The sequence below is a fragment of the Thunnus albacares genome, chromosome 6, assembly GCF_914725855.1.
Source record: "Thunnus albacares chromosome 6, fThuAlb1.1, whole genome shotgun sequence".
Classification (NCBI taxonomy): domain Eukaryota; kingdom Metazoa; phylum Chordata; class Actinopteri; order Scombriformes; family Scombridae; genus Thunnus; species Thunnus albacares.
Genome location: NC_058111.1, coordinates 16,169,914 through 16,280,623, shown reverse-complemented (window position 1 = coordinate 16,280,623; position 110,710 = coordinate 16,169,914). Strand labels below are relative to the sequence as shown.

General features: G+C 38.9%; 6 protein-coding genes across 11 annotated transcripts; 2 read left to right on the top strand and 4 right to left on the bottom strand.

The window, feature by feature from the left end:
• Positions 1–15,110: 15,110 nt before the first annotated feature.
• Positions 15,111–22,255, bottom strand: rhoub (ras homolog family member Ub). Its single transcript, XM_044354184.1, has 3 exons — positions 21,826–22,255; positions 19,710–19,768; positions 15,111–17,369 (listed from the first exon to the last, which is right to left on the bottom strand). The coding sequence occupies exons 1-3, from the start codon at positions 22,040–22,042 to the stop codon at positions 16,914–16,916; spliced, it is 732 nt and encodes a 243-aa protein (XP_044210119.1). The 5' UTR covers positions 22,043–22,255; the 3' UTR covers positions 15,111–16,913.
• Positions 22,256–25,011: 2,756 nt separating this feature from the next.
• rtn2a (reticulon 2a) lies at positions 25,012–44,018 on the bottom strand. Of its 5 annotated transcripts, none has more exons than XR_006403766.1 (11): positions 43,930–44,018; positions 38,879–39,195; positions 37,896–37,949; positions 36,773–37,375; positions 35,253–35,465; positions 34,273–34,402; positions 29,614–29,821; positions 28,681–28,819; positions 26,897–26,966; positions 26,756–26,802; positions 26,626–26,659 (listed from the first exon to the last, which is right to left on the bottom strand). XR_006403766.1 is itself a non-coding variant. In XM_044353930.1 (10 exons), the coding sequence occupies exons 1-10, from the start codon at positions 38,907–38,909 to the stop codon at positions 25,724–25,726; spliced, it is 1,500 nt and encodes a 499-aa protein (XP_044209865.1). In that variant the 5' UTR covers positions 38,910–38,942; the 3' UTR covers positions 25,012–25,723. The 5 variants fall into 5 exon arrangements, 3 of the variants coding, with proteins under 3 accessions (XP_044209865.1, XP_044209866.1, XP_044209867.1); XR_006403767.1 differs by having other exon boundaries at positions 34,273–34,399; XM_044353930.1 differs by lacking the exons at positions 34,273–34,402; positions 43,930–44,018 and adding an exon at positions 25,012–25,799 and having other exon boundaries at positions 26,601–26,659; positions 38,879–38,942.
• Positions 44,019–44,062: 44 nt separating this feature from the next.
• ppm1na (protein phosphatase, Mg2+/Mn2+ dependent, 1Na (putative)) lies at positions 44,063–49,611 on the top strand. The gene is made up of 6 exons (XM_044353933.1): positions 44,063–44,468; positions 45,566–46,137; positions 48,425–48,542; positions 48,642–48,756; positions 48,866–48,929; positions 49,393–49,611. The coding sequence occupies exons 1-6, from the start codon at positions 44,063–44,065 to the stop codon at positions 49,423–49,425; spliced, it is 1,308 nt and encodes a 435-aa protein (XP_044209868.1). The 3' UTR covers positions 49,426–49,611.
• Positions 49,612–52,338: 2,727 nt separating this feature from the next.
• On the top strand, positions 52,339–56,995 carry si:dkey-202g17.3 (4F2 cell-surface antigen heavy chain). Of its 2 annotated transcripts, XM_044353927.1 has the most exons (11): positions 52,339–52,458; positions 52,490–52,551; positions 52,671–53,049; positions 54,320–54,484; positions 54,563–54,654; positions 54,738–54,815; positions 54,908–54,966; positions 55,059–55,251; positions 56,044–56,151; positions 56,239–56,304; positions 56,449–56,995. In XM_044353927.1, exons 1-11 carry the CDS (start codon positions 52,407–52,409, stop codon positions 56,836–56,838), a joined length of 1,644 nt encoding a protein of 547 aa, XP_044209862.1. In that variant the 5' UTR covers positions 52,339–52,406; the 3' UTR covers positions 56,839–56,995. The 2 variants fall into 2 exon arrangements, with proteins under 2 accessions (XP_044209862.1, XP_044209863.1); XM_044353928.1 differs by having other exon boundaries at positions 52,339–52,551.
• A 1,469-nt stretch (positions 56,996–58,464) lies between these two features.
• ptgir (prostaglandin I2 receptor) lies at positions 58,465–84,412 on the bottom strand. Its single transcript, XM_044355335.1, has 3 exons — positions 84,199–84,412; positions 82,937–84,008; positions 58,465–61,689 (listed from the first exon to the last, which is right to left on the bottom strand). Exons 2-3 carry the CDS (start codon positions 83,768–83,770, stop codon positions 61,402–61,404), a joined length of 1,122 nt encoding a protein of 373 aa, XP_044211270.1. The 5' UTR covers positions 83,771–84,008; positions 84,199–84,412; the 3' UTR covers positions 58,465–61,401.
• A 14,875-nt stretch (positions 84,413–99,287) lies between these two features.
• Positions 99,288–107,473, bottom strand: calm3a (calmodulin 3a (phosphorylase kinase, delta)). Its single transcript, XM_044353953.1, has 6 exons — positions 107,224–107,473; positions 103,635–103,665; positions 103,185–103,328; positions 102,310–102,416; positions 101,165–101,300; positions 99,288–101,045 (listed from the first exon to the last, which is right to left on the bottom strand). Exons 1-6 carry the CDS (start codon positions 107,224–107,226, stop codon positions 101,017–101,019), a joined length of 450 nt encoding a protein of 149 aa, XP_044209888.1. The 5' UTR covers positions 107,227–107,473; the 3' UTR covers positions 99,288–101,016.
• Between the last annotated feature and the right edge of the window lie 3,237 nt (positions 107,474–110,710).

Genomic DNA, 110,710 nt, shown 5'->3' with positions numbered 1-110,710 from the left:
CTCCTAACCCTCCTACTCTGATGATTCATCATCTACTGTGTTCGGTTGCTCATGTATACCATTATATATATTTTTGGGTTAAGTGGGTTTATAGCAGCAGTCTTTTTGTATAAATAGATCTATTCCTTCTGGTGATATAAGATGTAACCCATAACATTTACTTGCTCCATCACTATATTCAGATGGTCTTTCTGTCAGGGAATTTGATTGTACCCTTGTAGTGGATATGAAGTTGATAGCTTTGAGTTTCAGGTTGTAAATATTGTAAATAGCTTGATATGTGCCCTATATGTCGATGTAATCGATTGACTCAACCTGTGATCCACACCTGGGTCGAATCAGGTGAAGTCTATATATGGACCTCATGGCCACATGCTGAATATTACCTGATGAAGTCCAAACTTTGTAATTGTTCTCAGTAAATTGCCTTTTTGGGAGCCTCTATTTAGCGTGCAAGTGTTCTTTGTTCTTGGTTATATATTGAAAAAGTCAAAAGTGACTTGAAGTATGAGACACCATGTATTCTTCATAATGGTAACATTTAACCAAAACCACTATCTTTCCCTAACCTTAAACAATGTGTTTGTGTTGCTGAAACGTATTCAATCTAGTCAACATCATGCACCTGAAGAAATCGTAGTACTTTCCTTCCCTGGAAAAATGTTGCCACTGAACATAATCCACATCGCAATTATTTTTCTTGTAGATGTACAAAAACTGCAAGAACAGACCATTTCAGTTTCAATACAGTAAAAGACATCACTTCTTCAAATTTACCACAACTATGTCTAAGGTTGAATATAATGGTAGGTTAATAGAGAGCAGCTGAAATGACTGAAATTTAAAGAAAGAGGGAACTAGGGGCAGTGAAAAAGAAAGTGACAGAACATTAAACTAAAGATGGAAAAGATGGATGGATTTTGTGATTTAGAAGAATGGTGTAAGTGATGTACAATTATAGAACAGTTGTTCATACTGGGTTCAAACAGGCTGGGTTGTGTATGAGCCAGGACATCGACTGGCCTCAGGGACTTTTCCCTGCACTCCTTCACTCAAACAAGTGACAAGCATCCACTGTGTGTGACAGCAGAGAAAAACATCGTAAAACTGCCTCAGTGCTCCTGTTTGAGCTGAAAAAGCGAAAAGATAAGGGGGGAGGAATGTGCAGAGAAAAAAAAGGGGAAATTTACAAGTTGCAGGTCTAAGCACAGAGTACGTCAACACTCATCAGCCTCCATCAATCTGGGAAACTCACTGGCTGTCTAATCCAGGGCTCAGACCTCATGTAGTATTCATATCAGCAGCAGACTGGACATGGAAATAGATTCTGTGTCAGTATACCAGATTTGCGTCAGAAGGATCACAAATAACTCCCACATATGCCCTATTCTTTCTTGGGCAAAAGGCAAGAAACACAATAACACCCATAAGCACACACATCATGCTCATTCACATATATCCACACACACACACACACACACACTGGTTGACAGAGAGAGTGGTTGTTCTTCCGAGTCCTCCCTCGGCCAGCAGCTCTGAGACGCCATGGGTCTATATTTCAAAGGCCAAGGTCAGAACGGCCTGCATTCACCAGGAAGTTACACAGTAATGAGACCAATTAGGAGGCTGCCGCAAGGAGGTATTTAATCTCTCTCTGTCTCCATCCCTCTCAAATCCCTTCGAGAATAAAGCCTCACTTTGTCCTTGGAATTGATCCTCATTTTTACAAAAACCTTAAAAACAATAAATACAGCTTCTCCTTGGATTCGGCTGTTGGCTGCAGCTGTCATATGACTCTTTTCCCACAGCCGGGCAACATGGCACCACTTTCGATTCACTCTCTCATTTTCACTCACATCACACTCCCTCACTGTCAACTACGCTCTCTTTCTCCCGCCCTCTGTTTTTCCCAGACTTTTTGTATCTCACTGTCCTTCCCTCACTCCCTCCCTCCCTCCTTTTCTCTCTCTGGTTCACTCCCATCATCCCAGCGTCCCATATGAGAGATCACACACACACACACACACACACACACACACACGCACACACACACACACACACACACACACACACACACAGTTTGATTCCCATAGTGGCCAGCATGTGTCCATTAACATGTGTGCTGTTCAACCTTGGCTGAGACACTGAACATCTGCCTACTCACTTTATCAACCACTGGTAGCAGAAGTACAATATATCTTAGTTAGGTAGTATGTACAAGTTTAAGTCTTCCATTCAAACTTTTACTAAAGTAAAACACACATCACATCCAATCCTTCTTTTTGTCATTGTTTTGGACGTAAAGCTTGAGGGAAACATTTACATGATCAGCTTACCGACATACATCCTTCTCACTCCCAACTGGAAAGAAGAATTCAAATTCATTCAATGTCTGTTACAATAAAAATATCTTTTTTTGTTGTTGTTTTTTTTAAGCCTTTATACCCGCTAAATGTCACATAAAACAAGTCAAGCACTTAAAATGCAGCAGTACTCATTGTCTTGTCTGTAGTTCACTGAGGTGAAACTAATCTTAACTGTTTAATATACTGTTGAGAGGTAATTTACTTTAACGCATAAAACTGCATTGTATTTCGTATTGTGGCGAACATGGGAAGAGAAGTTTTCAACTTGAACAGTTCAGGGAGAACGTCACCAATCTTGCACACATCACTTGGGAACTAATTGTATAAGAGGAGATGACACGTGAAAAAGTACATGAAAACACTGCAGAACACAGCGTAAATTACAATAACACCAGTAAGAATGCAGTACATGTTGGCAGGCTTTCCCACATGCCTATTCCCTGGCATGGTACAATATGGTCATTAAAGGTATCCTGTGGAGGTTTCGACCACTAGTAGTGCTGTGGAGCAATGTTCTTAAGAGTGGATTACCTTTTTGTTACCTTTAGCACATGGTGATGTGATACACAATAATGCTGATGATTTTAAACATTGCACTGATCAACAGTTGGTGGTGGTTTAAAAGGTCAGAAATGTAGCAATGTGCCAACCTAAGCAAGGAGGAAAACAAAAACACAGCATGCAAAAAGGAAAAATGCATTTAACATGCTATTAACAGTGTGTTCACACATATGGATACAAAGTTGTAGGCAGTCTGGTCTCTCATGAATCTGTAATTCTGTGGGTGTGTTGTGTTGAGCACGTTATTTACATGCTCTACTCCGACTGGGCAGTTGTTTTCTGAGGTAGCTGCCATACTAATGAACCAACAATTTTGGCGATTTGTTTCCACACATCGTCATTCTTTTAAGGGTCTTGGCAGCTCGTTAAATACACATTGTAGAAAAACGAGAGACTGTGATGATCAGCTTTTCCTCTGTTTTGTTTAGAGTTATTTCACATAGTGGAGTGGATTAGTTAACGCTGTGCTTCCGTCTCCACATGAATCAAAACGAGTGTGATTGGCTCTTGCTGGTTGTCGCTGGCACCGCGTCAGAAGACATAAAGTTGAGCTTTTCTCAACTTTCCCTTGTAGTGTTGCTGGGTGCTTTCTGCATCTCTCTAGCTCAGTGGGTGTCACTGGACTGTAAAGCCAGGTCTCATTTACAATGAATAGTTTCTGTCCCTGTCCCAGTTTATGAGTCCGTATTTTAGTGAGAAACACTGAATATAAACATAACTTCAGCAGTACCTTTAACTCAACACAGTAACTATAACTGTCAAATTATGTAGAGGCATAAAAAGTACAAAACTTAGCTCTGAAACTTAGCTCTGAAATGTAGTGGATATAAACATATATAAAATGTAAATACTGAAGTCAAGTTAAATTACTGCATAACAGTTCAGTACTTAAGTAGATCTGCTTACTTTTCCATAACTTCCCTTAACTCATCTCAGAGGTTCAGCTGGCTAAAATGTGCATGTACACAAACTAAGCCAGAAAACTACTGAACAGTCCACTTTCAGGACATTTCATAATGAGAATTGCAGGAAAAAACTAAACCACTGAACCGGTAATTTTTCATTTACCAGAACAACAAATCACGTTGTTAAACTGCAGGTACTTAGACTCTGTGAAATCCTCCAGCAGGTCTTTGTTCTCATTCTTCTGGTGAAAGCAGCTTTGCTGCTGACACACACCAGACGTCATGACCCTGTTCCCAACGCGTCCAAACCCTCTCCCTGTTCTTAACAACTCAGCTCTTCCTGATGTTTTGTTGGCTGATGCTCTGCAGACCAACACAGAAAGGAATCAACAGTCGAAACTGAAAAGGAGTCGGACAAAAACACCTCAATCAAAAGCATCAAAGCCATTTTCTGAAATGAATAGGGAAGTTTGGATGGTGGTTTGACTACCTTTCATTGGTGCACTCTGAGAAAAGCCCTTGCTAAACAGAGAGACAAAAGCAAATGGATGATGTGGATTCACTTTGCCCAGTGGCATCACAAAGAGAGTTTGTTCTTATAAACTTTACTGGCAGTGACTGGACACATTCATAATGTCAAGGGGAGGATGGGAGAGTGCACAGAATGGGTAGAAGAGGACACTGAAAAGAATAGAAACAATAACAATTGAAAAAAAGATAAAAGTAAAAAGTGGGACCAGTAAAAAAGTAAGTAACCTGGAAAAAAACTTTGGCTCAAGCACTGTAGGGAATCTGTGCTTGATAAATTGTACTGAATATCCATGATTTGAAATCAAATCAAATAACAAATCAAATAGACTTTTCATTTCTTCGAAGCAGTGGACGTCTGCATGTTTTTTTACTGTATGCAAGGCAGCCATTTGCTTCCATTCTTTTCAGTATGTTATGAAAATCAACTTGCAGACACTTGAAACTTGCTTGAGATCAGTAATCCATCACAGTTAACATCATGTCTGTCTGTTGTCAAAGATACGTTATCATTGCCTTGTGGCCCAGTGCAGCGATTTCACATCTATCACTTTCAACTGCTTAACTACTTAACAATAACATAACTGACCAAAATAGAAGGATTTTATTTTAAAGTAACATAGGGAATCAGATGGCAATCTAAAAAGTCTGGAAGGTAGATAAGTAAATAATCTGGAAAGTGATCAGCAGTTATTTAAAGTGTACATAATTGATAGTAAATAAGCTGCAATATTAAATAAACAGTTTATTTTATTGTTCTTTCAACACTTATCTGAACCTCTTACATCTTGCTGTCAGGTTGCCAGTCTCAGACACTTAGTCTGGACAGTGTCTGGGGTCAAGGCCCTCCTACAGAGCCCTCCTGATAGGTCACATCCTGTCCAAAGGGGGAGAAAGGGGGAGAAGGGGGGGTGCTGCTGTTACCGTGGGAGGTGGTAGGCTGAAGGTCAGAGGTCGGCGCTGCTTTCTCAGGTTTCAAAGCTTGCTGGGGGCTGAGGTCGCGGGGTCACTGTGGGTAGTTCAGCTCTAGTTAGGGCTGCTGTGTCTTTGTGGATGATGGTAATGCTTCCGCAATTAAACACTAAAAATGGAAGCATTTATATCCCCTGGTGAAAGAGGGGGACAGTGATGATCATCAGGACAACCAGTCATGTGATCCGTCTCTTGGGGCTCCTTACCTACTGTTCAGTGCAGCACACGCTTAAACAGAGATTTTGTTTGTTGTTTTGTTACTGCGGGATTACAGAGCAATCAATCATTGAGGGCAGCGCTGCTTTTGACTTGAGTGGACAAACACAGTCTCAGTGTGAGCTCACTGTCAGGAATAAGAGATGACTAGGTCTGGCAGATTCAGGAGTGTGTGTTAGTAGTTTTGATAGTGGTGATGAATGGTGGACTGGTAAAGACAAATGAAGTTTATAGAAGAAACGCCACACAGAGTGACTAGAAAGTACTGGATAAAGAAAATATCCTGAAAGTTGGTGTAACTTGGAGGTGGAGAGTGATCAAAAGATATAAAAGAAAGGGACTTGGGAGAGCAAAGAGAGAAGAAGGTAAAGGTCATTCTGCTGGCCAGGGTCTGAAGAATAAGTCATTGTGTTTTGTATTCGATTGGAGGAGTGAATGCAGATATTCAGAAGTGGGATAAAGGGCAACTCTGGAAAGAGAGTGAAGTGGGGGGTGAAAAGAGGGAGTGAGTGAGTGTGGGTGTGGAAGAAACAAAAGAAGACAAGTGAAGACTGCCAAGAGTGAAGAAGGACAAAGAGGCAGAGAGACAGTTCATAAGAGCACAAATGAAAAGAACCTGTAATAAAACGTTTAGAAGAAAAAGCGGGGAAGAACTAAAACTACGTAAAAGGTACAAGTTGAATCCTGTTTTTCAAATGGGCTGTAAAATTGCTCCACTGCACAGGGACAGGGAAGTAGAGCACTTCTGCAGGTGTTATCTCAGTCACTGATAAAGAGCTTTGCGCACAGCGTGGCGTGAGGCAAGGAGCCGGGGCTGCATAGGGAGAGAGGGACATGCTTACGTAACTGGCCCTGTAACTGCCAACAGCTGGCTTGGTCTGGGCTTGCAGTGCTAAAGCCTCTAAGGGTCCAAATCCAGATTTCATGTGTCTATTAGAGCAGAGAGGAGGACACAGAGTCCCTGGACATGAGTGGTTCTGTTTCCTGTAAAGATACATCTCCTCAGCCCAAGCATATGTGTTGATCCAGTGCCAAAGAACTGAGAAAGACACCACAGTCTCTTTAATTAATGATTCATTTCAAACAGTTTGAAACAAATGATGAGGGAATGTAACATTTCCCAGCTTCAGACACTGACCAGTTATTAAAATGGATCAACATAAGGTAAACTTTATATCTTCATTGCATCACTGCAAGATGAAAAGTTGATGGATGTGAAGGAAATATGATGCTATTAAACCTGCAATATCTAATAAGTGTTTTTCTCTAGATAAACTGTTCCAATCAGAAACATTTCCAACAAATAGTGCAAATTAAACCACAAATTATATCATTTATAGTTGCAATTTCAGACACTCATATAGGTATTTTTTCTGTTCATCACGTCTTCCAAAACCATTACTGTTGCACAAATAAAAGTGTTTTATGATCTGACATGGCTATGGTTGAAGTTAGGTTAGGTTTAGGCACAGAAAACGACTCGGTTACGGTTGGGGAACGTTGTGGTTTAGGTTTAAATGATTACTTTGTTAAGGTTAGGCGACCTTTGTCGTCACTGTTAAAAAAATACTTTGTTTAAGATTAGTGAACAATCATGGTCTTGGATAAAGGAAACTAACCTTTAGTGTCGGAAGGAAACAGGAAGCAAACAGTGGTCTCCCATGTCAAAGTCCGACCCATCCAACCACCCCAACCTTCTCCCTCTGCAGGCTTTGTGGCTCTGTAACAATGTCACACTTATTCCTCTTTTGCATCTGATGGAAAGAAGTTGTCATTTCTAGGGCAGCCAGAGGGCTTTGTCACTTGAACAAAAACAAATGTTTTTGCACACTAGCTGAAACAACTGATGGTTTCATTTTTCCTGGGAGGACAACATTTCTCGTAAGAATTGATAACCACAAGCTCACACAATCTTGCATGTGTGGAAAAAAATTATCAATGTTTACTTTTGCAACAAGGTACACTTTGGCACATTGGTCCTGTTGAGCTGGTCAGTCCACTAATGAGTCACAGGGGTGGGTAAATAATCAGCTTCCACCTCCAACATTATCAGTAACCACAAAAACTGCAGACTGATTCATTGGCGTTTGTTTACTCTGGAAATAAAATTGCACTTTTCTTGATAATGTAATTTTTGCTCTGAGGTTTGGAAACAGTCACAGTGTGCGATCAATATTAAACCCTGTGAGTCACTTGCGTGTTATCTGAGCTGCCTTTGTCCTGTGTAAATCAGTCAAACTGAAGGCTATTGGATTTGCAGTCCAAACAGTGGTGAACGACGGGACAACATCAAGGCTGGGACATAAATGTGTGTATGCATATGGATACAAGAGTACAAACACACACACACCCTCTGTAGCTTTATTTGTCCCATATGAGAGATCAAAGCACTGCGGGCTGTCAGCGATAAAACTGAGAATGAGGGAACGCCAACAAAATAAACTGATAAAGAGAGAACACGTGATAGAGGCAACAGAAAGAAAGGGGAAGCACAGAGTAAAGAGATATAAACAGTAAAGGACAACGAGACAAAGAAGAAAGGAGAGAAAAATATTCACATATGTCCCTGAGTAAATGAGGTCACTACATGAGCCGTTTCTACACAGAGAACAATGTATGTCTCTGGAGGCCAATCAGATAACATCAGCCAAGTGGGCTGCAGCTGTGAGCCAATCACAATCTCAGTTAGTGACATCAGACATACAGTTGGATTCAAACCAGGGAATATCCACTGAGGAAGTACAAAAAACATTAAAAAGGTGGTTTCTCAATCAAAACCTTATTGAATTAGACCCTAAAGTCTTTACTCCTACGCTCCAGTTTCATCAGCAGTATCACTTACTGGAGTCAGGGAAGGACTCATTTTCATTCCCCAGATACAATCTGGCACTAAATGCCGAAACCAAGTACAGTAACAGGCAACTTGAGAAGCTCTGCAAACAGCAGATGCTCTCCTTATCAAGAAGCACAGAGCATCTGGTTAATGACTGAACATCATAGAATATAAATCCAAAGTGTTTACCAACGAAACCTTAAAGACTTTGTGTGAAATTCTGACATAACTCAAGTCAATGATTAAATTAAATCCTCACTGGAGAAGAGTTTCCATTGTGTGGCAGAGCTGGAGATAAGGAACAGATATGGAGCCACTTCTGTCATCACATTGTATCTAAAACAGGTTAATTATCTTTTAAACTGTATGTTCAGCCAACAACAGAATGTAATTATACAACCTCTCTCTGTCTTTACCTCTTCAAAAACCCAATACATTGTAAAAGCCATACGTGATAAGCACACACATGTAGTTGTGTGTGAATGAAGCAATGAACTGCATGAACCACAATGACAACGTTGTTTACAGTACTGCTCTACATCCACAACTGGAGAAATCACAATGGAGATATAGCATTTTTCTTTTCTTTTTTTTTTTTTGTTGCTTTGAGCTAAATACATTAGGTCTAATGTTTACCAGGTCTATCAGGTGCAAATTTAGCATTTTGAGGCTGATGGAAATTTCAGGACTTGGTCATACACCAAAGTACTGGACAGATTAAAATATCAACCTGATGATGGGGCTAATTGAAAAGTCAGAGAATCAACAAAGTTATAATTCATCCTGAGGGGGACATGAATGTTAGTATTGAATTTCATTGCAATCAACCCAATAGCTGTCAAGATATTTGACTCAAAACTAAATGTCTACCTGATTATGGCTCTAGAGGTAACATCAGGGGATCACAAAATTGCAGTCCATCCAAAATATTTTGAGAGATATTACCATCCCTAGAGCCACGCTGCTAGTGTGGATAAACATAATAAGCAATAAAATTTAACATATAAGCATTAGGACAGACCGAACCACAAGCAAATCTACAGGAAACTAAAGGCTCCCTTGCGATTTTGGGCTTTCTGGGATGAAAGTTGACATTTGTGAGAAAAACGTGGTGAAATCTTTGGCTGTCAATCCAAAACCGTGGTCTTTGACTGCACTGTGAGACATGTGCACTGACAGCTGATGTGGAGCTTTGATGACCAAAGACAGCCGCAAAGTTCTGACACAAATTTAAGACCAAATTCTCCCAATATGACTTCTGCTACACCCCATGTCCAAGACCAAACCAATCAGAGTACAACATGAAATGACACAGAACACACTAGCTGGTGGGACATTTTGTAAGTGCGTTTTTAAAAAAAATTAAGTTTACACACTCGTTCTCCATAATGTCCATGGTACATAAAAACCAAAATGATTGAGCTGAAACAAAAAAGTAGTTTGTGTGACTTTGTTTCATTTATAAGCAGCACAGATGGATGACACCTATTGATGTTGTGCCTCTGCTTTCATATACTTTTTTTCTATTTACATCATAGCACTAATCTTCAGTGCACAATCTGACATGCAAAAAATTCACATGATCATTGGTGCTGCACATTATATGGGCGCTTTCAGAGGAATAGAGGAATGGTGTGAGAGCACTCAAACACGGACAAAGAACTATGTCAGGCTGACAAAATGGCAAAATTACTTCAGAAAGAAAATGCTTGAGGTATCACAGTTTGTAGTAACTTTCATAATAAAGATGTGGATGAAAATCAAGGCTACAGCTGAAGCACCTAAACGGTCACATTTGCATGTGCAAGTGCAACGACGTGGACATCCAAACAGTTCGCCTGAAGGAAAGACACATGTTCCACAAACCACAGGACAGATGTTCTTGAGGCAGAGATGGGCCTCTTTATAGCAAAACACTGAGCTGTTCAAAGAGGCCCCGCTGACCCCGGCACAGAGAGACTCAATTAGCTTCCCATAATGAGACCGCACTGTGGGGGGTGTTTATATAAGCTTATTAAAACATAATCCTGCTAGCAACGCCATACTGTAGCATGCCAGACAGGCCACTCCTGCTACCACAGTGTTAGCTAACAGCAGGTTAGTAGCTTTAGTCCTCAGAGGGAAGGAGAGAGCCTTAACTCTGATTAAATATTCTTTCATAAATTCTATTAATAAATGTTTCAGCTCTGTTGGGATAAAACCAACCTAACCCCTGCAAAGTAATCTCTGTTCCCTTCACTTTTTTTCCTAATAGACTCTAGACACTTGATATTAATGACCTTCAATTTACTGTGCCTCATATCTTTCCTGTCTTGGTTCAATAGTATAGAAGCTCTGTATTCCCCACATCTGTTACAGTATAACTATATAATTACATAACATTATATAATTACAGTATAATACAGGTGGTGAGAACTACATTGAAACATACAGTGAGCCATATAATAATACGCTGCTGTCACACAAGACCACCAATGACCCATATTCAGATGTTTGTAAGAGTGAAAACAAAATGTATGCCTTGTATGAGTTAAGAGATTTTGCAGTATAAACCTATTAACTTGTACATGATCAGCGAAGAGAATGGGAACATAGTGCTGCAGACTTCTTGTGTTTATAGGCGTGTGTATAGAGAGAGAGACACCTGCAGTGTATGCAGCCAACCAAATGTCAGAACAAAATTCATTGCTGCACTGAGAACATTATACAGAAGTTCTCCCAAACATACTATATATTTACTCAGTATTCCAGAAGCTGTCAGAAGCTCGTTTTAAAGGTTTGCTTTCTTACAGAAGGAAGATCCATAAATCGGAATAGCAATATGTCTGTCTATCAGGGCACAAATGGTTCCTAGAAATGCTGAAAAAAATCTTTGTGACACTGGCTGACTATAGATTGAAGCAATAGAGGCAATGTGATCTGTCTGAGGCCACAATTTTAAAACTCTTTGCTTCGTTCAACATGGTTTCGTCTTATTTGGTTGTGTTTTGCCTAGAAAACAGACACAAAGGAGCTGAATGACTAATGTACATGCTACATAACTGCAACATCCCTGGTTCGATTCCAGCCAGAGACCTTTGTTGCATGTCATCTCTCTCATATCTCTCTCTCTTGTTTCCTTCTTCTCTGCCCACTGACCGATAATGGCAAAAAAAAAAAATCTTAATAAAAATAAAAAACCAAAGGAGCACAAATTACTATATTATTATAAGAACATGATACATGAACATGTTATCTACGTATGTTTTGCCAGATTTGGCCAATAGAGGAAGAATATACAGTACAGATAGAGGCCCAATAATCAAACCCTTGGGGAATATACTGAAATGTGGTTATAATATCATGGTTGTGGATTTGGGAATACACAGTGGAGTGAGGAACATTGTACCACTGTAGCTGGTCGCTACCTCCCCATCCACCCAACTGGATGGATCTTATTTCCATGCGCACCAAATTCTGCACAGAGGGAAGAAGAGTATCTGAATGAAAATTTTACTTATCTATGTAAACTGGCACCTCACCACCTATGTGGAGTTATTCAGGAGTACTGACTGATGCAAAGCATGGCGGGTGTCAATGTGACTTGTGTCTGCTCACTAAAACATCTTCATCAATACTTTACCTGGATAAGCACCGAGGAAGAGGTACAAGAATATAAGTAAGAAATAAATTCAATTAGACCTACAGAATTGCCCATAGTTTTTTTTTTGTGTGTGAAAATGAACATGTCAAATGGCCTAGTTCATTTCTCACACACAAACCTTAACACCATTCTCACCTCTTAGTAAACCTGATGTGTCATAATCACTAAGCGTGAACATATGAGAACGTGAGAACAAGTCACTGAAGTAAAAAGACTTTGCTCCAGGAAGGTTACGAGAGAGAGTCTGGGGTCTTCAGCATAATTTGAAAGCTGATTTCTGTCAAGAATAATGAACTGTACTCAATTGCTGGTTAACTCTATATGTGGCTGTCTTTTAATCAGGGCCCCAGACATATTGCATCGCATTACAAGAGCTTGGGCAACAGTTAATCCTAAAGACAAAGTACAAAGTGGACCACAGTCTACTGGTTGGATGTCTTCCCACCCCACAAACCTGACCCACGTAGTTAATGTCCTGCATTAATCCCGCCCTGTGGGCTGAGCTCCAGTCATTATGCTGGCAATTATCTGAGGGGTGCCGGAGAAATCCTTCACCAACTTTAAGACATCAAAACTGATTACGGAGCTGCTCTTTCATGTGGAGTCAGAGTTCAGTTGTTACCTAAATGATTCTCAGAAGTTATGTAAGGAAGTGGTTTTACAGGAGGGAGAAGTTCAACAACCATCTGACATTTTACAGTTAAAGCAGGTTACAACCAACTGGGTCACCCATTTAATACCATTATCTCCTCAAACAATACTCATTTAAAAGGGATATCTACAACTATTCAGCACCCAGGGTCATAGTTACCTCTGAGGACGATGAGGTCATGTCAGTGTCTATGGGAACTGGAGGTTTGATGACACGAAGTTTACATTCTTCAATTACACACATACTAGTTTTATTTTAGGCTGATTTTAATATTTTTAGACTAAATATCCTTAAAGAATAGTTCAACATTTTGGAAAATATGCTTTTTGCTTTCTTGCTGAGAAGATTGATCCTATCACTATCACATAGAGAGGAGTATTGACCTTCTCATCTAACGCTTATCTAGCAATAAGAGAATAGGCATATTTCCCAAAATGTCAACATATTCCTTTAAGATTTTTAGGAAAAAACAAAATAAACCAGAATAAAATGGATTTAGTGTTCTCTACCATGCGTACAAATGATAGAGAAGACTGAAAAACAGACCATAATGTATGGAGATAAAATTTACACATGTTAAATAGTGTGAATTTGTGATTCTTTTTAAACAATCTTTTTAAATTTTACAGTTTTCTTGGTGGCAGGGTAATTTAAGTGGGCAGAGTTGTTCTTTAGGAACTGGACTTATGACCTCATAAATAATGACAGAAACTAGAGCTACAGCTTTTCTTAACTGTGTAGCCCTATTGAACTAAATCTGTCAAAGTGGAAGCCATGTTGGTTTCACCCCCATAAACCTGTGACCATGAAATGGCTCCATTGCATACAGTCACATCACCACTGAATGATAATATTTTGTCAGTTCCACAGTCTTTGGGGTTTTTGGTGATGCTGGCTCATTGACATGTTTTATGTTTACATATAGTTGCACAGATACACCCACATACTGTATGTTTGCTTAACACTGAGCACACCTGTTTTCTAAAGTAGTGAATTCCCTTTTGCACCTTAGGGGATAGTTTTGGTATGTGGATTAAGCAGAGCAGTCTAAATTAGTGGAAAGACACTTACACATAGCTACACAGTCAAATCATCTCACTGTGAGATTTAAGAGGTGTTCCAGGCTCATTGATTATGTCTCCTGTCCGTTGGTTTCATGACTGACAGTTGAAGGTTCCTGCCACAGACAATAACCTGTATTTCTAGTAGACAGGTAGGTATTACTGTCAAACACACACAAACCACACAGCTAAATCACACAGAGATACAGCAGGCACAGTATACAGGACATTTCACAAGATGGCTGCTTTGCTAAGACACAACAGTAGGGTTTCTTGCTAAAATATTGGTGGAAAGCGGAGGCAATGTGACTATCATAATTAAGCCACTTGGCACCACTCCTACTGTAGTTTCACCCACTCTGAGGCTGGACAACATAATCATCTGCAGTCTGCCAGACAACACAAAGTCTCTTTTAGCTGCCTACCCTATCATTAGCGCTTCTAAACAAGTACAAGATACCTAGCTAACTGTCATTCTCTGCCCATTGTTGTATACTGTGGTGTAGACATGTAACTATGAATAGGAGGAAAAGCCTATTTTGGGCAATTATAATCATCTGATCCAGCATAGTTACAAGTCTTGGTGCCGACAAAACCTGTGAGGTTAAATCTTTGAAGTCAGATTTAACCCTTTCCCAATTTTAGAAACTGACTGCATCTGAAATTGTTAACGTATTAACAATTCACTATTCACTGCATAGGGAACACTATATAGAGGACTATACAGTGAGTCACATGGCAAAATCAAAAAACTATTTTGGACACTACTCAGGTCATTACTCTCGTCCAGCAGTCATCTACATTTACTTTTTATTTTTGTCCTCACAGTTCATGATGGTAGTTGTAACTCTTGGTTAGTGACTGTTGTTTGTATGCTTCTTTTTACATTGCTCTTTATGGTAATTTGAGTCCTCTATATAGGGTATAATAATTCTCAATAGACATTCAGATAACAGTACAAAATGGCAAACATAAAATGAAATAGCAGTCTATATAGTAGATAGTGATCTCTTTCAGAGATCTCCTTCAGTCTGCTGATAGTGTATCTTTATGAACAAAGTTCGATGTGTTTCTCTGCTTTAAGTATGTTAAAGTTTTGTAAGGCACCAGGTACAGATTTGACAATAAACTATTAACCTACATTTGGTTAGAAATTTCTGTCTTCATGAAGTTCACACAAAGTCACTTGGTTCCTTTTTCTTACATATACAAAGCATATAAGCTCTGTCAATTAACATATTCATAGTCTAATAACCTTTGACCTCAGAAACAAGGCATGTAACAAGCACTTCTCCACTCTTAATCATCTAATCATTTTCTCTTCAGTGTGATGGACAAGATAAGATATCTCCATGGAAGACAATGAAAACCGGTTAAATATTTCACATTTTTATTTTGTTCCTCTCATACAGCTCAGCAAACTGCTCAGACATCAACTGAAACACTCATACCATAAAGTACCATTCAGGCACTGGACATGACTGAGTCAATTATATATGTACACAGATTTATCCTGATGACATTACAAACATCATAAATGAGTACTATGTAACATACATAATGACATACGACATTTCATACATCTGCTCTGTATTGCTGATGATCAGTTATTGGCCCAGAAGGAACAGATAAATAGACAGAGCTGAATGACAGGCTTCTGAAAAATAAGAAGCAAACATAGAATCAGTCTCCTTGGTGGTTTCACCTCATTTACTGTATAATTTCAGAAGAGGAGAGAGCTCCAATATACTGACCGACAAAAATGGATAATTGTTTGTTTAAGGCCCTCACTATAATGACAAAGAAAGACCCTGTGATCATCCAAACCAGTGGTGTAGTGCAAGGCAGCCACTTCTGCTACTGATTAAAGTCCAGCACCGCTAATGCTCTACCTGCTCAGACACCTATTAAAAGGAAAATTCAGGAGGTAAACACTCATCGTGTACCCTACTCTTAAGTTTTCACACCACTGGTCCAAAGGCCATTGCATGGCAGTGATGTGTTTGGACTGTGTGTGATAAGTGCAATGTACAGTGGCACCATGCAACTTATTGCTGCAACCTTGTAACAGTGACAATGTTTTATGAAAAACTCAGTCAAAGTGAACAACTGAAATGTCTCAGTTTGCCAAAACCTACAGCAGATATCTTTTTAGTTTAATATCCTGTGCAGGAATTTTATTCTTTTCATTAACGTTTTATAGTATCAATCCAGTAGGTGTGTATTGGTGAGGAGCTTGCAGACCTCTAACTGTGTGGCTCGACTAACAATGTGACATCTGTATCAACACTTACAAATGTGGCACAGACACAGGCTGGTGTAGAGAAATCCCTACAAGAAGAAGTACAACATGCATTGTTCAAACCAGTCGTACACATCCTCAAGACCTCATAGATTTCATAAAAATTTATACTCATATACATTTGATTGTAATCCAAAAGACAAGTTAAAATAAATCTGGTCAGATGCAGATTTTACTATTTTGTCATTTGAGATTTCTCTGATTTAAGAAAACAGGTTGTGTGACTGGTTTTGATTTTCTACAGTGAAATAATTGCATCTTTGATTTGAGCATTTAAGCTGATCAGTTTATATTAACTTCATGTTTTGAATTCAGTGAAATAAAGATATCTATCAGAGGTGGTGGGGGCTGAATTACAGTGTAGAACACATAAAATCATATACTTTGTTAAAGAATGGTACCAAACCAGACATAAAGGAGGAGTATACTTTTAGTACATAACATCACCGTCTGAACACCTCCCCTCCAAGGCAGCTCACATTTCCTTTGGACAAGTCCAGTATGATATGCAGTTCCATCATGCGCCATAAAATTTTATTAGCTCCATAATTTTTGGTTGAATGCTGGTCAAAGTCATATTAACAGTTCAAACTGGCTCTGAGGAGCAGACAGTGGTTACAGCCTCTCAGTCTTTCAGGCATCAAGAAATCAGGAGAAATCAGGAAGGGATGTTTTCTGCCCAACCTGCAACCACTACAGCCCAGAGGAAATGCTCTGCCTCTGTTGAACTGTTGCTCCATTGATCAAAGTAATTTTTGGACACATCTGGGGTCGTCCAGGTGAGCGTGAAAACAGAAGTCCTTATATCCAACTCAGTCCTCCTGAACAAGTTCCAGTTTTATCATCGGACACAGGAAGATTGTCTTCTCATTCCCTACTGGACGCACACGTACTTTTTCCACCAGGACTTTGAGAGCATCTTCATCTTATCAGCTGTGCTGCGGACCTTCCTCTCCCGCCGGGCTCTCCTGTCAGACTGCCGCAGCCCCACAGCGATAGCTGCATCAAACACCTCCTTCAGATTCTTTTGCGTGAGCGCCGAGCATTCGACGTACGTCACTGCCCCAATTTTGTCTGCCAGCGCTCTGGCGTCTTCCTCTGCCACCGGCCTCTCCCGCCGCCTCGCCAGCTCGATCAGAACCTTGACGTCCTGCCGCAGGTCGCACTGTGTGCCAACGAGGAGGACGGGTGTGAGAGGGCAGCGGCGGCGGATTTCGGGGACCCATTTCTCCCAGACGTTTTGAAAGGAAGCTGGGCTGACCACACTGAAGCAGAGCAGCAGAGCGTCGGTCCGACTGTAGCAGAAGTGGCGGAGTTTGTCAAACTCATCCTGTTGGAGACAGAGACAGATACTGAGCAATGTGGTTTTGTGTTTGCAAAGGAAAATTCTCCTGTATTCCTACTTCACGATTTAATAAAAAACATTAAACAAACATTTTATATTTAGCTCTTTACTTTACTTTACTTCAGCAAGCCCTTCACTGGTCAACACACTCACACTCAGCACCATAGCATCACAAGGAAGGGAATTGTGCCAATAAACTGTTCAATAACAAACTGTCTAAATAGTGTTTATATTGTGCTAATGTATACATGAGCCCTGCCTACTCATTTATATCATCTACAGTAAATCTCTTAAATTAACACTATGGAGCCACACAGCTTTAACTAACAAGGGCCTCCCACATCCTTGAGTACACAGATTAAAGTTGGCAGAAACTCGACATAAACCTCTCCCTCTTTGCCTTAACCCTCTCCTTTCCAGCACACATTTGCTAATCCCTCTATGCCTAAACAATGCTCTGCGCCAGCACCTTTTGATTTTGAAAAGCAGGCCAAATCTGCAGAAACAATCAGTAATTTAAACTGCGAACATGTGGGTTCAAGGCTCAGCGAATGCAGTGGACACTTAATCAACTTGTGAGTTTCCCACACAAGCTTTGGCTTTGCTTTGCTATCTGATGACGTAGGTCCATCTGCAGAATATACAGACATATCAACATCTCTGAGTAAGGAGCAACTTTGTTTATCAGCTTTGGCGGCAGCTGTTATCATTTTTCTCCAGACCATTTCAGTCTTTCTGTTTCGGCTTTCTCTCTCTCACTCTGTCATCTCTTTTTCTTGGCACACCCAACCCATTTCTGGGTTTCCTTCTTATGAAATTGCATCAGTACAGTAAGTGTTTGATGACTTTTATCTGTCCATATTTGCCCAAGCTTGTCTGTATGTGTGTGTGTATATGTGCGTGCAGTTGTAGCACTGTGTGCAGCTTGCAACATGCTGTGAGGTTTTACGTGTATTAGGGGCTTGTTCAAATGCCTCAACCCACTTTATAGCCAAATTGTCTTTGATTCTGCGTAGAACTGGCAGTGCCCTCGGAGGGTTTGTGAATGTCAAATATGCTGCTCCCAGGGCAGGCTTCTGTTGGGCTGGATTATGAAACAACCACCCATGCCCCAGAGAGAAAAACACTTTCACAACCTGTTCCTCCAAAGATGTCCCTACCAACATAATAATGAGTCATGAACTTTGCCTGGGAAGCTTCATGTACCACCATGTCCTTAACAGACACAGGCAGAAAGAAATCATTTTTCACGTTCTTATGCATCATATCACCTCCGGTCTAATCCACTGGCTTCTCCCACTCCTTCAGTACCCTGTTACTACACCACTCTAAGTTAAACCTATTCTATAGAGCAGTGTTATTCCCACTCCAGATGAAGAATGACAGTAGAGACAAGGAATTCTACTATTTCTACACCAGTGAACTACCTGAAATAATAGTGAGAGGCCCATATTAAGCCCTAAGGAAAAAAAGAAAGCAAAGACAACTTGAGTGAACTACAACAACAGTATGTCTGCAGCTAAAAATCTATTTTAATTGATTATTTGTTTAATCTATTAAAGGCACAGTATGTAATTTCTGCCGCTACGGATCTCTCAATCAAAACAATTACAAAAGACTGACTGCTCAAGGCGTGATCCTTAAATTACATGTTCCATCAGATCAACAGCCCAAAATTCGAAGGTGTTCGGTTTACAATTAATTTGAAAAAGGCTTAAACAATTCACAAATGCAATATAACAAGCGGCTCTTTGAGGCTGTATTTAACGCAGTGACGCTTTGATTATAGCGTGCTATCATGGTGATGTTTAGAATGTATAACGTTAAGCATGTTCACCATCTTAGTTGAGCATTTTAACATGCTAAAATTAGCCAATTAGCACTAAACACAAATTACAGCTGAGGCTGAAGGGAATGTCATTAGTTTCGCATGTATTTGGTCATAAACCAAAGTATCATTTTTGACGTGATGATTGTGCAAGATGAAAAATGAAGGGGTTTGTCCTGAGGGGAACATGAATATTTGTACCAGATTTCATGGCAATCCATCCAATAGTTGTCGAGACATGTAACTAAAAATAAAAAAATGTCAACCTCATGGTGGCACTAGATGAAAAGTCAAGGGATCATAAAAGTCAGTAGGATTCATCTTTGGAGGAACATTCATGGCAGTCGATCCAATAGTTGTTGAGATATTTCAGTCACAGGACACTACCACTCATAAAGCCGCTAGCATTGCTAAAATATGACATTTATGTGTAACAACGACATGCAATGTAATCCAGAGGTGATGCGTGTGTCTGTCAGTGTGTGTATAAAACTCACCTGTCCTGCAGTGTCACACAACTGTAGTCTAACTGGGTTTCCATCCACCTGAACCACAGCTGTGGACACAGAAACAGACAGAGAAAATAAGTCACAGCTGTCAACATGACTTAAAAACTTTAAAACTGTATACCAAGCCCCCACCTGACACTTTGGTAGTTAACATACACACACACACACACACACTCGACCCACCAGAATATTCTGTGGAATAAACAAAAGCCTGCCAGTTGAAAACACAAAGACCCCCTGCTCTTTTCTTCCAGCTAGCAGACGGCCTGCTCTGTCTCGCCCACCCACTCTGCCAGTTACTGTTGAGACCATAACACTTTACTGTCGCTCGGACCACTCGGTGAGCTTTGTTCTCTGCTGTGTTTTGACAGAGGCCATTCCAACGTTGTCTAATGGTGGGGGTAAAAACAAAGCTGATTTTGTTTGCTCAGTGACTCTCTTCCAATAGGCCTCATTTCCAGATTGGTGGAAAAGTGGATGAGTCATCTTACAGCGAGTTTCATTACAGGCCATTTATTCTTTTCAGAAGAGTGAGCACAATGCAGAGCAGCAGGCACATGGAAACATTTACAATACGCCTGGAGTGTATGGTCGGTCATACCACCTGATCAAAGAGTTTGCTGGAACTACTCATGTAGTAGGACAGGCATCATAGCACCAAGCTTTGACAAAAGAGAGGAGAAAAGAGAGGGAGGAGGGGAAAAAAAGGAAAATGAGAGCGAGCTGCCATTGTGTAATCATTTCTTAATCCCTGACATACAATACTTCTTTGATTTTCTGCTCTGTCTCATCGTCCCCTCTCTCCAGCCTCCCGCTTCTCTGTGTTTCTGCCACCTGTGCCTTTGCGTAAATGCTCAGAAGTCAGCTTTCAAGGGGACACTCTGATTCTGGGCACCGAGATATGACATCACCAGCAAGGGCCCCAACTGCACAATTACTCTCTGTCAGGCCGAGCGAAAGACAATCTCTGCCTCAGAGCCATTGCAACAGATGTGCCCATTCCAGTATAGATTGAGAGGGCTCAAGGGGTCAAGGCTGACAACAATAGAAAGAGTTGTGCAATCCAAAACCCGTGAACCAGAGACACTCTCTGCTCTGTACAGAAAGGTTGAGCCATGGCTCATCTGAAGGTGGTGTGTGTTCCCAGGGACTGTTTTATGGGATTTATGTTAGCCAAGTTGTTAGTTTTACTACTCATTAGCATAATGTCAGAGAAAAAAACATGTTAATGATAAAAATGCTTAAGTTTACAAGTCATTTTGCAGGTTGCAAAGTCAAGTATTCATCCCTAAATACCAAATAAGAATAAAAAAAGTTGATATATTAATACTCTTGCATTTATAGACAGAACATCTAACAAAGTAAAGTTTTTGAACTTTCAAATAGAAAAGCTACAAAAGGGCTGTCTAGGTGGATTAGGCTGAGGATGTGATCATGAAGCAGTAAAGGTCACAGGTGTTTCTTTTCATGTGAACACTGATCAGTTTAAAGTGCCACCTTTGAAGGATTTTGTTCTCTCTGCTTATTTTTCAGTAAACAAGTCTTGCTGGGACTAGTGAAACAGTTTGGAAAGTGGAACCAGGCCAAATGGAAACCTGGCTACATCAGGGACTATAACTCATGTACATTAACACTGATGGAAGACAGATAATAGGAAACACAAACACATCTATCATAACAGTGGAATAACGGAGGAATTGGCAGAATGGGCGGGTGCTCTGAGAACGTGAAGTTGAAGGAGAGTTCAGGGAAATTAAGTGAGACTGTCAGGCAGGTAGGAACAAAGTGAATTGAATTGGAAACAAAGAGGATTATACGGGCTCATCAGAGCTTTGTTTAATGTCATTAAAGTTTAATTCACCAGAATTCACCCCAATTTAGGCTCCAATCTCAATACACCGATCTACACAGTTATGCAATTCGGTCTTACTATCTAATCCTTCCAAAAACTGACAGGGCTTTGTGGAAAATAAATCTGCTCTAGGAAAACCAGAGATGCTGTTTCTTGTATTAGACAATAACTATACATTATTTTCTTAGATTATTTGTGCATTATGCAAATTGTCTAAAGAGTCTAAAATAGCATTATCTTCACTTTGCTTACCTGAAAAGTCATCAAATGCAGTAGGGACGTATTTGGTTGGGTAGCCATTCGTTGTGTAGCTGACCACCAGACTGGTTTTGCCCACCGCTCCGTCGCCGAGCAGGACGCACTTCAGCAGCCGCTCCTGCGCTTGCCCTGGCAGGGCAGGACTGGGTTTGTGCGGGGGCACCGGAGGGGCCATGGTCCGTCCGTAATCCATGGTGACTGGAGGTGACATTCAATCAGCCAGCACTTCACTTCCAGCGGTGTCCTCGACGGGCAGATGAAGGACCCACCATGAGAACAGGCTTCTCCTCTCTTACACAAGTTTGTCAAATGCTTATGGTCGTGAGTGGGACTCGTGCGTAAAACCCCTCCTCCGGTCCTGCGCGCTGCCAAAGCCACTGTGGCAGATTACTATCACAACCACAGCCTCTCTGCAGTTTACAATGCGAGGGCGGGTCCAAGGCATTATATCGCCAGATTGATTTGACTAATCCCACCCACTTCACCTCCCAACATTGAAGAGCCAAGCAGACACAGGTTGAAGATGTCAAACCAAATGTTTATCCTTTTTGAGACTGTTGCATTTTGAAGATTACTTGTAAGTTACCGGACACTTGTGAAATGATAGGAGACAATGGAAAATAATATTGTAAAATACACCCTTAATCTCTTTTATTAATGTATTATGTATCACATTTATCTCTACTACACAGCAGAACCAACTGTGTCATATAGGGCCAACCTATTGTGAGGTCATTGAGTTTGACCCAGTGTAGGCAAGTCCAGACTTATCCTGTCCTGTAAGAAAAAGACAACCTTGATGTCCATTCTGAACATGAGACATAAAGTGCAGACATTTCAAACCCACTCAGACCCCCTGACCTACTTTAACTGGTAGCAAGCTGAGCCTTGAAGGAACAGCCAGTGGCCAAAAACTGTAGCTACTGGAGAATGTACAAGATGAAAAGATAGTGAAATTTGTGAAAGGAATTTACTAATTTAAAAGTAATTGTTCCTCTGATGGGTAGTTTTTCAAACTGTACAGTGGAAAGTCAGACAAGTTGGACATTTGGAAAGAGGGATGGAAATAATGGAAATAATGTCTTGGCTTTTGTCGCCTCCTTGTGGTTAGAAGCAACAGCAAAACCTGTACCTGTAGGTCAAGTAGTGCATATCATTATCACCATATGGCTCCAAAAGCCACATTTTAACAAGTTTCATTTGTAAAAGCATTTGCAACATCTTAACTTTAAATCAAATGTGTCCATACAGGTCAAATCAAAAGTAAATAAGAAACCCAAGACCGACAAACAGACAAGGTACCAAGTTTCAGAAACATCCAACACAGCCTATAAATTAATGTGTTGACTAATTGGACTATAAAAGTAAGAAAATAGCAAGATATGCCTGTACAGTTTTCTTTTTGACACCTTCAAATTGCTTGTTTTGACTAACCAAAACCTAAAGGTACTCAGATCAACTATAACATGAAAAAGAAAAGCTGCAAATCCTCTCATTTGAGAAGCTAAAAAAAAGGAATGATTTGTATTTTTGCTTGAAAATAGTTGCCACTTAATTTTCTGTCATATGACTAAGTGATTAATTGACTAATTGTTGTTGCTCTAATTAATATGATACCCCTATGACTACTGTAGCTACAGTTTGTGGTCTGACAGTAATTTATCTGAACCCTTGCAGGCTCCATCTCTGGGGGTACAAACGCAAAATCCACAGTAGGGGCCAATGTATAATATAATTTCTCTAAATGTGGACCCCATTTACAGCCTCTACTGAAGTAATAACATTTCAGTCCAGGCTCTTTCACATTACTGTGAATATAAAACACGACTATAATAATGTCATAGGCAAGTATTGGAGATTTGAGCCATATTGCCATATTGTATCTATCACAAAAAGTCACACTTCACTTATTTTTTTTTTAGCTTTTCAGCGTGTTTATTTTTCCAAGATTAAAACTTTAATTATTTTAAGAATACAAAATAATCAGCATAATACTATAATGTATGTAATGACCGATTCTGACTTATTTTAAAGGAACTAAAATTTACTTTCCTGTTTGGAATTAATTTCTTCCTCACTGCAAGTCTTTCATCCACACAGCATGTATAAAAACATAAGTATGTCGTAGGCAAGACCAAGTGAGACTAAATGATGAGTTTGACTGCAGTTTTCTTTAAATATACTTTGACAGGACAGACCTCAGTGAATGAACCTTTTTTATATGCCAAGCTGTGTGGATAGAAGAAGAGAATCACTGACTAGTGCCTCTAATTTCATTGCTATCTCTAACATCTTGTTTGAAAAAATCATTTGTATCAGTATACTACTACAAGAGGCCAGTGTGTACAACTATAGTAGGTCCAATACTGATCAGCAGAGGATGTCTAAGGCTGATGGGCCTGGATCATGTCTGTTATAACAAGGTTTTCAGTGCAGGACACAGATAAATTATGCATTAATAAGGCATAGGAACAGACACATTTTGGTGCAAGCTCAAAAGCAACTGCTTAAGGGAAATATGGACTTGCTGCAGAGTATCCTGAATAACTTTATTATTCCTAAAACTGATCTACTTACAATTCTGTGTAAGATACCATGTCATTGTACACATGTATCTATTTATCACACAAGTATTGTACATGTACAAAACCCCATTCTCAGGAAGGCAATGGTCAGGTAAATATGAGAAGTGGCTTGTTATGGGAGGAGAAGTCGCGGTAAGCTGTTGTCAACAGTAAGTACTGTGAATCAGATCATGCACTATAACCTGCAGTTAGAAAGGCACCTGCTGTATTTTACTCCCACATTCCTTTACAAGTTTCCTCCGAGGCTGAAGATAAACACATTAAGAGCTCAGAGAGGATGTCTATTTGAAATCTTAGCACTTGTTTTTTTTAATCATACATCCCTTACACCTTAAGTACTTCTGATGCTCCGTCAATGAGGAACTTCCTCTACATCTATAATACATCTCAATTATTGAACTTGTTGAAATCCATTTATTTCTCTGAATATTATGTTTCAGCTTTCCATTTATTTCAATATATGTGGTGAAGTGACATGAAAAGACATGGACAAGAATCAAAAACTCAAGTGAATAATTGTGTGAGTGAAAATGAATAAATGTTTGAATGAAAATGAATGCCTGTGCGGATGAAAAGAAACAGAAAGTTTGGAAAATAAAGAAGAAATGTGACTTTAATTGCTTGTAGGTAACAGTTTCATTTCTGCGAAGCTGTGTGTCAGGAATTACACGCACACTCACACACTCGTCTCATACTTGCACGCACACAGATAAAACAGTCATGAGAATGAATATGCATTCAGAAATGTACATGTGCAGTCGCATAGACACATGCATCCAAATTGCCAATTGTATGCTGCCATGAATAATGATGACCCCTGTCTTTTTTTTTGTCCTCGCACATAAATTACCTTAATAACTAAGTTCCCTTTTCTCAGGTGTGTAGCTGTCGGTGTGGTAATATCTGGTCATTAGTACCTCATTTGGACTACAGCTTTCAACTAATACTTCACAAGTCATTTTTAGATATTAAAAACAGTGAACATTTCCAAAGGTGGTCACACATGACAAGATGCATCGTTGAATCTTTCCGTCTCTGACGTGAGCAGCAACAGTCTCATCCTGCATTCATACACCTTGATTTCACCGTTTATTAAGAATTAACCCAACCCTGACCTCTTAACCCCATAACTTAGATACAGTTAGCGTGTTAAGTACCATGCGTAATCCCCATCATTGTCGTCTGTTTATATAACGTCCCATCCCTTCCCCAGTCTCTGGAGCTCTGAGCGCAGACTGCTGGGTAAGACATCTGAGTGACAGCCTGTAACTCTGGTAGCTTCTCTTTCAGTTCTTGTCCATGAGTGTTTACTGGGTTTTGGGTTTGGCGCCACCGGGAGTCGGGTCAGGAGGAGGGCCACCACCCTGGGCGAGTCTTTGCAGACTGTAGGAGAGAAAGAGAGAAGGGGGTTAGTACTTGTGCCGGTCAACAAACTTGCATATCTGACACGGTAAAAATAAATATTAAATGTCATATGATGCTATATATTCTCTCCCTGAAAATATAATCAGATGACACCATTCAAAATATCATGTTATGTGTCTTTCATGTACCTACATGCCTCTAGATCCCTGGTTCCCAACCTGGGGGTCCTGACCCCCACTAGGGATTGCCAAAGCTTGATGGGGGAGTCACAAGGCTTTCTTGATTTTAATAGGTCATATTCACAGAGCCTTTATGCTCTGTTAAATAGCCTAGTCCTGCATTACAGAAGCAGGTGGTTAAAACAACTGAAGAGCTAATGGAAAAACAACCAACTGGTCATTGGTGTACTCTAGGGTAAAATAGGGGTCCCTTAAGGAAAAAAAGGTTGGGAACCACTGCTCTAGTTAACCCAATTTAATTCTTGTAACAATTGCATTACTTGAATGTGTTTTTATATTTCACTGTCATTTGTTTGTAATCATACTTAGCCTACTTGTTTTTTTTATATGAAAATAAAATAAAACCAACAGACATGTATTTGTATTGTATAGGCAACAGGATGGCCTTGTTAACCAGGTGTGTGTCAGTGAGTCCTGAAAAACCACTACATGCTTTCAGTCTTCACTAGCACTTTTGGCAGTTACCAGAAATACTCCAAAATATCACAAGTGTGGGCCAGTTGGTATCAGCTGAGCACTAATTGCCTCAGTGAACCTGTGTTGATGGCACCATTGCGCCAGAAGATGGCGCCATACTCACATGTCCTTGACGTTGTTGATTTTGGCCTGGATTTTTGCAATGAAGCTGTCAACCTGCTCCTGTGACACAATGGAGATGCCCCAAAGACATGTTTTTGAGTATCAAAATGAAAGTGACAGAGTAAAGAATGAACTGAAGCAGTTAAAAGGTATTACCTGACGTTGTCTGTAGAAAAGTGGCAGAGAAAAGACAGCGATCACACCTGGAGAGGGAAAAAGAAGGAAAATTAGAGGAGTTACCATAACAATCATACAGTATGTCAATGGATTCCATATTTTCCAGCTGTAATATCTTACTGATGATGAGCAGAGTAAGGCCATTGCACAGGTCTCCCAGATATGTCACAAGGTACATCAGAACCAGGAACTAAGACCAAGAGAAAAAAAACAGAGGAACAGCTGCAGAGAATTAGTTTAACTTCCCTCAATGATCTGTGCAGATGTCTAGAAACCCCCTAACACTGCTCCATGGAGTTTTAATTATTTCAGAAAGCAGTAAATCATGCTTCACAGTTGCTTAAGTAAAACAGACACATGCACTGTACTATGTTCTGCACTGGGGATAAAGAAAATAAGGTGCTCCAAATACATGAATATGGGTTAGAGTGTTTTCTCTTATATCGCACAGTGTCACAGTCACTATGTAGGGGATTCAGCGTTGCCCTGATATGGGACACCCCTGTCTCAGATGGAAAGAGACTCCGGCTGATCCCGGGGTGTCTCTGCATTCGGCCTCCTGTGTGTCATGTCACATACCGGCCAGGTCAGGGTTGAGACTGGGAGTGACTGGGATTTAGGGGCTCAGTCAGCTCGCACTGACTTACCATTTACTGTAAATGTGTTAAGTCTGTGTCTTCATAAACTGCTGCTGTTAATCACTGAAATGGCATAATTATTTTAGAGGTGTTTGATACTGGAATATTTGCTGATATTCAATTACCAATAATTTGCATTAAATCCTGATTTAAACACTTGTTCGAAGTATCTGCAATCACGTACGGAGATGAGCACAAATTCCTTCAAAATTACGCCTGATATACCAATGAAAGCACATTCAGACAATGAAAAAGCAAAGAAAAGAGTAACAAGAAGAATAAAGATGAGAAAATATAAAGTGCTAAGAGGCAGTTTAAGCAAACATTCTTTGGATGTACAATATTATAACATATGCAATTGACTTTAACACTCCTGGAATGTCTTTTAATTTTATATTACAATTAAAAGCAACAAAAGAAAAAAGTATATATATACACATTAGTTGTAGTACAAATATACATATTATACTGTATTTCATGCTCAGCATTTTTGCAGTGCATTTATTTGGCCGAGGTTTTAGGGTTTGTCTACCTCAAAATGTGGACAAACAACTAATCCTATGATTAATGTCTTATAGTATTTCTCAAGAAATTCACTGTGTATATGCGTCATCATAAGCTGATTAAAAACAACATTAATCCAAAGTCATTTAAGCACTGTGCAGTCAATGCTGTTGATACAAAGAAAAAATGTGAGGAGCATGTAGACTGTGGCAACATACTTCATGGGTGATGACATGCGGTACTAACAGATTTATTTATGCTTGATGAATATTAACATAATGCTTTGGCTTTGCTAGCAAGAGAGGCTTACCCAGAGGCTGGATAAACATACACTGCCTTCTTTTTGTTCTGTTAGAACCAATTAAAACTCATTTGAAAGTTTTTTTCTCCAAAAGGACTGCTTTTGACATAATTACTAAAGATATGTCATTGGGGCTGACAGTTGCCATCAATGATGTTGCCCTTATTGAGGAGCTGAGTATTCAGCTCTGAGCAAGCATAATGAGAGAGACGGTTGGCATGGCAATGCTGTCATTTCCAGTGATGGAGGGAAATGGGATGATGGAGGGAGGACGATGTTCAAGCAAAATGAAAGAATGCGGAGATGGGTTGATGCCGGGGTTAATGAGGGGAAGGTTCTGGACAGGCTGAAGCAAATCCTTGAGGACAGGTCATTAAGAGACGAGACTGAATTGCACACATACACACACACGCCCACATGTAAATCATGTAAGAACAGCTTTATTAGTCAGCATTGCTCACCTTTAAAGATTCAAAGAGGTTTCCGACAAAAAAGAGTTTCTTCAGACTGTCAATAGCAGACAGAATCATAACGATGGCTTTCTGCATGTGGTGGTCAGCCTGCTCTCCACTCAAACTGATGTCCAGGTCCAGGTATGACCTGAGAGACAATGAGACAATGAAAGGAGGACATCAGAGGCAGAAAAAAAGAAAACCAGAAAAGACAACGTAATGAAGATGGACAGAAACATTTGTTACGTTTGCCTCTCTATCTAGTACTTATTTTTTTAAACTCTCCTCTTAGTCATCCTTCTTGTACTGTGTACGAAAAAAAAAGATGTTTAATGACACAGTGATTCTTGTCTCTTTTGCTGCAATCCTTCATGCCCAAATATAAATCCCCTCTTGTCACTCCAGTTGTTGTCCAGAGGTCAAAAGGCCCTTGTTTTTCAATTTGCTGGGTCACCACCAGCCTTTTATGATTTCTTTAGTCGAAGCAATTGCCATTTGTTACATAGTGGGCAATATGATTAATCAATAATGAAGAAATTACTTAAATTGTCTATTTATTAAAGACGACTCTAGAAAAAACTGCATTCAGACACATATTTGCATTTAAGCACACATACACTGACATAGCATGTTGCTTATGTTGACAAAGATTTAACTGTCTGAATCTCAGCAAAACCCCAGCTACGTTAATAACAATAAATATTCCACCATTGATAACTAAAATGTAGCTACTGCACATTCATTATTGGATGTAAGCACAACAAACAATAGCTGATCTTTAAAATGCAGAAAATCTGCATAAACGAGAGGAATTGGGTGAATCAAGCTCTCATTGTTCTGCAATTTTTATCATTCTTCTTTTGTCCGCTCTTTTTGTTCTTTTTTAGAAAAGCTGGAAAAAGAAAAGAATGAAAAGGAGGGAAGAAAACTGTGGGAACTTACTTGAAGGGGTGTTCTCCATCACCCCAGCTGAGGATGTAGAGGACTTTGTAGTAGATGCGCACAGAGATGGTGAAGCACATGACAGCCAGGGAGACTGTGGAGACCACAGTGATGATGCTGAGCTGGAACAGGGACAGCAGGCCCACTACTAACCCTGTTAGCACCATGCCTGTTCGCTCTGTGTCCTTCCAGTAGATCAGGTCCATCACTGAAAGACAAGGAGAGTGGAGTGGGGGAAGGGAGCAGAAAGAGAAGTCAATAGAAAAGAAATAATGAAATGTATTTATACAGTGCTTTTCAAGTTACTCAAAGATCCTAAAGAACTAAAAGGACTAGGAGAAGAAAGGCTCAAGGTGAGTCCAGGCAGAACACGAAGCGAATTTTCAAGTGAATTTGACTGCTGGACCATTTGTGTTTCTTTGCCCCAGACAGCCTAAATACCAACTGTGCATGTATACAGTATGTATTAGTTGTAAGCTAGCTAGCAACGGACGCACCAACTGTGTGTGTTTGTGTTTAGTTCAGCTTCTAACTGAAGTCAGAACTCACCAGAAACTGGTTCTTTCTATTATTACCCTCCAGTCTGTCTCCTTGTTCCTCTCATTTCTGTACATTTAAAAAGTCGATTATGTGCACAAAATTTGTTTTTGTGTCAATTCGCTCAGCCCAGGCGAATTTCTGTCTTTCCATTGACTTTGCATGTAATTGTGCCGCATCTACAATTCACTTTGCGTTATGTCTGAACTCACAGTAAGAGAAGAAGAAAGGACATGAAAAGTGTAACATGAAGAAGGTAGGTGATGAAGGTAATCACAATAGCTATAGACATTGCAATTACAGTACATAAAGCAGGAAGCAAAATGCACAGGTGGCTATTGACAGTATAGACTGATAATCAGAATGAATTTCCATTTCGTTTTCACTTTTGGGCAGTGGGTCAGAGACCTGGAACCAGGCTAGAGACAGTAGCCTGACATGATTTACACACTGTAGGTACTGTATCAATTACCAAACTTGTGGACCAAATAATACCAGAAATGATCAGAAAGTCAGATGTATGTACAAGTTTTAAACAAGTTGCTTCCCAAATTCAAGCAGGTTTTCTAGCTGTACTCAGCTGAAAGCAAAGGAAGTTGTGAGTTGCTGCATCCTTCCTGGAAACAGAGTAGCATCATCGCTCAGCTTCTCAGCTTTTAATTTTGGGTGGAAGTGGGGAAAGGAAGAGTGGCAGAAGGACACAGTGGTTCTGACATAGGAATAATAAGGGAAGGGAGACCAGAGAAGAGGTAGGGGAAGACAGGCAGAGAGGGATTTCCAGCCTCAAGCATGAGAACACATACAACAGCTACGAGGACATGTCAGGCTCCGGCTCCAGCTAAATTTAGCTCTCGGATGATAGAAGGAAGCAAGCGGTCGAAGAGAATTTAAATACAGCCTTTCACAGCACCTGCTGACAGACGTCAGGCCGTCAGCAGCCCCTTTTCCACACCCTGTTGGTTTCCCTCTCTGTCACCCAGCAACAGCAACCGTGGAGACTGAGGCGTCTGTAGTGATGCTTTGCTAAAATATACAGTACAATATGTGATTCTTTCAGCTAGCTTTAACTTTTTATCAATGATCAAACTACAGCACAAAGCCCTTAGTTAAAGCAGCGTTTCTGTGTTGTGAAATTACAGTGTATGTTGTGTGGTGCGTAGGTCTTTGTGCTTGTGATTCAGTGTAATGCTAAGCCTCAGCATTAGAATAAAGGGAAGCCTCTTTGAATAGAGTGCACTGACAGCAGGTGGGTTATTTATAAATGTCACTGCAAACAATTAATACCCATGATGCCCCTGGAACACACCTGTCCAACGTGTTTGTTTGTGCTGCCATCACTCTGAGACATTGTTACTCAGCACATGGATTCAGAAAAGATGACTTATTCAATCTCAAAATAACATTATATGAAACCAACACTGTAGTACTGACAGCATCTCAGCTTTGTAAGCTGTTTGTACTACAACATACACATGAAGTACACATGGATGTCGCTACATCCTGCATTTATCCTTTACTCAACTTGTTTTTTCTTTATGTTGTAGTGGGACAACTATTATGTAGTAACACTATAAGAAGCATGTAACAAATGAGACATCTATTATATCTACATTTTTACGTATCATTATGCATCATCACAGATGGCTTGAGTGGATCCTAAAGCCTTGGAATCGATGCAGACATGATAAATTTCCAAACCTTTGTTTTTTTTACTGCAACATTTTGGGAAATACACTTTGCTTTCTTGCCGAGAGTTAGATGAGAAGACTGAAACCATTCTGTCTGTAGGCTAAATATGACATATCATCTAGCAGCGAGTTAGCTTAGCTTAGCATAAAGACTGGAATCAGGGGGAAACAGCTAGCCTCGCTCTGTCTGAGAGTAACACAATCTACCTACCAGCATGTCTAAAGCTTACTAACTAACATATTGTATCTTGTTTGTTTTATCCAACCAAAAACGGTATTAATTTTCTATCTACTAATTATCTGCAAGAAAGTGTATAAACATATTTCACAAAATATCCCATCCCAGAACTATTTCTTTAAACCCCACAGAAGTTGTCACATACACGTTATCAACTAGCATTATACATAATTTGTGGCAGAGAAACATACATTTTATAAATTTAATAGGCAGCTAAAATGTCTGCAGTGTGCTATTATTTCTACAGCACTTTTTGTTGGGTATAAATAGCAATATAAATATAATATAAATATTGCAGCCTTCAAGTGCCCTTAGGGGGGACTCTAAACATTTCAAATCTTGTTTCTTTCTATTGCCAGCTATAACTTACCTCAACTGGGTGTGTTGTACTAACTTTAATTTACATTAAATGTCCTTCATGCGCAGGTGTATCATAGTAATCGCAGACACTCAACAATAAATTACTTAGTAATAAATTAACAATAATTGCCTCTTGATTAGAGGAAATTATTACTCAACTGCACCCACTATCCACCACTTTTCACCTGTGGAGAACATTACAGGCTTCTGTATGCCACAATAAATTAATCAAAGCAGCAAAATTAATCTTAGTGTAAAAATCACACAACAATTAATCAATAATCCAGTCAAGCAATTAAATAATCATGCAACCATCCAGTCAACTAACCAAAAAACCTCCCAAAACAGTACAACATATAAGAACATATGGCTTAATCACAATCTTTGTCCTCTAACCTGAAGTAGTTTCCACTTCATTTGACCCAGCACAGGTCAGCTCAATTACATATGTCCAAGGAATCTCATACTACTACATTCTGAAATGTCCCTGCTTATGCCAGGTCTTCAGCCTAAGGAGGAAATACTAAAATGTAAGAGAGAACCCAGCTGGCCAAGTTATTACACACGACAACACGCTGCTAACAACATACCACAACAGAGCAGTTCATGATACTCATTTGAATGGCTGGTGCTACTTTTAATTAAGGCAACTGATAGTCACAATGAGGAGAACACCCGGCTACATCTGAGTTAAAAGCCAAACACATCTCTAGCTGACAGAAGCAGGTGTCTCTGGAGACGCTGCTTGTGAAATGATTAAAAAGAGGCAAGAAATCCACTCAATTCCTGTCTTCGGTCCCCTGACAGACAGGCCTTTTTCTCCACTATACCAAAGTCACAACTCTAAACAGCCCACTGCTAGACTACAAGAGTCTACCCCTTCACAGTTGAGTTTGTAGCTTCCCTGCTGGTAAGTGAAATCAGTAGTTGACTACTCAATACCCACACATGTGATCCCACAAATGATCCTATTCTCACTTTAAGCCCAAGTTCTCACCTTTGCTGGCCATTTTGGTTGCTGCTCCACTGTTTCCCCTCACACCCTCTGTCCCTGTCTCTGCCCCGCTGTGCTCCCCCTCGCCCCTCTGAGCTGTTTTTGGCTACCCCCCTGCTCGCTCAGCAGTCCAAAGCTCTGACAGCCCAAAATAATCTTGTCCACAGCACCGCCCACCCCCACTTCAAGACTCTAAGAGGTTCACACATAAAGAGATGATTCAAAACAATCTCAAAATACTTCTGAAAAATCACTGAACCTTTTTCCATTAAATAAAAATCCACTCTGAATCAGAATAAATTCATGGTATTCCTGCCTGAACTCAGATAAGGTCATACAGTACAGAGTCGTGTTCGCATTTATATGTCATCTGGCACCTGAAACAAGATAACCAGGGTTTATATTCTGTTATGTCATGAAGTCTAACCTTTCTAAAGAGATGAATGATTAAAATGTTTCCATTAATGAGGGTGAATATCTGGGGATAAGATCACTTTTGCCACAAAATAAATATTATTTGATTGTACAAATTCCAAAGAAGAAGCCTGTATTCCTGACAACAAATTAATAGCTAGTGAATCAGACTGAGTTTCCATTTCATTTCACTTCGTTATTCATTTACTTGAATAGCTGAAAAAAATGGAGATGCAGGTAGTGATTTAGAGGTCTAAATCTAACAAAGTGGTGGTTCTTTTTATATGTAGATTTGGAGAAGACTTACTTGAGTCTGTAAACGGCTGAAACATGTTATAATATATTCATGGATAATACTGCAGATATACCATGTTCAGTTACGTTATGAGTTTTAGCACAGATACCAAAACAACACTTAAATATCTTACCTTGAAGGGGCAGAAGGTGAAGGTGCTTGAAGGTGTGCGAACCCTTTTTTGTGCTTTGAACATTGATGCTGGTTGCACACACCCAGCCCCCCTTTTTGTTTTTGGTTGAGTGCGATGGTCTTTACTTCTACTTTGTAAATAGAATAGTCTAAAATTAGCAAAATTACCATTTAAATCAGAAACTGTCTGGTCTAGCAATAACTAAAAAAAGAGAACAAATTTGAGCATCTTGCACCAGACAGTTTTCAATACTTGGTGCTAGTGACACATTTCAATTGCCAAAAAAGTATGGAGGTTTGATATGTAGTCCCTAAAACAGGTAATAAAACCAGAAGAAATATGATGCATGTGTGCTATTTATTCAGGACACTCTAAACTCTGTCATCAGCCTGTCCACACATTCATCAACAGTCTGAGGGTTTGCTGCCCCCTTAACATCCACTATAATAAGACTGAACTCTACTCTGACCGACAGTCCACTTAAAGTGCCATCAAGCTGAAAGACAGGATGTTATCTCTCCCTTTCTCCCTTTCTCTGTTTCTCACTCTTAAAGTGTCAACAAACTCCCACAAACCTGCATATAAACACACACACATACACACACCTGCCTCTCTTTCTCTCTGTGTCAAACAGTGATACACTCTGACATCAGCGGTGATGGTGTGTGTGCCCAAAAAGTCAGCCAATGCCAAGAATGCTTTCCCCACAATTAGCCAATTATTCCTGAAGTCCCGAGAGAGGGTTACTATGGAGACACAATGAACAGCCAGGACTTCCGGGGAGGGGGGGGGGTCTATCTTTGTCTGCCTGCTCTTGGAGGTCCAAAGCGAAATCTGATACTTTCTTTATTTAAAGTATTGATTAACGAGCTGAATGAAAGCATCTCACTCAGCAGCCAGACAAAGACAGAGAGATGGAAGAGGTGGAAGGACAGAGGTCAGAGGATGATTTTAAGATACAGATACTGTGAATTTTGTACCTGCTATGTGGGTGCATACTGTCGGGTCCTCTGATAGGTTAAGAGCTGAGAACCAGTGATCGCTGACCAGCTGTTCCTGAGAGTTTAGGCCAATGGCAGCCGGCGATGAGGATGAGGGGCCTCTTGGTTGCACAGATGTGAGCAGCTTGACTGAAATGGTTTCCCTGGTGACGGGAGACTCTGGCTCAGGGGTCGGAGAGGCTGACGCTGCTGCTGGGAAACAGAACATGATGTCACTATCACAATGACATCATCACCAAGTTCCTCTTGTTGCACATGCTCAGCTAGATGTGAAGCTACCGACAAAAGATTTAATTTAGATTTTCAATCCCACAGTGCCCTTCAAAAGTATTTGATTTTTCTTGCTTTTTCTTCCTTATTTATGACTTTTCTTGAAGAAACTCCTAAAGGAAATTCAGGGAAATATACTATCAAAGCTGTTATTAATAACCTGTAATGTTTTTTGCATGATTAAAGGCTGATTAGATGCTGCAAACCTGTTTTTTAAATCACCATTTTCATTAACTATATATTGTCATGGAGTAATTTAGAAAAAAGCCAGACCATAACATATGAAGAGTCTGACGATAGTGTGAATTTGGAGTGAAATAATAAGTAAAGTAAAATAATTGTCACCTCAAAAGGCTGATAATAAACTTGCTGGATTCCTTTTATTATTTATTCGACACAGCAGATAATACCTTAAAATTTTAGCTGGCCACACCTCGTGTTAGTCATCGTATCGTTTCATGTCTAAAATCATGAGTATTGAAGCAGTCTAAAAAAACAAACACCAGTTTTGTTTGTTACATCCAGGATCTCATGTTCTGATACCTATACATATGAACATTGCCAAAAAACCTGTGTCATATGTGTGATTTAGGGTCTCCTGTCATAGCTTTATGGTCTGTTTTAGTCTGGTCTAAAACCAGCTATTTCAATTACTGGGAAATATGAAGATCCAGGTGATTTGACACTGAAATATTTACTATATTCCCATTTAGAAAGATCAGAAAACATTTCTGGATCCTCTTCCTCCTAGAGGCCAGCTGAATTTTGGCCACCATTTACTTGTCATCATGATTCATCACATGACTGCCTCTGTGCCACATCACATCAAGTCCACCTCAGGGAAAGACATTTAAGATCATCATAAATGAGACTATATAATTTACTCTCGGTGTATCATGGCTTGATGCATGCATTATTTAAGAAAGTGAAGCTAAATCCTCACTAGTACAAGATTTAAATCTTTTAAAAATCAGTTGAGCTCAAGCAGACACTTGTTGGACCAATAGGTGAACTATTGGGTGTGTTCAAATGATAAACCTCTCAAAACTCCTGAACATCGCAAACAGCCATTTAAACTAGATATTAACTTATACAACAAAGCACAATCCTTCAACTAAATGACCTTCTTTTCCAATTTTAATCAGGTGATGGCTTTAGGAGACATTTGACTTGACCACTAGAATAAAACAACTTCCTCAAGCACTCTCCATCTCTCCTCTTTCTCTCACCCTGAAGTATCTGTGATGGACTCTGTTGCTGGGAAGATGGGGAAGGAGAGGGAGGCTGGACAGTCTGGGTCAGACTGCTCTCTTCTCTTTGGATTCCTGCATCTCTCCCCTGAGTTTCTGGGTCCAGGATTTGGGGAGAGGGCTGGATTGTAATAGTCTCAGTTTGTCTGTGCAGCTCCCTCCTCGCTGCTGGGCTTGCTGTCCTCACTGTCCTCACTGTCCTCGCTTCTGCCCTCTCCTGCTCGCTCCTTTCTGACATTTCCTCATCTTCCTCTCGACTGAGGAAGAGCTGGGGGTCCCAGTCTACATCAGGGGAGTCCAACAGTGTTTCCAGGGTGTCTGTGCGCATCAGAGGAGTACGACTTCCCCGCGAGCCGCCCCTGCGTCTGTCACGGAAATGTCGTGAGGCTCCCACAGCCTCGGCCTCAGCGATGGCAATGTAGGAGAAAGTCAGCTCAAAGGAGTTCTGACGTGGCGTGCCCCAGATGGACGGGGATGAGGCCAGTCCCTCATCATCATCTGGATCTCCATCTCTCTCTTCCTCATCGTCAGACCACTCCCTGGCTGTTTGCAGCTCATACATCTCAGACTCCTCATTTCCGCCTGAATGGAGACAAAATTGAATAAAAGTGGTCACCCCAATGCACACAGAGATAGATAGGCACTAGATGAGGAGGGGCATAGTCAGAAAAGAGATGTTCACAGACAGTAAATATAGCTGAACTGAGCAGAGGAGCAATCTACAACACTTAGCAGTTTATTCAATTAATTCTGCTGCAAACACTGTGAATATTAGTTCAGTGTCATGCAAGGAGTGTGATGTTGCTTTTAATAAACAGACATGTCAGTTGAAAGCACCCAGAGGTGTTATTTGATGTCTGGGAGTAAAGATGTGATATCTAAAGATGAAACCCTCTTTGATAAACATCTCCTCCAAAATTTAGCAGAGATCAAAATATATGTCTGTGTTCACCTGTGGATGTTCACTGCTAGTATTTTGAGGTGAGAGAGGTGTTGGATCGATGGGGGATTCGTTCTAATGTTACGTTCAAAAGAAAGATACTTCAGAAGGCAGGGAACTCCTGTTTATATCAGTACTGTATCTCAAGTTTCTGCTTCGTACCATCGGTGCACGGAGGCGTTGAGTCTGGAGTGGATGCCACCGAGCCATATTCCTCTAGAAGAAAACAAAGTCAAAATTTTACATAAATCTGGTGGTGAACCTGTCTTAAAACATTGCTAGAGACAGAAAACTAAACATATTCTTGCTACTTTTACGTGCTGTAAGCCCATTCATTCAGCACTCTCACATTCATCTTGATGATGCCTCTCAAAACATTCAATCCAGATGAACTTATGTGAAGTGACTAATAACATAAAAGCCCTATCATGCACCGCAATGCCTTGTTATGAGTCATTTTTGCTCCCACTGAAATATTGGTAGTTAACATAATCAGCAAATATTAATCTTGATGCAAAATTACATACATACATACATAACACCATGTGTGCATCAGTTTCTGATCAAAGGTATCAAACGTGATAATTGGAGCTACATGGTGTAGGTCAGTGAATACAGACTCATTTCCTTACAGTGCTAAACTGGTAGCAGTAAAGGCCTTTAGTACATTAGATAGCCAGCATGACATTAGCTAATAAATCAACCCAGGCAGAGCAATGAGTGCAGCATATTCTCCTCTGCATACACTGTATGTGAGCACATGCAAATTATCTTAACCCCTTTCATTTAACTGTAGAGAATATCAGGTGGATGTTGAGAGATATGAAAACACAACAGGAAAGAAAATAACTGCCAGCAAAGCGTGCATATAAACATCTGCAAATCAACGGGAGGTAACGACAACAACACAGCTTCTGCACTGCATCCACCCATTCAGCCATGTGTTTATTAAAAGGTAAGAGCAGGAGAGGGGAATGGAGAGTAGGCAGGAAGGGGATAGGAGGGGGGTTGAGGAAACATATACGATGCTCACAGCAGTTAGCAAGAAAAGATGCTGAGCTGGAACATATGTGACGATGGTATAGTGACATAAACAAATGCAGACCTCAGACACAGAAAGACAGATGGAACAAAAGCAGACTCACGGCAGTGGGAGAATCCTAAAATCTGGCCCATACTCCATCAAGGCATCGCTGGGCCCATCCAGTCTGGAAGCCCCCCCCCCCTCCTTTACTGCTGACACTCACGTCCTGTGGATATACTCTCTCTCTCTCTCTCTCTCCTCTTCTTCCTCCTCCCTATGTTTCTTGGTCGTCTGTTGAGCAGCTTCCTCCCTCTAGCTCCTGCCTCCCGCTCTGTCACTCAGCAGCCCCGCCCTGCCTCGCTCCACCATCCTCCGCTCTGCACCCTCCTCTGCCTGTCTCCTCTTGCATCGTTATGACTGCAGCGGTAGTAGTGTATGCTACAGCAAAGGGAGAAAAGCATGAGTGTGCGTGTCCCTGTGTCTGTCTGAGCCTGTCGTCATCTCCCATTCATAGCTAATCTATGTGTATCTATCCCTCTCTTCCTCATCATGTGATTTCATCTCAGGATCCTATAGGAGCATGCTGAAAGAGAAGAAATCATTAATAATGTATGATATGAGCATATACAACACATACATAGAAAAGTAGCAGATGCATTTAAAAACTGGCAGAACAGATTGAAGCTCCACTGAGATCCATAGCCAACCAACATGTGAGCTTAGTGGATATATTTCATCCACAACTTTACTATATTTTATATTTCATAACGAAGTCTATCAATTTATTTTACACATACCTTGAGACATATCAAATTTTTCACAAAGCACAATCATACAAACAAACCAAAATGAAGCATTTAAGCTGAATAGATAATAAATAATGTATAGCCTCACTCAACTAAAAAGCTTTTTTATGATGACAAGTGAAGCCTGTGCAATAGTGAAAAGTAGGGGGCAGTGTGTAGCTATAACTGATGCTGCTACAAACTGTTGGGATCATGATTAATGGAAAAAAGTCATGTAAAGGGTTAGAGTAAGAAATGCAGGAGGTGCAGTACTTTTATAACCTCTGCTTAGATTTATGTGTCACATTTAATACACAAAGGCAATCACATGCTTTATATAAGGAATATAATACATAAATAAGAAATGCAAAAAACAGAGCTTTATGGAGTCTTTAAGCTCATTGTTTTGGTTTTCAGGCACGCAACTTGACTGTTTTGGTTCACTCTCACCTCTTTCAGAGCTTGTTTTTGGCCACAGCGTGACAGCTGTTTTCAGCAATAAAGCTATAAAAAACGGCTGTACAAAGGGCAGACAAAGTTAATGACTGCCTGAATATTAGCATTTAGCAGTGAAAGTGGAAACCAAAAACAGAGCTAAAAGGAGTGAATACTGGACCTACATTCGCCCGGTGGCCAAAACATGACTCCAAATTAATGCTAATAATGACGCTCCATAAATGATGTGTAAATACGCTACTTTTTACTGACAAGTTGGCTGATATGAATGTGTCGTTAGCCAACACTGGTCATTCACCAAGACACTTCACTGGTTCTGAAACCAGATCTCAATTTTATTGCCAATAGCCATTATCTTTCTTGTTCCAGATTTCTTGGACGCCTAGCAGACTCAAAATTATGAGGTTGTAGTTCATTTTCATATGAATATATATTTTCAGCCTCATCAGTGTCAAAACTAGTGCTGGGATCCAGATTTCCTATTGTTAAAGTGGACCTAGCTTGACCGCTCTCTCTTATGTCTTATCGGCCAGTAGGCGATTTGAGGGGGGATGCCATCCACTGTCCATGGTGCTGAAGTAGCAAACAGATTTGTAATTGAGCCTTTTTCTCTTGCCCTTGGTCCTGCCCTTCTATCAGTTTTGTCTTGGAGCAACAATATTCTCTAAACTATATACTATAAATGCTCAATTCTATACTATATTCTACCCTATATACTCTATAGAGTAGTGTCATCTTCATGATCAAAGTGACAAGCAGCAACATGTAGTCGCAGAAGAGTGAGAGGATCATATAGACACACTGCTGCCTGTAGTATTCCTATAATATTTCAATAATATTTCTATGGTAATTCTGAAGTATCTCTGCTGCTGAAAATACATCCCTAGACCAAGCCACTTCTGTAACTAGCTATTTTAGGGGAGACATGACTACAGATATAGTTTTTACTATAGATGTTTGATGTAACCTGGGAGTGGGGCAGGTTATGTGACTGAGGAAATTAATCTGCACTGACCATTCTGCGTTCAGCTACTACAGTTACATAATGCAAGGTAGAGTTTATACTGTCAAAACTATGAATAGGCCTAAGAATAGGCCTACACAAATCAAAATCCTAATTGCAATTATAATATCAAGAATTAGCCTAGGCCTATATGATAATTCGGCAGTCCTAGGGTTAGGGTTAGGGTCCTAGGTCCCACTGAGCCACCCCCCCTGATAAAATTAACTAATCACCTACTGGTCACGTCCAGATTTCAATGTAGTGTATACAGTATATAGAATGTGAAGGAAATTATACATACAACACGTATAATCAAGTTTGAATATCTTTTATTGCACATGTCTGGTTATGTTTTGATTATTCTGAAATCTTAAGCATGTAATCTTTAACAAAGAGAACTTCTGTGAAAATATCTTAGTCACTGAGAGTGAGAACGAAGAAGTAACTGATTCAAAAAGGCTAAAGTAGATAAGAAAGTGTGAGAAAGTGTCCAGTCCACTGCTTCCAGTGGATAAAGAGAAATGTATTAAAGGCCCTTCAGCAGCTTCAAGAAAGTCCCTAGGAAATGATAAGTTACAAGACAATGGTTTAGTTGTTGATTTTTAATTACTTCTGAGAAACGATGACATGCTTTGTAGCTTTTGTTTAGGTGGCTATATGATCTGTGTGTTTCTCTGCCTCTTTGCTTTTTGCCTGATCCAAACGTTGAGCCTGTGTGCACACGTACTAAAGTGTGACAATATTGTAAGAGATCTTTGTCTCATTCCTCTTTACCAGAGTGGAATTGCAAAATTGCCATGACAAGATATATTGTTTTGAAAATCCTGTTTCAATGTCATTCCCCCACACATTAGTTCACAAGGGTCCCAAATCAGCATGTTGCTCTTTAAAAGGTGATACTACAGTATATGTTTACAGCTACCCCCCAAGAGTTGGAGCAAGTACATCTAAATTCTTCTTCTACATATTTAGTTTGGGAATGATTAGCAAACCGCCGTTAGATGACCTAAGAGGCTAAGAGGAGCGACAAACCAGGTCTGATTTGTTAGAAAACTGATGGATTACGTTACAATATAAAACTGTAAGAACACACACTGATCATCCATAGATGACGTCTGAAGAGCCAAAGAGCCTAAAAATGGCAAACAGAGAAAATATGCAATGTTGTTTGAAAAAAAACAACAACAACTAGGAGGGTTCATGGGAAACGTGGTCTTAATTTTGAGAAGCAAAACCTCATTATCCATGACACTAGTGTTACTTATGGGCTAAAAATTCAGCTCAACCACTGTCAAGGATCACAGTTAATTTAAAATTTCTATATTGATGTTTGTGCTGCACAAATCATGTTTAACCAAGACAGTGATAGGGCAATGCACTTCCTGTGTGATCCTGTTTGCTGTGGATCAGTGATGCAGTCTTAACTGGATAAATGAAGGTAAACAAAACAAACACGCTTCACCTGCAACACTGCCAGTGTCCAGCAGAGACTAACATCAGCTGATAACAGGTTTAGTCCTACTTATAGCTGGAAAAGAACTAAATATCACACATATAGTCCTTAAAACGATTAAACCGCAAGAGTGCATGTAAACCAGGTCAGGGGCTCCAAATAAACAGAAGCTAATGAGATTAAGACATACAGCAGTCGTAACAGGCCGACACGGAAGTCACAAACAGTACAGGGCAGAGTCAGAGTTGGTGTGTCAACAGATTATTTAGCTTGTTTTTATCTTTCATCGTATCTCATTATAGTATTATTTGAATTTCATTATAGTAATATTTTCAATAGGGCTGCAACCAATGATTATTTTAATTACCGATTAATATGTCATTTATTTTCTTGATTAATGGTTTGGTCAATAAAATGTATGAAAATAGTGAAAAATGTCGATCACTGTTTCCCAAAGTTGACGTCATCATATGTCTTCTTTTGTCCCGACCAACAGTCCACAACCCAAAGATATTTAGTTTACTGTCACAGAGGACTAAATAAACCAGAAAATATTTATATTTGAGAAGCTGAAATCAGAGTTTTGATATTTTTTCATAAAAATTAATCTAATTAATTAAATTGATAAATCAACTAATTATTGCAGCTCTCATTGTAATTAATATTGCCTTGTGTTTCTTTTATATTTTGTTTTAATGTGTGTTAATGTGCAACCTGCCTTGCCTCAATCAAATTATTTTGAGACAAAAGGGATTTTTTATGACATATAAAATAACAAAAAATACAAAATACAAAAAATAAAATAACTGAAAGAACCTTGATATGAAGTTGTTTTGTCAACTACGGTTTCCAAGGTCAAGGATGAACTTTGAAACTCAATTCTTAATACATTTTTCAACACAATAAACAGTCTGTAGTATTGGTTACTGGTTAGCCTAATATGTCACTCAATAAGACAAATGAGCAAAATTACTGAAAGAATTGTGTGGATTCAAAATGTATTGCATCAGACATAAAATCCTCATGCAGATATGCACTACTGACTGTGGGACCCCTCTGTGTTGTGTAAAATGTCCATAATCCATGCATGTGTGCAGACACAGGTCATCTGGTCTGCCTTGAAGGCCAGGTGATTATCCAGCAGTGTTACACAGACTGAGGGAGGGAAAGAGGGACAAGGAGAGGGTGGGGGCAGAGCAGAGGGATAAATCAACAGAAATAGATGGGCCAATAGGAGCTCAAGGCTGATACAGGAGGGGTGAAGAAGAGAAGGAGGGAGACATAGAAACAGAGAGACAGGGAGGGAGACACCTTATAGTCAATACTGCAAAATAAAAAAGGACAGAAGGGGGATTCTCGGATTCTACAGAGAGGCTAAGGATTCAAAAATGTTCCTGATCATTTTTAACAGAAAACCAACTCAGTTTTTCATTTAACAAAAACATTTTTAATTGATAAAGTTACTTTTTGTTTACCTGATTGGAGTGACTCAGCTTAACTGTTGCGCTGGACCTGCTGCGGAAAACACAGGGCCGGAGGAGGGGCACCAGGAGGAGACGGGCTGCTGTCAGGTCCAGCAGGAAGCTTGAGCACAGGCTCCGTGGGGCCATGAGGACGGCCAGGCGGGCGAGCAATGTTGAGGTGCCCTCTTTCCTCCGCCAGCTGGTGAAAGAGACGGAGAAGATGGTCACCTTCTTCTTCAAAGGGGGGTCCAGGGACAGAGTGCCCGATGAGGAGGACAATTTGGACGAGGACGACTCGATGCCAAGCCCCTACCTGGAGCGTCCCATCTTGGAGAAACATGTGTCAGAGGGGGGTTCTCAGTCAGGGATGAACTATGCTGTGGCGAGCATGCAGGGCTGGAGGGCTCAGATGGAGGATGCCCACACCTGCATGCCTCAGCTGAGTGGAGAGTTGAAGGATTGGGGATACTTTGCTGTGTTTGACGGACATGCAGGCTCCACAGTGGCACAGTACTGCTCCAGAAACCTGCTGGATCGTATCCTGGCTACAGGTACAGAAAAATTTGTGATTAATGAGATGAATCTGATCATTAAAGATGGTTAGTGTGGCAGTGAACACACTTTTAGTCGTTTATTGTTTAGTTTGTTGTTTGTTCCTTTATGTGCATTTACATGTCACATATTCTAACAAAATCATCATTTAAACTGAAAACATACTGCTACAGTAATTCCTTAGATAGGTCACATGTGTATGAATATGATTATGTAACGACAACGCATTATTTAACTCAAGGATGAAGTATCATATTAAACTGTTTTATAATCAATTCTCTGGATGACACTATGTTCATTGACTTTACTTATAGACTTGATTAAGAGACACAAAGTCTGTGATTAAGAGCAAAGTAGCTAATTAAGAGCAGATTGATCAAGTTTAAACAATTCAGGATCAATGGTAGGATTACATTGGAAAATGAACATGCATCAGCACATACAGTATACTCAAAGTTAACATAAGCACATACAATTTAATGTGTGCCATATTTATATATACACTTATATACATATCAAAGCAAAAAACTGGATATTATAGCATTTGTCTTTTGAGGAGCAAGCAAAGTAATGGAGAAAGTTCAAACAGGGCTGGTTCAAATTTGCTCAGCTGTTGACATTCATGCAGAGTTTTATACTTGACATTTAGAGCTGTGAACTGATTGGTTAACCATCTGAGAGGAAGATTAACAATCATTATTACATGGACAGCTCTAATCCTTAGTCTGTAACTCTTGTTACTGCTGCCTATTATGGCTGGACACTCCTGAAAAGCAGATTTTTAATCTCAAAGGCTTTCCTGGTCACCCAAAATCTAAACATTATTTTATTTTACAATCCACATAAACATTGTATTTGTCATGTTATTGATCTGAGCCACAGTGTTCATTTCAACCATAAAGATGATGGTCTAGATGTCTGATTACACTGACCTTGCAGTATGAAGCTATTAAATGTTGAAGCCTGGTATTTCACAAATCAAATAAAGACAACTGCCACATGTTAGACAGTACATGGCTCTTAGTGCCAGAAACTACATAGTATGGTCTATATCTATGTATCTTAAAACCAAATGTTTCCACCTCATTTCTCACAGGCGGGGTTAAAGCAAGTGAGGACCCTGAGCAGGTAAAGGAGGGGATCCATGAGGGCTTCCTGGACATCGACCGCCACATGCACAAACTGGCTCGCCAGGACAACTGGGACCGTAGTGGCTCCACTGCAGCAGCAGTGATGATTTCACCTCATTACATTTACTTTATCAACTGTGGGGACTCTCGCACCCTGCTCTGTCATAACGGCCAGGTGGTCTTCTACACCGAGGACCACAAGCCGTTCAACCCCAGAGAGAAAGAGCGTATCCAGAACGCTGGAGGCTCAGTAACCCTGCAGAGAGTGAACGGCTCACTGGCCGTCTCCAGAGCACTGGGGGACTTTGACTTCAAGGAAGTGGACTGGAGGCCGCAGACTGAGCAGCTAGTGTCACCGGAGCCAGAAGTGTACGAGCTGGAGAGGACGCCTGAAGACGAGTTCCTAATTCTTGCATGTGACGGTGTTTGGGACGCCATTGGTAATGAGGAACTGTGTGCTTTCGTGCGCAGCCGTCTGCAGGTGTGCGATGACCTGAGAGAGATTTGTGCCCAAGTCATTGACCTCTGTCTCTACAAGGTGAGAAGTCCACGCCACTGTGGTACATAAACAAAGAGCATAAATATAAGAGATGGTTTGATGAAAGATTCAGATACTAACACATTTCATCAGGAAGAAAGAATCACTGGAATGGCAAACAGACTGAAATACTTTGCTAATGTTTGATGAAAATAATGAGGAAGAAGATAAATTGTCATGGGCACCTCAGCATAAAGGCAGCTGAAACAGCTTTATCATGACTATGGGTATTGTTTGCAACTTAATGATACTACTGCCAATGATATTATGATACCTGAGTTTTGATAACAATACCAAAATGATACATTTTTGATTTTCATGAACTTTGGCAAGAGTAAGCAATGAGACAGAAAATTAACTCTTGACATTGACTCGTAGTTGACAAAACACTCTCACCACCAGTAGTATTTAGTAGGAGCTTTTAATCAATCAAAAAAATAAAGATTGAAAGTTCAAAAGCTATGAAATGGACCTTGTGGTGAGTGTTTGTCTGTTTCGAAGGTCAAGAATGAACAATAATACAATTCTGTGACAACTGGGCAACTCAATCTGCAGAGGAACATCGTATGATATGATCAAAAGCTCCAGAACAGCTACTAAATGGACTTTGTGGTGAGAGTGTTGAAGCATAGACATATTTTATACAAAACGCCTTTTTAAAATTGAATAATTAAAATCCAGATAAAATCCCAAATAAATAAATCCAGAATTCTCAAATGTTAAATGTTGCCTCAACACGAGTAAGTATTTTAGCCAAAATAAAATAGTCTAAAATTTGATATGCTGTGCTACCTTTGGTCATTACCACAAAAGCAGGTATGCAACTAACTATTATTTTCATTATCGATTAATCTGCCAATTAATTAATTGTTTGGTGACATAAGAAATCACTGAAAATTTGCCAGTGTAAAAAATTGTAGACCTCAAGGTGATGTCATCAAGTGTTTTGTCCGAGCAACAGTCCAAAATTTACTATAATGTAAGCGAAAAGCAAGCAGCCAATTCTCTGTCAACTTTTTGGCATTTTTGCTTGAAAAATTACACAAATGATTAATTGACCATCAGAATAGCTGCTGATTAATATTCTGTTGATCGACTACTCATTGCAGCTCTACACAAAAGCTGTATCACACGTCATCTGAGCTCAACAGAACTCAAAACTCAGCTGATTGGATTCACACAGTGTTACAGCAGGTGGATTTATGAATGGACAGCTTTAAATTAAGAGTGGGGCGTGGTGGGCAGGGTCTCTGTGAAGAGGAATTGCGTAAGAAGACTTCTCCTGCAGGTCTTCTTAATGCCTGTTAGTAATCGTTCGCCTGACGTGCCCTTAGCTCGCACTATAAATAGGAGGGGAGAAAGCCTACACATGGCATGGATTAAGTCTGAATGTGAGTGAGTTGTTGGGAGCAGCGTTAGAGGCTTTATCCTGACCGAGGAGGGCTTCTATTTATTTTACCTGAAAAGGCTTACTGTACATGTACCAGAACACACTGAGCCTCCCTCCTCAGCTCTGTGACGTCAGAATAATGTTGGTTGATGGTTACATCACTGCAGTGATGTCACAGGTGCATGTTAAGCCACAGACTAAAGTAATGTGTTTGTGAACAGCTGCAAATCACCTTATTAGTCATGTAACAGTGAATTCACAATATATTCAACACAAAATGATCAGTATCATGGTATATTATATGTACTGAATTGTGACATCACTTTTAGCTAATTTATTAACACATCATCCACCTGTATGATTAACCAAAATAAATCCTGACAGAGACCTAGGCACCCTCCCAATCAACAAGTCTGTTTCTTGTGGTGGAAGAAGTATTGGCACTTTTAAACTTTTAAGTACTTTTTCAACACCTCAGTTCAAAATTATCCCACTACAAGTAAAAGTCCTGCATTTAAAATGTACTTGAGTGAAAGTATAGAAGTATTCTCAATGAAATGTTCATTCATTTTTAAAATAATCAACAGTAAAAGTACGCATATTTAAATAACTATTGGATTATGATATAACATGAATGTTTTATATGGTTAAGGTGAAGCTAATTTAAACTATTTTATATACTTCTGGGTTGTTAAATCATAAAATAATTATATTAAGTAATTATATGTTTTTGAAATCTTAATTCGCATGTTAATTAGTAACTCTCAAGTACAAGTACCTCAAAACGGTACAATACTCGAGTAAATGTACCTCACTTATATTCCATCATTGTATGGTTTATTTCAACTTGAAGGCTTAGTACTTCTCTAATATGCTCTGCTCTGTCTCCCTCTGCAGGGCAGCCTGGATAACATGAGCATCATCATCGTCTGCTTCCCCGGCGCCCCCCAGGTGTCACAAGAGGCACTGCAGCAGGAGGCAGAGCTGGAGCAACAGATTGAAATGAAAGTTGAAGGTGATTTTCTCGCTACTTCAAACTCTCACCTCAAACACACACTAAACTCAAAAGATATATCATTTATAACTGTGTTGTTTTGATTTGTTCTCTTTACAGAAATTATCCAGACGATGAGGTCCAGAGATGAAGACCCTGATCTTTTGTACGTGATCAAATTCCTGGCTGCAGAGGAAATGCCCGGACTTCCACCTGGAGGAGGCATCACCAGCAAGTGAGGATAAGCAATAAAAAAAACCCAAAATACATATAAATATGTTTACAGTCATATTCATTTTGGGGGGAATCAGTTTGACAAAGTGCTGCTGTTTCTCTTTTTGCAGGCGAGACTGTATCATCTCTGCGTATCAGAAACATGTTATGACTCTCACGACTCAGGAGCCTATGGTGAGCCACATGACTCATATGTCATTAGATTGCACGTTATTAGAGGCAGGAAGTAATTAGAGCTGAAACAGTTAGTTAAATAATTGATTAGTCAATGGTTCAAGCTTCTCAGATGTGTTAGGATTTGCTGCTCTTCTCTGTTTTGTGTCACTATAAGTTTAATATCTTTGGGTTTTGAACTGTTGGTCAAACAAGCATTTTATCAGGGCTGCAACTCACAATTAATCTAATTATAGCTTATTCTGACCTTATTTACTTGATTACCTGATTAACTGTTTTGGTTTATACCATGGTAAGAATTTCTCTTGAAATAAAGTACAAGACTACAAATTAAGTTCTAAAGTTTTAAAATCACATGAATGTACTCTCTGCTCTTCATAAGTGCTAGACTGTAAAATAAAGTGCCATCTATGTTAAACAGGATATTCAGTGTCAGTAACAGTACTGTCTTGTGGTATTTCAGGACATTGGAGGATCAGAGGAGGACTCAAACTAAAGCCATTCCCATGGAAACTGAATCATCACCTGCTTCACCATCTCCATGGAGACCAGCTTAAATGAGAAAACTTTATATTTTAGATTAGCACTAAACTAAGCTAAGCTACGATTCTTTGTGTAATGAATTCTCTTTGGCAAAAAATATTTGCTTTCTGATCAATAAAAATGAAAGTCGGATCAAATATTCACTGTGTTGTTTTATTGTTATGTTGGAACTATATCTTTTAAAATTGTGCATTATTGGCAGGACCATTCATATTTTAACCATACAGTGCCTAGTAGGTAGATATTGATAGATATCTACAGTACATGCTAGAGGCTTCAGTATAAGGCAGCTCATTTTGCATGACTGTGTGATACTGTATACAAACTGTATGTGTAGCAATAAATCTTGCCAAACCATATAGTATTGCACAAAAAACCCCTGATTGGACTTAATTTATGTGTTCCACACATGGACTGCATATGTATCAAAGAGTCTTGTGATGGAACGCAGTATCTCTCAGTAAATAATTAGTTTGCACTTTGCTGTCAGGGAGCAAAGGTGACATGCATAACGATCACTCGTTATAGCTTGAACATAAACGTGTGCCATAAAAGAGGGGGATGTAGAGGGTTGGGGGGATAGAGGGCTATACTAGGGTAAGAGGATGACATGTTCCCAGGAACTAGCACACATACCTCATTAAACGTGCACCCTGTGGCACTTTGGAAGGGAAGTGTGATGTGTTACGTCACTGTGTGATTTAAAAGTTGTTCACATGCAGAAAATTTTTATGCAGCCTGATTTTGAAAGATTTTAAATTGTAAATTAACACTATAAATGAGGATGATAAAATGGTAAACTAGTAACCAGTAAGCTAGTAACATTTTTCATTTTTGTGTTGGTGACACCTAGAGCCAATTATTTTGAATATTCAAATTGTTGAGAGACAGTTTGGGGCTGCAACTAACAAAATAAAAATCTTTATCAATGTTGATTCATTTCTCTATTAATCAATTACTTTTATCTATTAAATGTCAGAAAATATCGAAAAACACATCACAGTTTCCTCAGAGCTGAAGGTGACATCTTCAAATTGTTTTTTTCCAACCAACAGTCTAAAAGCTGTTTAGTTAATAGAAAATATAAGAGAAAAAAAAGCAAATTCTCACATTTGAGAACGTAGAACAAGCAAATGTTGCAAAGCAATTTTGGCTTGAGAAATTACTTAAACAATTAACTGATAATCAAAATACTTGCAGATACATTTTCTCTCTATCAACTCATCGTTTTAATCAAGTAATAATTTAACCACTAAATCTGTTGATTCATTGTTTTTCTACTCGCATAAAGAAAAGAAAGTTGGGTTGTAGACTTTTGCTTGAAATATAACAGATTAAAATTTAATCTGACTGTAAAGCCATGTCTTTAAATTTAATATTTAGCTTTGAATTCACAAGCCTACAATTTAAAGTGTGTAGGACATTTAGCACACAGACTGAAACTTCAATAAAAGCAAATTCCCTAAAAACATGTCACTATTTCTCCCTATCAATACTACCACAAATAAAAACTTAATAGTTCAAGTTAAAGTTAAATGACCAGATGTTGGACATATTGTGAGGGGGCTCTTTTTGGGTCATGGGTTTTCAGAATGTGTTGTGAGGGTGTGGTAAGGCTCAGCACCTCTGTATTAATTGACTGCGCAGAGCTTTTATTGGACAGAGTGTCCCTCTCACCTCCTCACTCCTGACAAGTCCGATCACTCAAATATTCAACTCAGGCAGCAGCACAGCTCAGTTGAGAGCGCTTGTGGACAAAGAGGGAGAGGTGGGAAAGGAGAAAAAGACTTCAGGGAAAGGCAAGAAACCTCAGAGAGAAAACGTGAGTAATGATTGTGCTTGGATGGTATTTAGAGCATGTGGAAAAAGTGGTTAGTGCTGTTGGCTCACAGCAGGATGATCATGGGTTTGAACTCTGCCGGGGCCAACTGGGACTTTTCTGTGCTGAGTTTGCCTGTGTTTCCTGTGGGTTTCCTCCCACAGTCTCCCAAAGACATGCTGAGGCTTACAAACTATTAGCTGTTTAGAGCTCTGTGGCCACCAGAGGGCCCCCCAAATTTAGGGATTATAGGAACTAATAGAAATGTCCTTGTTTTGGTAGGATGATGCATTTTTTGCATTATTATCTGATGGTCTTATGAGCCTAATGGATTAAAAATGGTCTCAATCTACATTTAACACTTGACCAGGACAGGTTGACAGGATTTCAAACATATGACAAAAATTTATAATAAAACAGGTAAAATATGAAAAAAATTAATCAAGGATCAACAAGGCAGAGATGTGATCCAAAGGATAATGTAAAACAGATAAAATAACAGCAATCAATATGCAATTTCAAGGAATATGAAAACACACTCAGTAAAGACATTAGCGTCTAGAAGATAACAAATGAGAATCTTGAAAATTGGAGACACAAGGTTTTCACCTAGTGACTAAATGTGTTCATTTATCTATTTAAGTACAATTAATTTCCATTCTGTTTTGTACAGTGGCATAAGACGTAAAGTAAAGGAGATAACTTGCTGTTGTTCACTGATTTCATTCATTTATTCGTGTAAGTGTATCTGCTGTTAGGTGAATTGGAGACTTTGACACCTGTGTGAGCAGCATGTATTGTTGTTAGTCCCGTACCCTGCCTCTGATCCAGTGCCTGTTGGGACACATTAGTCCCAAGTCACTCTGCTTATAGAAAGTAAATGGATGGATTGGTTTATTATTTACCGAATATACATAATAGACAGTTGAGAGACTCTCTTGAGCTTCCTGTTTAATGTAGTCTACAGTCCTCATTTGCTCCATGCTGAAGAGTGCCTGATAGAAAATCTAATTTGGAAGCTCTCTGGGGGACCCGCAGTCACCAGAATTAGTAAATCAGATGCCAGTGAGGACTGGTGTACCACCTGACCAGCAGCAAGTGGAAGCAGTTAATTTATGTCATTAAAACACCTGTTTAAACCAGGTAGTAGCAGGAAAAAGACCGGGGGCTGCTGCAGACTTGTGTGTAGAAAACCCAGCCTCTGTGTTACCAATCTGTATTCTTGTGGTTCATATGGCACAACCCGATAAATGCAGCACGGTATGGAAACAAACCAACAGCAGGCCAGAATTCCTGGTTGATATAACATGAGTGTAAACATGCTTATTTAAACATTAAATCCAACCTGGTTCATCTAACTATGTGTCACTAACCTGCAGCCAGGCCCGATGCCTCTGAACGCCGGGGACACCGGGTACGGCAGCGTGACAGCACCCGGGCTGTCGAGCAGTGTGGGCGACTCAGAGTCAGCCCCGCTGCTCATCCCCGAGCCGGAGGTGGTGCAGCAGTGGCGGCCTCTGAGCAAGCAGGAGCTGGAGGTCGCGGCGGGGGGCCCGGGGTGGAGAAGAGTGCGGTGCTACCTGGTGCTGATGTTCTGGCTGGCTTGGTTGGCCATGCTCGCCACCTCCATCGCCATCGTAGTGAAGAGCCCCCGGCCGGTGCCAACACACCTGAAGTGGTGGCAAAAGTCGCTTTTCTACCAGCTGCAGCCCGACATGTTCATGGAGGCGCAGACAGAGGGGTCAGGGAGCATAAACGGTGAGACATTGCATAATTATCATCGCCATTCACAGTTATTTAAGTAGTTAGCCTAAAAAACACTTTGCGTATTTGCAGTCCATGTGCAACCAGCTTTTTTATGAATGGCACACAAATTTTTCATTTACTTTCATTCACACAGTTTGACCTGTATGCCTCTTGGTAGACACGGAGAGATTATATTTTAACACTTAACTGAAAAGAGAAAAAAAAACAAAGTTAACAAAGTCATGTTAGACATGACAGATGCTGCAAGAAAGTCTGAAAGGCCTGAAAGTCAGCTGGGCCTCTGTTTACCCCCATTTTTCTTCCACTCTATGCAGTGTTGGTCCGGGATTTTCACTGTGATAATTTGAAACACATGCATTTTGTAATATGAGAAATAAGCACAAAACTGAAATAATGAAGGTCTTAAAAGTAGATTTTGACACTGGGGCCCTCTAAGACAATACTTCAAGATCCGGCAATAATGAAGTCACTTTACTGTAAAGTTTTATGTCAGTTGATATTTGCAGAGACAGTTGCTTTAGTGGTGTTCCTAAACAACTCTTCAATTAAATTAGTTGACACATGGTGACCTCCCACTGCGAGGAAGTCACCTGCTTTACCTTCTTGGTAATCCAGATTTGGTTAGGTTTGTTTTTTCCTTTTTAATGTTGATTTCTTCCTGTGAGAACCTGCTAACTGATGCTGCAGAGAGTCATGTTCACACCATGAGAAAACATTCGGTCTTCACCACAGTGGAAACTTTTGATAGTCTTTGACTCTTGGTTACTGTGAGAATACTTATTTCAGGTCACGTTGGTCATACTTCACATGAAAGAGCATGAAGTTGCAGCGTCTGGGACAAAAACCACTTGATACCACAAACTACACTGGTCGTTTGCTGACAAAACAGAACTCATGCTGTGGGCTACCACATGTCAACAACAAGACTAGAAAATATTGACAGTATGCTGGAATTTAATGTGCTTAGAAATATAAGATGAAAATCTTTTTAAAAATTTCAACTCAAGGAAATTGAACACCTAGAAGAGGTACAAGAACAAATGCGTAGTATAGATAAGTAACCTTAAAAAAACAGAATACTACATGTATTATGAGCATATGTTACATACAAAATGAAGCATGGAAAACAAAAAGTACTAAAATACATGTAAATGGTAACTACAAAGTATACTGAGACAAATGGTGAGGAGATTAAGTTTAGCATAATAACATTGTGATTTAAATGTTAGTAACTGTCTAATGTTTAATCTTTTTTTTGAAGCGCTGTGTGAGCAGCTTCCCTACCTCAGGTCTTTAGGTGTAGGGGCTCTAATCCTGGAGGGCTTGTTTGATAAGGAGGCATCTCCTTTAAATGTCACTGTAACTGGTGAAAGCTTGGGGATGTTGCCTCAGATCGAGCATCTGCTAAGAGAGAGCAACAAAGCAGGTGAGTAAACAAACAACCAGAATAAGTGTTTGGTTTTTTTTGATTTGATGATTAATGAGCTCCGTGCTGGTACTTCAGGTCTCAAAGTGGTGTTGGACTTCTGTGAACTGGATCTGTTGGGACCTCAAGATGTAGCAGACAAGCCATCAAAACCCTCAGAAACAGTACAGGTAAAGCTTTCTGTCTGGTGATGCTTCTAAACATTATACGGTATAAGTGATACCGGATTTCTTAAAACTTTACATCTCTACAGCATGCAATCCGGTTCTGGTTGGAGCAGGGTGTGGCAGGTTTTTCAATCTGTGACACAGATGCAGCATATTCAGAAAAGGTAAAACAATGCACATTAATAGTTTCGATTTTTCTTTTTTCCACAAGCAGAATTTCCATAATCTTAAACTTAATAAAATATTTACATTTCAGACTCTGCTAATGTGGAGAAGTGTTTTCAAGGAGTTCAGTAGTGAGGAGGAGGAGGAAAGGTATTGTTCTATGTGGATCGATATATTTGTGTGTTGTAACATGAAGCTACAGGTTTGTTAAAGTGTGAGTGTGTGTGTCTTTCCCTCTTCAGGATTGTGGTAGTAAAACAGACGGGAGATGTTTTGCCTCCTCTTAACAACTCCAGCCAGATCAACGTTACGTTGGTGGATTTGGTCATGAGGTCAATACTGCCAACTTCATCTCACCTCCTGTCTGCACAGGAAGTGGCTGATGCGATAGAGAAACGTCTGCAAACAACAGGAGATATATGGCCTAGTTGGACAGTAAGACCTAAAGCTTTCCTCAGTAGGACTTGTCTGAAAACCATATTATTATATCAGGTGGATTTTGACCTGATGATTTTACAATAAGGTCCAATAGCCTTGCACCTACATGTGATAGATGTATTAACTGCTATTGTATAGTTTTGGTGGCAAAGTAGTATCTGAATAAGAATTTTTAAAGCACAAGGGAAAGTAGAAATGTTGCCAACCAAAGCTTTTAATTGTCTACACTTGTAGGTAGTAGTTTTGTTAATTTTATATCATAAATGTTTCATTTTCAAACCATAAAGCAAACTTTTTAAAGATCTACTCCAGACATATAAAAACCTTATTCTTGGAATAATGAAAACTTCACTGTAAAGTCCATTCTCAGTGTTTGTGCACTGGAGGCTTCAAGTTCCCACATCACACTTGTGTACTTGTATACTGGAGCGCGATTGGCTACAAACTATTTGCCATGTCACAAATCATGATCATCGATACACCCCTTAAACTCAGATTTCAGTGGGAACAGAAAAACTCCATCTTCAGGAGATTAACGTGAAAACAGCCTTCTAGTATCAAACTCTGTACATACATCATTCTGCAGAGTGAAGCTCAAACATCCAACTGAAGGAACAAGAAAAACACATTTTTGAGTGGGCTTCTTAATGGTATAATAATGGTATAATTTTACATAATCTATAAATTCAGTCTTTTTTCACCCCACTTCATTCACCATCTAATATCATAGCCCTTCGGTTTAGGTAGGGTGTTACAATACAAATAAAACATGGTTTTCTTTTCTGGCAGGTTGGAGGTAAAGCATCTCATGACTTGAAGAAATTACTCCTGGTGTTGATAATGACTCTGCCAGGGTCACCTGCAGTCCGATATGATGAAGAGATGGACCAAACACAGGTAAAGTCCAAGCTTGACACTTCTAGTGAATTTATTATCCAATGTGCAATTTGATGTTGCTTAATGAAACCTTTTTATGCCGTACAGAATGTTTCTCTACATTTCGCCTTGTCAAATGGAGAGCAGAACAGCGATCCACCAGAATCTCATGCAGTGAGTAGTAAAGCCAGCTGAAATACCTGAACATATCCACTCTGACTTAACAAGTGAACATGCAAGTTGTGTAAAGCTGAAGCTAAAGAAATCATTAGTTTGGTATTTAACTTCTTATACTCATTTCTACCATCCATCCCTCAGGACAAGGAGAAGATGAAGCGTTCAGCTGTAGCTCTCTTCACCTCCCTCAGTCACTCCAGAGCCAGAGAAGAAGCTCTTCTTTACGGCAACTTCACTTTCCTCCCCTTTAACACCTCCTCCAACTCCAACTCCACTCTTTTCTCTCCTACATCTCCCCCGATCCTCGCCTTCCTGCGCTCGTGGGGTTGTGTCCACTTCCTCATCCTGCTAAACGTCGGGCCTGAGCGTCATGCCTTGGAACCTACATGGGCCCCCAGCCTGCCTCAGGCTGGAGTGTTTGTGGCCAGCACAGGAATGGACCGGCTCGGGTCGACATCTCTGTACACGCTTGAACTGCAGCCCCATGAAGCCATCGTCATCAAACTGTTTGAGGCGGGAAGCTACTCATAGAGCCTTTTGAGTTGCAGCAACAGTCAGTTGTGTCGAGATGTAGGTGGAAACTGTTTTCTTCTCACAAGATGAAATGTCTGACACAAATGTATTGTTTTTATAAAGTGCTGATTACTATGTGCTCAGAGGGCACTGGAAATAAAGTAATGGTTCTGTATTTTGCGTAGTATCATTTGTTCTCTGGCTGTCATAATATCAAGCAGTAGAATTATTCTTCCATAGAAGTGAAATGTCATGGTTAACTTCCAAGTAAATACCCAAAGGTGAACTTGTATGAACAAAATGAAACCCAAATCTCGTGGTATTTCATTTAGTCACACGCTTGTCTGTTGTTAAAAGAAACCACATTGCAAGCCACATCCTCATCCCACCTCTCACAGGCGCATTCTTAAGCTATTTCCTCAAACCGTTGGGTAATCTCTTGTTGAGCAATTCAAGATTAGAGAATGTCATCTGGGAAGCAAATGTGCGGTTCCATTAATTTAACTTTTTGCCACTGGCTGAGAGAGTGATTGTCTGAGGAGAAACTATAACTTTCTAGAAATGCATGTCCAGTTCAGGAGGTGTACACTAGTAAACACATGGTGGTGCTGTAGCAATACTCACAGCTCTGCTTCTCCAATGTCCATACTGCTTGTGTGAGACTTTGAGATCTATTGAACTAATTCGTGAGTTTCCAAAGATGACATATATTTGTTCATAGAAATGAAGCTGTTTATACAAAAAGAATTCATCATTCAGCTCTTCAATTCATCTTTATTTGAAGCGTTCCTTATTTTCCCATATTAACCACCAGTTTCAAATGTAACTATTTTGTGTCAGTTTTAAGATTAAATCGTTCTCTTCCTCATTACTGTGTTTAGTTGTTTCACAATAAGTCATTAAAAATACTCCAAGTTTTTTATCTCATCATATGAAGCAAACATTAATAACTATTTGTAATACCTCATGCTTTGGAAATTCACAGCCTTTCACCTCTAAAAACCTCTAAGAAATTATGCTGACATAAATTTACAGTTTAGTGTTTTCAAACCAAATCGAAACTATTTTCTATCGCTGGGATGCAACGTGATTTCTAATGTCTTAAGGGTTCATTCATTTGTAACAATAATATTTCACCTATAAAAATAAGATCTTTAGGCAATGCCCTTTATAAATTTTATAAATTTTCCTTTAAAGATTTCTCCATAATGGGGAACATAAAAATAGAAAAACATTTTAACAAAATGAATGTTGTTGTATCTCCAAAAAAAAAAGAAGACTTTTATTACATTTAGGGGGAAATTAATTTGGCAATCAATTATATGAGTTACTGTACATTTTGACAGAGATAATGAAAAACTAAAAAATTTCCAAGTTGTTTTAGTGAAGTAGCTTTGGAAGTCCCCAAAGGCCTTTAGTTGCTGTTAAGGTTGTAGCAGTGAAAGCAGAAACAAGTGGTCATTGAAACTTAAACACAACCTTTTTCTGTTTATCTTGTCTCTGCTCGGGTCCTGTGACTATGAAGAGCTGCACTTGAGAACAGCATTTTTTTTTTTTTTTTAAATGGAGAACTGTTAAACATCACGAAATCACCATAAACATTTTGCAAAATTAGGAACATAAACAGACATACGTTGTGAGACATTATTTTCTCTGTCAATATTTAATTTCACATGAACAAAATGTGTACCATAGAACGAATACTATCTTTCAAAAACTGTATTCTTTCATTCATTGTAATGGACGTAACGACTCAAATATCCTCAAAGAACGAAATGTGGTAATGTGTCTCTTACTTAAGTTGGGTCATGCATGGCTGAGCATGAAAGACTACAAAATGTAAAGTGAATGTGCAACACAGCCAAAAAAAAACAGTCACCCTGTCTGTTATCCCTATACTGTACTTTATCTCTGCACTCCACCACATAAACCAACACATACACAATTTTTTCAGGATATACAATGTCTTAGCAAAGTGAAGGGGCATAAATGCACTACATTGAAATGCAATTATAGCATTATTAGTCACAACAACAACAACAACAACAACAACAACAACAACAACAACAACAACAACAAAAGACAAATTCTCACAGTGCACTTTGCAGCAGCAGAGGTTTTCAAAAAGCAAGAGCACCGAAGAGGCTCTTAGAGGAACATTCACAATCATCACAGGTAGTTTAGAAATCAGTGAAGATGAGAGGGACAGATGGCATCAAGTGTTCATGTACCGTGACATTATGGGTTGGAAGGGAACATGGATTAAACCTAGTTCTGGACTGAAAGTTAAAGCCTTTTAAACCTGATTAACTCAAATCTTAGACATGGTTTGGAATACAGAAGTTGTAGATTTAGCCTAGTCTTAGATTTAGAGATAGGAGAGTCACATGAGTTACACCAGGACTTAATGAAGGGGCAGGTTTAACCTCGGATCTACTCTTTAACATAAAAACAGACTATTTTTATGTTTGATTTATTGACTGTAAAGGCTCATGCACACCTTCAGTTTCTTGTTCACAAGTGCGTAGAGAGAAATGTCCATAGGCAAGAGAAGAGAGAATTGCAGCACACTGTCCCTTTTACTTGCAATAAACGTCATTAGATTACTTATAAACGTCATTAGATTACTTATAAACGTCATTAGATTACTAATAAAGTTTATTGCAAGTTAAAGGACAGTGTGTTCTCTCTTCTCTTGCGTATGTTTGATTTATCAAATTGCTAGTCTTCCAGATGTCTTTAAAGGTATAGAGATGCCATATTTTTAAGGTTCTTTTTGAAAATGACCACAATGAGCAAAATATGAGATTCTTATCTACCCATATATATATATTAGATGATCAGATTCATGTAACTTTTCTTAGTGCTAGCAACCCGTGAAGGCTATTCATAGCCCTAGCGTCTCACAGGTGGAGGAGTAGATGGTAAAAGTTTAATGCTGTCTGTCAGGGGGACACATATACAACAAAGACCAACAAGCACCGAAAGTCAGAAAAGTATTGACTGATAGGAGTAAGACCATTTCCAAGACCATTTTATATTAATGATGTAAAAGCATCAAAGCTGGAACCCAGACTTGCACTCTATAGTCAAGTAACTAATCCAAATTCAAGATTTGTGTTTTAGATAAACACTTTTTTGTGGCAATTTATTTGGTCCTATCTGAAATATCTGAAATAACTTTTGGATGGATTGTCATGGATTTTCGCACAGAGATTGATCCCAGAGGATAAATCCTACTGACCTTGGTGATACACTGACTGTTCCTGTAGTGCCATCAGCAGATCAAAGTTTTTATCTACAGTGTCCTGTAAAATATCAACATCTGCTGGATGGATTGGCACCAAATTTTGTACATCATCAACAAATCCTAATGACTTTGATGACCCCCTGACTTTTCCTGTAGCACCATCATATGGTGGGTGGCCATTTGTGATTTTGACAAATGGATGGATTGCCATAAAATTTGGTAGACATTCATGTTCCCCTCATGCTAAATTGTTTAACTTTGGTGGTCTCTTAACTTTTCATCATTTGGTCAAAATATCAAGTTGTCCAATACTTTGGTTTATGACCAAATATCCAGAAAACTAATGAAATTCCCATTAGTCTAAGCTAAACTTTGTGTTAATAATGCTAAATAGCAAACATTAGCATGCCAACACCTTAAACTAAGATAGAGTGAACATGGAAAACATTATACCTGCTAAAGATCAGCATACAGCATTGCCATTGTGAGCATGTTAGCATGCTGACGCTACTGTTTACCTAAAAGCATTACTGTGCCTTAGTGCAACCTCACAGACTCGCTGGCATGGCTTAGTTTTTTTGACATGGTTAATTATTACATTAATAAAAGATTAGATTAAGGCCTACTAATGGTTTAATAGACACTTGCCTTGGAAATCAACCCATTATATCTCTAAAACTTCTTCTTGCTTGAATAAAATAAGTCTCTCTTTTGTCAGATCTCTGATCAAGTGATCCAGATTAACATATCATCGACCCCAGTGTTGACAGGTACTGAAATAAAGTGTACAAGCATGGTCAGCTTCATCAAGTTGAGTATGACCTGCATCTCAGTGTCAAAGGACATGGACAAGCTTTTATCAAGAGTTACCTGGATGTCTTTGACAGAAAAGACTGATAAAAAGATGAAGACGGTATACATTCATGCATATAGTTTACCCATATAGCTTTACCCAAGTGCATATATTCAGATTTTACAGTAGGCTATATTATTCATAGGCTTGATATGGTTTGATGTGTTCCTTAGTGCTAAATTACAGTGCTGTTTGTTTTATGGCACGACTCTCCTTGCAACATTGAAACAGTTTCCATCAGTCAGTTGACATATAAGAGCTAGTGCAACCATCCCCCCCCCCCCCCCAAAGTAAGTTCATAGAGAAACTGTGGAACATTTCCATTGTAACAGATGCTTCTTTTCAAAGTCTTCATGCCTTATGTCAGTGAGTGAAGGTCAGGAGTTCTTTATGTGAATCACAATTACAACTTTGCTCCAATGTTTTATCAGACATAGAAATGTCCCAGCCTCCAGTCCATCAGAGTTTTTCTGGTAGGTCACTGGGGTAAACTGGAGTACGTGTTGGTCTGTGGAACTGTCACATCTGGGGGGTTGCTCTGTATCTGACTGTCAAGGGGTAAAGACAGAGCGCAGTGTGCTGTATTCTTCACAGCTCCTTTGCTGAAGCGGCAGCTCAGCAGAGTGCAAAGGTGGCGAAACACAGACTTGCGGCAGATGATGAAGACCCAAGGATCCACGATGGGGTTGAGGGCGTAGAAGCGGAAGGCTGTCAAGTTTTGATCGTCGCCACTAAATGGGTGAATGGCATTAATAAAACCTGCAATCTGAAGAGAGAGAGAGAGTTGGAGTTAGACACTGTTTGTGCTGTTTTTTGCTTACAGATTATAAAATATGAAATAAAGAGGGAAATAAGAAGTCCTGCCTTCAACAAGACTGCTGAAATTATGGTCTTAAGCCTACAGCCCCTTTCACACATACAGTCTATCCCTGAAATGTTCCTGATTAGTGTCATCATAGAGCAAGCAACAGCTTGGAAAGCTCATTATCTCCCACTTACAGCTGGCTGTAGGCCAGAGCTAACAGACAAAAGTTATGTGGACTCACAATAATGCTGAAACATTACAATACTGAAAACCTTTTGATATGATTAATGATCTCCAAATATCAGACATTTACTAGTTATTTTGTCAGATTTTTGTATTTGCAGCTTTCCATAATATTACAGAATGAATTGATGACATTTGAGTTTGAACTGTTGGTCAGACAAAATGAGCGGTTTGAAAACATCAGATTGGGCTCTGGCGAATGGCGATTTGTCATTATTTAACATATGATCACTAATATTCACAGGTTACTCGTTTCAGTAACCCATCATCCCACAAGATTAAAGATTTTGTCTGCTGGAAGGAGCCAAATCAAACTTGATTCAAGCCTCTTTAACAGCTAAACAAGATGAGAACACATGACTGTGTATTTAGTATCAGTGTCAGTTGAGACTGTGGTTCATCTTGTTATGCTAGGCTTTACCAAATGTTAACATCCGTCTCTTTATATCATATAAAATCACCATTGGGGTGAGTGCACCTTTAACTTTCAGAAGTACAAAGTGTCCTAAATACAGATACAGACAATGTTATCTAACAAAGCCGCAACCTTTTCCTGCTTTGACCTTTGAGGTATGACAGACTGCAGACAGCAGCAGCTGGCTGCTTATTCATCCTAGGCAGAGACAGAGGCAGCAGCTGGCCCAGGAAGCTTCTTTGTCACCTTGCTCCTCGTCTCTATCAACAATTCTCCATTTCCTCCATGAAATATCCAACAAACAGTGGCCTAATTAATGGCTTGTGCCGATTCATTGATGTAAATGTTTCTCTGTTGCTAGGGCCTGGACTGAAAACAAATAAGCAAGAGACAGAGAGGGGCTAGAGGGGAGCAAGTCCAGAGCCAGACCAAGACAGACTACCAGAGGGACCAGACAGTATGTGCTCTCCATACTCATTAGATGTCTAAACTCACACAGTTGTGGTTACTCATATCGATCAACCGTTACACCCATGAGAAAGATATAGGGAGAGGAAGCGGCTGACTGTGTGCAAACTCAAAACAACAGCAATTATCTTGTTATACTTCCAAGTAGATGCTGAGCTCACAGGCACAATGATTTCAAAACTCAGAACAGCTTTGTCATCTCAGATGTGTCAGATGCGGTCGCAGTCTAAAGTCGAACAAAATAACGTCCAGATGTTCTTGAGTTTTTAGGAAGTAATCATTTTATAGGTTGTGTGAAAATTCTTCAATTGCGCAATGGATGTTTTCAGAATCACTGTTGGGTTGTCACTGATTTAACAACAGTAAGTAAGGAGGGTAAAGCTTAAAGGGGAACCTAGTTTACACATCAAAGTCTGGGAGAACTACTTCATATGTGGAAAAACTTGCATAAAAAGCCTTTTGTGGCTCCAGAAGGAAGCTCCGCAAAGTCTGATAAATTGCTTTAAATGATGTCACTTGAGGATAAAGACTACAGGTTTGGAAATGAAAAAAATCTGAAGATGCGGTGTTAGAAAGACATGAAGCTAATAGACTTCCTCCTTATCTCTGCAGCTAGCATAACACATCTGAATCTCCGACCCAGCTGTCAGTGGTTGAGTTGCATTGTGGGTAATATAGGTGCCAGGTTCTAACAAGAATGAATGAAATAAAAAAGAAAATATCTCCGGTTCTGAAACTCCCTCTCTCTCTCTCACACACACACACACACAGAGTCAAAACTGACATGAACACACATTGACAAGGTGTGATGTCAGTTTCCTTTAACAGGATAACATGTTTCCTCTTTAAAACCGCTGCAAAGATTTCGCAATTGGAGTCAGTTTTTCTCCATCATTTACTGAATTCATCTGCAGAATCATTGGCATTAAACTGAACATATCTTGTAAGTTACAGTAATGGATGTCTTCAGGATTGGGTTGCACCAGCCACTCATACTGTAAATTCATTTCTAAGTTTGTGAGTGAAGTCCTTCCTAAGCTCTTCTTGTTAACTGCTAGCTAATTTCAAACTAGTGATTTATGAGGATGCTAGTAAAGACCAAATCAATTACTAACCTAGCTGTGTTTTTAGTTCAAATTATCTCAGTTTTAATCTAGTAATGCATGTAAATCTCCATTTAGTAAACACTTAATTATAACTATGCTAAAATTACAGATCTGTTTGTTTGAGTTTTTATCACACTATGAGTACACAATACAGTGGATCAAATGCAGTTTTAAAAGCTTTGAAAATAACAGTGAAAGATGTCCTTTTTGATTTCAACATCTTTCACTACAAGAGTCATGACACCATTAACTGCGTTGGCTCATCACCAAGAAACAGGCTGGCAACAACTTGTTATTTGAATTAATACTTGAAGTAAAAATGAATCTAACTGGCATGAAACACACTAACGAATACAAATGTCTCTTGTACTTCACGCACAGTAATGGTACACTTTATTTATCATCCACTGTTGCCAGAAACATTTCAAACAGACATGCATCCTCATACACCCTGTCATCGTACTCGCCCTTGTTGACTCACTCACACTCACTGTCACCCTTGCTTCTGTTCCTGCATGCCAACCTGCCTCTTATGGTCGTCTAGGCAGACCTTAAGCCCTGCAGAGAGGGACACAAATCACCAGCTGTCTGCTCCAAGCACTGCAGGCTGTGGAGCCAAAACTGATGAGATGTCAGACTCTCCTTAAACAGGAGCATATTAATGTATCAGCCTGTGGTTAAAGAACTAGGCCAGAAACAATGATTATTTAGAAGAGAACAGAGAAGATACAGGGAAGCTTTGAAAGGACATACCTCAGGTACATATACACTCAAAAGCATATATGTTATATATGTTCGTACGTGTTCTGTATAAACAGATGCATGCATGCACAGACAGCTGCGTTGTGCAAACACATACACATCCATCCATCAACATTTGCAGCTCTGCAAACTTTGGACTCAAATCTAAAGCTACAACTGTATGTCCAAGAGAAATGGATCTCTGTTTTAGTTATGAAGATATTTTGCTTTTCATGAGGACTTGACTCATCACTCATTGGTGTTCATCCATCCAGGCTTTTTCAGTCGTAAATGAGCAAAAGAATCAAACAGAAATAAGTTTAGGGCTGCAAATAACAATTACTTTCATTGTTGATTAATCAGCGTAATTCTTTTTCTATTAATCGATTAATTTCTTTCAGAAAAATGCCTGTTTTCTTAGACTAATACTCCAAATCCTGAAGATATTTACGTGATTATAACAGAAGAGAAAGAAAAGCAGCAAACTCTCACAACTGAAAAGCTGGAACCAGGAAATGCTTGGCTGATTATTTTCTGTCAATCAAATAAATGATAAATCAACTAATAGCTTCAGCTCTGAATCATTTTTCTTGGTACTACCCTGAGAATCTTCATGTACCTGGATCCAGTTTGTCTGATGTTCAGAGGTTTGTTCAAGCAGGCACATCAGATGCTATTCGGGGGCTGATGATTGCCATGACTTACAGGAAACAGACCACGTAATCAATGTCTACACTCTACAACCTATTATTTTACATCTTGGGTCCTGGAGGACTCTTCCTAACTCTCTCTCTTCCTGATCCTGTTTCACTGCAGGATCATTACGCAGGGATAAGAGGAGGCAGCGTGGAGATTACAGGCCTTTCAGAGAGGAGTGTTTACAGCAGAGAGAGAAAGAGAAATGCTGCAGTGCTGTATGAGTCTTTAAAGGACTAGTTAAACATTTTGGAAAAATGCTTATTTGATATTTTTTGAAGGATTTCATGTCTGTGCGTTAAGTATGGAGCTGCAATTTTAGCGGGGTTACATATCAGTATCAGAGTTATTTCATGTTAAACAATAGTTTATTCATCCACTCAGAACTGCTGTGCTGCATCTATGTGTCCCACCTATTTTTTTGCCTGTTCAATTACTTAACATCTTAACATCCAGTTGCTATTGTTGGCTATAGTAAACACAAGTAAAAAGTCATGGCCTGGTGTAAAGTGATCACAAGCAGCAAAAGTTAACCCTCACACCAAAGCACATTTCCACTCTGGTGTAGACAGGAAGTTAAAAGACAAAATTACATTACAGCATTTAATTGTTGCTAAAACACATAAGGTTAATAGTGCAGGTTTCCAGATTAGCATAAATTTTTGTTCTGGTCTGCACAGGCATGATGGTACCAAACTTGGCAACCTCACAGTGACAACAAGACCGTGGGATGCTGCACTGCACCCAGCTGTTGACAAAAAATGTTTTACCCGTACATTTTTATTTATGTACAAGTTGTATCTTGCACAAACAAGATACAACTTGATAGTAAGTGAGATTTAGAGGTGTAGGGTGGTATATTTTTCACTTTAGACAGAGCTAGTTGTTTGACCTGCTTCCAGTCCATATGCTAAGCCAGGTTTAACAGCTTAGCATCTTCTCTCATGCTCATGCACGGGTCACGAATATGATGTTTCTTTTGATTTGTTAAACGTGTCAAAATTAAAATCAGAGGAAAGGATCTCCTGTTGCAAGTCGCTTGTATGTTGCAAATTTGGTGAGACAGGCTCCAGGCTTTGTATTTAAAACATAACAAAATTGTATTTGGCATAACGTTTAACTTTTCCTTTAAAATGTTGTTTAAGTTCACACCTCTGCAATGTTTAGCTCAGTCGTTCCGCTTATGCGCTAGCTTTAAAATCATGAGTCACTTTACTTTATTTTCTGTTGCTCAGCCCGAAAGTACGGCTCAGAATAAGTACAACACAATTTGAAAAATCTATACACGTACTTAATGTCTTTCTAGTGTTTTGTTCCTGCTTGACACTATGATGTGGAGCTGTCCAATAAAGTGCATTGATCCAGGATTCACAAGAACAGCAGAGGTGATTGGATTTCCACCCACTGTCTTCATTCCTAACAAATGACTACAGGTAGACTTTTCTTCAATATCAGGCTTTTTCTGCGTCAACCTTTTCTCCCTCGAGCTTCTGCAATTACAGCAAACCAGAGTCAAAGAATCAAATATATATGTTTGTCCCCGGGCTATTTGACTACACTAACCTCTGACCCGCATTCAGATACTGAAGGAGCTGATGATAAGCGGGTGCTGAGTCATACAGTGCAGAAATGCAATGTAAAGGTTAGTAGCATGTTTCTACACTGAAGGGGAATTTCACTGCTCCACAGTCTATGGTTTGGAAATGCGTGGGGAGGTGTTTTGTGTTGCCTGAGAGACAGAAATAGATTCAGAGAGGAAGAACAAGTGGGTGTGCACTGCATTTACATGATTCTTGTTCTTTTTTTTAAAGACTTTTCTTAATGCCAGATGACTAATCTCTAGCTTCCTGAATTTATGTACTTCATAAATGTAAATGTGTTATGTTCCAGGGGACATTATCATAAGAGAGTCAGTCTACGGTGTCTTCAGACAAGTTTCATTTGGGGAATACACTGTCTAAAAATGTCCATTAGTGAGTTTCCTCTTTAAGAAGTGCCTGAGGCTGCAGCGAGTTACGGAGCCATTAGACCTTTTACCAGCATTTTGCAAAATGGACTTCAGTGAGAAAACTATTCCAGACAACAGTCCGCACTATGACACTTGATCCAGTCAATTATCTGGGTAGAAAAGTGACCCAAACGCAACATAACAAAACGTTCTACATGCAAGCACACCTACTCCTTCTGCTACAAATCCTGCATGTTGAGTCAAATCAGTTTTGTATATGTGGGTGGTTTATATAAGGGATGGTTATAATCTGTGCAACATATGACACTCTTCCTTTGACTTGGACACAAAACAAATAAAGATATATTCTTCTATATGTCTTGGTTCTGTAATTATTATCTTCTTTTTTTGTCACAGTCACTTTTTCTCCTGAGTAATCTAACAGAAGAATTTAGGGAAAACTAAAATAGTCTCTGATGAGTAAACTGTCATACATGAGTGACCTGAAAAGCCCTGAGGAGCTGCTGTCTGCTTGATGACAGAAAAAAGAAACTGCTGATGAGAAAACACAAAAACAAACACTCACACCAGCAACAACAAAGAGGAAGCTACTGTAAAATGATGACCCCAGTTTTTAACTTGAGAAAAGTGAAGTATGACATAGGCTGATATGTGTCAATTTTTGAGAACAAGTTGACACCGGCAATGTTGCAGAACCTCTTAGCTGTTGCAACAGACAGAGACATGCGTTCACTGCAGTTCCTCCTCCACAGAGATAAAGTTCAAAGGGACCTGCACCTCTACTGTAACGCCCTCATGTTTCCGATGGCTGGTGGTGATTCCTTACAAGTGAAATCAGTGATGAATTATCTTATAAAAGATGTTAGTGCCAGCTGAAATGCCTTTTTTAATGCTCATATCACATCACTGAAAAAAAATGTAAGTCATAATACAGCTTGAATTAAAGTGATTATTATTATATTTATCATACATTTCACTATTAGCGCCACTTGAGATCAATTTTCTTAATTTCAAGGTGGCTGCGACACACATCCTTTCACAGAGTGCCACCTGGGCGGCAACCTCCTTTACTTTCCTAATTCCAAAACATATGTACACTTCATCATTTCATTTGCCAACAGTGGGAAGAACTAAGCAATATAAATTATACTGCTTATTTTCATTGGAAATTAACAGCATCCACTTAAAATAATTCTGCTGTTTTTAAAACCTGGGTCTTATTTTTGTAGTTTTATCCATCATTCCTATCGGTTATGACAACAATTTCATTCTAGAGTTATGTGGACATGATAACATCTGTGAAAACTTTGTTATTTGTGTAAGCTATACAAGGTTAGATGACCAGACGGGCTGCAAATAAATTCCTGGTTTAACTCTATATTCCTCCAAGTCACTTAATGTACCCAAAATGTCCATTACAACTGTCCACTGAACAATAAAACACTGTACAACATGAAGCAGACAGTAGCTCTGCAAAATCTAATTGACATATAAAGTTTGTTTTCGGTTCCAGATAGATAGTCTAGTTATGTGGCTGAACTGAGGATTCAACCACCTTAGACGACTTGTCTAATCATCTGTGTGATTGATTGCTTGATTGATTGATTGACTGCAGCTTGTCCTTCTGGGCTCTGGCCCAATGTCACCATGGCCAGATCTCAGCAAAAATGCTGATGACTTAACTGTTGTCACAACTGATAGTAATGGTGGCCAAAACCATGGCCATTGTAAAATATGAGCCAAGTTGTTGAAAAATCAGCTGTTTGCTCTACTTTACTTACTGTTTACTTTTTGTATCGACATATCAATTTAAATTTTGATTTATGGGGTAGTTTTCCCCATTTTTATATGTTTATTCCTGCTTACACCATCCTTTTTGTACCTATTGTACTTGGTCTGTTTATTCTTGTGCTGCTTAACACCTGATTTTAGTTAAGTCTTATTTTAATCTGCCAGGAAGTGACAGTTTCCACCCCAGTGCCTGGATGTGTATCTTGCATATTTAACACTAAAATTCATAACAACGATTGCTTAAATATGTTAAGATATATATATATATATATATATATATATATATATATATATATATATATATATATATATATATATATATATATATATATATATATTATTATAAATATGCAATTTCATGTTATCTTAATGATGGAGTGTCGGTAGACATTACAGCTGACACATTTACTGTGGTTGAACTTGTTAAATATGCAACACTGCCAGTCAAGTCGGTTCAAGTAACATCTCTCATCTTTATATTGCATAATCTACACCACCCAAAGCTGAGTGTGCAATTTCATCACTTTAGCAGATGATAAATTATCAAGGAGGACAATATCGGTTGAGGACATTTTGTTTTGGTTATTTATCTGTTTGCACATAATACAGATTTGATATCACAAACACAACACTGCTCTCTTTCACCTTACCTCAGCATCATAAAGTGCATCAACATGTGGAAAGTTACTGGTTTCATCTTTAATCTGAGGGTAACTGCTTTCCATTTCAAAATATCAGTTTAAAATTGAGCTGTTCACAATTAAGATAGGAATTTATTCATAAATTAACTTTTTTTTTAATACTCTCTGGAAATACACATAAATAACCATTTAAAAACAACTTGATATTGATATTTTATTCACAATAAATCAGTACAAATCTGCCATTAATGTTCTGCTGCTTTTCATTTTCAGATTCTACATACATCATTTCTGGCGTCAGAGCAAAGGTAACTGAATACATACTGGAACAGGACATAACAATCAGCAGTAGATTAGACACAGAAAAGAATTACAAGTCATGACACACACCGCCAGCCTGCAGTTTTATGACTCTCCAAGACTGACTGACAACGAACAGAGCAAAATCAATCTGTCATTTCAACATGTGGTTTGTACCTCTTTTTGGGTGACTCACAAAACGAATATAACATGATGTTCTTCATAAATAAAAATAACATGAACATGAAAGCAATGTCACAACATTTGTTTTGGTTAAACACAGAACATTTTGTCCCCAACAATCCGACTGACTTTGGTGTGTGTTTGCTGTTGTGCTGTTTTTGTACTTTTTTGTAATCCACCTGATGCACATGGAGTAGATTTGACTGTCACTCCATGGGTTAAATACACAACTACAGTAACAAAAACCATTTCACTCTGTATTCGCTGTGCAGGTTTGCATAATTCAGACTGTAATCAATAAATCCATTTCCTCTTAATGCTGATAATGTGAATTAAGGACAACGATAATGACAAGCGTGTGTAAGTGAACGCTAAGTACACATGTAGCTGTGCTTGCATATTTATTTTACTCTGTAATTATCCTGGGAAAGTTGTCTAGTTGAAAGTTGTTAATTTTTTTCTGAAGGATCTCTCAGTCAGGACAGTTGATATTCAGTGTTCCTCTCTGTCATCATCCAGCTATGAGTTTTTCCCACTGGGCTTGGGCCGATAATCTGTGTGCCAGGCCCGTCTGCTGGGTGGGTGTCAACTGGCAGATCAGAAGCAAAGGCAAACACTATATATATATATATATATATATATATATATATATATATATATATATATATGTGTGTGTGTGTGTGTGTGAAAACATATAAATTACACATTATGTATACTTTTATATACTTGTTTACAGTACTTGTTTACAGTATATGCAAGATTTTAAGTAAATTGTGCACCAAATAGCACAAGAAAGAAAGTAAATGCTTCTGAAACAATTAACATTCAGACTGAATTATCTTAACAACTATTCGATGGATTTCCATGAAATTTCCTACAGACACTTGTGGTCCCCAGAGGATGAATCATACTGACTCTGTTGACCCCCTCACTTTTTCTCTAGCTCGATCATGAATTTGACATTTGTGGTTTAAAGTGAAATGTCTTAAGAACTTAGATGGATTGCCTTGAAATCTGGTACATTCATGTTCTCCTACCTTAAATTGTCCAATATTTTGTTTAATACTTTCTAAATTAATTAGATTCCCATCAACCTCAGCTGTAATCTGTGTTTGGTGCTGATTAGCAAATGTTAGCATGCTAACACACTCAGCTATTAATACTGAACAACCAAATATTACCTGCTTCAGCATGTTAGAATTATCATTCTGAGCATGTTAGCATGCTGATGATAGCGTGGCTGTACACTCTTAAACTTGATACTTGATCTTACTTAGCAAAAATAACTTCCCGATAAAAAGGTCAGTATAAACAAAATTAAACAAATTTTATATATCTTTGAGATGGCATATTGAACAAATTTGACCCTCTTTTTCCAGACTGACAAACAGTCCAGTTTCAACACTGAGTAGTGAAATACAAGATCTCAACTGTGCAAATAAAGTTCTATTGATCTTTTCACTATTTAAAAAATACCCACTAAACCGTGGCAATACACGTCTTTTAATCAAGATTGATTGATTTGTTTTCCCCAAACAAATATCCTTCTAATCAGCCTGTGAATTCTTTCATATCAAGCAGCCATTTCCACAAATGAGCAACACATATCAAATATTGACTTAAAATATCTGATCTGGGGACTGACCATTTGTCATTATCATTATACAGAGCAAGTTAAGCTGTTGTTCCATATATGACATAACAATGTTATTGAGGTTGTTTTTTGGACAGTGAGGGACTCTCTGGAGCAGAGGACATTTGTGGGTAACTTATTCCCACCACATATTTTCAGGTTCTGCACACTAGTAAACATTAGCTAGGGTTCACTGGGCCTTAAAGTCCCAAAGCACAGAATCTGCCCCAAATGCCTGGATGCAATTATCTTGTTAAATTATTCAGTCCCTGTTGTCTGCGTACTCTGACTCTCTTTGAAGAGAGCACTTGTATCATATGCAGCGGAGAAAAAACATCTAGGAAGGATTACAAAGAGGATTTGAATTGAAAAACAGAGTGCTTTCTGTTGTTTTCACATGCAGCTAAAATCAGTTAAAAGAGTGATTCATGATATGTTGTCAAACTTCATCAGTCAAATCAGTTTTTGATAAATTTGTTTTCTAGTTCTGATAGATGAGTGTATACCCAACCAGTCCACAGCATGGTCCAAAGTGTTTTTTAAGGAAAATACCATGAATCATAGCTTTTCTGGCGCCAGCTGAAGTCAACTTCATGGAACAGGAAAGGGAATATTTATGACTAGAATGAACGCCCTTGATAATACCCATTCTTCCTTTGCTCAGTGATCCCATTACAACAAAAAATATTTAATTTTGTGCATGAGAGCATGAGAGCATGAGAGTGAATTCTCATTTTATGACTTTTTTCTTCTTTTGATAAAAGATTAACTGAAACACACGTCTATCTCAGGTAATCTTAATCAAACAAATTCTTAGCTGCAGTGAGTGTTTGGTCATATTACTGAATTGGATGTCAGCTGTCTCTCTTTCACACGTCCCCCCAGCACAACAACAGATGATAACCACATTGTGCTTCCCTTATGGTTTGTTTGATGTGAGGGTGTTGTATTTCACTGCTGCGGCTCAGCCAAGTTTTATTGGATCATATATCTCCTGATATTATTGGCAAGGTGGAGTATGAAACAAAAATCCTATTGTTCTTTCTGTACCTACGGATGCAATTATTAAGTTTACCCACTCACTCATGAATTCATAAATCAAAATCAATAAACCTGCATGCATGTCTTATTGTGGTATTTTACATACTGTGCATGCTTTTTGTATCTGTGCTTCTGTTTTGCATGTTCTAGTTAGTGTCTAACAATGCAGCTCAATGTGGTCTTATTCAATCTACTCTTCTATTAACATTAATATCTTCATGTATTTATTGTCTTGCATATCTTGTATCATGACTCTGTGTTGCATGTTTTAAGGATGTCCTGAATGATGTTTTTTATTAATATTATATATGTTCTTCTTTCTTCATTTTATTAATTGTTCCACATGCTTATAAATGACCTCAGTAACTTTGTAATTTCAATCTCATTTTCATATTCAGTTTTTAGGGTGACTCTGTGACATCTGTCCAGGGACTACAGATGAAAAATAGCCTCTTGACTAACAGCGTATTTACAGCAATGTTTATTAATGTGCACTGTCCCTGTTAAATAAACAAACAAATAAAATAAATAAATAAAAATATTTCCTTCACAAAACATGTCTGCTCATCCTGAAATATATCCTGTTCAGTAACTTTTATATTCTGTTCTCAAGAGCATGAATGGAGCTTCAAAGGATTATACAGAAATTATCCATTTTATTGGAAATATGATGTTACCAAATAACTCTACTACACCCAATTCTGCATATCAAGAGAAACTCTACGTTTGGGTGTGGAGCACATTTCACACAATCCTGTGTGAACAATGGAGGTACTGATAGATAGACAAATAACTGTGGACAAACATGGCAAGACACCAAAAAGACAAATAAGGAGAGCAACGAACCTCTGCGGTAAAGTCTATTTAGACACATGCACAAAGCATACTACTGACCTTGTTACACCTACTGTATCAGCATCAGCATCAATGACAATCTTCCTCAAGCAGCAGTGAAAGGAAATTAAGAAGGAAGTACATCCAATAAAATACAAGAGGAAAGAAAAAAAATGACAGATAAGAAGTAGAGCGACATCTGGGAAATAATATCAAATCCAAAAGCTGCTGGTTACAAACACAATGATTTTCACATACTTTCCGATCCAACTATTTGTCTCTAAATACGATTCTGATGCCTCCACTTGTATCTGCTGATCTTAAGTACCGATCTAATACCTCTGCTCTCTTTTACCCAAATTTAAAATCTACTGTACATACATCACAGCGCAAAACTCATTGGGATCTTTTTTTTTTGTGAGATTACTGGAGGCTTTATTGCTGTGATGATGAGAACTATGTTAGTGGCTAACTTAATAAATGGCATACCTTCATAAATATAATTGATAGCAAAAACATGGACGTAGAAACCATATTTAATTGGTGATCCAGTGCATTCAATCTGCTGTGATGCTTCAATCTGCTGTATCAGATGGTGCAATGACGCTGATCTTGGCCAGAGAGGCCAAGATCAAGAGGCATGAAAGCCAAGACGAAAATACTTAAAAGATGAAATAACAATCACGTGAACATGAAAGAGCAGATCACTCATTCGGTTTCATCAGAGATAAACTAACCAAATCAAAAATCCATTTAGCTTTGATAAGAAGAAGAAGTAAGAGGAGAACTTCTTGTACTAATGATATTCTTGTTTTAACACTGTGAACAATGATAGATCATTATGAGCACTTTTGTTAATTTATACAAATCAGTAGCTTCAATAAACATTATCACATTTTGTAAGTGAGGATCTTCTGTTCTTATTTTTGTTATTTTTCTCACTGGGCCACATCAGTGCTGTCGTAGTACTTCAGAGAGTCAGTTGTCCTAGAGCAAAGAGTTGTCACGATGTTGAAAACCAAACTCATAGAGTGACACAATGTGTCATATCAGTATGAAAAGTACTTTACTGTACCTCAGTTCAATCAGATTGTCCCTCGTCGTGTTTACGAATTGACATAATAACGACGTGCTGTTTTGAGTAATGTCAGTGTTTTATTTTCCAAGATGCCCATTAAAACAATCTTTCAACATAATCTCAGTTTGCAAACTGCTGACTGCCTGAAAGATAAATCAAAAATTATCTTAGATCATGAGAGAGAAACTAGGTCAAGCAAATCAAACTTTAAAGTAGCAGCAAAGGAACACTTAGACCTACGTGTCTATCCAGTAACATAAACTCCTACACAACAGCTGCCTATGATCCAGGTAGAGCGTCAGACAAAACAAACGTGTCTGGGGGCAGCTATTGAATGGAGAAAACAAGCTTAATCTGGGTTGACTGCTCTTCATCTCCTGAAGAAGCAAGCTAGGCCCAAAACTAATACCATTTGCAATGATCAATAAGCTTTCATTATTTGGTCAATGTAATAAACTGGGAGGTGTGGGCCATAAAACTAATGGAAGTTCCTACAGGGAAAAGTAGAATGTGTTCATTATTTTATGGTCCCATAGTAACTTTAATCATCTGTTGCTTCAACCTGTCATGGATCTTCCAAAACACCTAATTAAAGAGTAATTAATGACTTCTATGAAGCAGCCTTCAGCCAGCCTGAAAAAAAAATACTGTATACACACACACACACACACACACACACACACACACACACACACACACACACACACACACACACACTTATATTTATATATATATATATATACATATATGTGTGTATATTCAAGGCAAAAAAATCTATCTTTAGATATGTGTACATCTTTCCTATTTCAGTTCCATAAAAATATCTTGCAAAATGTGTTTCTGGACAACCCCCTAATGTTTTTTCCTGTTTGCTGCTGTTGTTGCACTGCAACAATTTTTATGACTTACAGTGTTGTGTTTGAAGCTTGTTTTGGCTGTCCCAAAGTGGCCAATAATTAGTCAGAGGAGACGTATCATGCACATCTCCAGATCTATATCTTTATTCTGGGGTTCTAATGCATGATTTACAGTTTAAAACATCGCTTATTTATCTTATACTGGCTCCTTACACAGCTCCCCTCCTGATGACCCCACTCTGTTTTGATTGGTTAGCTTCCAGAAATTTCCCCTCAGCAGACTTCCGGCTGTTCACGAGGCTAAATCAACAAACTATAGTAGTAGGATTTCACTTCTTTTTCTCGTTCTTTACTCGAAATGTCCACTTTTGTCCACTCCAATCTGAAATATGCAAGTGAACAATATGAACAACCCGTGGAACAACTTTAGCAAACAACATTATCACGAGGAGGAAGTAGAGGTAACATTCAGAGCAGGCTGAAGCCTGGGCTTTTGACTTGCAAGAAACATTTTACCATATGTTCACCTCAAGTTTTGGAACTTTGACCATGTTTAACATAGACATCCATCGTCATAACAGTATAAATACCAGATAATCACAAAAAGCATGTCCCCTTTAATACAGGTGCAAATTAAAATCTCCACTAAAGGTATTAAAGTTAGTTTGGCATAAGACAATAGAGAATGGAATCAGATCTATTTAAGCTACAAACTGCGTGCAAACTAGTTCTTCCTGTTTCAATTAGGCAGGTAACTGAGCTGTTGGTTCATGAATATTTTCCTTTTGAATGACTAAAAGCATGTCACGAAGCAATGAGCAATGCTGTTCTGTTTTATATTTCTCATCTGCTCTCCACATCTGTCTTTACCCACTTTCATCTTTCTGTACCTCAGCCTTTTAAAATCTTTCCTGCAGCTGCTCACCTCTTATTGCCTTCTGACTGAAGCCTAAGGCCACGCACATCAGCAGCCACACACTTTACAACACATTCAAGTGGTTCAATATCTATACCTCATTACATCAAAGATCTTCATTGCTGTCATTTGTTGTCCAGTTTCTTTTGTGTCATTGAAATTAAAACATGACAATGTACAAAAAAAGCAGGATAAAACTGCAGGTAGTGAAAGACAGGATTAGCAAGCTTCCCGCTGTAATAAGAGTAAATGTGTGTATTTACATGAAGTGTGCCTACTCATGTGTATGCATGTGCTTTAGAAATGTGTGTGTTGTGTGCATGTTGAATGGAGGATTAGGTGTCCATCAACTAAGAAAGGGAATCCTCATTGTTCAGTCCACAAAGCCAGCTGCTGATTGCGCAGCATCATCTTTCCTTATAGAAACCTTTATGAAACTGACAGTCAGTTATATCTCCGAGCAGCACCTACAGCACCTTGAGCAAAACAACAGTTTGGGAGACAAAGCAAGCTCTTATCTTCAACTCTGTCACAGCTTGTGTCTCTTTACATTTCACATTGTGCCACTCCCACGCTGTGTGCTTTCAAGCTGACAACTCATACGCATGCAAAGGTCATGGTATACAAAATCACAAAATGCTGCAGCCATGATTTCCAGATTTTGCGTTGTTGCAAAAGCAGTTTCATTTGAGACCACCTCTGGCAGGCATTTACAAGGATGATGACTTTGAGTCATCTTGGATGATCTGGATTTGGGGACTTCCCCTCTTCGTCCACACTCATTAACTCAATCTGGAACCAGTTGGATGAGGAGTGTCCATGACTAGCTATCATCCTGTCATTCTACATATTTTCAATGGCGTTTAAGTCTGGGCTTTGACTGGGCAAGTCAAGGGACTTAGGCGTTCCTGACTGTTTTGAAAGTATTCTATGGTAGATTAAGTTTAAGCTTAAGGATGATGACAGCATGCAGGGAAATAAACTGTCAAATCTGAGGTAATGTTTTAGTCATTTTTAAAGCAACACCTCATCTAGAATATGGCTCCGCTCACTGGACCCTCAATTCTTACAAGTCTCTCAATCCCTTTAACAGTCTGATGCCGAAGAATTTCATTTTTATGGAATCTTTTGCTTCATGTTCTTTCACGTTCACAACTTTTCTCTCTTTTTCTCTATGTGATCTTGTTTCAGTGTGGTTGCTTTCTGCCCAGTCTGTCTGACAGCCTAGATTTATGAGGTGACTCTTGGAGGCATGATTCCCTATTACTGTAAATGTGTCAGAGCTTCTTGATGTTGTTCATTTTCTGGCTGACAATCATTGCCCAGTTTGCTCAGAGCTATTGGAAAAGGTTTGGTATTTCTACTTTTTCTCTCTTGCCACATCACAGAACAACTGTACTCTTGTGACCACCCAAAAAGTTTGGAGATAGTGTTATGGTCTCCTCACAGTTCTGTCACTGAAAAAATGGTGAATTTCTTTCTTTAAAATTTTATTTTGATCTGTATGTGGTAGTCACAGTGGAGAGAAAGATGGAGACATGCAATAAAGCTCCAAGATTCTATGTCAAAGTCATTTATATACTTTGACAACCACAATGGTCCTGGAGTCTAATAGTTATTAGACAAAAATATATTCTGAATTGAAATGTAAATTCTAAATGTAAAAAAACTATACATTTTTAACTAAATATTGTGTGTAGACCGCTGAAAACAATATGCCTTTTATGCCATTTAATCCTTTTTGAAATCTGACTGTGATTCTTTAAAGGTACCCTGTCGAATTCCTAAGATTTGACAATCTTAGGTCCCCGTTTTGTTACTAGCTCACACACACACACACACACACACACACACACACACACACACACACACACACACACACACACACACACACACCCAAGTGGTATATGCAATATAGGATTAGCTTTGTTTGAAAGTGAATCATTTGAAACCAAAAAATGACCTCAAATTCAAAAATGAACAATAAAACCATAGAAAAGTGCTACATTTGATTTTGTTCCACACCAAAGCTTTTTTTCAGAACAAAAATGTAAAAAGTAACAGTGAAATAAAAGTGGTGAATATTGTTATCATATATATGTATAGTTTTGCCTTTGAGGTAAATTTTTGGTTTCAAATTATTCACTTTGGTGCTAGAATGGACTCTTCCGCCACTCCTTTAATAAAAGAGTCTAGATCGGCGGAGTTATCAAAGTTCATGTTTCAGTTTGACATTTGATTCACACGAGTGCAGTCAGATATGACTGAAATTATGCTGCTGAGATCTGTCAGAAACTCTTCTTGTGTTTTGTGAAACTCCAGAAACTCTGGTTGTGAACATGAATGTAAACAAAAAAAAATCTGCTCTTTAAATGTTTTAATTGGAAGGAAATGCAGTCACGATGCAGTTTGCTGAGAAACAGTGAATGTGAACATAACTTTGTTTGTTTACAAAAAAGACACAGGGTGCCTTTAATCCTTCATTTCAACTTTTTGACCTCTAGTCCACTGTTTTGCACTTAGCTTTACTTAAATAACCACAAAGCCAGTAGAATTTGTTTTTGGTGCAACATTTTCTGGACACTTTGAGCAAATCATCCCATTACAGCCGCTGCTTTGATACTTTCAGTACTGTAACTGAATAATTCTGTTTATGGATCTTTGAAGCGCTCCCTGTCATCTACCCTCACACACACAAGTCAATATTAGCCTACTGACTAAGACACAGACGCAGTATCTGCGCTAATGGAAACCTTTTATCATTAAGCCAAAACATCAACAATATAAATCTGTCCTGCAGTGCTGCTCCAGCTTAAAAGTTGCTAAAGCCATCTAAAAACATAATGGTTACATAACGGCTTCCCACAACACATTTCTTCTGTCCAAACTAATTGCTAATATGACAATGGAGGAAATTTGGTGGTAAAACCACTTACAATCTTGTGTATAGTTTGAGTGCAGCACTGTATTGATCCAGGTATTGACCAGCAACATATGGGCCCCAGGCAGGTTCTGTGGTTCCCATGGGAACAGCAGGGATGTTAGGGAAATTGGTGATTGTCGCAATCAGGCTACCAGTGTGTACCTGTCACCCACAGGAGATAGCTCTGAACATTTATAAAGTGAAGGGGACAGGACAAAGAGGAGCAAATAAAAGCCTAATGGAGAAGAGGAAAAGAATTTCCCTTTGAGAGGGAAAATGCTCTTTTGTCAAGACAAATGAAATACGGATCCTAAATACTCACACCCTAATTTAAGCATAAACCCACAGAGCAGCAATTACTATTATGGCCTCAAATAATGATCATTTTCCTTCTTGATTAATCTGTTGATGATTTTTTTTCTGATTAATCATTTAAGTCTATAAAATGTGAATAAATAGTTAAAAAATCCCAAAGTGATGTCTTCAAATTGCCTGTTTTGTCAGTTGAAACCTCCATGACAATGAATTTGCAATCATATAAAACTCAAAAACACAGGAAATATTCATATTTAAGAGGCTGAAACCAGCAAATGTTTGGGATTGGTGCTTGAGATTTAAACAGTTAATTAATTATCAAAATTGTGTTTGATCAGTTTTTTTCACCATTAATACAACAGCACAAATTGTGTTGTTTGCATCCTTTAATTCAAGAATTTTAATTCAGTTTTATTGTAAATTTGGTGATACAACCTTACATAATGTTCACTATTTGACTACAATGAGGCTTTGAATCCTGTCCTGCAGCCTGAGATGGATATTTGCAGCAGTTTTTTCAAATGTTTAACAAGCAGTAACTATATATTCCGTATGGCACAAAATATAAAAAGGTGTGTTCATAGTCCCAGCACAAATCATGAGGGACCTCATGTTTGACGCTACATCAAACAAACGTTCTTTCACAGAGGGGCTGCGGTGATAACATTCATAAAAGTTCTACTTATCTTTTTCAGCTGTCTACTGTAATCGCTCAGTATGTACTATAGGTTCCAGTTAGCTGAAGGTCATACATAACACTGACCTCTCACTGTAGTGTAACAGGTCTGGGAAGCTGGAGTGATTCAGGTGACAGTGAACAGAACAAACATTTACAACCAATGAATCAAGTGAAGAATGGTTTTGCTTTTCTGAGAAATTCACATCTGTTTTTTACCGCTTCTCTGATTGCACCTCCGCAATATGTGAAAAAGTGAATAACTTTTCTGGACTGAAGAAACAGTCACAGCTCAGAAATGTAGAGAGAAAATACTGCCTCATCCATTTTTGTCCAAGAGCTACTCAGCAAAACACTTTGCTGAGTAGCTCACAATAAAAATAATTAATGTATTCTTATTCTACAATTAATTTTTCATCTCCCCTGACAAACATGCATTTTAAAAAAAGAAGCGTTTATTTTCCAACATCTGCTTTCCCTCTCACCCACATCTACCAGCATGCAGTCACTGCTGACGGGGCAAACCGAAGTTGTGCAGTTTCGTTAGTGCTCGAAAGCGTAGTTCTCTGAGGTTTATTCAATTATGTGAAAGCGCTTTGAGTAAATTAAGACTGGAAACACATGCAAAGGATTGTGTATGTGAAAAGCAGCTTGTGTATGCAAAATAGACAATCCACTGAACATGTGCTTTACCATACTCTAATTGCAATCCACAGAATCAGACTTTTCTCCAACATCTGTTGTGCTTCAGGCGAACTGTGTTAATCATAAAGCCACAGCTGGCTGGTAATTTGTTGAGTATGCTGAAATACACTCAGACACTTCAGCACCGTCTCAGATCTTTCAGTTACAACCACACGGATGTACATGCACATGAGCAAACAAGCATACTTCTCTTCACAGTCATACACACATACGAGGCTGTAGAGACGATGCATGAATCATTGATTACTTAATAACAGGGTCTTGAATTATTCAGCATGATATACTACAGGGATCAGGCTCTTGATTGTCTGGCAGAGATGATTAAATTAAGAATGTTGATAAGTGAATCTTAAATTAGGGTTATAAAATAAATCAATTTAAATAGCAAAGCTTTATTTTAGAAGTGTCAAGTGGAGGTGAAACTATTCTTGAAGCTCTTGATGAACCTGCAATCTTTCTACTTTTGTTTGGAAATTGAAAAATGAATGATGTGCTGTACAGCTACAATAAATGACTGGGCTGTGGGTTTGCTGTGGTTTTACTCAAGAGTGTCATATCGTCATCACAATTCATTCCCCCGGGGGCCTCTCAGCCACAACTCTGGGCAAATACCGTTGCATACGTATGCTAGTCAAATCAGGCCAAGCGTTACCGCAAACAATCCACTTGCAGACAATGAGTAGTTAGTGAGGAACAAGAAGATGAACAAACACTTTTTACTGCTTCCTGTGAACTACTCAATCAACAGACCACCGCTGTTAAAAAGGCGAACATAAATATATAAGTGGTGATGCCACATGTTAATCATATCCTCCAACATTTTTTTTTTATTTCCTAAACTTGGCTCTCTCTCCTGTATTAAACTTCCTCTGGTTAATATTTAGGGGTACATATGGAAGGCTGGTTAACATCGGGCTTCCTGCTTGATGATTGTTGCCCTCTGGGAAAGGCAGAGATGTACCAGTCCTCCAGGGTTGTTAGGTTTGGCACACTCCTCTTAAACAGGGTCAGATATGTAGCTTAGTAGACAAATAGTGCACACAATGACAACATGTCTTGAGTGGCGAAGGCTTCACTCTTGGACACACCTTTTATTGGTGGAGCCAGCAGAGCAAAAGCATTAGTGTAAGGGCACACAAACACATACCGCAGCAACAAAAACATCAACGGTTGCCATGCTGGCTTGTCTTTCTAGGTACATAATGATTACAGAATCTGGGGCAGGAACTAATTTTACAAGTGCAGATGCATAGCAGGTCAAGAAGCTCTCTCTAATGCTAAAGTGAACCCACTCCGTGCTGGAAAGTCTACCCCTGACTGTCACATGTCAATGACAACAACTGAAACCACTCACACACACAAAAAAAATCCCTTTTTCCATATCACTTTCACATTTCTTTGTCTTTGTCTTTGACTTGTTCTAAATTCACAGAGGAGTTCTGGTTCATGTTTCATAACTGAATAAATTACACATCAGGGTGTTACGCCTTTCCTCCTTTTCTGGAGAAAAATGTAATGAACTCATGCAATCACACCGACACATATCATGATTCAGTCACACAGTGAGTGTGATAGGGTGGAAATTTTCATGAAGACTATAAATACCTGTGACACACACATACAAAGTGAACATACACACACACACACACACTGAGGGAAAGTTAAATGTGAACTCACAGTGAGCGGCAGGGAGCAGACCACAAAGATGACAGTGATGAGTGCCAGCAGCACCAGGTGGTCCATCTCCTCTTCCCCCTGTCCGAACCAGGCTAGGCTCAATCTCCTCCTTCTCCCTGTCGACCCAACTGAGCTGCGCCGCATCATCTGGCTCCGGTGCATCTTGCACAGGCTGACAATCACTGAACCATTGCATACAAACACTGCAAAGATCAGCAATGCCATGAGCGAGGAGTAGGACAGAGAGAAGGCCAGCACCAAGTTAGCATTCTCGTCCCCTGTCGCATCCATGTCAATGAAGCACCATGTCCCAGGACTGTACTGTCTGAATTTGCCATAGCCGCTGTATGGCAGGAGACAGAAGGCCAAAGAAAAGAAGTATATAAAGAGAAGGGTGAGCTTGGCAAAGCTGCGGCGGATGTGTACAGAGTAAAAATAAGGGTGGCTGATAGCCAGGCAACGCTCCACAGCCATGGCGCACAGGATGAGTGTGGGCGCCAGGCCGAAGAAACTCATGGCAAAGCCAAAGAGGTTGCACAGTCTTGCTTCACCCAGACCTATCAGGGACATGTTGCGGGCATAGCAGATGAACACAGGTGGACTGAGGAGGCAGGTGCCCAGCAGGTCAGTGAGGGCCAGGCCGGTTACCAGGATGCTGAAGACGGAGGACCTGGAGCGATGCTCCTTCTGGTGAACACCAAGGATGAAGAGGGCCAGGAGGTTTCCCACCACACCAGCCAAAAACATGATGATGCTGGTTGCTGGCTTGCCCTCTCCCTTCACAGTGAGGGTGTCATTGCAGGTGACATTGTTACATAATGCGTTTGAAATCATGCTTTTGTAGGCGTATAACTTACTGTAAAGAAATAAGCCTGCTCAGTGTGGAATTAAGTAAGAAGTTCCTGGACATCAAAAGAAGCAAATCCTGACCTCTTGATACCATCAATTGGCAATACAGAAGGCAGGGGTGTATGATGAGACCCATAATCCTGTGTTGACTTAAAACATGATTTGAAGCTTTTCCTTGTCTATCTGTTTGGATCTCTTTCACATACACAGCTTAGAAACGTATCTGTGGAACAAAAAACATAAGAAAAAGCAGCTTAGTCAGGTACAGAAACTTTCCCCAACAAAGAGAAATAAAACTCATTCCACAAAAGATGGCATCATGTTAAAGTTTCTTCTTCTAACATTATGAGTATAATAATGCCTTTCTGCTATTGCTCAAGTCTTATTGTATTCGTCCTTAGTGACTCACTCACCTTTCACTGATTCTGCTGGACTAGAAGAATACTTGAGTTTATAGTAGTTAGCGCTTATTCTGCTGCTGCTGCTGCTTCCTCTTTTCCAACGGATTCAGACACATACTATGTAAAGCGTTCAGGGCTATAAGTAACAAAATGACGGATACGGAGTTCAAAACTGCCGCTACCGGTAACGTGTCGGCACTGAACTAACAGAGAGACTGTTGGACTCCTCCGCTTTCTCTCTCTCTCTCTCTCTCTCTCTCTCTCTCTCTCTCTCTCTCTCTCTCTCTCTCTCTCTCTCTCTCTCTCTCCCTCTGCGCCTCCCAGTCTGTTTCGGATCGATGTACAGTCCCTCCCACTACAACTACTTGTGAACCAAAAACAATGTCACACACCAAAAAACCACTGTCACACACCAGCTATACTATAAATATACATAGCAAAGGTCAGAGGCTAAGGGAAAACATAAAAATGAATCACTCTTGTTTCTCTCGTCTATCAGTCACAAAAAAATTTCGGGTGGCGTATTTTGCCTTGTTCTTCCTTGTTTCAGGGTACTGCATACTGTGTCCAGAAATAGAAATTCCCTGAGGCTAAGCTGCTATATAAACACACTGACTATCCCACAATTCGCTTTTCTCTCAGAAAAACCCTCAAAACATATTACACTGAGCTATAGTGGACTTTTTTTTCAGTATAGGCTGATATAAAATCAGAAACATGGACTAGACACCAATGGATTGAAATGATTCAATGTTAGGGGTCCCTCAGCTATAAGCTACTGTACATACACAGCTTGACCAGTATTGGCTTGTTCCCCATGTGAGCTCAGAAATATGTAATCCAATTAGTCTTCTTTGTAAGTATTTGGTTTGGCAGTGTCTCTTCTTGGTTTTCAAAAAGGTGTTTTGAATAGCCTTAATCTCGACTAGTTTACATTTCATGCAGCATTTGGTGCAAGTCAACCGAGGAGAACCCAGTGCACTGCCATGACAGCGAGTTGTCGCTGCTTGTTTTTGCTTCCCTTGTCCTGCTGGTTCATTTACAATGTCTGGAAGCTAGCGTATGTTTTATTTGTGCAGCCTTTGGTGAAATACCTATCAGAGTTTGTGCCTTGAAAGAGACTGCATGCTTTGATTTAGCCCTCAGGCATCAGAATATCTTGTCAAATATTTGAACGACTTGAAGGGTGTCTGACAAAAATGGAGCCAGAGAAAAGCTGTTCAGAAGACACATCAGTGCTCATACAACATATAGCAGGTGCAAAAATAAGGGTGCATTGGTGAAAGAAGTGTCTTTACTGAAGTAAAAGTACCAATACAATAATATAAAAGTACTCCATTACCAGTAAAACATTCAAAAAGTAAAAGTAACACAGTATTACAAGTATCATAAGTACTAATTATGCAGAACGACTGATTTTATACTGTATAATTTGTATTATTCGATTATTATTACTATTAACACATTCACCTGTAAATAGCATTTCACTGTTAGTGGAAGTGGAGCTTACTACTTTATATTGTGTATTGTTTAGTTATCATTTATATAATAATATACATTTTTGATATCAGATAAATGTAGTGAAGAGTACAATATTTCTCTCTGAAATGTAGTGAAGTAGCATTATGAAGTGGTTGGGACATACAGTATCATAGTTTGCAAAGACTCCTCTTTGTTTTGGAAAGAAGTAAGCACAGGTATATCTACTTTTACAGGTAGGAATAGGAATATTCCTAATTTACCACATGCCCTGCTTCTAAACGATGTCTCTAATGGTTAATATATCATGGTTACAACAAAGAGTGTGTCATACAGTTATGACGGCAGCAGAAAGCTACTTGGTATTTGTTGGATGTACACTCATTCATGTTATGTTACCTCAGAGACTTTGTCTACTTTTATGGAATTAATCCAGAAACGAAGAGCAGCAAGAAAACATCAGGGCTACGGCAGAAATGGATGAAATTTGGTCTGAAGTGGTGGAAAAAGTGAATGTTTTACTTGGTTAAATATTTGCCTTATGACATGTGTGAATATATTAAAATTGTACTTACTCGATTTAACCACAGGGTTTCTGCGTCATTTTCCAAGTTAAACAATGGGGGTGTGTCATCATTCATGTATTCACCCACACATGATGTGTGATGTCAAACACCACTAACAGATGTTTATAAAACTTGATTTATTGGATTAGACTGACCCAAAAAAGACGCTACAGTGACTGCTTATATGTTGATCATATTTAATTCACATTTTGCACCTTTTTTTGTGATGGAGATCATGTTGCTCTTTATACCTGCAGGCAGTGATGCAGATGATACACTTACACAGGTGTTTTTACTTAATATGTCTGATTAGACCCCAGTGCCTGATGGACATTTCCTTCACACTCATCTTTGGGACAACTTACACTTTTATATTTTATTTTTAACTTTATCAATCACTTAACAATACACTTTTATCATGTCATATATCATACCACATCTTCATCCATCTTCAATCTGGACAGAGATCTAATCAGACAGAATAAGTGAAAAATGCCAGTGCATGTGTGCAGGACCTTTAAAGAAAGCAAAAGCAATCACCTGTAAGCAAAACGGTTGGAAAATATTCAGTGTCATCATAAAACAGACAAAGCTGGAAAATAAATTACAGAACAAATTGAGGGCTGCAGCACATGGCTTTGATGACGTGTTGGTTGATGGTGAACACATCCTCATTTCCACTGACACAGGATGTAATAATGATCAGGTTCCTGTGACGCCTGCCCATTAATGAGCTCCTTAATGTTTGCTTTTCATTACACCTGAAATAGAACATAGCAGCAATACAATCCCCACAGCCAAGAAAATAGTCATGAATACAAATTGCTGCATAGTAATAACATTTTGTTGCTCAGTTTTCACTCTCACTCTTGTTTCCTGGTGCTGTTTCAGTAATTGATAAAACATAATGGTAACACTGTAGTGCCAATGGTCAGTTCTTGATGGAGTAATGGAGATCATGTTGCTCCTTGTCTTACATTCCATAAATGAAAGCGTTGCTGTGCAGTTAAACAGCTGGTGGTGGGTGGTAGTTTACTGGCACTGTTCACTATGATATTGTTACATAAAGAAATGCAGATATTTGTTTTTAATCTTTCTCTCAGTTTCCCTTCGTCTCTCCAGTCCTCATTCCTTCCCTGACAAACAAAGCTCTAATTTACTTTTAACAACCACAAGGCACCTTGAGATGTGGATGGTGTTTACAGGGTGTTTACAGTCACACTGCCCATAAAACAAACCAGGCTGGCACCTTTAAATAAAGAGAATACATAGATGCTAAAAACAAACTGTAACATACTTGCAAACATTCCCAAAACTAGGAGACTTGTGGAGGAGGCTGTGAACATACCAACTGAGATACGGAGATCATAACACATGATAAATTTACAAGAGTCTTCTTATTATGACACAAGAGCAGTTTACAATACTTGCTGCACAGAATCGATTCACAAAAGATGCTGCTGGCATTTGGTTGTATGTGTATGTTGTGTATCAGTATATTATAGATACTATACTACATAGAAAGGTGTGGTGGCTCCGGTTTTCCTACAGTCCAATGACATACAGTGTAATGGATACTCTAAGTTAAGATGGATGGGCTAATTATATAGTCGTCTACTGTTATATGCATATAATGTATGCGCATAAAACAATATTACAATTATTACATGTATAAGCTTATGACCAATATATATATATATATATATATATATATATATATATATATATGTATATATATATATATGTAGATGGATGATGAATGGATGGATTGATGACTGGACGGACTGATAGGGGGATCATGGATGGATGGACAGCTGGATGGATGGATGGATGGATGTGTGGATGATTAATAGATGGATGATGACCAGATGGATGGTTGATGGACGGCCGACTAGGGATGTGCAGAGAGCCCAGTATTTGTATTTGTACCTGTATTTGTTGAGGCAGCAAAATTATTTGTATTTGTATTTGAATAAAAGTGGAAAGAGGCCTAAAAATCCTGTTTTTATCTTTATTTTGCTTTTAATTTTAGAAAATTAAAGTGTTACAATAAGTGTTCATGAATAAACTCTCCCAGAGTCTCCCAGACCATAGACGACGGCACTGCCTACTGAGCTAAAACTTTACTAATTGCTTCATTGCAGACAGACCTCTACTTATTTATCCACCCATAACACAGAGACAGAGCACCGTGTAACGTGTAGGGAGGAACTTCAAAGGCGATTCTTGCTTTGCACTTTTCATTTATTTCCTATTTTTTACAACCTAACTTTGTGGAAAGGAGAAGGGGAACAACAGGATATGGAGAGTCCCTTGGGAGCACTTCGTGTGTGTCAGTAGCTCAGCTTTATCTCTAGGGAACACCCCCAACTCCAGGAGTGATGTCTAAATTAGGAAATGTGCGTCATGTAGCAGGTGGATGTGACTGCCCGTGTTGAGACCTGCTGATAGACGTATCAGCGGAGCAGAGGAGAGAGATTGAGATAGCGATGTAACCGATCTGTGCGTTGGGATTTGACATGGTTTTTTTTCTTCCTGAAAGCAAATAATTTTTTAAATGTTTGTATGAAACAAATATTTGTAAAAAAAATCCCAACTATTTGTGCTTTGCTGAATTAACATATTTGTATTTGAGCACACCCCTATTGCTAACTGGACTGATTGATAGAGGGATCATGGATGGACAGACAGATAAAAAGATAGACAGATAGATAGATATTGATGTATTGATTTGATTTATTGAACAGGGCAGAGTGCAGTATTAAGCATAAATGATGCACTTCACCGAAGTTAGCTTGAAGCTAATTTGCATCCGTAGTCCATTATAATCAAAACATACAACAGCACAATAACAAACAGTACAAAGCAAAAAAACAACAACCAAACAAACAAACAAACAAAAAAACCCACAAAAAACACCCTATACAAAATACAAAGCTACACACAACAGCACATCACATACACCCACAATGTCAATTAAAAATTAATAATCTAAACTAGGCTCAGTGGTCACACAGCTGATTCGTCTTTAGTTGATTTTTTAATTTGGCCTTGAATGCATTGATAGAACTACAGTTCTTCATATCATCAGGTAGGGCATTCCACTGAGTTGTGGCTTTCACAGAGAAAGCTGACTGCCCAAATGCAGTGCGACAAAATGGTATGGTACAATCTTGTATAGAGGATATTCTGGAGGATCTAATAGAACTTACTGAGCGAGTGTACACAAAGTCACATAGTGGAGGAGGGGCCAAACCATTTAAAATTTTATAAACTCGGCACAAACTTGAGAATAATATAAAATTGTAATATAAATAATAATATAAAACTCCAGTAGCTCCAGTAGCCTACATTGATGGAAATGCATCGGCTTTTTGTCCAGAGTTTTTAGAGTTTGTTTGTATAAGGACTCAAGAGGTTTTATGGCTGTTTCTCCAGCCTGCGCCCAACATGTGATGCAATAAGACATATGGGATAGATAGATAGATAGATAGATAGATAGATAGATAGATAGATAGATAGATAGATAGATAGATAGATAGATAGATAGATAGATAGCAACCAAGAAATCTAAAACAATAATTAACCACTCACACACATTTCGACGGGGTGTGCCTTCATCGGAGTGAAACATGAAAACACATTACATAATACTGAAAACACGTTGATACTGTTGATCCGTCTGCACACTACCCTGGATAACACATTTTGAAATCCAGACTCCAGACAAATGCTGCTTTAATAAATGGTATTTTCTTGTGTTTGCTTACTGGTGACTGCCAATTATGTAGCTATCATGGATAGTTACAGTAACTCCCCTTACTACAAACACTTTCAAGTATATTTAAAATTGAACCTGAGGAGAAGAAGTTGGCTGTGGAAAATTAGACATGATTATTTCAAAATTTCAAATATATACTGTAAACAGCATAGAGTATGATCGAGATGAAGATCAAGAGATTTTATTGCCATTTGCAGAATGGGTACATTGGAATTCTTGTGCGTAGCTCACTGAGTCAAGCTTTTAAAAACAAGCAAAGAAAGGCAAAATAAATAATAGACACACACTATATAAAAAGACACACTATGAATAAATACACACTATATAAAAATACACACTATTCAGAATTATTGTACAATAAATTATTGCACTATGAATTGAATTATTGTCCAAAAACAAAACAAACCAATGGACTGAGGAGAAACTCTGTATGACAGAGACCCAGAGAGTAAGAGGGGTTGAGGTAGGTGAATACTAAATCTCAGTCCATAAGGTGTGAGAATGTTGCGAAGTGTTAAGTGTGCATAGTGTGAATGAGGTGGGTGTGGGCGTGGTATTTCCTTCCCGCCTTAATGTCTTTTTCAATCTTTCTGACAGTGGCTGGAAAAAAGCTGTTGTGTGAAGTGTGCTTTGTGAGTGGTGATGCTCTCTGGCCTGTGGCATCTCAGGTTGAATCTGAGTTCTTCCACCTGAACAGAGAGTGAGCTGGGTGGTTTTGATCACTGAAGATGCTCTGTGCTTTGTATGTCAAGTAAAATGAGGGTGTGTGTTTTGTCTGGACCTGTCTTACCATAAGATGGATATGCATGTTCTGGTAAGCATCATTTCCTTCTTTAGTTGAATCCTAAAGAAAATTGGGCTTCTATCCACTTATTATATAATAAAATAGGTTACATGTAAACCTCTGGCTGGCTTTCTGTCAGTAAAAACTTCTGCATTTGCTTACTGGAACAATGAATATCACTTGAAAGTTGCGGTGATGAAAGTAAAGGGGTAATTTTCGGGAAAACTTGAGCATTACACTTGTAATTCACTGAAAGTCGTGGCATTTTAAGATTAGGCTGTCTTACGAAAAACAAAGAGCCCAGGGAATTTGGGTGTTGACTGTTTTTGTCTGATTCTCTCATCCCTATAATTGAAAGCAGAATGTTGTCAGTGATAGATATCTGAATATCAAGTAGTGTTTTCACTCAACATCAGTAGAGATTTGGAAAAGCTCCCACAGTGTTAGGTCTGATTTGTTGAAGACAAACAATATTTTAATATATTTACATATTTTTTTCTGTTTTTGTGTGGACTGGTTGACATATTTGTCAAGCATTTCCACTGCAATAATTACAGTGTGTTTTTCTTGATTGATAAATATCTTAAGTCATGGAAATGTTAATCACCAAATTATTTAATCATCCTAAACATGTTTTTCAGAGTTTCAGAGTAAACGCCTGCCAGGACTTCATTTCCAGCGTTGTGTTTGTTGTTACACACAGAAAAATAGGGTATTGCAATCCATAATTATAAACACTGTATAATGAGCCGGAGCTGTCTCTGATTGTAATTCCTGAGCTGGAGGTGGTGAGGGAGGTGATGTCTTAATGCTGAATATGTTTATTGAAGCAACAAATACAGATACAAATACAAATACTGGGCTCTCTGCACATCCCTACTATCAAAGTCCAGTCATAACTGTGACCTAATACACTGACTTGAAGATTAGCAACTTAGACGTCACTGTTTTCCCACTCACTCACTTGAATTTTTTTTTACGTGTACAGCATTTATTTGTCATGTCCAAGATCTTGATCACTCTCAATAGGAACCATCTGGTCGACGTCTCCCTGCACACCTGGCTTTAATAAAGCCCTAATTACAGTGAGAGTGCCATAATTCGAGAACTTCAAAGGTTTGTCATACGTACTTTAAAAAGATGCACTTAACATTCTTAGCTTGATGTCCTCTCTGATTGCCATCTATAGAGAATACTCAAAGTTAAAAAAAGGAAAGTAAGAACAGGTAAAAACAAACAGAACAGAGAGAAGGAAAACTAAAAATGACCAAGCTGTAAAGCAAGAGTCCATATTGAACAGCAGTAGTACACATTGTAAAGTCTGAGATGTTTATACAGTACATTGAGATGTGTAATATTAACATTAAAATGAGGTGAAGCTTGAAATTATTGCTCCACTGTGACTTATTTTCCACTGAGACCACATCTCTTCACTATGGCATAATAAAACATACACACACTTTAGAAATACAATACACTAAAAACAAAGAAATACACAAAATGCATTTTTTAGTGGGATACATATTGTATGCTGCATCATTTTTACTGCTCAAACATATCTTGTTCTCTGTGCATTGCATGAGATTTAACTATTTACCCCCAAATCATAAATGTAGTGTTGAAAACACTTAGCACACATTCAGTAACCCACAGATGCAGTTATGGTCCAGTGGAAATTTACATAGAAACAGACAGGGCTTTCCCAATCCTGTAGACAATACACAGGCACCTGTAATATAGATATAATGAGCCAGGCCTGTGTTGGCTTACCTTGTTTGATGTAATTCAAACCATAATGGAATTTGAAGATCTTTTCTCTGCTAACAGACGTTTTTTCAGTACAGTTTAGTCTCTGTCTAAACAGGCCTCGGTGGGCATGGACGTCACCTCGTCTTAGGCTACTTTCCTCATACCAAAATAACATTTTTATAATGCCAAACTGAGTTAACAACAGTAGACAAGCGCATGTTTCAGTTCTGTGTCTGTCTAATTTTGCAGGTTTAAGGCAAGATGGAAAAAAAATGACGTCAGCCTCTGAGTTGTAATTCTGGGAGTCACATCCAAATAAAATACAATAATAGTACTAATACAATAATTTCAGCGAATTTAAAAGAACTACACAATTTATCTGTATCTGGTTTTACTTGTAGCTCAATAAAAGTAGCTAATTTGGGAAATGTATTTAATGTTTTAACTACAAGAATTTGTCTTTCTTTCCCCTTTTGCTGACATTGTATGAATACAGCATTTTTACTTCTCTAGCTTTCTTTTTTAACTTTTTTACATTTCCATCACTTGCCGTGTTTAGGACAGAGTGTAACATTGTAAATGCAAGAAAAGACAGTTTGAAAATGTGTACAGCTATCCTCATTTGTAGGATTTGTCAAATCAAGACTACAAAGATGCACAGAATATCTATATATGCATTGTGTGAGATATAGAAATTGAAATCCCAGCTATTTGATATCCAGGTACTGCTGTACTCTGAAGTAGTAGTAGTAAAGTGAAACACTCTACCAAAAGTGAAATATAATTTCAACTCTCCCCTGGTCTTAACGAAACTAAGAGGAAAGGCTACTCGTAGTTCCCCTTTGTTGTAGTCTTGAAAGTAAGTACCACCCTCTTTACTTCATCTTACCAGTAACCGACAGTTATTGAAGTTCAAGAGTTGATCAGGGACTCTGTCCTGGTCTTTCAGCTGGTTTCTCTTTACGTATGATACAGGGAACAGTTTCTGATGTTTGGATGAATGGTAGGCTATTATTGTATGTCTCACAATCTTCAGTCTTATGATGATGGACACACCAACACAACAGCATGCACTCCAATTTGTTTTCCTTTTGTTAATGTTTTTCATATCAACATCTTGCCTGCAGCGGGGATGGATTCTTAATGAAGCAAATCGCACCAATCTTGTTTTTAAATTAGCCTTTCATGATGTTTCAAACATGTTTAAGACTCAGAAACAGCAGTTAGCAAAACAATCACTTTTTCTTGAGCTTTTGATCGTGTCTTGAAATCTTCATAAGCATGTGAAACTAAGATGTCACTGAATTGTATATTCAAACTTTCCATTATTCTGAGAACTTTAAGGACGTCTCGTCCATGTTGGCTTTAAAGTTGAGCTTGATGGCTTAAAAATTCAAACTCAACACCTACAGTTCCATGACATGTGAACAGATGAGCAGCAGATGAAAACCGTGAACAAAGCATGTAAGTGGACCTTCAGTTGAGATTGTGTCAACTGTAAAACACAGTCTGCGTGTATCCAGAATGTCTTTTCTCAGAATGACAGTTCTCAGTATCTATTTAGTTTTCTGTAAATATGTTTTTTAATCAGCTGTTACAATATGACAGGGTGTTTTTTAAGTTAATGGGCACTCATCACAGTCCAATATAAAAAAACAAAAAACAAAATGGCATTGTGGTCTGTAATTAGAAAAGGGTCCTTAAGGGAATTTCCCATCTGAAACCACTTAATTGATGTATTGATAGATCATTTAAGGCCAAGAGGGGATTTTCTCAACACTAATGTGTTTTTTTTCTTTTATTGATTTGAGTGCATAGTTTTCTGGGTATAACTCAAACATAATCTCATTTTAAAACCCATCATCATTTCCTTAACAGTGGCTATCATCACAGTATGTTTTATTAACATTAGGTTTAATAACCCAGAGCTATTTTAATTTGGAAAAATTATATGAGAATATAATGTTTATAAGATTATTGTTTATTGAAATGTCAGATATAGTGAGCTTTAGTCATAACAATAGCATAATCAGAATAAACAATAACACACAACGGTGACTGACATGTTGTTCAAGAGACAGTCTAGTCATTATAAGAGCATGTACATGTACCACAATAAAACTAAATGCAATACTTTATGCTGACATACTGTATTACATATCTTCTTCCAGTTACTGGAATATGTTCTTGAAACAATGACTCCTCACAAGAATATGACTATTACGAACACACATAATTAGCATTTCTTATCAGGTATTGTTCAGAAAGGTCCTCAAGTGATGTCCTTTAAATGCGCCCTTTCGTAAATTCTCACTTATATTTTCTCTATTCAGGGGATAAACATGTGGACCCACAGAACTCAAAATGGATCCTGACTGGGATCATTGTAGCCTCTTAACATCCAAGCTTTTTTGGAATTTTTGCCCAATTGGCATAGCCAAATGGAAAAGCTTATAACAGAACCGTAAGGCCAAAATGCATTTCAGTGTTCTAGGCTTCATTTGAAAAGTAATCTTCTAGTTTCTGGAAATGTGCTTGTTTAGGATGTGACAAAAACACAACCAAAATTACATCAGTTCAAATATGGGTTTTTAGTCCTCATCTATAATGAGTCATATTTGAATAACAGTAACTAGGAAATGCTTTATGCCAGAACTATACAAATCACCACATACATTCTACATCTAGTCAACCACAGCTGCATAAAATTTCAGACCTCTAGGCCTAATCTTAGGGGAGCTATGGAGTTTTTAGTTTGTTATGTCACTGGTGTCCCTGAACTTCTCCAAAACGTCTCCAAGTGGCCAAATTGTGCAAATTGCTTTTACTTATTACTGTGTGATGCTAAGCCTATTATTGTTGTTGTTGTTGTTGTTGTTGTTGTTGTTGTTGTTGTTGTTATCATTATTGTTGTTGTTATTATTATTATTATCATTATTATTATTATTATTATTATTATTATTATTATTATTATTATTATTATTATTATTATTATTATGGAGCTTTATTTACTCAGGAAATCTCACTGAGATCAAGATTTATTTTGCAAGAGAGACCTGAGAACAGGTTACATAAACTGTACACAGAATCACAAAAGACAGTTCATTCACATCACAATCACAAAACAATCATCATACACACTCATATACACACTACCACAAACTATTACAATCACAAAAATTGTGAAGAATATCAGCAAGTAAAACTTTAAAGGGCCTCAGAGGAACAAGTGTCTCTAACTTCAAGCTGTTACAGATGCACAGTACTAGAAAGCAGTCTTTCTGAGTTTATATGAGGAGCTTTTAAAGAAGGATCAGTCATGTAGTCATGAGTGATCTGGTGCTTTTTGTTTTGATACTTTTACTGTATAATTGACTGTAAATTGTTTGTGTTTTGTTCTGTTTTGTATGTATTTTCTTGTCGAGTTTTCTGCAGTTCCATAAGTACTTTATTGTTGTGTTTTATGTATTTTAAAGGCCCATCTAGGGATGAGCATTACAAACTATTGGGCTATAAATGCTGTGGTATGTGACATTACTTCATGCTATACAGAATACTTGTCCTTATACAAATAAACATTAAATAAAATAAATGAACAGTATTCTGTATGAGTCAAAATTATTAAGTGATTAAGTAAAATTTAACACATACATGTGAAAAAGAAAAGCAGACTAGCACAATTTATTTGAGAGGTGTCCTTGATATTCAAGCAAAAAGTTGGAGGATTATCCTATAATCCACTGCTTCATTTGTTAAAGATGCTCTTCATCAATTTGTAAGGTGAGGAAATATCACATGAACTCATTGTACAGTAGTTATCAGCTTCCAGTTGATCTGTTGCTTGTAAATACATAATCTTAACACCCTTTTACAATTTTGTGCGTCCTTCTTAAGAAATTCCCAGGAAATTCTGAAAAATGGAGTGTCTGTGAGTGGCCAAGTAGTCTAGATTAAAACCAGATGTAACCATATGACTGAAGCATTCCTGGTTTGATTCCAGGGACCTGTGTGTGTAGCACATTGCCTCTTTCTTTGTTTCCAGTCTTTCTCATCCCATCAACTGTCCAATAAAATGAAATTGTGAAAACAAATCTTAAAAAGGAAGTCTCAATTTAAAGACAAAGTTTAAATCTTTTCCCATCAAAAGAAAGTTACAAAATGGTGTAACAAGTTGAGATTATTTACTAGCTGATTAGCTCACTCTTCCCAGCATAACAGTGTGTTAATCAGCAGTGCCACAAAAAAGACTTAAGTAGATCAGTTCCTGACTTGGTAATCAGGCCTCAGTAATAATATAGTCATTTTACAGATTGGGAGATGATTAACAGGATAGAAAGGCAGATACACAAAATTATGTTTATTTTTCAGACGTTTAATCATTGGTTTTTGCTTGTAAATAACTCACTAATTTTACCTCTTCAGACTTCCAAAAGTATTCAGATAAAAAGAAGGAAAAACCAGTCTGGTTGAATGGGAACAATCGTAGACATAGAGTATGTGCATCTATTAGCTTCAGTGTATTTCTGTTTGAGTATCATGACAAAAAGGTGCAAACCAGAACAACACATCCAGATGTCCTTCCTGTTCGTGCATTTTGAGCAAGCAAAAAGCTTAGAAATGGTATCTGCAGGATGTCATATGATTTTTAAGTGATGAGAAGGAGGAAAATGTGCCAGAGAAGGCAAATGAGTTAGTAGTGTTGGTTTGGTCACATGCAAAGTCAGAGAGGATGGCAAGATGCATGTGATGGTAGATTGTGTCAGATGATGTCAAAGAAAGATGGAGAGACTCTGTTCTACATACTGTATAGAGTATGTAATCAGGAGGGGTGATAGTGTGCGCTAACATTAAATGAACTGTCCAAAAACTATACATTAATGATGATTCTTTATTGTACAATACAGTTTACATAACACTCCACAACCGCCCCTCCCCCCTGCAGGCATTGTCTGAATGAAAGGGAATACTCAGTATTTCTGAAGCGAAGGGGTGATTAGGTTACATTGCAAAGTGTTCACAATTATGGGTGGTGGGTGTGGTGCACCCGGGTAAACACATGGATGATTTTCAGTGGATTTCATGCATGCAAACACACACATACACACACTCACGCACACTTATTACAATCTTATTTCAGCATTTTTAAGAAGAACATGCTGCTAAAAACAAGCTGCATTCAATCATCTAAATGCATATAAATTTTCACTGGTGTTTAAATCATTTCTTCATTCAGCTGTTTTCACATACTGTATGAGTTGCACCAAAAATAGACACTGCAGGTTGAGTTAGAATTTGATTAAACTACACCACCTAGTGTTGAACTTATGGTAAAGTTCTTAGCTACTATATTATGCTTGAGGTGCCAATTTTCATAAGACACAGCCTGTATGGGGTGTAGAACTTACTAACTTTACTTTTATTTGTGTTATATGTCAAGATGCTCTCATTAGATGTGATACTATGCGTTAAAATATTTTTTTTGTCCAAATAGCCCCACTTTAAAACCTCAATATTAGCTATCTTTCATGTCTTTTCCTCAGGCACAGTAGACTATATATATATATAACTTACATTCAAAGTGCACCTGATGCAGCCAAGCTGTCACTCCAAAAAGTCTCTCTGTGGTGTTCGGACACTATGGGACCTACACTAATTAGCCTCTCAGCCGGCCATTACACAACCATGAAGGGATAATCACACCTGCCTGTGATGCTGCTGCAGTTCTTATTGTCCTGCTGAGTGCGCTCCTGTTTCCTAATTCATTTACCTTATCTAATTAACCACCGCACAAACGATTAGCATGTGGACACACATCCAATCAGATCTACTTGCTCCAGATAAAACCTTGTCTCATTGGCTCTTGATCTTGCCTGTCATTGGGAGAACGAGTGCTTCAAGTTTGCATTAGAGTGTGCGGGTGAGAGGTTGTGACCCTAGCTGACCTGGATTACCACAGGCTCCTGGAGCAATCCCATGAGCCACTAAATATAGCCTGTGCCTGGGATAGTTTCTCCAGTGAAGGGCTAGGGTGACCTGACCTGACCCAATCTCAAGCTGTCTGCTTCTGGGCGGCATTAGTGCTCCTTTCTGGCACAGGGACACTGGCACGGAAAGGATATAGCACAATACATAATTTTCTCCAGTATAAATATAGATTTCTATTTCAATCACCCACTTTAATTTAAAAAAGCAACAACAGGACAGGTGCTCTTGTAAACTACACTTTAAAGTTATAACCAATTTTGATACTATTCAACAACAGCCATTCAAGTATGTATTAACCTCATTCAATGAATTAACCTCCCTGTAGTTTTTCCTTGGTTGTTGCAGGGTCTGCCATTACGGTGCTGGCTTTAAAAGGCCTTCACACACACAGCATGAAGCATGGAACGATGCCGCATGTAATCAATCCGGTGTCTGCATTTGTAATTTTAAATCTACTCTACACTGTGCGCAACATGAACTGAGATTGCTGTTTCTCATGGCAAGATGGAAAAGGCCACTTCTGTATTACACACTGTTTGTTTGGCTGCACTTTAAACAGATATGCCAGTTGCTCTCCTGTTGTATTTATGACAAAGTAGCTGTCAAGACGTGTTTGCTGTAGTGCTAAACTACACTTGCTGTTACTTCCAATGACCACAGGTGTTGCCAAATCAACTAGGACTGAAATCTTTAGCTTTAAATTATAGCTTTAAAGATGCATGTTAGAAAACCCCAGAACATGACATGGAAATGCAGGTGAAGTAAAGCTCAGTCAATTTATTGATTTATGGAAAATATATCACATCTTTACATTTTTTTTTTTTAGACACCTTCAGAAGTTAACAGTCCATTACCATTTACTTCCCGACATTTGAATCAAAGGTAACCAATTAAAACACCTCAAACAGAGAGCAGTGTTTCAGTTTTGCGCTTTGAGGAATCGAAAGATACCTCGGCTAACTTGCATCATAAATTTAACCAACTGTTCAAAAACCTAACCCTGAAACCAATCATACATCTAAAGCTGAATTCATTGCTTCAACCCCATTTCATCCTTATCTGAAGTTTCCATCCTTATAGCCCAAATGAGACATATCACCCCGACCACAAGTAGTATTTGTGAATATACAGTATATGTATTCTGTTCAGTAAAACAGCAAGCAAGATTGAAGTTTGAATCACCGGACTACAAATTGAAGATCAGACACCAACAAGGACAAAAAAATGAGTGAAACACATGAGTTGTTATAGCAGCAGCAACAGTGAAATTTGGTTTCTTTTTTCTTCTTTTAAACAAAACTTTTTATAATATCCACATGGTTTATACCAAAGTGCAAATATGTTCAACTGCATGTATTTTAATATGTTATTATACTAAGTAGATTTATTATATTCTAATGAACTACGATTCTTGCAAGAAGGTTGAGGCGTTTTAGAGTATTATGGCACATTTCAAAACCAAAGAGAAAACATGTCACAGGTCATTTACTACAACAATAGGCAATGCAAACTTTACGACACGCTAATATATATAGATATATTTTGTGACCAAAGTTTGTCATCAATACATTAATATTTGATAACACATTTATAAAGCATTACATCAATATTGTATCATCAGGATATCTGTTTGCAGAACAAAGGTATTAACTGCAGTCCTCAAGTGTGTTTTCACAATAATCATCCTGAAGCAATACGACACACTACTGTCTCCAATCAGTGATCCAGGCAATGTAAAGCCCATGACTCAAAACAAGACGATATAACCTCCCATAAGGGAAAAAAAACCTTCAGTGCCTTACAGCCTCTCATTCTTGTCCAAACTCTTCAAGGTTGCTCATTTCCAACCGAGCACCAATGAACACCCTACATTGCAACTATCTGCTCTTGCAATAATCAATAGTGACACATATTTTACAGATATATAGCTATATATTAATGTATATACCTCCAGTGTGTACACAATCTGACCACTACCTCTGATGGGATCAGAACCACCTTGTCGTGACAAGAGACCGCCACAGAAAGGGTGCATGCAAGAAGGGTACTCAAATTGGTATTAAGAGAATCACCACTGGTGTAAGAGAGTCAATTTTCTTTGTTGAAGCATATTGGAAAGAATTAAATAGCCAACTTCTCTATATGAACTGTGGCATGGGTTCCTATCCCTTTGCCTTTTCAGTGTTGCTCTTTCCTCTAAATTAATCAGGAGCTGGGTGACTCAGCAGAATCTTGGTCGGAAGTACGGGGCTTTCAGCCCTCTTAAAGCTTGGTCCATTAACTTCTTTAGGGATTATTCTGTTGGTGTATGCTAACAGATACCTTAGAAGTATTTGGATGTATCAAAGCACAAATTGCAAAATTCTACAGATAGTGATTTTGAGGGGGGGGTTGTTTATCATTTGATAAATATTCCTTTTTTTTTGTTCTTAAAGACAGTGATCTTAGGAGGACAAGCAACGTTGAGAGAAATTTCAGTGTTCTCTTCACTTGGCAGTCATCATCTGGACGAACTCTGTAAAAAGAAAAGGAAAAAAAAAACATTTAAATGACAGATGTGAAAATGGTGATGGTGATCCCATTATTGAGTTGTTTGCAGCAAAAGGAAGAAGTCAAACAAAAACAACATCTCACCCTCATAGTTGACTTGACCATCGCCGTCAATGTCAGCTTCACGAATCATTTCATCCACCTCTTCATCAGTGAGCTTCTCCCCCAAGTTGGTCATGACGTGCCGTAGCTCTGCTGCACTGATGTAGCCGTTACCATCCTGCAGAGGGAACAAAAGAACTACTGTCACTGTATTCATTTACTATTTTACATGCAGCTAAAAGTCGAATACCACTGATACTGGTTTTATTTCTCTACTGTGATGTCGGCTAGCAAGTACTTGATCACTTCTGTTTCCTCAGTGACACAAACAAGATAGTAGTTTATTATTTGGCAGCGCCAAACCAACAGGCTACAAGTAATTTTCAATGGAAGCCCGCGACATGAAGCTACACACTGACACCTGACACTTATTGCTGCGTGATGGGCGTGACGCACTACAAATCAAAGTCGAGCTGGCCTCAACTTCTTTCAGCACTCCAATGACATGGTTCTGTTCCATCTAAAAAAAGTGGAAGAAACACTGATCCTTGCCATTGCCAGTTACCTCTGCTATTTAACCCTACCCTTTTCATTTACCGTGACACTAACAAAAAAAAAAATGCAGCTTGGCAGAGGGTGGCAGCTATTGCGGGAGTACTGGGTATGTGACGCACATTTTTGAATGCTCAATGGCTAGCTGTGGTAGTGTGTTATCTAATAATACTAAATCATGTTTACCAGCTATTACATATAATTGTAAATTAATATGCTACACAAGCCCATGACGACATAACCACGTCATTGAGCACTTGAGCAACACTTCAATGGTGACTCGGAGACAATGTAGCTGGCAATGCTTGGCCATTTTGTAGCTTTCTCACTTGTAGTGTGAGCTGCTAAATGTCAGCATGATAGTATGCAAAATATTATCATTAAAAAGCCATTTCCTAAACCAAAGTGCTGATTTAGGAAACAGTGAGCTTCTGTGATGGCTCAATATTATACACAAATCAGTTTTGAACTTTTTCTGTATTAAAAGCTAAATAAACTTTTTTTTTTTTTTTTTACATGACAGGGATAGACCATGTTTTGCTTTTTCTAAGAAACAAAGTATGGCTAAGCATCACATGGATACAACAAAAAAATGGGTGCTAGTTATTGTTTCAGTCTATTCAGTTATACTGCACCTTGTCAAAGACTCTGAAGGCTTCTCTGATCTCCTCCTCACTGTCTGTATCCTTCATCTTCCTGGCCATCATGGTCAGGAACTCAGGAAAATCAATTGTACCATTACCTAAACAGTCATACAAACAGAAAGGTGAGTGTTATTTTTGTCACAGAATAGTTTGACTGAACACTGAATGCATCAAAGAGGTCTTAACAGTCTTATGGCACAAAATATAAAAGTAAATACCACACATTTTAACAAATACAGCAAAAGTACAGATTGTACTCTATCTAAAGTAGAGCCAAACTTATACATAACGGTATAACAGATCATCAAAACTGAATAAAATATCCTCTTCCATCGTTGTATTATCGTGCAAACTCTGACAAATACGAGAGGATCGTGGGAGTTGGGTGAAAATTCACAAGTAAGAGGATGCAATTTTCACACTTGGCATTAAATTCCATTTATTAAGTAGATGCTACAATACAAAGGGCATTTATTAAAACTACCACACCAGTGATGTTGCTGGAGTATCTTATTCTGATACTACCATTGTGAAGTACAAGAAAAGGGAAATTTTCAAATTTTATGCATGGCTTTAAATTAAAGTAGTTTTCTTTCATGCATTTCTACATTTGACATAATACAAATAGTCACAAGTGTATTCAATGTAAGTACTCGTTAAGATTCTGGCCAATCACATAATTTGCAAGACAAGAGCAGTCAACAGCAAAAGATGTTGCCTTTTGACTTAAGGAAGACAAAAAAATGTCATGTTGGTAATTTAAAGATTATCTAAATATCTCTATATTACATGCAGATATATTTAGGTTGGACGCAGTGATTTTAAGTATTAACAAGTATCATTTTCTTGTGCTTTCTCCTTCTCACCATCAGCATCCACCTCATTGATCATGTCCTGTAGCTCAGCCTCAGTGGGGTTCTGTCCCAGAGAGCGCATCACAGTCCCAAGCTCCTTGGTAGTGATGGTTCCATCACCATCCTTGTCAAACAGCGAGAATGCCTCCTTGAACTCTGTGTATTTACAGATATAACACAGTTAGTATGCTGTACAGTAGCATAGCCTGAGTGACAGCACTGGTGCATCTGTTGCAAAGACTCTAAAACTAATGTGATTATGTGAGTTTATGGTAATGATTAGTGGTTCAAACCTGGAACTCTTTACTCAAAACCCTGATGATTTTTATTCTAGCCACACCATCAGGGACAGATGTAAACCCCAGGAACCCATGTGAATGTAATTAACTAGCCCTGTTTTCTGGGTTTGTTGGTGAATTAAGAACCTAGAATCAACCAAACATGGTTAGGATATATACTCACCAGCAATCTGCTCTTCAGTCAGCTGATCAGCCTGTTAACAAAAGAATAAGACATTGATAGTCCATATTGAAAATGATCTTTTTTGCACTCCTGTTAAAACATTTTTGCAATTACAGAATGTATTTAAAACGGGCTTAATTTGACAGACTAATGGCAGTTTTAATTAGACAATATGAATAACACACATCTACAAATCCCAAGGATGGCACAAGTTCAGGTTGTTGGGGAGCATTACACATTCAACAAATTAACAAATAACTACCTACGCTTCTAATCATAAAATCACGCCAAGACAAAGAAGAGTACTGAAATAGAATAGTGTACTTTCTGCAGGACTGTTTCAGTTTCAGACACCCACAACGTGTGAATTTTCAAACACCACATCAACCCCTGTGTATACTAGACCTGCCCAGGCTATGCTCTACCTAAAACTGGAATTGGCTCCAGTCCCCAGCAATACTATGCAAGATTTGCTGTAGTAAGTGATTTGCATATTTTTTTGACCAGTATAAGCTACATAACTTAGTGTAAACTACTGCAATCAGAGTACGCCAACTGTAAAAGACACCCCATTGTCACACGCCGTTGTCCTTTGTTAAAACACTAACAAACGGTGAGTGTTAAATACTCAAAAGACACGTTTTGGGTGGAGTTTATCCTCAAAGTCTTCTACGCAATGATTTAAGAGATAAAAACTTCCGGTAGACCTAATGAGGAACGTTTGTAGCACACTACGCTGTGTAAACAACCTTCACAGTTCTACGCCAATGCAAATGCAATAAAAACAAACTAATTCAAAACAGACTGTGATAACATCTGACAGCTAGACCCAGCAATTGCCTATGACTTACCTAAATACTATGCTTACAGATGCAAAGCAATAACAGAAAAATACATTGTTTAGGCTAACCCCACTGGTTTAGACACCCATCTTTATTAAGCAGACAAATTAATTGCTGAGTCTCATATTCTATTTAAGCCAATATTAAATGGAATATAAGATCAGGTGTGTGTGACATGTAAAATGGAAAACCTGTTGCATTACTGGAATAAAATCATTGATTTGACTAAACTAATATTGATTGCAGAGGGTAGAAGCACTAACTTATTAGTTTGTCAGGGTTTTCTTATTTAAAAACAAAAAAAAACAACACACACACACACACACACACACACACACACACACACACACACACACACACACACACACACACAACCGCACCATGGTAAGAAGTCAATGAGGACATTCTTACCAATCCTTACCAGCTGCTGTGAGATTTTTAAATGTTTTTGCCAATTAAAAAACATCACAAAGTGACCAAACTGCATTCATAGACCCTATTCATTTTTCAACTTAATCTGAGATGTCACTCTGCCGTCCTTGTGAGGTCTTACCAGGCCTGTCTAAGTCAGTCAACATGCCCACTTCAAGCTGAGAAAGTGTGATGAGGGACAAGTATAAATACTCCACAGCCCGAAATACACACGCCTGCTATAATTAGTGAGACACGAACAGGGTCGCCTATGTAGCACACTGAATATCACTGCAACTAACCACCTCTTTCAATCTTTTTTTATTGAACAGATGTGAGGCTCAGTTCAGTTTCAAAGACTAACCCCTGTGCCAACTGTTGCTTGTCCTTGTCTCCTCCTCCATATTGTCAGTATATGATCATCAGATGACTGGGGAACAACTGGCACGATCGGGGATAATAAGAACTTAACTGCTGCATAAAACAAACTCTACAAAGCCTACAATAATACAGCGCTGATGTAAGCTAAGTGGTGAAGATAAGCTGATAATGCTTTATTGTCATCCAGCCTGAGGAGGACTCATTTAATTCTAGTTCAAATGAAAGTAGCAATTAAATTCATATAGCTAAAAAGCTAACGCATCAAATAATAAAAAAAAAACAACTCTGCAACATAGATGAAGGCTTATTTATTTTTTTACAACCCTTGACTTCTCAAAATGAAAGGGATTAAAGCCAACATTTCATTGGTAATGCCATGTGTTCGAGTCAATTTCAATGAGTCACTGTGGTGGTGGGGGTGGGGGATAAAAAAGAAGGGTGCAAGACACACTGCAGAGTATCCGCTCTGTCCATTGCCAACCAATTCGGTGGTGCTGAAGCAAGCAGTGTCTGGATCAGAGTGCAGCACAGTTGTGTTAGAGGATTTATACAGTTGCTGTACTCAGCCGAACGTTACTGCTGGCTTCCAACTCATCAGTTAACAACAAATTTTCATGTCAAGAACCAGAAATTACAGTCAATCATACAGTCATGAGATGCAACTTCTGTATGTGACTGATATTGTTGTATATTCCAAGTCTCCTTGCTTGGCAAATAATAATATCTACCAGACCATGTGTATGTTCTTTCACAATATGGATAACCACCACAGCGAAATATAAACAAGATGTGACACAGAGGCAGAGATTCATATGCAGCGCCACAACTGGGCTTTTTGGTATAGTTAGTTCCCATTTTGAAGGGTGCACTGCGGGTCCTGACAGCCTACTGCACCAAGCATGGTTTGGTTCAATGCGGGGGGAAGGGAGGCGCGGAAGGAGGGGTGGCAAAGAGGATCATTCAGCAGGAGCAGAATGCGGTTCAACGTTATGGCGCAATACGTAACGGAGGAGATGCTGTCATGGTGTCTGCTTGCAAGAACACATAGTCCAAAATGTTGCAACATCACCATCATCTAGAAACTGCCGAATGACAAACAATTGTTGCTGACGCTCAGACTACCTGTGGGCAGTATTATTATGTAATCGCAATTGGTGGCGATTACAACCTTTTTTCGCTTGTTGCGCATGCCACACTACATTCAAAACACCCTGCTGATGTGCCTGCAAGATGTACTGCCCGTGCTGCAGCAGCTTGTTATGCGGGATGTCTAAATGGTAGTTAGCAGGACAGTTAGCGGGTGTTTTGATATATGTCTTGCAAGATTAACGAGGTGGGTTTCAAGATCACGTTAACGCTGGATGGTCTATTTTTACACAGCAACCTCTTTCACCACCACGCCCACTCTCGACTCAAAGCTGGCGATAGAAAACGCTGCAAAAAAACCCTTGATTGCATGGAAGTTAAAATCACAATATTTACAAACGACAAAGCACATCAGCTGAATTATTGATATCACGTTATAGCAGGAAACACACCGCCCGTTTCCTCTCCCAACACGGCGTCTATGCTGCGCAGTCGACGGTTATTACATTAAAAAAAAACATTTTCACACACCGTTAGATACAAAGAAACCCACTGACCAAAACTGTGATAGCCCGATTAACGTTAACGTTATTTGCAGCAGGATTATTATTATTATTATTATTATTATTTGCCGTTTTCTAGCTAGTAAACTCATTTAGCAAGCTGTCGTTCCCTCGTATGGAGTTTTGGCGTTAAATAGGATTATTAGATGACTCGAAGAGGATTATGCTTTAATGCATGCTTACGACTGAATACAATAACGCTTACTTGGTGTATGTTATTTCGAGACCATCTGAAAACAGTGCAATCGATGTTACCGTTAACTAGCGACGAGTGCTCTTCACGTTAGTTAGCTAGCCTGTACTCACCATTGTCCCGTTGACTTTTCAAGCTCCGTGTAGATGACAAAACGCCAACTGGTAGGTTTTGTATTCAGGGTACTCAAGAGATCGTTAATCTACAGAAGTACTTAAATGATATCGAGCTTTAATACAATATATGTTTAAGGGATCTGTTGAGACTGTATACCGGCGTTGCAGTAGAGTTGCCCGGAAACCTCAATCTAGCGACACCAGCGTGCTATGCCCTACTTTGAGTAGAGTATCCCTCCGCCAGTACATCTTTTGACCTCCACGCAGTCTCAATGCATTACCAAAATACCAAACACTACACATGTGACAGTTATTTAATTGCAATACACATTCAATATCCTTGAATCTATATTAATTAATGTCAATTTTAATAATTAATAAAAAGCGAAGCCACAATCTTTGCTGCACTATATAAATAAAGCGCGCAATGATACCTCCCCACCACCCCGTCTCGAGCGTTGACAAAATATGGAAGATTAACAATGACAAACCTAATAATGTCCTGTCGTTGATGAACCACAATCAAGTTGTAAGCAATCTTTAAATCTATATTTAATATTTTTTTTGTAGCTGCAAGGTGAATTCTGAGTCAGGTTTTGTGTGTACGGAGTTAAAAAAAATTGCTCTCACAGTTTTTAAGTCTAGGCCCGTGGCAGAATCTGTACGCTCATCATAAGGGATGGATGACTAAATATTTCTTTAATCCAATGCAAAAAGGTCACAGAGGAAATCATAGTTGTAAGGTGAAATACAGCAAAGAGAAAAATATTTTCCACCATGTAGTTACCAGGGTGTTGTCAAATTAACTCTGACTTTCCATACACATATGCTGTGGGCCTAAGAGTGTTCTATTATTTAAAGAATATTTTCAAAACCAGGCCTTTTCCCCCTCCCAGATATACAGAGAAGCTCGTGCATTCTTTTATCAGAAAGTACTCTCATCATCTGCAATGCATTGTTCACTGGTCTCCCCAAAATGTAAAGAAATCAGTTGAAGTTCATGCAGAGGCTGCTAGTGATTAACTTGAACAAAGACAGGTCCCTGTACTGGCTTCCAGTCTGGATACATTTCAAGATTCTAGTACTTGTCGATTGTTTATGGACTTGCCCCCAGCTAGTTGGTTGGAAATGTCAATTCTGATGCAAATGTCCCTGATAGAGCCCTAAGATCCACAGATGCTGGATATACCAAGAAAACTATGTCAAAGACCTGTAAATCTGCCATCTACTGCTCGTAAATTAGTTTGTCCCTAACACAAACTGTGGAATGCATGTCTCTGGATCTGAGGGCAACAACTTACCTTTTTTTTTTTTTTTTTACCTTGCTTTTAACTATAATCTGTTCTTATGGCTGCACTGCATTATACACATTTCTGTTAAATTTTTGAATTTTACAGGAATGACAATGATGACTGAGGTAATGAGTCAAGACCTATACATTCACAGGACAGGATGGATTTAAAATTTCACTATATGTAAGTTACAATGCACTCCAGCAGAGGGAGACATTTCTCTAGTATTGCCTACAGTTAAGACAAGACACATCAGTCCAAAATCTCACACAGGTGTTCAGTTGGGTTGAGATCTGGTGATTGTGAAGGCCATCAACTATTCCATCCTTATAAACAGACTAAAACAGTGGGTGGATTTCACTGGACCTGCTCTGGACTGGTTTTCCACATACCGACCCAATTGACATCATGTTCTTACACATCAAAGCATTAAGTGACCCCTTGTTCCCTGAGAATTGGAACATTTTCACCCTGGAAGAGACCACTCCCATCAAGATAGAAATGTTTCTTCACAGGATAAAGGCAATAACTCAGAACAACTGTGTATTGATTTGCAGTGATCCTTCCCTCTAAGGGAACAAGTAAACTCAAACCATGCCAGCAGAATTCCCCCCACAGCATAACAGAGCCACCAGATCTCCTCACTGTAGGGGTCAAGCATTCAGACCTGTACCAGTTTTTCCTTTAATTTGTTACCTGTCTGTAGCTGTTAGACTGGAAGATCAAAGGCCTCCACTGCTTCCTACCAGTCAAACCCTGCCTTGACAGACCACAGATAAGAGTCAGCTTTTTGTTTACATCCCCAGTCAAGTGGCAAGAGATGTAGGCCTCAGATAGACAGATTTGCACATGCTGTTACAGGAAGAATTTCACTCATGCAGGGTAAGCATATAAACAATTTATTTTCAACTCTGTTGTCATCATTCCTAGGTTTGGCTGACCTTTAAGATTTGTAGTCCATCCGTACATTCACTCAGGGTGGAATGCAAGCATGATGAGATCATGCAGCATAGTTCCCAGAGAAAATACGTGTAATTGACGTGAAAAACAACAATTTTAAAGTAATGACTTTAAAATGTTTATTTCCATAGAAAAAAACTCCAACCAAAGCATGCCTTGATCAGACAAAATAAAATATGTTTCACTGTGTGGTCTGCTGGTAACAATCAGATCATACATTTCAGACATTCCACTCTGGCTTCCTATCAAGTTCAGGAGCAGCTATAAGGTCACATTACATCATTGAGATAAGTTCAGTTCTTTTAATTGCTGATGCTGACAATGATGCAAAGGGGAATATTTAAACAGGGTTGCAAATCAGCAGATTTAATCATGGTAATTGTCCACTTAGCAGCACCAAAAGTTTTTGAAATGACATCAGTTCTAGAGATTTTAATCTGAGCCTCTACTGTTTAAGAAAACACAACACGCACAGTCATCTGAAATAGACAATATTTACAACTTCTTAACCTTTTGGTCACTAAACAAGAAACATCCATATGGACCCGGACCCACAGCCAAGATGACAGAAGGTTACGATTTAAAACCAGACGGGGCGCTTCTATTTTAATTGGTGCAGCTTTTATAGTCAGGGGAACGAGCCAGGGGAACAAAGGGTGGGACGGTTGAGGAAAAGATGAGTGAGACGGAGAAAGGGAGAGAAAAAGACGAGTGAGACGGAGAAAGGGAGAGAAAAAGACGAGTGAGACGGAGAAAGTTGAGAAAAAAACGAATAAATGACCAGTTATTAGCCTTTAATCAATAATGCTTATCCATCCTGGGCATGGTTGCTCCTCTCAAGACTAAACTTACGTCCATTTTTCACAGTTAACCTCAGCCAACCAGCACAACCCCAGAATCCTGTTTAATACAATCAATAAGCTTGTAAACCAGAGGTCACCAACTGGCGGGTACGGACCCAGAAGCTGTCCCATATGGACCCGGACCCACAGCCAAGACGACAGAAGGTTACGATTTAAAACCAGACGGGGCGCTTCTATTTTAACTGGCGCAGCTTTTATAGTCTTTACGGTAGTGGTTTAGTGGATGAGGAGACGCACAGACCTTGCGACTCCACTGTGCAGACAGATGAAAGTGCCAGGGGAACGACGGGTGGGACGGTTGAGGTTGTGGAAAAGACGAGTGAGACGGAGAAAGGGAGAGAAAAAAACGAGTGAGACGGAGAAAGGGAG

Bases quoted from the DNA above. Each gene is read 5' to 3' on its own strand.
- ptgir (XM_044355335.1), bottom strand. From the start codon at position 83,770: ATGATTTCAAACGCATTATGTAACAATGTCACCTGCAATGACACCCTC. The intron at 61,690-82,936 runs GTGAGTTCACAT...CTCTCTCTTCAG, and splicing joins TCTGCTCCCTGCCGCTCACT to ATTGCAGGTTTTATTAATGC.
- ppm1na (XM_044353933.1), top strand. From the start codon at position 44,063: ATGAGGACGGCCAGGCGGGCGAGCAATGTTGAGGTGCCCTCTTTCCTC. The intron at 46,138-48,424 runs GTGAGAAGTCCA...CTCCCTCTGCAG, and splicing joins TTGACCTCTGTCTCTACAAG to GGCAGCCTGGATAACATGAG. The intron at 48,543-48,641 runs GTGATTTTCTCG...TTCTCTTTACAG, and splicing joins GATTGAAATGAAAGTTGAAG to AAATTATCCAGACGATGAGG.
- si:dkey-202g17.3 (XM_044353927.1), top strand. From the start codon at position 52,407: ATGTCATTAAAACACCTGTTTAAACCAGGTAGTAGCAGGAAAAAGACC. The intron at 56,152-56,238 runs GTAAAGTCCAAG...TATGCCGTACAG, and splicing joins AAGAGATGGACCAAACACAG to AATGTTTCTCTACATTTCGC. The intron at 56,305-56,448 runs GTGAGTAGTAAA...TCCATCCCTCAG, and splicing joins ATCCACCAGAATCTCATGCA to GACAAGGAGAAGATGAAGCG.
- calm3a (XM_044353953.1), bottom strand. The intron at 101,301-102,309 runs GTGCAGTATAAC...TTCCCTCTGCAG, and splicing joins CCTTCAGAGTCTTTGACAAG to GATGGTAACGGCTACATCAG. The intron at 101,046-101,164 runs GTGAGATGTTGT...TTCTTTTTACAG, and splicing joins TGGTCAAGTCAACTATGAGG to AGTTCGTCCAGATGATGACT.
- rtn2a (XM_044353930.1), bottom strand. From the start codon at position 38,909: ATGGGCCAGATTTTAGGATTCTCCCACTGCC. The intron at 28,820-29,613 runs GTAAGTTCCCAC...ATTGTCTCTCAG, and splicing joins GATGGAGAACACCCCTTCAA to GTCATACCTGGACCTGGACA. The intron at 26,967-28,680 runs GTGAGCAATGCT...TCTTGGTCTTAG, and splicing joins ACCTCTTTGAATCTTTAAAG to TTCCTGGTTCTGATGTACCT.
- rhoub (XM_044354184.1), bottom strand. From the start codon at position 22,042: ATGTCACCTCCAGTCACCATGGATTACGGACGGACCATGGCCCCTCCG. The intron at 19,769-21,825 runs GTAAGCAAAGTG...CTGTGTCCACAG, and splicing joins TGCATTTGATGACTTTTCAG to CTGTGGTTCAGGTGGATGGA. The intron at 17,370-19,709 runs GTGAGTTTTATA...TGTCTCCAACAG, and splicing joins TGTGTGACACTGCAGGACAG to GATGAGTTTGACAAACTCCG.